We start from the raw sequence: 143,876 nt of genomic DNA, 5'->3' as shown, positions 1-143,876 counted from the left end.
TCTTCTCTTTAATTGTCTGAATTTTGAGGTTTTATATGTGCATGGCAGTTTTTTAAAATCATTATTTCAGCTTTTATTGAATGTTACAAAGACAATAACTAAACGCTATGGATTTTTAGATGGTTGCAGGTTTTCACATTCTGGAACCATCTACCCTGAACCTCTATGCCATTACCAATTGGCCATTTTTTTTTAAAAGAAACTGAAGATGTATTTGTGGAGAGAGGTTACATTTCTTATGAATTTATTGTTAGGACCCTTGCTCTCCTCATTTTAAAACCCTATAAATCTATAAATAAAATAACATAAAATATATAAATACTATATTCTGATTTCAACACAAACAGAAAAAAAGTAACAACAGGTACAGTGATATTAAGGTTAAATGGGAACAATGGGTAATTTTCCTAGTCAAAGAGCATAAATATAAAATGTTGTACTAATTTTGCTTTAATCTAATTTCATTTGTCTCCTACATATTTAACCTATCAGCAGTGCGGACCTGGTCTTTTAATGTCTCTCCAAATGCTCACACGATCTTCATATCCGTGAACTGTGGTGGCGATTACCTTGGAGTAATCACATCGATTGTATATGAGAGGAAATACGTGGAAGCTGAACTCATTTGGGGGCTCTACTGGACGGATACCCAGGTGGTACATACACAAGCCTAAATATGCGTCTTCGATATAAAAAGCTTTCACATATTGGGAAGCTTCAACCAGCTTTTTGGTGAGATCCAAAGACAAAATATAACCCAGACCCAAAGCGTAAGGAGGATAAACAGGATCACTGAGAATGCTCATGGGCACATACCATTTGGAACTGGGATCCCTCAAGACCTGTGCTTCATATACCACTAAGCCGGTCATGTAGTTTGTCCTTGGAGCATTTTGGAGCATGGTGACAAGATTAGGAACATTCAGAAAAATGTCAGAATCGATTTTCATAGCGTAGGCAGCGCTGGAGCAGAAAGAGTTCAGCCACTCCAGCATCACCATGGTCTTTATGGTCAGGTTTTTGTAGCAGTCCACAAAGTCGCTCTGAATGAGGTCATGATGGTCTTTGCTCTCCTGCACAAGCTGCTGATGGACCTGCTCTGCATCACTTTCAGTCTTCTTCCCCAGCAAGAAGAACAAGGTCACTGCTTTACCATCAATCATCTTCTCGCTCCCCCAGGTCCTTCTGATGACATCACGGTGTGCTCGATTATGTGGCGCTACTGGTACCACAAGAACCACAAATGACTTCTCCTGCTCACATTTTTGAGGCTCGTTTATGGTAAAGTGGTACTCATAGGGATACTCTACCAAGTACAGTCCACGAGACACATAAGGAGCCGCTGTCTGCCGGGCAGCTTTGGCTATTAGGATCTTCTCTGTTAGCCATGATGGAAGTTGTGGATGTCTGGCTGTGGTGGCATCTTCTGCTAATCCAAAAGAAGCACCAGCAGCTTTCCCCTTAGATCTGGAACTATTTGTTTTACTTTGCATACTAAAAGGGATGAAAAGTTTTGTTGAATGACTTTGCATCCACTGTTTGGGGTTCCATTCAGGCGACATGCCCCTCATATTAGTGAAGTAGAAAAAAAGCATAACTCCAAAAACAAGAGAGAGGAACAGGCTGTGGCGCCCTGAGAAGCCCAGACATCTCCTGGTTTCTGCAGGTCTGTCGCCATTCTCAATTTTCTGGCTAAAAAAAGAGATAAAAGTCATAAAACAGCCAGAAAAAAATATATATTTTTTTATTTCTTTTAGAAAATTAATAGAGTTTTTACTTTTATTTTCTTCATGTTATTCATTAAATTTTTCACAAGGCTTCTTTATTCACAGTTATGCAGAGAAAATAGAAAAATCCTTCAGAGAGACTCATACCTTTGACCATTCATAGCAGAGTGCTGCTCCAACCTGCTGCCGCAGCCCAAGCTTTAAGTCTGGGTTTTAATTTGTGTCCGTTTGTTGAAGGAAATGTTGCTTTGTTGAAAAAAATCATGACACAGCTTCAACATCCTGTTTTGGTCAAGTGTGAGGATCAAATGTTCATAAGAAAAGAAAAGGTTTGATTAAAAAAATAAAATAAAAAAGGACTCTTAGACATTTGCTCTGCAGCTCTTATGTGTCCTGTTCAGGTAACAATGCGGTTATTCTGATCTCGGCTGCAGGACTGAAGCCGCACCTTTGTTTGCTCCACCTCTTTTAAAGTGCTGAGAAAAAAAACACTATCATCCCTGGTGGCCTTTTGTGCTAAGTGTGACACTCAGCTATATTTAAGGGGAAAGAAGGAGTAGGAAATGTATCATTTGCAGCTGATGTTTTGCTACTGATTCACAATGACTCTGCACCAATACATTTAAAGACAACACATTTGCATTTAACGTAACTCATGTTCTGTTTTTTATTTTCCAGTACCTATGATACAAGCTTCATTTAATTTAATGTATATAAGTAGAATTGACTTGTGTTTCTGCAAATGTTTGGTTGTTCTGCTGTTTTCAAATGACAGTGCGGAGACAAGTGTTCAGGTATTTGGTGTTTTAGGTGGCTCACATGCAGCTGGTGTGACCCTGAACATTTCCAGACCTGTTATGAAAGGGATTCCTTGTCTTTGTATAAGCTATGATTTCTTTTAAGACATGCAACATGATAAGCTTCAGGCTTCAGACTACATCAGTAATGATGTAATAACAGACTTTCAACTGCTCTTCTTCAGGAGGAGCACAGCTGTGGGGCTTTTGACGAGTAGTTTCAGTTTGTTTAATAAGTTCTGCAGTGTCAATCTGAGGGTAATCTATTCACAGTGGTGTCCAAAATACACACATTTGTTGCTTAAGTAGAAGTATAGATACTGCAGTTTAAAAACAAGTATCAACTTGACCTCTTTACTCAAGTAAAAGTAAAAAAGTATGTGCTCCAAAAACTTCTTCCTTAGGTCATGGAACTTCCTTAGGTTTTATTTTCTCTTTTGTTCTCACAGCTTGCTCTTTTCTTGGTGATATTAGTTCCACTTTTGTCCAGCTTGATGTGGGACTTCTTGGAAATATGGTTGTGGGAATGTTTTTAGTCTAATTTTGTCCTAATTATGACGTTCTTTCTCCATTTTGTGACATATTGAAACTGTCAGCTCTTGTGAAATCTATTCCTAGTTATCTTCCTTTTTTGGAACGTTAGATAATTATTTTAAGCGACTTTGTTTCATTTTATTTTTATGCACAATAGAAACACCAGCTGACATAAATCTGTGGTATGTCCACATATTCTTAAGAGGAAAACTATAAAAACTATAAAACTATATTTAGAAAAGACGATCTTACACACATTTAGCATATTTCTTTACATTTATGAAGGGATTTACTGGAAAAAAATATAAACAAAACTTTAAATACTATTTTGAAACATAAATAATAAATTACCCAAAGTCATTTTGTCATGAAAAATGTATATAACAGTTCTCGTTCCAATCCTTTGAAACTATTTAGTGTAGCTCAAATTCTGGCATTTATGACTTAATGTTCAACAGTTTAACCCTAAAGCTCAGCTCCTTATGTCTTCAATAACATTAACTATGTGTTAGACTTGACTACAGGCCAGCATTATTTCTAAGTGTATTTACATTTTGGAGAGCCCCTTTTAAAAGCCTGATTATAGCAACATGCTAATAGCAGTCTGACCGCAGCCACCATTACGCCCTGCTAAGGTGTTGCATGAGTCATTCACTCACGGACAAAGTGTTTGTCCAGCAGGGTATTATTACACCTCTGAGAAAAACTGGTTTCATCCCACTCCCCTCCCAAGTTTTCACACAGCAATGACGTTTTTCAAAGGTCTGAAGATCCGGTTTAACAGACAGAAGGGGCTCTGACCAACTCCAAAGACTCAAACATGGACAAAGCTCCGTTCTGAAGATAATAGCAACTGTTACTCTTCAAATCCTCTTTTTTTCTCCCTTTTTTATTTTGGTGAGGCACAAAGCTATTAAAATTTCTTCCTGTTAAAGGTTTTTCTGATTTTACTGTGTTTTTTGTCAGATTATCAAGAGATTTTTTTTCTATCAGAAAAATATTACTTCAGTAAATATATGAAAATACAATTTCTAAATGAAGATTTTATTTATCGAGAATGAAAAGTTCTCAAACCCATGCCGGAAATAGTCATTTCAGCCTGAACATACGTTGGAACTTGATGTGGATCTTTTGGGGACAACAACTACACCAAGGTGTTTGATATGGTATAAGGGTATTTATACTGTTGGTCTTGCATAGGTGCAATGGCTCATTTCGGGGACAGAATCAATCCAGGGGAAAAACAGGATGAAAGTTTCTTCTGTTACTTTGCAAAATTTTCACAACTCCATGTTTTTCCATAATACTTTCAAACCAGAACGGTTCTATTTAATTGATTTCTAGTCTGGTAGTAATGAATGCGAATGAAAAACTTGAGGTTAATTAAAAATAACTCTCAGAGAAAACACATTTTCTCATAGCATCAGGCTATTTACAGTTTTCACTTTTAGAACTGAAATCCACATTTCAAAACAGTTTTTTTATTTAAGTAGTTTATCCTTATCTGACATAGATTTATTTGATGATCTGAAACATTCAAGTATCCAAGAAGAGCAAAAACAGATGTTTGTTTTTTTTCAATGGGGTCTAATAAATTTAAGTTTCTTACATAGGAGATAAAGTCACTAATACATCTGAAAAGTGTTACTTTAGAAACTTTTATATAATAACCTGAATTGTTTGTTTCTGCCAAGGGGAGTTAAGGTATAGTTGAATCTCACTTGATAATAAATAATACAACAAAACTATTTAGATATTAATCTTTTTCATCCTGGAGACTTATTTGATACTTATTTAATCTTTACTGCTCAGAAATACAATCACAAGTTGCTTTTTTAAGCCATCCTTTTAAATTGAACAACTGAAGGATAAAGTTTTACCTTCAGCCTAAAATTTGCATTAAATCTGTCTAGGTTGCCTGATGTTCATTTATTGGCGTAAGTGTTGTACATATGACAATGGTTTAAAATTTTCATAAATTTGAATACATTAGCTCTGTGTGTCACACTGTCCTATGTGATAAGGGCAGCTGCTGCAGAACCAGTATAACATTAGGAACACCTGAAATTCATCCTGCTCCAAAACTACAATTTCCACCCAGTCTTCCACAGAGGAAACTTCTGCTTAAGATAATAATAAAATGTTTTTTCTCCAGAAGGAACCTGTGGAGAAATAAAACAAAAACCGAGCAAATTCAATGGAGTATAATTAATGGTTGCAACAAGGCAAGATCTGTTTGCTGTTCTGACAAAAAGCAAACACTGTGGTCAGGTAAAGAAAAAGGGTTTTCATCCAAGCAAGTGTTCTCCAATGAACAAAGCATGTTTAAAAAAAACTAAAATCTTCACATCTGAATTGATCTAGTCTCAGGTTGAAAGCTCTGAGATTTCCGTTTCATAAGAGCAGCTGTTAGTTAGTTTAATCAACTCTAAGTAGATCCACTCAGAGTTGAGCACATGTATAACAAGTATGAAATAAGTATGAAAAGCTATTATCAGTGGACCACTGATAGTTACGAGTCACCATGATAACGGGCAACAGAAAGTGCAGAGACAGAGCAACAGCGCTACAACTGCCAAGATTGCTGGTTTGGTAATCTTTGTTAGGAACAGGGACTGGACACAGAATTCAAACCAGCACAGGTCAGTGACGTTTGAAACAAGCTTTATTTTAAAACAACTCAGCTCGCTCCAAAGCAGGAAACCTCATTTCTAAAAATCCAGAATGTTTATTTTAGACATGAAGAATGTCAATTTGTTTACAAAGTTCATTTTGACAAGAAAAAAAATGTATTTCAGATATCAAGAACACCTATTAAGACCATCTTTAAATATCAAAATGGCTTGCCATAGTCTATTTTAACCACGATGATATTACCAGTGATAACTAGTTTACTGATTGAATGGTGGTGGATCAATCTATTTTATATTTAGATGAAATGTTACGGGCAAGAAGTGCACCCGTCATTTTACGGTTTCCTCATTTTATTTCTGTCTTCCATTACACAGTAAATAATTATAGCTATCTGACTGTGCAGTCTTTTTTTATACAGCTGCTATCCTATATTAATTACTTATAAATAACTGTTGTTAAATCCCTTTTAAAGAAGTAGTTGCTGCAAATAGGAGGATGGATGAGGTTGTAGATGTATGTGCTGGGTTTTCAGTTGGTAAAGATACCTTATTGTCAAAGGACATCTATACAAAGTCTGAGAGCCCTCTCCCTATAAATATTTAATTATATATAAATTGATGACACTTATACTTTAATTGGATCCTTGTCAAAGGGAGAATATATGTTTTTATTTGGACACCTAATGTCCAAATGTCTAATGGACCTATATGAACAATTTTCTTTATATGTATGCACAAAACTAAGAAAAAACGCTCCTGACTAAATTAGGAAATAAAACAATGTGATTGGCTGTAAGGAGGGCGGAAACAGAGGACACTGAGTTTATTGAGGAAAACCTGCTCCTGACCAGGTTAGCTCTAGGTTGAGCGAACTCTCTTTGTGCAACGGAAAACTCTGAGTTTCCCCGATTTCAGGTTTAAAAAACGTTGAGTTTTCAGTAAACCTGCTTTTGGAAATGAACACCTGATGTTGAAAAAAATAAAAAGCGATTATCTTTCTGCTTTACATTAAGAGGATTTAAAAAACAAGCTGTAAATTTAGGTTTACACTTCAGCCCATTTCTTCATCAGTAAACATAAACAGACTCATAAATGAGGAAACAGAGTAGAATAAAATATGATACAATAGCAAATAGCAAAGCAAATGAAAATTAAATCATACATGTACAGATAAGACAAAATATATATCTAATAGAAGAAAAAAATGATAAAATCAATTTTACAGCCATAAAACAATAACATACTCAGACATAAAAAAAACAACTCCCCAAAAGTTTTAAAAGCCAGAAAGAAAAGATCTACAACACTTTTGAAAGAGATTAGAAAAGGCCCTGTGGGGATGAATGCATTATTTACAACAACAGAGCATTCAGGACCAGAAACACAGACACAGTAGTAACGGTTTAAAAGTTCTCCTCCAGGCAGTCGAATGGCCTCCGGCTTCCTCTCAGCTTGCCTTCTAATTTCAGCCACTGCTGGGAGTGTCAGTGCTGACTGTAATTCCACCCATAGGCATCGCAGCTGGTTTACACTCTAGCAGCTTATGGGTGCTGCCTCACTGACGTCATCGCTGGGGATTACATTACCCCACGGACCTGTCGGTTACCAGGGAAGGACCTTCCAAGGACCCATCATGGAACCAGGGGAACTTTCAAACCACTTCTACTGTATGAGTCTTCGCCTGGTTGTTAGTACTGACAAGAGTAAAAGGTCAGTTAAACTAAGAGAACAAAGAGGCATGAAGGGCTGTGAAAGCTCAGACATATAGAGCAGGGTGAGGCCATTTAGGGACTTTATGCTTAAAATCCTCCTAATGCATCCTAGAATAAATAGACAGCAGGTGAATTGAGCCTAAATCCCAGCCTAAGCTGCTGCTAACAAACAAGTAAGAACGCAGCAGCATTGTTTCATCTGCAGATGTGCAGCAGTTTTTGCCACCGCCTGCAGAAAACAGATGAAAGGCTCGCTCACACCCTAATTTTACAATAATAGAGCCACGTGGTCACACAGCCATAGACATCTGTCTCCATGGGCTTTTTCTTTCGTTTTATGGGTAAGGAAAAGTTCTCCTTCAGCAGCAGGTGTGCTGCATGTGCTGCACTGAAACTGAAATCTCTGGCGTATTGTGTACTGTACACATCTGCTCTCTCTTATTTGTACAGCTTTCAGACAGTGAATGAGCAGCAGCTTAACAGTGAAATTAACATTTCCATTTCATAAAGTGCAGCAGTGATCAAATGGAAACAGTATGGGAGAAAAAAACATGGTGCAAAAACGCATTGATACGGAAGTTCAGAGTATTATTGAAAGGACACCATTCAAAAAGTCAACTAATTCATTTAGATAAATAAAGGCTTTGCTATTATATTATTTTTAGGGAATAGAGGCATTTCCTTCAAATATTCCAAAAATCCAAACTTGTTCAATCTTTGTAATTATTCTGTTGTCTTGAACTTTCAAGACAAACATGCTAACTGAGGCCTGTAGGATCCCAGATGCAGCGCCTGAGTTCTTTGAACTGCTCTAAGAATAAGATAGTCTAGTTGACATGCATATCCAATCAGAGGAGGGTTTTTATCACAGATATTTTACTTGTAAACAATTTCTCCCTCGATTTGTAAGCTGTGCTATGACCCTTCCAGAAAAACAGAGGTGGGTACATCTGCAGACTGTATGTGGGAGTTGTAAAGGTTTAGATATTTTTTCTAAACAAAAATGTACTTGTTTGTTCTCTTGGCCTTTTTTTTCCTTCCGTTTCTTTAATTTTGCCCCTTTTTACTTATCTAGCTTGTACAAAGAGCCTTATAAATAGTAGGTATATTTGTTGGTTAGGTGTGTGGCTCAGTAGCCATGGGATGGGAATAATCACAAAGAAAGAGAATGAGTGTTCCTGTAGGAGCCATAAATGAAAAGATGCGTTAATGTTCGCTTGTCTGAGTTTATAGCTGTTATGGTTTTGTCTTTATTTGTTGGTTTGGTTGTTTCTTTGTAGGGGAATGGTTCAATTAGATTTGGGAGGAATTTTGTAATTGGTCATATTACTCACCAGTGGGAGTGTCACTGGTAGATATTGTTTGAGTGGGCCACTGTATTTTTTGATGACCGCAAGACGAATCGCTGTAATCTACGTTTGACAAGTTATATTTTGGATACATTGTTTATACCTTTGATGTGAATTAAGTTCACATAAGCACCATATTGACCTCAGCAGATTCCTTTTTTGAACGTTCGCATCAGACAATTTACTATCCGACCTCAGCTTCTTAGCAGCTTTTTTTCTTTCCTTACGGAAATTTGGTTAACATAATAATACGTCATTTCAGGGTCATTGAGGTTTTTACATTATAACAAAAATTATAACTAAATGCTCATAAATATTTTCAAATATTTTTTTCAATCACATCATTCTAATGATAATGATTACACCTGATGTCAGGGGTTGCATTATCCAAATATTTTACATGTTTTACAGTTTTTTTTCTTGGTTTTTGGCTGAATAATGAGCTGCTTCAACCAGTTGTCCCGCTGCTCAGTCCTTGCCTGATCAGGGAACCATTCATCTTGCCTTATGACATATGACTTATAATCACCCCGTTGGCTAAAATTTTCCTAGAATTTAAAACTCTGGCTAAAGTCCACTAGTTATTCCAGTCTCTAGTGCGGCAGCAGAGCAGGGATAACCTTTAGATTAACATAATAACAGTGACCAGAATTCGTCTGTCCAAGGCAACACATTGTGAGAATAGCCTTTATGTGAATCCAACTTGACATTTAATTATGCACAGTTGGGTTTTCAATTCCTGTTAATGCAGAGCAGGAGGAAGCTGTGAGACTATGGCTCCTTCTGAATACCTCAAATAATAGCTTCTGCCTCCTCTTACTGGCTCCCATCCTTTTATCTTTTATGAGATCAACAGTAAGAACAATATCCAGGGTGGGAATACAGCTCTAGAATGCTATGCTCTATCCAGACAGCCTTTAGACATCAGTATGCCACCAACACCGAATAAAAATGGTGAAATGGGACTAAAGCATGCTGGGAAATAACTACCAAAAACAAAAGTGACAGAAATGTAACGAACGGCTGAAAGTCTCCATTATAAAACTGAGATCATACGTAGGCGTGAACATTTTCATAAGTCACATAGAGTATATGTCATGAAATAAAATATTTTTGTTAATACACTCATAGATCCTTTCATGCGAAGGATTGTGGACAGCAGTATAGCTCCTAGCAGTGCATTGGAATGTTAGGATGTCCGATTCTCCCTGAACTGGTGATAGGAAGCAAACTACTTCTTCTTCTTCCTAATTCCTTCCTTACAGTCACCACTCTTCAAAAAGTACTTATCACTGCGACTGATAATGTGCTTCTGCTTTGCTTGAGTGTCTAATTTGCATTATTCAGAAGAAGCCTATGCTTCAGGTTACAGAAGGTAATTTTTTTGTTGTTGTTTTGTTTGTTTTTTTTAGTTCAATTGTTTCATTTTGTTATACATATATTTATATTGGTACTGGATCCACAGTCAGCATTTTTTTTTTTTTTGTCATTACAAGGAAAAAGCTACACATATTTATCTGGTTGAATTGGAAATTCTGTTCAGCCTGTTTGCTCTGCATGGTGATTTGATGCATGTAGAGATATATTATTAATATAATAAAAAATAAAGTGATGGGATGACAGATTTTTTTTCTCTCTTGTCTGTCTCTAAATCTGTCTGATATAAAAACTTTTTATTTTAATTGTCTGGATTTTACTACCTCAATGCCCCCACCCCAACCTAAAACAAATAGAAACATCAAAGATCTTCTTACTTTGTTCACACTTTGAAATTCTTCTTCTATGTTATTAAGTCTTTGTTGCGCTAAATAAGTAATTATAGATTCTGATAAGATATGTTTTTTTTGTTGTTTTTTTGTTTGTTTTTTTTTTACTATTTTTCAAGGCTGCACTTTTGAAAAGATGAAACTGTCTAGAGAGCGGTTCCAAACGAAATTTCTTTTTGTTTTACCCTTGTGTAAACTAAATGACAGATAAAATGTCTAAGTCTAATTTTTGCTTGAAGCATGATACAAAAAAAATGAAATTTGAAGAAGGGTTTAATTTCATTCTATTACAACTGTATTCTTTATGATTCTTATCTTGCGGTAAATTAAGTTAATAACTGCTGAACAACACAATAATTCAACCAATTTAGTGCGGTCCGTCCCTCATCTGTTGTTGGACGTAGTGACGTAGCTGGGTGACGTAGCGCAGGGCGTGCCGCGTCATATCTTCCAACACATCCGCCGCTCGGTGGCCGGCTCCCAGCCGCCTCAGGCCCCGCTCCTCCCTAATCCGTTATCCGCTAATCACCATCACCGTCCCCCGGTGGAAACAAACGCGGCTCCGCTTCGGCTGCGAGCGGAAGGAGCCGCTAAAACCTTCCCATCCTCACCAGGAGAACCGGGACTTTCTTCTTCTTTTTTTTAATTATAGCTTGGTGAGTGTTTTTAGCGACTTCAAGTGCGGTTTATTGAGTTTAAAAGGTCCCATACAGGAAATAATGTAAACGCTGAACTGAGTTGGTTTTGTTTCTCAGCTTCAGCTTGATGTTTTTTTGTATCCATCAATTCAAAGAGCTTTTTACCAACAGTTAGTTTCTACCATGGGATGGAAATGCAGAGATTTATTTCCTTTTGGGATAGTTTCTATCCGGATATCCTGGATTTATCCACCAACAAATGACTGACATGCTATCCAAAATCACCCTGTTTAAATGCATCTGTCCATTTCGCTCCTTCTATTCACCCAGAAACATTGAAAAGTTCTTAAATCACAGCTATTCATTAATCCATTCATTTATTCATTCATACCCATTGAAGGTGCTATATTGTTGGTAGAGCCACAAACTTCAGTGTTTTACTTTGGTTTTATATAATAGGTCAGACTAGATAGTGAGAATCTGTAGACACCATTTTTATTTTAATTCAGTTTCTCAGTTAGATTTAGGTCTTTACTTTGACTAGGCCATTCTAACAGATTAAACCATTCCATTGTAACTTTTTTTTTTTTTTTTTTTTTTTTGCTGTGAGGAACTTCCACCTCATTCTGAACTTTTCTGCAGCATCCAAGCAAGTCATATTCCAGGATTGACCTGTATTTAACTCCAGTAATTTTTACATCAACTTTGAGAACAACAAAAAAGGAAACCCAGTCATAATGCTTCCAGACACAAAAATAATTTGTTTGCAGGCCACCTGTAATTCATTTGTACTGTTAATTGCCATTATTCCCAAAACAACTTTAAATGTGAAGACAAACAATGTTGAACGGGTAACAAAAGTCATTAGTGATGTTTGTACTGTTTCTTTAAACAGGTTTAGATGAGGTGAAGCCTGAGGCGCGGCAGCTGTGGTGATGGTGTTGGACTCAGGTGAAGTCTTCATGGATCAGGTCGATGGTGAAAACACCAGGGATAGTTTGGAGCGAGATGTCCGTCCAGATCCCACAAAAACTGACAGACCTCAAGCCAAACGGAGCAGTGCCACCAAGAGGGAGAAGGTGTCGCAGAACGGGATGCCTAGCCTGACGGGTGGGGGGCAGGGGGTGGAGAGGAGAGCCAGGGCACCGCTCCATCGCCCCCTCAGTATGGAGGTGACACCGCAGCGTCTGAGAGGGTCCCAGGAAGTGGCTGACCGGAGGGTCCAGCAGCCCCCCTGGCGCAGTGGCTCAGCCGCTCCCTCGCCGCCGACGCGCAGCCTTACAAGCCCAAGCCTTAAAGCGGGCGGTTGGATGCGGCGCAGTGAAAGCACCTGCTCTGTCAACTACCCCTTGGGTCTGCGGGCCGGCAGGGGGCAGATGCGACCCGCTACCTCCCTGCCTCACATAGCTAAAGGATCTGTGGGGTCTGCGCTTAGCTCGCCAGCCCGTCCTTGTCTGCTAGTCGCCCTGAGACCTCTGAACCTGGAGCAGGAGAAACAGACGTTTTTCCAGTCCGACTACAAGTACGAGCCTCAGTTTGAGTACGCCCAACCAGAGCCAAGGAGCGTGCTGGACAAATACAGAGAGGGTTCAGGCCTCTTCCTGGAGCAGGTGGGTAAAGATCTCACCTTTAATCCCTGCCTTAGAGTCCAGGTGATGATTGTGTTTGTCTCTGATTGTCCACAGGCGGTGGGAATCATGGAGTGCGTCCTGAGGAAGTTTGGCACTTATGAGAACTTTGAGGAGGTGACAGGTGGCAACGTTCTGCCGAAGAGCCAGGTCTGGGCTGCGGTACGCAAATACCTGCAAAAGGAGGGCTGTGTTGGGGAGGTGAGTTCAGCTAGATGACGCTAAATCTGGAGGATGTTTTAAAAATCTGCCTGCTTTTTTTATTGTCTGCTTTAAATCTTCCTGTTCAGACTTTTTTATATTCTTTAATTGTTATTAATTAGCATTGTGCAATTTTAACAGACTGTTATGAATATATTAAATGAGTAGAACTTCCAGTTATACTCATTTTTTTTTCTACTCAGTTCTAGATAATTAATAGGTCATTCAAATAGGGTAAAACCAAGTAATGATTATTATTTAAATAACTGTAACTGTAAATTCCTTATTCACCAGGGTTCTTAATCTTTTACATAAAGGTTGGACTGGAGCAGCTGTTAAAATCCAGTTGCCTTCATCAATTCAGTAAACTATGGCTATCAGCGGAGTTAATAATCACCAACCAAAGCAATTTGTCTCTATTAATTTGGACGTTACTGAAAAAAGAGTGAATCTGGTCCGAGTGATAAATTGTTCACTGCATGAATTAACCACAAAAGACCGCTGGTTAAAACAATGGTAACTTTATCAGCTAATAATCAAACTCAATTTGATTGTTTCCAACAACTACGCAAATACTAAACACCATTGAAAATAAGCATAAGTAAAGTAAATAAAGCAAATAAAAAGGGGAAATGGTTTTAAGAGTCTGTTCAAAAGTCTCTGAGGAATAATTAAGTTTTAAGTCTAAAAGCATTCAAGGTTTCCTTTAACGTAGCTGCAGATAAATGTGAATAACCCTGACGCAGATATTTAAAATGCAATCAAACAGTGAAAAATCAAAAATGACTCAGGAATACATTAAAGGTATAGTAGAGAATTTTCTTTTTCCCAGTGGATCATTAAATAAGTTGTCCTCCTAATTGTCAATCATTCTGGTAATATGTTTACATAAGGTCGTCCTACGTGCTCGTCCCCATTTTCACTTACTGGTTTTAGAAAGTAAGCTTGTATGAGCGATGCAAACAGCAACTTTTAAACAGAGAGTACATGAGGAGAAATGGGCAGGTGCATGCCCTCGCACGTGTAATAGGCCTTCCACAATATGGGTTAGTTCAGCCGGCCCCTGGCGGTCCAGTGTCCGGGGCTGAGCAAAAGGTTGGAGGACTCATAAAATGGCTGTTACCATGAAGTAGCTTGGAGCTAACAATGCAAGCCAGTCCAACCGTAGAGCTTAACTCTTCAAACAAAGGGAAACAGAGAATTAAGTGGCCAGTAAAGGTCAGAACACACCGAATTAGATTTTGCGACCGATCTAAGAGAAAATCGTGTTTGACGAGGGGGTGGCGTTTAGCGCTCTTTGATGGCGTTTAGCTCTGACTGAGATGGAACCCAGGTCTATTTTAGTTGGACTACGCAGCAATTCAGGGGCAATTTAATGGGTCTAATGTGAAGTGCACGGGTCAACAGTCAGTTTTGGAGTCAAGCTGGACAGAGAAAAAAAAAAGAAACATAAAACAAAAAAATTATACGTTACCCATGATAGGAGATCCGGAGGATAGAAAACGGATAAAGTAGTAATCCAATTTGAACATCGCAAAAAAAACTGTGTTCAATCTGGTTTGAAACACAGGAAAAACAAGACACTACATTCAGCTCCCTGTGAATCATAGACAGGATGCAGTCTGATTCAGCAGCAAAACATAGACTCTTCTCTGAAGGGGATTTGGTGGCTACGATGTAACCTCAGCTGAAAACCACAGTGTGTCTCCCCCATCAAGGCCCAAGAGCCACAGGCAAGAGTTTGTGGTGTTGGAGGCGGCTGCTTTAGCAAACTCTGTCGCAACTGTGTCACACAGGCGGGGAATCGCTCTCGCAAACGTCATTTACTTTTGATCCTTAACATTACAAATATTAAAATAAGGGATGATGGAACAAAATCCGTTACAGTTTCTGAACATAAATAAATCCTGACCAGCCCACATATGGTCAAATATTAAAACTACTTGGTAAGGAAATAAAAAGCATTTTAAATTTATAGTTGCAATATGTCTTGGTGCTAATTTAATGCCAAAGTATTTATTTAAACCATCCATTTTCTTACACGCTTGTGCTGGTGCCTATCTCCAGCTGTCAATGAGCGAGAGGTCGCCAGTCCATCACAGGGCAACACAGAGACACACAGGACAAACAACCATTCACGCACACACTCACACCTAAGGACAATTTAGAGAAGCCAATCAACCTAACAGTCATGTTTTTGGACTGTGGGAGGAAGCCAGAGTACCTGGAGAGAACCCACGCATGCTCAGGGAGAACATGCAAACTCCATGCAGAAAGAACCCGGGCCGGGAATCAAACCCATAATCTTCTTGCTGCAAGGCGGCAGTGCTACCCACTGCGACACTGCGCAGCCCCTTATTTAAACCAGAAATCTGTAAAGATATAAATTTGTTCTATGTTCCCTGATGTTCACAGTCTTAATCCTGCTACAGTAACGCCAGATATTCCTTAACAATCAGGGAAGCTTTTCTATTTTTTTTTCCTTCTGTTTATTCAATATGTTCCAGCTTTAGAAACTGTGTTTTACTGTAAGGTTTATGTTGTAAGTCTAGCAAAATCCAGATTATGCCATTACCACTACAAAGCGTGGCTGCGTGACACAAGGTGTCCCTTAATGAGCTAATCGTTTCATCCTGGTCTAGGATGAGTCCAGGAATGAGTCAGTCTCTGCTCTGTTCAGTTACAACCACAAACAACACCAAGTAGAACATGAACTACAGAAATGGATCCTTATCACAATTTCTATCAAATGGAAATGAGAGGATTTTCATCTCTCTGTGTTCATGCCTCCATATAGTAAAACTGTAGAACCACTTTTAATGCATAAGTATCACCTAAAAGTGACAGAGCCCTTAAACAGCTCATTTTAAAAGGAGCTCAAAATAGACAACTGAGAGGGTGAAATCCTATTGTCTGAGAGTAATATTGTGCAAAAGATTAATGAACATGTTAAAAAATGTACAATAGGGCATGTTAAAATGACTGGAAAGTGCTTTTCTGTGCTTTTCTTTGAATGAAATCCTAATCAAACCGAGCTGAGGTAAGTTTGTGGATGCAAGCTGACAAAAACTCAAACATGTTCTAACCTCGCTGCACTTGCCACTGCACCCTCTTAGCTTTCTTAAACCGCTCCATTAATCCAAGCTCTCTGAAACAGGATATTTGGACATTTCTCTGAAAGCCTTTTATTTGTTTGCATGGTTAAATCCAGGTCATGTGTAAATCCTTTGGTGTTGAGTTTAAAAGGATATAAATGTGCTTTCTGTGTAATATGCCTCCATTGAGGTACAGCCTCTCATTTATCTGAGGTGTTTGAGTTAAAGTCTGATCCAATAACGTGGAGCAGTCTGTAACCCAAGCCTGTGTAGCATCTTGCAGAGCTGGATTAGCTGCTGCAGGTGTGTATAGCTCTCTGTCTGTGTTTTCAGGTGGTGGTGCGTCTCTCTGACGAGCTGCTGTCTCAGGCAGTCATGGTGGTGGAGAGCTGCCGTCCCACTCTGACCATTAACCTGGCCGGGGCTCGTCAGCACTGGCTGGAGGGGATGCTGAGGCATGAGATCGGTGAGCTGCAGCTTCCACAGATACCAGACCATAGCTGTCATGACTGATCTGGCCACACAGCTGAAGGGTCCAAACCAGAGGCTCTGAATCATTGTTAATCACTGCAGATATGGAAACTACATACAGAGAGAGAAGTGAGCCCAAACTGGTTCCAGGATACTGATGTATCACTTTAAAGCAGCTCAGCAGTTTTCTAAGGAACCATTAATTCATATGAAAGTTGATAGCTTTGAAAATAAATCAGAACCTGTAGGAATAAACAGCAGCCTGTCCAGTTTTCCCCTGTGTGTTGAGAAGTTCAGGAAATGAAGAAAACAAGGAGATCAGGTCAGAAAACAAAGGGAGGAAAGGAAAGCGGGGGCCATTAAAGTCGGGGCGCTCGTCCAATCATAATAAGGAACATTTTTGGCCTTAAAAATATCTGGAGATTTACCTTAAAATATTTTTTTGTTCTTTAAAAAGTGTCCTTCAGAGGCGTCTGTAATGTGGCATTTATTCCCATAATCCTCCTGTATATATTCAAACTGTCTTTTTAGGGGGGGAGAACATCTGATCTATTTTTTTATTTTTTATTTTTTTATTAAAACAATAGCATAACTAATATAAAGAAAATTAACAGAAGGTTTCTATTCATTCCAAAAAGAAAACAAGAAATATACCAACCGTCTTTGAAACAATGAACTTGGCAGCCAGTTATGGTTGAATGATCCAGATGGTGGAAGTTCTGTTTGGCTCCACCGGGAGGAAGGAAAGGGTAGAGGTCAGGGAAGTGAGGTAGGGAGAAGGCAAGAACTGCAGTTGGCCGATTACTTGTAATGCAGGATTTCTATTTACTTTGGGTTCAGTAATGTATTTTTAATTGCACTGAGGATTTATCCTTATATTTTAAACTAGAAATCTAGCTTGTTTGATAGCATCTGTTTCTGTACAAACTGATTTAATAAAATAATTCCTGTTAAAAGCTGATATTTTTTCAAAAGTTGCCATACAGCAAATATGCAGTTCCTTTGACCTTCATTGGACAGTTACAGTTTACAGATTGCAGTTAAACGAGTAAAAAAAAAAATGCTGCTCTATTTTGTTGACATTTATGGATGTGCAAAAACCTCTTTGCAGGTCTGCATTAAAGCTTATAAATATGTTTCATTAGAAATCAAATTTACATAAATGATTTCTCTGTAACTCAAAAAAGACTGAAGGCTCTCTAACTTATAAAAAGGCTAAGATAACAAACCACCCTGATGCGCCATGTTTTATCTGTCTTTGAGTTTTGAACCCTGCCTCGTTTGCATTTTGTGATCCTTTGGTATTGTTGTGTTGCTGTAAGGCAGAACTGTTTGAAAGGAAAAAAGGCAAGGAGGCAAGGATGGAACTGAGGCAGGAAAAGTAAAATAAGAGATACAGAGAACTGAACAAGGGTGGCAGAAGAAGATAACATGAGAGGGAAAGAGAAGGAAAATAAATTAATGAAAAGGTGAGGAATGAAGGATGAAAGGAAGGGACAGAGGAAAGGAGAATCAGAAATACTTTAAACAGAAGTTGGATGAAAAGGAAAGAAATGTAAGGGAGGGAAAGAAAATGAAGGGAAAGAAGTGAAGGTAGAAGGGGTTTGGAAAGAGGGGAGATACTGGAAGAACTATGAAGGGGAGAAAAGGAGGGTTTAGAAAAGAAAGAATAGAGTGGGTCAGTGGAGGAATCAAAGGGGAAGGATGGAAAGAGGTGAAGTAATATAGTGTTTTTTAGTTTTTTGTACATTTAAAGCATAATTTTTAGGATCTGTGGGAAATTAGCTGCAGCATCTCCCTGCTTCTCCTCAGGCACACATTACCTGCGAGGAGTGAACAACAACCTGCAGCCGTGGGCCTCCTCCGAAGGCAGGAAGCAGTTCGGTCTGAAACCGGTTAACCCCACAGAGGAGGGCCTGGCCAGCCTGCACAGCGTTCTGCTAAGGAAGCAGCCGTACCTGTGGCGAGCGGCGTTGCTCTACTACACAGTGTACCATGCCTCCAGTATGAGCTTTAGCCAGCTCTTCAGCCACATATCACGCTTTGTCCAAAACCCGGACGTCCGCTGGGAGTACTGTCTACGAGCCAAGAGGGGACAGACGGACACCTCTCAGCCTGGTGAGCACACTTCGGTTTATATTTCTGCCCTTATTGGATCAATTATTAACTGTCCATGAAGAGATTATTATTAGTATTATCATTATTATTATGATTATTATTATGTCTTTAGCTGCTAAAAGATGCTTTATTAGTAAACTTGTTTGCAGCTTTATCGACTCATCAAGACATGCGTTTTGATTTTATAGAGATAGACCTCCCTTAAAGTGCTTGTGACGTCCTTTCCTCATAGCAAATACAGTTACTCATACTGTTGAAATAAATGCTACACAGCTGAAATACTTCAGTCACTATCAGAAAGGGAGACAAACCATCAGTCATTGGATAGCAGAGCAGACGTTTAGGGCGCAGCTTTGTAAGCGTTGGAGCCGTATCAGAGCAGCGTGGAGGAGCAGCACATGTAACAGATGATTTTTAAGACTTTTAGGAAACACTACTTGATTTGTAATTTTTTTTCAACCTTTCAGTGATGCATTTATTTCAGCATGCCATATGCTTTGAAGTTTCATCATTCTAATGTGTTTTTATTAATTTAGTTTTATAATAAAATGCATGAAAGTGGAGTTTTATCCTTAAAATAAAAATCTTAATTCTTAAGCAGGTATATCTACTTGCTATGTTCAGAAAATATAAAAGCATGAATCAGCTAAACTATTTTAGACATTAGTATAATGCAGACCATGAGCAGAACTGGTTTCCTGTTGTTTATTAGAAATAAAATGAACATGACTGGCCTTTGGAACTGATCTCTTATTCTGATTATAGTTATTTCAGATTTCTATTATTAACAAGAAGCACTGGAATGCTTTATCTGTCTTGAGACAGAAATGGCTGGAGAAGTTTTGTCAGAAGGCTTGATATTTTACCAGTCCTCAGATCACAACAGGCTGTGCTTGCTCAGACCAGTCCAGCTGGCTCTGCTCGGTTTTACAGCTCCGTTCAAGCAGTGCTAATTCTCTTCACTCCAAATGAAAAACTGTAAACTGATGTCAAGTGTCACAATATTACTGCAACCAAGCACAAATGTGTTTTTTTTACCAAATTAAGTTTGTTTTTGAGCAACCTACTGTCTACTTTAACTGTTCATAAATTACGCTGGTACAATGCATGTGCCCTGACGTTGTCTATTTTGGGTCAAAAGTTTATTTTATTCTGTCTTTATTCTGTAACAATGTCTTGGTTTGGTATATTAATATTCTTCAAATTATTATTTTTTGATGGAAAAGTGTGCCATAGTCACTTTACGATGACAGACTAGTGCCAAAATGTTTTACATAAAGCAACCTTTATAAAATTTGTTTTTGTAGCTAGCATAAAATCCAAAAGCATCAGCAAATGCATATTTACACTATAAAATGTTCAATTGCATGTTTATATATGCAGCTTTCTTTTTAAAGACTGCTTATAATTGTGTTTATAAAGTCTGCTCATAGCTGTGTTTATAAAGTCTCCTTGCAGCTGTGATTATAAAGTTTGCTCATAGCTGTGTTTATAAAGTGTGTTTATAATGTCTACTTGCAGCTGTGTTTATAACTTCTTCTTGCAGCTGTTTATAACTTATGCTTGTAGCTATGTTTAAAAATATTAGAATAGAATTCAACTTTATTTTCATTCCACTGTCACCAGTACAGAGCAACGAAATTAGTTCTGTGCATTTAACCCATCCCCTTTGGGAGCAGTGGGCTGCCATTATGCTGCGCCCGGGGAGCAATGTGAGGGGATTGAACTCACAACCTCAGGATTCAAAGCCCTATGCCCTAACCACTAGGCCGCCACACCCCATTATAGCACTGACTCCTTTCAGGTTAGGACACCTTACTCATAAGCTTAATTTCAGTAACAAGACTATTAAAAGTGAGAAAATATAAAGGGAAAACACACAAGTACATTGCAGTGGCACAGTAGGAGAGATTAAAATAATAAAACCGATAATTAACTAAAGCAATAAAAATGAAATGGTGATTAAAATGATAATACAGGGAAATTAAACTGAACTGCAAACTAAACCTACTAATGTTTAAATGGCGCATTCAAAGGGACTGAAAAAAGTAACTTGTTTCAAATATCCCTTGGTTCCACTGGAAGTGAAAAGAAAATCAAAAAGCAAAAGAAAAAAAAACAAACTATTTGAATATGGACCTCGTAGGACTGTAGCCATTACCTAGAGGAACTGGAAAAAACATACATCATAGGACACTACCTTGCACCAGCGTAGCAACTCTGCTCGTTTAGACACGGGTCACATCAAGGTTGCATCATCGCACTATAGTAGTAAACATTCAGGCTTTAAATAGAACAATAAATCAGTACAGTGTTTGTTTTGCCAGTACTACCAGCATCTGTGTGCTCTCTTTTTCTAGTCAACCTACTCTGTTTTCTTTGGCTCTATCGTGGGTGATATCAAATATATACTTTTAATTAAATGTTCATATTTATTATGGTTGTCCATCAACTGTATGTACAGATTTTTTATTATTTTTTATTACCGTAAATAAAAGTCAAGAAAATGGGATCCAGTCTGCACATGTAGTCTGGATCTGTTTTATCAACGGACTTCCTGCCTGAATAATCTGCTCTGCACTGCAGTGGCGTGGAGTTAGAGCGGCAACCATAAAACAACCACCCGTTTGAGAGAAGCGGCCAGCGAGTATGTGAAGGACGCTGCAGAAATGCATTGCAGTGGACCTGGTGGAAACACTCAGACTATAGTTGCTGTAATTAGCTGCGACTGCCTGGTGGATCTGCACCGCATACATGCCGAGGATTTAGGATCTCACTGGTTACGGTTTTCTGGGAGTTTATTCCAGATTAGCGGACCAAAAAACTAAAAGCTGCTTTGCCGTGTTGGGTTCTGGTTTTAGGTATTAGACAGATTTATTTTATGTAGGTATGTAGAGTATTTACCCACAGGACCCAAGAGGTCTGGGTGGTTAATAGACTGACAACAAATCTGTAATGTATTTTACATTTGAAAAAAACTATATCTTGAACAATGCCGTTAAAGCTGCCTTGGCGCTTTTTTAATTTGTGGTTTATTTTGAGGGCTTATTTCAAAGGGTGGAGCTGCTCTGCTCTCTTGATTAATGATCAAAAACCTCTCTACAAATGTAGACACCTAGGTATGTGTGTATGTATGCATATTTGACGATGTTATAATTGCTTTCTTTGAATTGCTAATTAGATTTGCTAATCTGTCCAGATTAACAGCAACCAGACCTACAGGAGGACCAGCATGTTTTAAAAAGTCATTCATTAGGGTGTCATTTAGGGAAACACCCTGATTGCCTTTAATATCGACTCCTGTAAAATTGGTTAACATAGGTTTAAATGTGGCTCTTTTCATTATCATTTAGATTTATAAACTGTGAAGAGACTTTGTAGTTTATTGCTTTAGTCAGTAAATCTGCAATGAGCTGTCGGGGGATTTACAACATCAGAAAGTATTCATTTTTTTTGCCCCTATCTGTCAGTCCCTGCTGTAAACCTGAGCTATTTATATCATAAAAAAACAATACCAACAATTCTTGTCAGTGAGATGGGAGTTATTGTCTAAATTACAGATAAAATGTCTTAAGTTGGGCAAGCATGTGATGAGCTGTTAACATCCATAAAATATCAGCTTCTCTGTAGCCTGAAAGACAAATCTCAGGGTAAAATGGAGCCTGGGCTGTGTATTTATCTATCGGCAGGAAATGCATGTTTTACCATTGGATCATTGTTTTTTTTTTGTTTTTTTGTGTGTGTCCTTAAGGCTGCTTCAGTAAGGATCAGGTCTACCTGGATGGGATATTGCGGATTCTTAGGCATCGAAGGAATATCGACTTTAAGATGTTGACGTCCTTAGGAAAGGTGAGGGAACATCAGCTTTGATTGTCTCACAGCAGAGATCCTGGAGCTCTCAGAGGCGGAAGCTTATATTCCTATAATGGTCGGGTAGATGAACATATGAATGTAGCCCTAATGAAGCTTTTCACAGGACAGGTTTGTTATCTCTTTGTACAAAGTTCTACATGCTTTTTTTTATTTATGATGGCAACTTGTCCAACTTATCTGAAGCCTCAAAACCCTGCCTCCTGATACCACTTTTTATTAAATGATACTAGTGTTTACAACTGGTACAAGATGAAAGGAAAAATAAAGAAAATAGGACAGAGCTGATGTAACTCCACAGCTACTCATTTTGCAGTTATTCTCTTCTTTGCAAAAACTTGAAGGTATCTCGTTTTAAGCCCTGGGTAGCGCCTGTAGGCATCCAAAACGGCTTTGTTTCGTTCGACAAACATTTTACTAACATTTTTTATTTTTTTTTATCTTTTATTGTTGTTGGTATAAACACAAAAGGAAGGATTTTAGGTCAAGTGTTTGTCAGCTGAATAATCAACCAATCAATCTGCAAGGGCTTGTAATTTAGGCCACTCATAGAAAAGGACAGAAAATCTGTCCTTCAAAGCAAAGTGGGTTTGAAGGTTTATTTAATCCAGTATTGGTTTCCAAAGTGATTTTTCTAAATTTACAACCTGTCACCCTTTGGTTCTGCAGGTGTCTTTTGAAGACGTTGAGAGGCTCCGCCCTCATGCGGCGCTGAATCGAACCAGGATCCCGCACTTCATGCGTGATCAGGTGCGTTACCTGCAGCACCTGGACCACATTGTGGCAGTGAATGAGATAGACAATCCAACGCTGGAGCAGCTTCTTCCCTGATCAGGGTGTTGGTACAGACTTGTTTCATCTGGTGCCCTGATTCTTACTGAAATATCTGATCTTAATGACGCTTTATCTTAAAAATGTCACTGTCGCTTTTATAAAACTTGAATGATTTGAACACAAAAGGGAAGAACACACTGACACCTCTTTGTTTTCAATCTGATGCATGTTTGTGTTGCTTTTTCACACAGATCTGTGTACTTTAACTGCGCCCCCCCCCCCTATGAAAATACCTCAGTATAATCACTATCAGTATTATCACTATGTAACAACCAATTATATATGTATGCTCACATAATCATAGCTGGCACGCTTTATTTATGCAATTGTTTTACCTTTTTTTACTTTGCAACAACTTGAATGTCATTGGTGTTAGCTTTATATTTTATCTTAAAAACAATGTATCTATGCCTTAGATTTTTTTCCATTTAAAAAAAAAAGAGGACGCAACATTTAAAAACCATGGGGGGGCTTCGCAGTCACTGAGGCCAGGAATCTTAAAATTATGAAGGATTATCAAGTGCCACTGGACTCAGGCATTTAAATCCCCCCAGGGGTTTTATTTATCAGTGTTATTGTGAAGCTAATCAGCAGTGTTGTCTTAATGTGTCCTCAGTGGGCATTCAGTATGCTACTGTGATACGACCCGTCCCGGAGTTCCCCTGCTGCAACAGCCAGACTTTTGTTTGCCACACCGATGTAAAAGTTCAACATTTAGGATCTTTGCAGAGCTGCTTGGTTGTTGTTTTTTTTTAACCTCTTCTTGTTTTTAAGTAGAAGCCCTGGCAGAAGAAAATACTTTCAGTGAGGAAAATAAGTATTTTAAAACCCTGCTATTTTGCAAGTTTTCCAATCGTAGGTGCAAATCCACTGTGAGAGACATAATCTAAAAAAAAAAAATAATAATCACTAGCTGTGGCAGTGTGTGCGTGAATGGGTGAATGACTGAATGTAGTGTGATGCACTTTTGTCAAGTCTGTCTCTGGCAAAGTGCTTTGAAAAAGCGCTGTATCAGTACAGCCCATTTACTGAAAATTTTCCTGTAGTTTTTTTTTACCAGGTTTGCACATGCTACAGGGGGGATTTTGGCCCACTCCTGATCACTGATCTTCTCTAGACAAGTCAGGTTCCTGAGCTGTTGTTTAGAAACACGGAGTTTGAGCTCCCTCCAAAGATTCTCTATTGGGTTTAGGTCTGGAGACTGGCTAGGTCACACCAGAACCTTGATATGCTCCTCCCAGAGTGTTACAAGACCCAGCCTCGACCCATCTTCAATGCTCTAAGGGAAGGAGGTTGTTCCCCAAAATCTCCCAATACACGGCCCTGGTCATCCTCTCCTTAATGCAGTGCAGTTGCCCTGTCCAAGGTACAGAAAAACAGCAAAGCATGATGCTACCACCCCCATGCTTCACAGTGGAGATGGCGTTCTTGGGATGATACACGTCATTCTTCTTCCTCCAAACACGGTTACTGGAATTATGATTAAACAGTTCTATTTTAGTCTCATCTGACCACATGACTTTCTCCCATGACTCCTCTGGATCATCCAAATGGTCATTGGCAAACTTAAGACGGGCCTTGACATGTGCTGGTTTAAGCAGGGGAACCTTCCATGCCATGCATGATTTCAAACCATGACGTCTTAGTGTAATGCCAACAATAACCTTGGAAACGGTGGTCCCAGCTCTTTTCAGGTTATTGACCAGCTGCTCCCATGTAGTTCTGGGCTTTTTTTTTCACCCCTGTGAGGAAGATTGTCATATTTAGCTCCTTCCATTTTCTAATGATTGCTCCAACAGTGGATCTTTTTTCACCAAGCTGCTTGGTAATTTCCCAATAGCCCTTCCCAGCCTTTTGGAGGTTTACAATTTTGTCTTTGGACAGCTCTTTGGTCTTGGCCATGTTAGTAGTTGGATTCTCACTGATTGCATGGGGTGGCCAGGTGTCTTTATGCAGCTAACGACCTCAAACAGGTGCATTTAATTTAGGATAATAAATGGAGTGGAGGTGGACATTTTGAAGGCCGACTTAACAGGTCTGTGAGGGTCAGAATTCTAGCTGATAGGTGTTCAAATTCTTATTTGCAGCTGGATTATACAAATAAATATAAAAAAAAAATCATACATTGTGATTTCTGGATTCATTTTTAGATTATATCTCTCACAGTGTACATGCAACTACGATGACAATTTCAGACTTCTTCAAGATTTCTAAGTGGGAGAACTTGCAAAATAGCAGGGTGTCCAAAAAAGTATTTTCCTCACTGTAGCAGCGTTCTTTAAAAGTTATTTATAATAGTTCCAAAACTTTTCTTACAAAAAAAATGGCTACCCAAAACTAACATTAAAAGCACTCACTTTAAGGAGAAGGGTACTCACAACTGAAATGATCTGTCTTTTCACCAAGATGATAGTCTTCAGGTAGAAGTATTGATTTCCAGTTAAGATTGAAACCAGCATCGTTAATCTGCAGTGAATGAAGGAAGCTTAAAGTTTCACGCTATACTACACTATTGTTGTCAAAACCTTGTCCATAGATTTTAAGCCACGCCTCTTTCTGGCTTTGAAAAGCCTCTTTCAACTAATAATTCACATATGGTGGGCAGAAAGGAAAAGATTTATACCATCCACGATTCATTTTGCCCTGACTAAAATAAAATCTAAAAAAGGATATTCTATCAGATTCTGTTTTGTGGACAACGGTTTTCTCTTTATGATAGGTTGTCAGTATCTGTTGGTCCATATATGCTGACGTCCTCAATCCATGCATGGTACTTCAGATTCAGATTATGTTCAGATTACATGCTACTCTGAGACAGAAAGGTGGATTTCAAATCACCTGTTAATACAGATTTATCTTTTAAAATGTTCAAATTGGGTACATTAGAAATTTAAAATCATATCTGCTCTCAGCTGAGAATATAAGACCTCTATAATAGCAAAGAACTCCCAAATATTGAACCAATGTTTTTGTTTTAGGTGAAATGCCAAAGTGGTATTTTAAGTGTTTTTAGGGCTTTTTGTGAAACAGCTGGGCCCAGCTGCTCTTTGTAGCTCCTGATTCAGATGTTTTAGTTTTTAGGAGGAGGCCAGGTGCTGTTGGCGTGCCTTTGATGGGTGTAGAGCTCATCATCTGTAGCTATTAGTCTGTATGTTTGTAGGCTGCTTTCCACGTTGATGCTACAGATATCAGTCAGGGCATTCAGTTTGAGCCAAGCTTTCCGATCACATTGGTAGAACCGGGTCGAAGGCCTGGTTTTGAAATAAAGCCAGTCATCCAAAGGGGAGACTGATGCATTTTAAATACTCAGATTTGCTCTTTCAGATGCGATTGAAGTTTTCTCTGCTGTGTTTACAGTTTAAGTCACCTAAGCAGAAATATTTTAAATCTGAGCCCGATGTCTTCCTCAGGACTATGGCCCAGATTCTCCTAAACGAATGCATCAACCTGTATCGCACTAATGTTGCACAAGTGTTTTTATGTTTTGGAAGTACATATTGAATTTCCAGTGTTATTTATTAAACACACGCACTTATTGAACCCTTTGGTCTGTGATTTATTTAAGGGTATTAGATCACATAAATTATCATTTTTACCATTACCAAACTCTTCCATTTGGATAGTTTGTTTTGGATTGGTGGTTTCTGGTCACAACACACTGAGACATTAGCAAACTGATTAAAAAAAACAATTAAGTCTCCTTTGAACATAATGGAATGTTTATAGGGTGAATGTCAGACTGGGAAGACGTCTTGCTATCCACAAGTTGTTTCTAGTTTCCTCCCACTTATTTCCCTGCTCAGTGAATGTTAATGTGAAGGGTCATGATTTGGACAGTAATCTAAAATAAGTTGGTGTGATTAGAAAAAAAATATAAATTTAGCTCATCTTATACTTACAGTTGTGAGGGCTACACTTTAAGGAACTCACACAAAACAGGACTGGATGCCATTTAGATTGCTTTCATCAGGTAAAGTTTTAAGATGAAGATTTTACCTTCAGTTTATAGAGTACTGTGTCTTCACTATGTCTTCAACTTCTACACCAGAATGTGGGCTTTTTCTCTTACACTAAGAGTATGTAGACAAACAGAATCTATGTTATGCCTAAAAGGCCACAATACATAAAAACACATCTGGTCTTTTTACATCAAAATAGACACTGAAAAGCCAGTAGCAAACCAGTAAAAGGGTTTCCTAGAACTCAGAACCAACCAAACTTAATAGATTAGTAGGGAAATGTATTTACTACATGAACACCGCTTGGATAGTTTGACATTAAATGACCCGCTTTTACTCAGAGTTGAGCTTCTGACTTGAAGACAAGTTTTATTAGACAGCCAAAAATCTTCTGGGTCTTGATGTTTTATTTTAACATGGTGATGAAAACACTGAGGAGGGGGAAGAAAACACCAACACATGCCTTTTAAATAAAAACTGTTTATTCTCTTTCAATATAACTTTTGTTCTATCATAGCAGAAAAGAGCCTCCACGTCAGTGCTAAAACCTGGAACTGGATCTCCGGCTGCCGCAACGATGAGGCTGGGTTCTGATCCGACGACAGTCACTGTTTAAAAACGGACGTCAGATCCGGTCAAATGGGACTGCAGGTTCCCTTGGCTTTGATGGGAGAAGTTCAGTTCGTTTGTTGAGTTTGTGTGTGTAAATGTGTGTGTGCTGCAAAAAACTGACATCTTGCTCCAGTATGGCTGTTGATGTGGAAGCAGAGGTTTCTGCCAAGAAAAGGTTGTAAGTTGAGGTAAAAAAAAAAGAAAAAAGATTTGTCCTAAATGTTTAAAAAAAAAAGAAGAAAAAAAAAAGAATTGTTAATGAGAAAAGTAGACAGGTCTGGGTCAGATTAATGCATAATACAGCACTGAAATTAAAAACAATCTTTAACAAGATATGCTGAATAAAAGCAGTCAGATCCTTTAACACTGCCTGGTGCCGTTTATAAATCTGGCTAAACAATATATTACTTCTGTTTGTATTTTATAAATGCAGATGTGGCTGGCCTTGACAGCATGTCTTCAAACACCATACATTTTTTTAACAATGGGCCTCATGCAAGAAGTGTTTGTACAAACAAATTCATTCTTAAATCATTAGTACGAGTGATTTAGGAGCAAATGTCGCATTCACCATGTTTCTCCCATTTCTAATCGCTCTGGTATGAACAAATATGAATGCCCCAGATTTGACGCAAGAGTCTTGCGCAATCAGTCAGCTGTTATCCAAACCTAGTTTTTCACAAAATGACTACATTGTTATTTGGAAGCAATTATAAATGACATTTATATTCGCTGATGACAGAACTATCGGTCACTACACCTGTAGACGGCATATAGGTATCCAGGGGACTCTAGTTTCATTTGTTATTTGTGGGATCAAGCTGCTATTGAAATAACATCTGGAACAGAAAAATATAAAGTTTAGAAAGGAGGTTAAGCAAGTGTTGCTGCTTCTAACAGTAAGAAATGCAGTTATTTTAGTCCTTGGCAGCTCCTTGGCTTTGCTATTACACCAAATATGGAATCTCTACCGTTAACATAAAATGTTAAATTACATTTTATATCAATGCATTGTATGACAGATGGAGAGTATGCTGAAGGAATGATAGACGTCAGGAGATGTTCAGTATAGGTGTGCATTAAAAACAGATCTTGTTGAATGTTTTGTTGGTTAATGGCAAACTGAAGCATTTACATCGTATGTTGCACCTCTTACCACAATTTTGACAATTTTCGGATCAAATTATTTTAATTTTTACTTCTACAGCGCATCCACTTCATTTACAGATCCTCAATCTTTGAACCCCTGGAGTTTTTCTGTTTTGTCTTTAAAGCCATTTCTATGAATGAAAACCTTCTGACCAGCATGGGAAGGTGTAGCCTTATTTGGCATTATTAGGGCGGGATTATGCAGATTTAAATTTTTCAGGAACAACTGCTCACTTATGCACAGGTGAATAAGGTTTCCGAGGATCATCTACAATCATTCGTTGAAATTAAAAATGTCTGATGTGTTTGCAAAAACCAGTGAAAGGAGAAAAAGTAACAGAAATTTATGACAAGAAAATAAAAATGTTGCATGAGGCACATTGTTTCTAAATCTAGCATTTTTCCTTTTCCTGTACATCTACAATTTTTAGCCCCACTCACTAACAGGAGTTATACAATGACCTAAGAGTAGCGTTACAAAACTAGTAGTTTGCGTTCCCTTTGAAATAACCTAAATAAAGGTTTTTTCTTGGAATGCGATCCTTTGCAGAAACATTGGCTTTTAAAACAAACCACTAATCTGGAAGCACTCTGTGGGCACCGCACTCCACGTTCAGAGGTTTTTTTATCCAAAGAGATTTGAGAAAAACTCTGTTCCCAATATTCTGAGCATTGAAAGGTGTCCACCTAACTAAAAAATTAAACCATAATTTAGATTTGCACTTCAAGCATATCTATCTCTGGAACAAGCAGGAATACCTGCATTCTCAAAGTTGACAAAGTTCTGTCTGTGAAACTATTTTCAAACGTCATTTGTAGTTCTTTTCCTCATGTTGATAGAACAAAAGTTTGTGTTTAGGTGGAGATAAAAGATTTACCTGCTGTCTGGTTATCATGTTGCATTGGAGCTGCTTATTGCCTTTGTGCCTTCAGTGTTGGCGTTTGCTTGTTCCTTCACCACTGGATCTGAGGAACAAACATGAGCCGTTTGATTCTCAATAACAGAAAACACAACAAGAGTAATTGGAGACAAGCAGATCCTGGAAACGTCAAATACGTGGAAAATTCCTGGTAGCATAAGGATTGTGTCTGACAGGAGGCTGGGATCCAAGCTCTGGCATAACAGCAAAATAATTAATGGGAAAGACCGGAGGAGCTCTTATTTCAGGTCTTTCTGTAGAAGGGATTATCAGTTTACAGAGCTGCTCTTCTCTTTTGATCTTTAGAAATGTAAGGTTATTCCTAAAACTGGATGCATTTCCCTGAAGCCTAATCTCAGATCTCTGAACTCCTACCCTGATGATGTCAGAGGAAGGTTTGAGTTGAAATACTGAGAAAACCATTTGATCCGTTTACTTCAGTGTTCACAGTTCACTTAGTGAAAGGAGACAAGACAACATAAAGAAGACTCTCTGAGTCAGGATCTCATGTAAACGTGTTGCTGGTACTGACAGAAGTATGGATGCCTCATAGCTTCAGTGGCCGTCAGCCTTTGCTGGTGGTCGTAGCGCAGCAGCTTGTCCAGCAGGTCGAGGGCTTCCGGACTCACCAGGTGCTGGTTCTCTGACTGGATGAACTGCTCCCAACGCTTCCGGGATTGCCTAAAAACATGGAGACTGCATCATGGGTTTGTTTACAAAGGAGTTCAGTGCGTGGGTTCTGGCTGGCTTTAGTGACATGAAATAACAGAGAATGACTGAGCATTTAGCAGTTATCTACTTTTAATGGGAAACAAAGCTGGAAAAATAAATTAGATGAGCTGCACTTTAGTCGCATGTATTTTGAAAAACCCTTAAACAACCCTTTTTAAGTGCTCTTTAATTTCAGCATTCACTCCAATCTGTAGCTGTCTGCATGCACCACATCTTTTCATGGTTTCACCACCACACATTCTTTCTCCAGGTTTAGGGGAATTTATGCTAGATTTGAATGTTTTCTTGACGATGGTCACATATGCGGGCTGCTCAGTGCACTGCTGCCTTGCAGCAAGAAGGTTCTGGGTTCGATTCCTGGCCCAGGGTCTTTCTGCATGGAGTTTGCATGTTCTACCTGAGAATGTGTGGGTTCTCTCCGGGTACTCCGGCTTCCTCCCAAAAACATGAATGTTAGGTTAATTGGCTTCTCTAAATTCTCCTTAGGTGTGAGTGTGTGCGAGGATGGTTGTTTGTCCTGTTTGTCTCTGTGTTGCCCTGCGATAAACTGGTGACCTGTCCACGGTGTACCCCGCCTCTTGCCAGTAGATAGAAGTAGATAGGCACCAGCACCTCATAAGGGATTAAGCGTGACAGAAAATGGAAGGATGGATGGTTACAAATGGAACCCTTTTTCCTGCAGCTCCTTTAGTGCTGCTGTCAGCCATCCAAACAGGCTTTGAATAGTCTTTTAAAATGATTATTTAACAGTTTTTGACCTGTCTGTGCTCACTCTGACTGATACCTGGATTTTTTTTTTGCTACATTACAACTCTGCAGGACATTTCACTTTAAAAAGATGGAAAATTACCAGTTCTACACTGTCTTCCACGGATTTAAATCTGCAGTTCAGCAAGCTCTAACTGCATTGTTCTAGTTCCCTTAACCTAATTTCAGTCTTAAACACCACCTGCTAAGCTCTCAGCAGCTAAACAATGACATAAACACCCTCAGCAGTTTGGTGATTGAAACACCACACTGAGCAGGTGAACAGGAATGAGAGCCCAGTCTTAATCACACATATTAAATTAAATAAAACACTGATGTTTTGTTAGAAATTATTTTATTTTTCATTGAATTGTCTTTTTTTAACCTAGTTATCCAGTTTTGTTGGTGGTGTATTCTTACTATAAGTAAATATTAACCCTTTTTTCACCCTTTTTTCATTGATTGCTGTTGTTTTTAAATTATCTTCATCATATTTTTGTATTATGTTGTATGGAGGTTTGCCAAATAAAATATGTCAGAAGTTTTTATGTCTTATATCCTTTTCATTTTTAGTGCTAATACTCTTTCAATTCTTGACACGTCCAAAATCTGTGTGCTTAATCTCAGTCCATAGAACATGTTTGTGTTTTGGACACCAATTTCCACAGAATGAATATAACCATTTTTTTTTTCTCTTCACAACCTAAGCACGTTCTCCCTTCAGTTCTCTTTTAAAATTTCCCCCTGATTAGAAAGTCTTTTTCTCTTTCTCTAGTTTCCATATATGAAGAACTGCATTTCATATTTAATAGCAGTTTTGGTTTTATTGATTTACCAAGAAATCTGTGTACAGTTAAATTTCTTAGGTCTATGTATTTCATGCCAATACGATTTAAAAATATTTTTCTGTACATAAAACCCCCCTCCTATTCTAACTCCTTTTGCATCGCCTTATCAAATCACAATAGCTTATGGTACATTGTGCTGGTGAAGATTCTCAGTCATCCAGGCCATAGCCCTTCCAAAAAAAGTAAAAAAAAAAATAAATAAATAATCCACTGGACTTTGTTTCCAAGTTTTAAGGCGATTCGCTTCCCATCCAGGAAGCTTTTCACAATTCAAAATGCCAGAAATACACGTTGAGTTTGAGGCTTTATAATGATGCATTAAACAATGCAAAGAAACTTTAGGAGAGTATTGAACCCCTTTTCAGATGAATGTATCCCATCAGTTACCATTTATTTCAATATTTACCATTGGTTTTAATATAGTTATGGATTTAATACGGAAATATTTTGTTGTTAAATCCAAGTGTTTAAATAATTCTTAGAGGAATATCTAATTTATTTTTTATTACTTAAAAGGCTTTTATTAACTGTCCTTTCATCTTTCCTTATAAGGTGTACACTTGTCCTTTACCTTTTCTCAATAAAACCCATCTGAACCTCTTCAATCACATTCTACATGAAATGTTCTAATCTCTCAGCCGCTTATGGTCCACATTTAACATTAATATTTGATTACTTCAGATTAGCATGTAAAATAAAATATCCAACATCTAACATGCATAAGGTTTTTTTTATCTAAAATGTCAAATAAGTAGCTTATTTTAATATTATCCTTGTCATGGTGAAGTTACAGGAGGACGATTGTTTTTTGATTATTAAAATGTAAGTTTTAAGTCCAGGTGCCCAGATAATATTTCCCTCCTGAAACTTCCGGATAACTTCTAGCATTCCATCTGAAACTTGGAAAGTGGTTCTGTCTGAATCCCAGAAAACCTCAGATCCTGATTATTCCTGCTTCACTCCATCCATTTAGGAGATAAGCAGCAGAGGAGGACAGATACTCACTGTCCCAGCAGGTCCTTAAAGCGTGTGTCTAGTTCTATGTGATACTTGTGCAGGTAGCCGAACAGCTCGTCTGTGCCGAGAACCTTTGCGATGCGGACCAGCTGCAGAGTAGAATACAAGCTCAGTTAGAAAAGCTTCAGCTTTAACATGTTTGCAGAGCTGTTTACTGTCATCTCAGGCTCAGTCTCTGAGGGACAAGTCCAAGTCAAAGCATATTTATAACATAACATAATGGTGAAGAGTTTTAACTCTTCACCATTGTCGAGTCTTATCACAGTGTTAAGTTGGAGAAACATTCTTGTGATCATTCTCATGGAATTGTAAGTCACTGGCTTATAATCAACTCATCCTATCACATCAAAACATGCTGCAGTCTGTAGCTCACATATACACTTCCTTTTACTCCTCATTAAAGGACAGCAACTGTTAATAATACTTAAATATAAGACCACAGGAGTCTGGTGTCCTTCAGGGTGACTTGAAGGTACTTTTGAGGATTTTCCCAAATTTCTTAAAATCCACAATAAAAAAAATCACGAGCGAGAGCATGTACGAGCCCAATTCTCCTCGTGCAAGCTCTGTTGAAAAGTTTACGGTGTCTGAACGTCCGCCCTAAACCCCTAAATCCCTCTATCACTATATAGAGCGGGGACTACAGGTGCTGGTCATAAAATTAGAATATCATGAAAAAGTAGATTGATTTCAGTAATTCCATTTAAAAAGTGAAACTTGTATATTATATTCATACATTACATACAAACTCATATATTTCAGATGTTTATTTTGTTTAATTTTGATGATTACAAATGACAACAAATGAAAATCTCAAATTCATCATATCAGAAAATTAGAATATTGTGAAAAGGTTCAAAATTGATGGCCCCTGGTGCCACACTCTAATCAGCTAATTAACTCAAACCACCTGCAAAAGCCTTTAAATGGTCTTTCAGTCTAGTTCTATAGGCTACACAATCATGGGGAAGACTGCTGACTTGACAGTTGTCCAAAAGACGACCATCGACACCTTGCACAAGGAGGGCAAGACACAAAAGGTCATCGCTAAAGAGGCTGGCTGTTCACAGAGCTCAGTGTCCAAGCACATTAATAGAGAGGCGAAGGGAAGGAAAAGATGTGGTCGAAAAAAGTGTACAAGCAAGAGAGATAACCGCACCCTGGAGAGGATTGTGAAACAAAACCCATTCAAAAATGTGGGGGAGATTCACAAAGAGTGGACTGCAGCTGGAGTGAGTGCTTCAAGAACCACCACACACAGACGTATGAAAGACATGGGTTTCTGCTGTCGCATTCCTTGTGTCAAGCCACTCTTGAACCACAGACAGCGTCAGAAGCGTCTTGCCTGGGCTAAAGAGAAACAGGACTGGACTGCTGGTGAGTGGTCCAAAGTCATGCTCTCTGATGAAAGTAAATTTTGCATTTCCTTTGGAAATCAAGGTCCCAGAGTCTGGAGGAAAAGAAGAGAGGCACTTCATCCACGTTGCTTGAAGTCCAGTGTAAAGTTTCCACAGTCAGTGATGGTTTGGGGTGCCATGTCATCTGCTGGTGTTGGTCCATTGTGTTTTCTGAGGTCCAGGGTCAACGCAGCCACATACCAGGAAGTTTTAGAGCACTTCATGCTTCCTGCAGCTGACCAACTTTTTGGAGATGCAGATTTCATTTTCCAACAGGACTTGGCACCTGCACACAGTGCCAAAGCTACCAGTACCTGGTTGAAGGACCATGGTATCCCTGTTCTTAATTGGCCAGCAAACTCTCCTGACCTTAACCCCATAGAAAATCTATGGGGTATTGTGAAGAAGAAGATGCAATACACCAGACCCAACAATTCAGAAGAGCTAAAAGCCACTATTAGAGCAACCTGGGCTATCATAACACCTGAGCAGTGCCACAGACTGATCGACTCCATGCCACGCCGCATTGCTGCAGTAATACAGGCCAAAGGAGGCCCAACTAAATACTGAGTGCTGTACATGCTCATACTTTTCATGTTCATACTTTTCAGTTGGCCAACATTTCTATAAATCCTTTGTTTTTATTGGTCTTCAGTAATATTCTAATTTTCTGATATGATGAATTTGAGATTTTCATTTGTTGTCATTTGTAATCATCAAAATTAAACAAAATAAACATCTGAAATATATGAGTTTGTATGTAATGTATGAATATAATATACAAGTTTCACTTTTTAAATGGAATTACTGAAATCAATCTACTTTTTCATGATATTCTAATTTTATGACCAGCACCTGTATATAGTGGACTTTATAGCAAACTCAGTTAACTGACCGTTTGGACAGATGGTCACTTAGTTTTGCTCCATAGGTGACATACTTTCTCCTCCACTATATGTGCCCGAGCCATCTTTGTTATTAGTCACCACTGTCAGGTATTGACAGCGGGCTGCTGTGACAGCAAATCCCATATTGCTTTGTGAGGAGAGTTCTCCCCACAAAGCATTCCAGGATATATCTACCTTTTCTGAGGCCTTTTTTTTTCTTCTGATACACTTCATAGACACATTTTCTCTTACGTTTCTCTGCCATTTTTCAAAGAAAGAATCACACCTCTATCAACCCTTAACTTGCTGAACGTCACTAAATGAATTCTACTATTGAAATGTTACCGAACTGAAGTTAAACTGCTTAAATAAAGATGATCTGCTAAAAACAGAAGTACATTTCTGTATGTGTGAGCTGCTTACATGCTGTGTTGCATATTTAGAGGAAGTGGACAGTGTGACTTCAGATGCCTTTACTGTTTATTATTGTTGTTTAATTCAAACATTATGTAAGCCAAATAATCCGGACATTTAAACAGCTCTCATTGTTGGCACTCTGTCACTAAAATAGAACCTCGGCAGCGTTTCAGAGTTTCTCATTTCCAAGATAATTTTTTTCTAAGCAGTCATGTTTCTGTGGCCTCAGTGTGAAACCTAACTTCACACAGCAGGGGGCGCTAAGGGGGCACGGTACACTGTTAGATTCTTTCAAAACCCCAAAAAGATCCAGCATTATCCCATCTACAATTAACAGGCTTTTCTTTGGATTAAAACACATCTATAGGAAACATCAGTTTTATATTCAGATGATTTAGATTAGTTTAAATAAAAAGCTACTTCACACTGGTATTTAAAAAAAATAAAGGCATTAAATAAAAGCCTTAAAATAAATTCACTAACAGATTTATTCAGAGTGATCAGCCTTCATGTTTACTTCAAGCTTTAGATCTGTAGATTGAAAGTTAATTTTAGATAAAATAGATGATGTGCCTGGTGGACCATTTGCGATGATTTGGGCAAATGTTCTGGATCACCGTTCTGTTGAAAGACCCAATGACAAATAATTTTTAATGTTATGGCAAAGGTCAGCACATTTCCTTTACAATGCATAAAAACCTTTCCCAGAATCTTTGGAAGAAAAACAGACCCACAGCATCACAGGTCCCCCTCTATACTTAACAATGAGTATGACATGTTCACTCTTAGCTCTACAGTTTATCAAACTTCATATGTTAAAATTTGTCCTGTCTCCCAAACAACCAGTTAGCATTTTAATCATACCAGAAGGCTGCCATAGGAACGTGTCAGTGGTGATGCTTTACCTCCATTACTGCATTGCTGTCACATCATTGGACCTAAGACATCTGCCTTGTTTGTCTCAGGTCCAGAATTAAAAAGTGTTTATATTTGGCCTGACTGAAGCGATGAACAGGTTGAGGACTGTTGATTTTTATCTTAAAGCCATTTCCCAGCTTCTGATAACCATTTAATATCGGCCTGATGTTCTACTTTCCCACTGTTTGCAGAATTGGACCTTAATGTTACATCATAATTTTACCAACCTGAGGCTCTAAAACAGTCAGGTCAATAAAAAAAAATAAGTATATGTTAAGATATGCTTCAGTTCCATTAATATTAGATGGATCTTCACTAAAATTGATATTTTTTCCTTGTATTACTTGTTTAAAAATTTAAAGATAGGATTTTTTTTTTGTCCCCACAAACTAAATTTGGGTTTTTCAATTTTTCTTTTCTTTATCTGCTTCAAAAAAATAATTGAGCTCATCTAAAGGCTTTTTTCCATATCACTACGAAGGAGCGCCTACCAGTGTAGCCATCTCACTATGCTGTGCCCTCCTCATACCTGGTCATAGTTGTCCTGGCCGTGAAAAAACGGCTCCTTAAGGAAGATCATGCTGGCCAGCATGCAGCCGAAACTCCACATATCTAAACTGTAATCATACATCTGCATAGAGAAACAATTTGAATGAGAAATTTCAACATGGGGTTTATTTCATATTCCCGTTCTTTAATAAAGATGTTTGTACCTGATAGTCCACTAGCAGCTCAGGGCCTTTGAAATAGCGAGATGCTACCCTGACATTGTATTCCTGAGCAGGATGGTAGAATTCAGCCAAACCCCAATCGATGAGACGAAGCTGAAATACAAGAGAATGTCCACTCGTTTAATCTGACCTGCCACTGGCATAAAAATAGGAGATAATAACAGGAAAAAGCTTTGACTAAACCTGCTGAAGTAGAAAATTAACTACTGACCATAGAATCTATGGAAGCTAATTTTTAATAACAAAATGTACAGTTTCTTATGCAGAGGTATCCTTCTCACTACCGAATCCTACCTACAAATGTAGATAATATATATTTGACTGAAAAAGAACAAAAATGAAATAAAAAAAATTGGTGAGGGATGTAAATTCCCATCTTTCAGGGCTGAAAGGTATAATTAGGAACTTAATGAGGAAACAAGATTTGTGAGCATTACCTTCCTTAGCTGGTGGTCAATCATCACGTTGTGGGGCTTCACATCCCGGTGCATGATCCCCATACTGTGACAGTAGTCCAGAGCCTGAAAGAAAACACGGAACCCTCTGAATGTCTGATTCCTGTTCTTAGCTCCCTCTGCCGCTACAGCTCAACTGCTTCAAGTAGGAATAATGAGCCACCATTGCTTTTTCCTTATCTGAAACCAGTGTGTGGATATTACTGACAAGCAGTTTCAGTGCAGGGCATCTGAAAATGCAACAGAATCCAGAGATCTGGATTCAATATATTATGCAACTCTAAGAAAATTTTCTGTAATATCTATGAAGATCCTCAACGGTCATCCAGGTCATGGTCAAGATTGACCATGTTTACGTCAAATTGCCTAGACTGAAGTTTTTTAAAGCGTTTTCTGTTATGTTTTCCATAATTAGTCTACCTTCCTTAGTTAAACATGGGCATATATGCTATTGACACAAACCTGAGAATTTTGCTAAAAGCTGATGTGAAGCATATATATCAATGCCAAATAGTTAATACTACAAGCGGCTTAATGGGAAAGAAATGCTGTCAACACAAATCTTGCTCCCAGCTTTTCACAAGGTGCCGTCTGCACAGATAATTATCTCTGCTGGAAGCAGAGTTCTGTGATATATTTGTCATAATATATGCAAGATTTATTCATCCAGCAGCAAAAAAAGATCAGAATAAACACTTAATTTAAGAACTTTCTTAACGTGGGCTTTTTTCCCCAAAAAGGTTTAAATCACGGCCGATATTATGGTGTTTATTGAACACCTATATATCCTGTTTAGCTTAGTTAGATAGCTAAAAAAGCAATTAAATGGAAGCACCACACAAAAAAAAAAAAAAAAAAAAGAAGTTGAACACATTCATTTCGGCATTTCAAAATAAGGTTAACACAGTGATTACAAATTGTATCAGCTGCATATATCCATGTGTTCTTGTTTAATTTGAATGTTAGCTTCCCTACTACAACTCATTTTTATCAAGGGCCCAGACTCCAGAACTGTGTGGATTGGAAGCCCTAAGGTTCAGGAACCTTTAAAGATTACACTGGCAAACACATAGGATGTTGCCCTTTAATGTTCATCTCAGGCCTATTCAGACAGCATACTAAAAAACAGAAGCTGAGTTATATGCTTCTGAAATCATTTGAAAACCTTTAAATTGAGAAAAATAATCAAAACAAAATGAAGATGGGCTAAAAAAAGATATAAATCCCAGTTACACGTGTCCCTAAATAAGTCTGGGACAAATATTGAAAGTTAGTAGTCATTATTTTGTTAATTTTGTGGTTAGATAACAAAAACCAAAGTATTTTTGTAAACAAAAATACTTTGTTGAAAAAGACATTTCTCAACTGATCTGACCTTCCAGTTTCAGTCTTAAAAATATCCTGTAAAACCAAAAACCTTTGCACAAACAATATGAATGTTGTGCAAGCGTTTAAGCTTAGGGCTTGTTTTGGTCATTTAATTATGAAAAGAAAAGTAAAAGAAAGAGTGGGTCAAAACGAAGGCAGAATCTGAGCAAATGTTTCCTTAGAGTCAGACCTGAACAGAGATCTTGTGTTTTGCTTTTTTAATCTGATTTAAAAACACAAAGCATAGCTTTTATATGACCCTATCCTTTCAAATCCAGGTCAAACTACATAACGCCTCCACCTCCTGAGGAGGATGAGGTCTTTTGGAGTGAGCAGGCCCCTGCATAAAACCTATGACTCTGTGGTGGCATCAGCCCTCCTCTATGCTGTTGTTTGCTGGGCCCCTAGGAGCACAGAGCAGGACAGAAAGAGACTGAATAAACTGGTGAGAATGGACCACTTCTGTAAAAGGATGCACTCTGGACTCAGTGGAAGAAGTGGCTGAGAAGAGGGTGCTGTCCAAGCTTACATCCATCATGGGCGACACCTTTCACCCTTTAGTCAAAGACTTTTAAACCCTGTTTGTAAAATATTATCTATCTATATATATAAGTGTTCAGTTCATCTTACCTTAAGCAGCTCATACATGTAATAACGGATATCGTAGTCTGTCAGCTTCTGGTACAGCTCCTGTGGGGAGGATGAAAGCAACTTGCGTTTTAAAAGTTTGCAGCTGCAAGGTGTCGGCAGTTTCTACGCTAACAGGAAGGTTATCGATCCCATGAGTGCATGGATGGTAGTTCTGAGCAAGCACAAATCAGGTACCTTAAAATCTGTGTTATTGATGTACTCAAAGACAAGCGCTGGTGTTCTGGACTGCAGAGAGAAGACAACAAACACACAGCTTCACTGAAAGCGGCAGCAGGTAAGTGGAGATCACTAGCATAACTGGATTAACAGGGCCAGCATGCAGCAAAGTGAGGGCAGGCTTCCCACTCACCACTGGGTCTTTGACAGTGTCCACCAGACGGATGATGTTGGTTCCTCCTCGCAGGTTTTCAAGGATTTTTATTTCCCGTTTGATCTTCTTCTTCTTGACAGGCTGAAGAACAAAAATGACCATTCAACAGAGATAAATAAGAGGAAGGTCAATCCTTTGGTTGAAGCTTTAAATGGTTTACAATGGACTGCAAAAAAATGTATAATCAAACCTCCTGAACCTTTGCACTTGTATACCCCATTTACACTACCCTCCGAAAAACGATTCATGCCGAGTTAACCAGACAAGAAAATCAACATGGTGGCACCCGTAACATTCAGGAAGTTTGATTACAATTGTGATATTTCGTTGTTTGCGGAGAGTCAGGCGAAGATGGCAGCCTTTGTTGAATTTAGCTGACAAGAGTCGGAGCAGAATCATCACTGGAAATCGTGTGGCATGGTAGGGAAACTAGTATTTTTATGAATGTCTGAAGTTTCATGATTACGAAGCCTGACTGTAAGGAGATGACGCGGTCTGCTCATGTGCTCTTTTTTAATCAGAGAACTGAACCGTGCTGAGCACTACTAATGAACTAGTACCAGTTTAGGGCAGATCAGTTTTGTCTGGCGTCGTCCGTTTCAGTTTTGCGTGCCATTTACACTCAACAGTTATCTCTGTTAACTATATCAGTACTCGGACTGATTTCGGCACGTTTTCAAAAGGGTAGTGTAAATGGGGCTATAGTCATGCTCAAACCTCAAGTTTGCTTTATGTGATGGAAGGACACAAAGTGGTGCATTACTGAAAAAGATGTATGGTTTTCAAAAGTGTATTAGCTTTTGCCCCCTGGGACGATAATCTGTAGAACCACCATTCTTTTCAGAGTCAGCTAAAAGTCTTATAGGGTTTGTTTCTACCAGATCGGTACGTCAACACTTTGCCCAGCAACTCTGACCAGCCTCCATGTCCTTGCTAAAGAAAAACACCAAAAGATGATGCTGCCATTATAATTCTTCACTGGCAGGGAAAGTATGTTCAGTGTGACAAGAAGTGAAGCTTATACCTAGGGCTGCAACAACGAATCGATAAAATCGATAAAAATCGACTTTTAAAAGCGTTGGCAACGAATTTAATCATCGATTAATTGAGTCGCGCGATTAATGCGTCATCCGCCGCCGCCGTCATCCGGGGGAAGAAAAAAAAATATGGCGGAGCGAGTCAGCGCCGCAGTTGCAGTGTTGCCAACTCAGCGACTTTTCAGACCCCTCCAGCGACTATTTTTCAAAAAAGCGACTAGCGACAAAGCTGGCGACTTTTTACGGTGTCACTGGCGGCTTTTGCCTGCCGTGGGGCGCCTCCCCAATCCCAACCCCTTTCTCCCTCTCCCACAGGAATCCCTCTCAGCGCGGCAGTCAGAGTCAGAGCCGCAGGATTTTAGTGAGGAGTTTACCCTCAGCGTCCAGACTGCAAATGAAGCGCGCATGCGCCGGGATTGACAACGCAAATTTATCACAATAATTAAAATAGCCTGCGCTTTGTAAAGGGAAAAAAGTCGTAACATGCAACTTTTGTAAAAACAAATGAACATGGCACGGAAGCACCACTGTTATGACGCAGCACCTGAAAAGAAAACACGTTGGAGCCTTCGATGGCAGTGAAGAGAGCTGATCAGCAGGATGAGTAACCATGTTTGTTTCATTTTAAAGAGGGGAAACGTAACGTTAGTTTCTCAGGGAGCTCATCTGATGCTTTCCTTACCTTGTTAGTAGGTTACAGACAGTGATAAGGTTGGCTACTTATTTTACTTTTAATTTCATTTAATCTTGTTTAAGCAGCGTTTATATTTTCTTTATAAATAAATGAACTTGCAAATTATGAGGGCAAGGCTTTTAAAGTTTAAATCTTCTGGCAAAGATAAAGAAAAGAAGATCCTGCAATTTATGGAAGTAAAGCAGAACAAAATCCAGCAAGATCAGTAATATGTCAATTAATTATCTGCCACATTCCCATGTAAATACACTATATTGCCAAAAGTATTTGCTCACCTGCCTTGACTCACATATGAGCTTAAGTGACATCCCGTTCCTAATCCATAGGGTTCAATATGACGTCGGTCCACCCTTTGCAGCTAGAACAGCTTCAACTCTTCTGGGAAGGCTGTCCACAAGGTTTAGGAGTGTGTTTATGGGAATTTTTGACCATTCTTCCAGAAGCGCATTTGTGAGGTCGCACACTGATGTTGGACGAGAAGGCCTGGCTCTCAGTCTCCGCTCTAATTCATCCCAAAGGTGTTCTATCGGGTTGAGGTCAGGACTCTGTGCAGGCCAGTCAAGTTCATCCACACCAGACTCTGTCATCCATGTCTTTATGGACCTTGCTTTGTGCACTGGTGCACAGTCATGTTGGAAGAGGAAGGGGCCAGCTCCAAACTGTTCCCACAAAGTTGGGAGCATGGAATTGTCCAAAATGTCTTGGTATGCTGAAGCATTCAGAGTTCCTTTCACTGGAACTAAGGGGCCAAGCCCAGCTCCTGAAAAACAACCCCACACCATAATCCCCCCTCCACCAAACTTTACACTTGGCACAATGCAGTCAGACAAGTACCGTTCTCCTGGCAACCGCCAAACCCAGACCCGTCCATCAGATTGCCAGATGGAGAAGCGCGATTCGTCACTCCAGAGAACGCGTCTCCACTGCTCTAGAGTCCAGTGGCGGCGTGCTTTACACCACCGCATCCGACGCTTTGCATTGCACTTGGTGATGTATGGCTTGGATGCAGCTGCTCGCCCATGGAAACCCATTCCATGAAGCTCTCTGCGCACTGTTCTTGAGCTACATGAAGTTTGGAGGTCTGTAGTGATTGACTCTGCAGAAAGTTGGCGACCTCTTCGCACTACGCGCGTCAGCATCCGCTGACCCCGCTCCGTCAGTTTACGTGGCCTACCACTTCGTGGCTGAGTTGCTGTCGTTCCCAAACACTTCCATTTTCTTATAATACAGCTGACAGTTGACTGTGGAATATTTAGGAGCGAGGAAATTTCACGACTGGATTTGTTGCACAGGTGGCATCCTATCACAGTTCCACGCTGGAATTCACTGAGCTCCTGAGAGCGACCCATTCTTTCACAAATGTTTGTAAAAACAGTCTGCATGCCTAGGTGCTTGAATTTATACACCTGTGGCCATGGAAGTGATTGGAACACCTGATTCCAATAATTTGGATGGGTGAGCAAATACTTTTGGCAATATAGTGTATCTGTCTTTGGAGGATGTGTTTTTTTACCACCCCTAGTTCTCTCATTTTTATTCCAAATACAATTTATAATTTGAATCACAGGGCTATTTTTATCTCTATGGTTCAGTATTTTCTCAAGCAGCAACTTTAACTGCTATACTTTCCTGTCTTAAAAGGCAAAACTCTTCTAGTCTAAAAAAAACTAATTTGTTGAAATGGGGGGACCTATTGTTTGAACCCCTTAGGGGCTTTAAAAAACAAAAATGCCTGTCTCTTTTTGCGCTTTATGAAACAAAGTACCCTATATTTTGTGGATGTACAGCTACATTTCTCATGTAAGTTTGCGTAGTTTTTACACAAACATTTATTTTTCATATTGCAACAGTACAGTTAATGAGCAAGCTGTACTTGTGTGCTTGTTTGTTCTGTCTAAAATGTTTATTTTGGAATAAAGAGGTTAATATAAAAAAATTTTTTTGTCTGATTCATCGATTAATCGAAAAAATAATCGGCCGATTCATCGATTTTTAGTTGCAGCCCTACTTATACCTTGCATTTTCAATTTAAGTCAAAATGTTTACTTACTCCCCCTTTCCCACTGACCGAAAAACAAGTTTAAACCCAGGCTTTCAGTGGCAGTGGGAAGAGTTCACTGACCTATGTCTACCTGCGCCAAACGTCTCAACAGGTTAAAATTGCCTTGGCTCTGATCGGCATGCTGTGGGAACACCACATCCACGTCAACCTGCTAATTTACAGGATACCATTGTGCACAATGTATGGAACTAGACTACTACTACAACCTGGATTCCTTACATGTTGCTTTCCATTGATTGCTTTCATGATTTCTGCCACACTGGTGACATCATCAAAGAGCGTCCCCAGCTTCTTTTGCCAATGGGAAGGGAGCCAGATGCCGATTATTAGCGGGTTAACATGCTATTTTCAGTGGTAAAGAGGCTTTAGTCTCATCATCATATTACTTCAGACTCAATTAAGTTCAGTGGGGGTTCACCAATACAACTTTTTATTTCTGATATACTACCGATATTGCAGCTTTGAGTTTGACTAACACCAATATTGACCTGATATCATATCGGCATTAATCCCACGTACTTTTATTGCTTATTTTACAGTGTGTTAGGTTAGAAAAGGTACCTATGACTAGTCCTGTTTCAGTCAAAGATCCACGTTTAGCTCCATATCTACACTAGATGAGCAGATATATCCTGAAATGCTTTGCAAGAGCTCTCCGCCCTTACCATTACGGAATTTGCTCTGACACTGGCCTGCTCTCTAAAAGCAACAGTGGCAAGAGATAAAGATTGTGTCCGATTGTTGTGAAAATTTCCCAGCCAGTGCACAGGTGAGGCAAATACGGGAGCCCTTTTAGCTCAAACTTGTTGAGTTAACCTGGAAATTTGGTCGCACCCTAGTGCAGTTGTTTTCAGACATGGCACACCTGAGTTAGCACCAGAGTTCGCTGGAGCTGAACCGAGACCACCTCTTCAGACTGCACTAGTTCGATGCACATTAGATTTTGTTTTCACACTAAGTGAAACAAGACCAAATTTAGATCAATCTAAATTTAGATCAACCTAAATCTGCAGGTGTGAAAATACTCTTAGCAGGGAATTGATTGCACTACATTTGATTTAGCGATAAACTGGAGTGCAAAAATAGCTCATTCTTTTTAAATGTTTGTTTGTAAAGCATTCTCAAAACATATCACCATCACTTTATATAATAATCTTAAATGAAGCAGACTCTGTAACATCAAGGAGGATTGAGTTGTCTCACCTTGAGGATTTTGACTACGACCTTCTCATTGTTTGTCACATTAATAGCCTCGAACACCTCGCTGTACTTCCCTCGGCCCAGTTTACGCACAAGCTGATAGTTGTCTTGATTGCTGGAGAAAAAAAAAAAACAACAAATGGAAAAAAACAATCTGAAGTAACTGACATTGTTCTGTCCTGCTGACACCACTGTGGCATTTTACCTCCAGTTTGGCACATGTGCATCATAGTCCCAGTACTCTCTGTTCTTCTGTGTGTTGACGTCGGTGTATACCCGAGCCTTGCTGCTGGCCGGTGAGGATCCGGGCATCGCTGGCTTTGGGGCTCCGTGTACGGGAACGTCTCCTCCCTTGAAATACTCGGCTCGATACTGAAGGGCAGCGCAGCAGCAGTGCAAGGTCTGCAGCTCTAAAATCCCTGCGCTGTGCTTACCATTGGCTTTGGCTGCTTGTCGCCTTTGACAAAGGTTGCCAGGCCAGTCTGAAGCGGCCGCTGTGCAGACGGACAGAGCTACTATAACTGAGTGAGTGAAACCCCTGAGAATGTGTGATGTGATGGGATGAAGAACCGCCAGCTGTGGGGAAAAGGCAGAACATATCCCGGAAGTTAGTACTCAGCAGCGGCTTTGAGTTCTACAGCAGATTACTTTCTATGTTCTACAATGCAGTAGAAAGGTATTTACCCAAATAAAGATTTCTTCCATTTTTCTACTGTTCTGTTTTTTTGGACACGCAAAAACCTTTATTTTCTTTATCCATTCAGAGGTAGACTTTGGCTTGTTATTCTACTGCATTGTTTGCTGTATTTGAGCTTAGGATCCCAAACGGATGGTCAGACATTCTCCTTCAGGATTTTCTAGTAGAGAGAAGAATTCATTGTTCCATCAAAAACAGTGAGCGTTCCTTTTTCAGACTGATGGATTTGACCAAATGTGTTTCTTCCCAATTCTAACATATCATTGACTATTAAGTTGTTTGAGACCTTTTTGCATAATTTGTCAGTCAAACAGAACTTATTTCTACAGTTCACACAGAGATCAGGCCTGAATGGTTAGACAGAACTACACTAAAAAATGTGGTTAATCACCATTAAAACACAGGCAAAAGATTTTAGACTGGTTTGAAGACTGTTTCTACATTAAAAATGTAACTCATAATTAAAAAAAAGCTGTCTAATTACCCCAGATTTTCTTAGAGTTTAATTTGAAATGCTTCAGCATGACAACAAAAAAGGGACAAATCTGCAATGGGGCAAATTATATATCACAGTACTGAAATGCATTTTTCCAAATGACACCATCAGGGTGCTTCCTGTCTGTAAGTGGACAGAATAAAGACTCACAAATTACAATAAAAAATAATAAAATACTACTAATAAGGAATTATAAAATATATCTTATGGAGTAATTAACACCATGAAGACAAATGAAAAAGGCATTAACATATCCAAGTAAATGAGTAAGATAACCACTATTTTAGGCCACAATATTTGAGGATTCAGGATAATAAGAGCAAACCTAATAGAACATTTTAAAACTCAATGTAAATTACACACATCAAGTATTTATATGCATAAAGCAAAAACCGTTACAGACATGAGGAAAAACTAATATAATGTTGATCAGATAGTCTGAAAGTAACCGATAAAAACTGTTAAAAGGAAAGTTTACTAAAAGGAAATAAAAGTTTAACATTATTCTATTGATATGGCTTCTCTTACTACGAGCACAAGCCAGATGGCGAGTATGTGAACCCTGCCTGCCTGAACAGGAAGGATCTCTGCTCAACCAGTTTAGCAGCTAGTAATTCTTTTAAAATTATCTCTTTTTTTTCTAGACTCTAGTTTTGTAAATCTTGGACAAGATAAACACAAAAGTTTGAATGGGAAGAATATAAAAAAAAACAGATAAAAAATGTTCCTTTCTCTTTTAGAATAAGAATTTTCATTTATCAAGATGACAATAAATTTCAACCAGTTATGTCTTAAAAAAAACAGACTTTACAGTGTTGATTCCATCACTGTTTTTTGTATGAGAATAATAAATGAATATTACAGCATCTTATATATTACAACAAATATGATGAAACCCAGGAAAGCAATGTGGTAGATAGATTATAAATAAAGTTATATATTTTGCGCTTCTTGCTTTCAATTAACATGGCAGTTAGCTTTTATTTCTGTTAAATGTAGTATTTATTTTTTGAAAGCAGTGTCGATCTCTGTAGAAAACAAACTCTCTGATATTCCAATCCTTTGACCAAAACATCTGGTGTTAGTTTTGTAAAGTTTGTACTCTACTGATCCTGTTGTTCCCATAGACCCACCAAAGACACAGCCTCTACTGTGCAACACACCAACTGTTCCGATCAGGATTTCCTTATGACGGGAATTGTTTATTTTTAGTATTATAAAAGGTTTCTAGTTTAGTTACTTAAAATAAAAATCACACATTCTTTTGCCAAAGCTACAAATTACACACAACGATGCATAAAACAAAAATGTCTCTCAAAGTAAAAAAGGTAAACTATGATGCAAATGTCAAGTAAAAATAGACGTTAAGATTTAAGCTGTAGCCTATATATATATACACACACACATACATTATATAAAATTTTGACGTAATTAACAAACTGAAGTCGACGTAAATACCACAAGCTTCTTTATAAAAGAGTTAACCATTTAATAATATTAACTAGTGTTTAAATAACTGTACGTAATACATTGTAATGAATATCACTGCGTTTTCTTTTATTTCTAGATTTCTCTCTTTTTCCATCCTAAAAACAGTGAGAAACATATTAGGAAGTTTGTAATTTGAGCATCTTTTGCGGTTATGTTCCCAGATTGGCTGCTCTAATGGGCCTTTTTATTAATCCACCGTCTGCTCTAAATCAGCGTAGCCGAAATTGGGTTATTATCCTAAGTGTAACTGCAGCGTTTGGTATAATTTTAAATCAAAACACGTCATTAACACCTTAAAGACTGTTCCCAACTGTGGCGGGATCAGTTAGCATCGTATGTGATGGACTCAGCCGACGCTAACGAGGCTAACTACTGACGGTCGCCTAGCTAGTTAGGACTGAGTAAAAAAAATAAAGTTTGAGTACAACCTGCGGAGAAGGAGAAAAGTGTACCAACTGACTGCCTCTCTGTGTGAAAAAGCAGCTCAAACCGATCACACTAATCAATCAAACTGATCGATTAGTGGCGTACTTTCCGAAAGCTGAAACACAAGCTAAAGTTAGCTGCTAACCTCGAGCGGAGAGAGACTCTTCAGTCATTAACGGTCGCTCGCTCGCACGCGCCTTCAGCGGCTGTGTCCTCGCGGTGATGGTGGCCGCCAGTTTCGAGGTGATCGATGAAGGGCTTAGCTTATTGATCCTGACAGATGGGCGGCGGTGGTGGTGGAGGTGTCTCCATCAGCTGCTGATCATCTCCTCTGCAGTAAACATCACCCGGAAGCTAACCGAGCGGACGCTCCACCACACCAACGCTAAAATCACTAGTTTTCTTGCTTTATTTGAATGTAAAAAGAAATATATACGTAACTGTGATCAGCTTTTGTTTTAAAGGGGCTAAAATATGAAAAATAATTAATATTATCCATATTTTACACAAAATATAAATAGCACTATTTAAAAACATAAGTACAAAACAAAGTTATGCCTAAAACGTGTGTGTATATATATATATAGATATATATATCTATATATATATAGATATATATGATTATATACATTCATATATGTATATATACATATATATATATATATATACATATATATATATATATACATTAACTTCAGATTGTGTAGTCAAAAATCTATTTAAAAAATCACTACAGTTAAACCTATTAAGTTATTTTTTTTATTTAAAAACTTTTAAAATGGTGAAAAAAATGTACGTGATTGTTTAAACGTATGTTAGATAATTTATCACATTTTTGATCTTAGAAAATTAAGGTTTTAGGTTTTAAACCCTGTGGAGAGGGGAAAGTTAGAGAGATTCCAAGGGCCTATAAATGAGGGGGCCCAAAAGGATATATTGCTCTATATATTTAGAAATAAGTCAAATCAAGCAGTTTTCTACAGTAAAGGACAAATCAACCCACCCCGTGAAGTTGCAAGAAATGCAGGGGGGCAATAGGAATTGCCTTTCAGTGGGCCCCAAATTCGTGGTGGCACCCATTTAAACCTATATCCAAATATTTGTACACCATCTAGAGCTAATATAGCAATTATTGCAAGAAAGTACGTGGGGGTTTTTTTCAGTTTTGTACAGGCCCTGTAACGGAGAGAGCAAATATGTGAACGGGAACCTGCACTTGGATTAAATCAAAACATTTTGGCTAAATCAGGCAATATAGCTCGAAAATCTCATCTTAAATTCTTCCCTACCTAATCTCCTTTTAATTTTTCTCACTTGTTTCATAATAAAAAATAAAAATACTGCCTTAACAAACTAGCTTACATTACTGAAAAAAAATCTTAAATTCACCATAAGTAATCACCATTAACAAGATTTGTTTAATTGATTTTATCGATTAATCATACAGCCCTAATTCTGGCCAACATCGCAAAGCTTTTATGTAGTAATTAACTTTGTCGATCTCCTTGAACAGACCATCACCATGGTGAAATATTACTATGGCAGCGTCATGCTGTGGGGACAAGAATGCTAGTCAGAGTTAAGGAGGATACTTGAGACTGAAAGTTGTAACTTTTATATAATAATAATAAAAGAAAAATAATAAAACACACTGTAGTGTGTAGTAAAAGTCGCTGTATCTTTATCTGCTTTAGGCCCTTTCTCTGAATAGCTTAAATGCATTTGGATTTTAAAGACAGACACACAACTTATTATAAGGGTGGTTTATTTTAATATACAGTATGAACAGGAGTCTATAATGATATCCATATGCTTCAATGCATTCACACCCCTCATACTCCAACAGGAGATTTTGAAGCAGACTCACCAGGATTCAAACCATGGCACACAGTCCCAAACCCCAACTAACCCCCCCTCCCCATCATGATTTCTACTCCAAGAACTTTCCTTTAAATATACTGCAAAGATTGTACAGAATATAGAAATCCACACAGTAAACTAAAGTACACACATTTTATTTATTTATTATTTTTACCTTTATCCTTGGTACAAACCAACACATAAGTGGCAAGTTTTACTCAGAATGTTGTCTCCTGTTTGGAGCAGGAGCAGGCTAGGATTCTGTGGAAACGATTCAAGGCCAATTAAAAACAAATAATAACATAACCTTTATAAAATCTACTACTTTTATAAAAGCAACTACTTTTCTGGCAAGTGAGCAACGTAATGCTTTGTGGGGTTAAAACCTTGTGATAACTGGTGGAAATGAAACTAAGCCGCCTGCAGAGTGCAGCAAGCTCATTCAGAGTGAATAAAAAAAGCAGGTAACATAAGCACTATACAGTTCTCAGTTTACAGAGCGTATACACACAATCTATAATATAGCAGACTATTCCATGAATCAGTAGTCATAAATATTACACTGTGCATGTTCTATTGCACAAGTCAAGTGTTTCTATGACACTATAGGTACGGGAGTTAGTTACCTACGTGTCATTTGTTTTAATACAAAGATACAACAACACAGATTTTATAGGACAAGGGCTATACAGTTTCACAAATTCATGTGAAATCTTTTCTTCTTATTCCTCTTAGGATGCTGCCCTAAATTAACCAAACCTATCATACAACAGTAATACTAAGGTGAGATAATTATCCATGCACAATGAAATGATTCTACCTAAGATGTGGGAAGAAACCGCTGCACACGGCAGCTGCTGAACAGGAGGGGAGAGGTTAGCTTTCAGCTTCACTGGACGGGAATATTAAATAAAAAACAAAATAAGCACTAAAGAGGTGAACATAAGAAAACGAAAACAACCAAAATAATAAAAAGGCACATGTACTGAAGAGGAGCTGACGACGCACTCACAAGTGGGATGACTGTCTGGAAGCTTGAGCCAACTTTCTCAACAACAGATTCAAAGGTTACGAAACGAACGACCACATGCAACCACAGACTACAGTCCCAGACTTTACAAAGGAAAAAAAACTGTCCCATGTTCGAAATTTCACATCTTTTTTCTTTCTTCTCAAGTTTCTTGTTCTGTAAAGGAGGAGGATCCTGATTCCCTCTGTGCCCTTGGACTCACTGAAACAAAGGATGAGCTGAGTCCTGACGATCGGAATAAAAGTGAACGTGTTTAAAAAGCGGCTGAGCTGTGGATGGCGCCTGTTTCCTTCTTGATAAATGTCATGTCTAGGGCTCATTGGATACAAGGAGCTTCGGGGAAGTTTTCGTTCTCTGCAGTGTGCTGCACCGTGTGCTCCTGCAATGCTGTGAGGTCAACAAAGCGCTCGCCGCACCACACGCACTTGAACTGTGTCTCCCGTGAGTGCACGCTCTGGTGCTTGGCCAAGTGCTCTCGCTGCTTGAAGCTCTTGTCACAGTTGGCACACTTGAAGGGCTTTTCGCCTGTGTGGACCCGTCGGTGACGCTGTAGCTCAGAAGAGTACCTGAAGCGCTTCTCGCAGTCGGGGCACTTTAGCGGCTTCTCCCTTGTCGGGTCGCACCGGTGCTGGACGAACTCGGAGGATGACACGAAGCGCTTGTCGCACAGAGAGCACTTGAGCGGCTTCTCCGTACAGTGGGTGCTTTGATGCCGCTGCAACGTCGAATTCTTTTTGTAGCCTTTGCCGCAGACGTCGCACTTGTAAGGTTTTTCTACTTCGCCGCCGCATTTGTGCCGCAGGAGTTCCCCCGATTGGCTGAAGGACTTCTGGCAGGAGGCACACTTGAAGAGGCTTTCCATGCCATGAACCTGCTGGTGGTAGAGCAGGTGAGACGGCTGCAGGAAGCCCTTGTCACAGAGGTTGCATTTGAACGGACGATCAGCTGGGTTTTTGTGAGTGCGGCGATGGCGCACGAGAGCGTACTGCTGCTTGAAGCTCATTTGGCACTCTTCGCACTGAAAAGGCCGCTCCTCGGAGTGTGTGCGTTCATGCTGCCGCAGGTCGGACGGCCTCTTGAAACTCTTTCCACATGAGCCGCAACGGAACGGCCTCTCGCTTTCCGGCTGGCACTGATGGTGCAGGAGCTCCGACGATTCTTTGAAGTGCATTTCGCATAAGTTGCACTTGAAAAGGTGTTCACCCGAGTGGGCGTACATGTGCCGCACCAGGTGAGAGCGGTGTTTAAAACTCTTCTCACATACAGCGCACTTGTACGGCCGCTCAGAACTGTGCGTGCGCTGGTGGTGTGCCAAATGTGAGGACTGGCTGAAGCTTTTTTCACACGTGTCACATTTGTATGGCTTTTCCCCCGTGTGGATTCTTTCGTGGCGGGTAAGCTCAGAAAGATGGCGGAAGGATTTGTGGCACACCGAGCATTTGTACGGCCTGTCTGGCGCAGAGGCCTCAAATGTGGGGGGAGACGAGGCGTTGATGACTGCGCCGCCACCGGACGTCTCTCCGGTGGACGGCTGCTGGGGGTTGGCGGCTGATGAGGTCGGGGTGACGTTCCCTGAGCCCGGCCGGTACGTTTTCTCACAGATTGAGCACTTCATGGGATTGTTCCCATGAGAGTTGTGATGTTGAGCCAATGAGGTGAGCAGCGAGAAGCCCATTTTACAGACACCACAGACGAAAGGCTTCTGCTCCACTTGCACGCACTGATGCTCCAGCAGGTCGGTTGCCTGGCTAAAGATCTTCATGCATTGTGTACACTGGAATGATCGGTCCTGAGTCACCATGCACTGGTGCTCATGAGGATTGGCCAGGTGTGAAATGTCATGTCCACAGGCACCACATTTGTGCCCTCTGTCTGCCCCCACCTGCAAAGAGGCCTGCTGGGCTTGGACAACATGTTGCTGGGAGAGCTGGGGCTGCTGCAGAGAAGGGTCTGGCTGCAGGATGACTCCATACACGGTACAGCTCAAAGAGTTGTCAGCTGCCTGAGGGAGAGTGTGCACAACAGAGGGTGGAGCCACTGTATGCTGCTGTTGCTGCTGCTGCCATGCCTCCGTCATCCTTCCACTGTGGATGCAGGGAGATCAGCGCTCAGAGGGGGGAGGATTATATCCCAAATCTGACACAAGGACGGATGCAGAGGGATAAATGGGAAGCCAGCCTTTAATGGGTGCTTCAGAATTCCTTTAGTGTTTAAAGAAAAACCTGGAGAGACAAAGAGTATAGAGAATAATAAACTACAAATACAAGATAATACTGAAATAATGTAAGTATGAAAGCTGAATCGGTGAGGGAGCAGTCTAGCGTCTGAAAACAAAGTGCTATATAGTGAGATTCTTGCTTCTAGTAATGGTAAAATGAATAAATAAAATAAATATCAACCACATTGTTTGTTTTATTTGCCGTTTACATCATGCAGATGTTGTATGGTTCAAGAAAGTCCTTTAAATGACAGTTTGTCAAAGTACCGTAGACTCCAGAATGAAAACACAGTCAAAGGGTCCGTCTATTTCCTGGAAAGCTAAGCGGTCATACAGGGGTTTTGTGTTTTAGTCTAATTCTTTAGGTCATTCCTTTGTAAACTATTTTTAAAACAAAGCGTTTTATTTAAGGTATACGGATGTATTTTCTTTGTGGGTGAGGCTTAAAATGCTTCTGCTTCAGTATGAAGCTTGATGTTAGCATGATAGCTGCTAACGGTTGGAGCTTCCTCTCATTTACTAAAATAGAATAACATCCGGGGTTTCAAAGTGATAAAGCACAAAAATAAGCATTTTTTTTATATATATATAACTGAGGACTCTCTGAGGCACCTCGACTGGTAGAGGGCATGGTACACCAATAAAAGCGGCAACATTTAGCTAGTTTGATGCCAGGCTGCGCTGCGGAGGGAGCCCGGATCAGAGCAGGCCTCCTCGGAGCTGCAGGGGGAAAAAATCCGCCTCCTGCAGCCGAGCCGCCCCGCATCCGCTAAAAAAAGCAAACCTCCATCAGTAGCCACAAAAATCCGCCATAACTCACCAGGTCTCCTTATCGACGCTCCTCATTGACGTCTCCGGTCTTTAATCGGCAACCATAGGTGTTTTCGGTACTCGAGGACCCGGCGGCTGAGGGGATGCGGTCGAAGCCGGACGCCATCCTCCAGCAGACGGACGGACACCGGAAACCACCACGCAGCGACCCAACGCCGCTGTGCTGCAGCAGCTACAACCGCTTCATGCTGGAGGAAAATCTACAAACAGCAAAAGCGGAGCGCCGGTGTTTATATATGCGTTTCGGTATCTGTGAAAAAAATGCTTTCAAACTAACAAAAAGGCGATCTGGAACTGATTAAAACATGACAGCATGTAGTACTTACTTTGGCCAGCAAGAGTCCCTGTTTCGCTATATCGCACTATGAACGAAATTACCCAATGAACTTTGTCAGGTTCTGGCATATTATAACCAAAAACTTCGTTTTAAACATTGGGATTCGATGTGGAATATCACCCAAATAGCGATGCATATTTAAGAAGGTAAAGAACAATAATGTATTTTCTTCAAACTGTCGAGGCCCGTTTTATTGACACATTTTTTTCTAATCAAATGTTTGATGTAAAATTTGTAGAAATTACCAGCATCTGATTCTAAAGTAGATTCACATGTCAACAGGGCTAATCCAAACTAACACTTATCAACCTTGTCAAGTGGATCAGTGATTCCAGTAGCGGTTCTAGACCAAATGCACCAGGGGGCCAGGGGGGGCCCAGCGTGTTTTTATGGGGGCACAGAAAAGCATGAAATAAAAAACATGGCAAGGGATTCAAATATATTAATATAGCTGCATGAAGTGAAATTTCTATTCAATTAGGTTTAATCAATCAATATACATTCATAATTTAGGAATTTTACATCTTTTTGACTTAAGTGGAAGTGACTTTAATTTAAAATGACCATTTTCTATAAAATCTGAATTATAACTCAAGAAAACCTAATAAATTCAGCTGTAAAAATTAGAGTCGTTTTTTTTTCTATTTGTTTTGAAAAAAACATTTAACAGATGAAAACTGGGATCCTATCTCAATACCACTGAAGTTATTAACCTAAAAGTAACCATGTCTGTTCCAGCGTATATCATCATTAGAAATTCTTTGAGTATTATGTCTTCAGTACAGGGGGGGCATACACGGTGCATACTTTTGCGTGTGTCACATGTAAAAGGATAATGTAATTTTGTCCATTTCCGTGAGGTAGGATGTGTATACAGTATATAAATACGTCTTGTGATGCAAAGGATTGTGGGATTCCTTATAGCTCCTTTAGTAGCTACCAGATAGTAACATGGCAAGTTCCCTATGCTAACAAACTATGATAAGAAGCATCCTCCTTCTTCTTCATACCTTCTTCCTTACTGCCTCCATATTAGAACGGTGCCTATCATGGCGACCGCTGATGCTGACTTCGCTGTGGCTTCAGAGTTCTTAACAATTTGCTGTATTCGGATCAAGCCTCAGGGCAGGATGCAGAGTGAGGCTTATCAACTGATGGGGTATAGTGTGGTTTATATCCTGACTGTATTTATGAAAAGAATATCCTGCTTTTTGGTTTACATTACAGTCAATCCAGGGATTGCCACTGTTTCTAAAATGAACTTCCCAAATTATTTCCACAATACACCTATTCTATAACAACTGTATAAAATATAAAGCCAGCCTTCAGGGTCATGAACTGCTCACCTGAATTCCCAGTCGTCCTGATTGGTGCTCTTCAGTGTCTCATTTAACTGTTCTCATAATAATAATAATAATAATACATTTTATTTAACAGAGCCTTTCTAGAAACTCAAGGTCACTTTACAGAAATAAATATTAAAACACAAACACAGGAACATAAAAACTCCTGTCCTCTTTGGGGTTGAGGACCTTTAGTTTTTCAGCCCCTCGGCTCTGTAGCTCTTCACTACAGTAGATGCAGCATCCAGATTTTCTGTGACCCTTTAAATCCTCCCTTAAAACTCACCTTTTCAGACAGGGATAATCACTTTTATCCTAGGAGTCAAATGACCTCACTGTTACTCCTAATTCCTGATGGTATTTTGACTATACCTTCAATATTCTTAACCATTTTCTTTTTTTTTTTCACACCACCACAATGTTTCTTAAATGGAATATGTTATTGTCAATATATTGGGATCTTACAACTGGTCCTAAAGCTAATAATCGATTGCAACAGAAGGTAAATACCACCGCTCTGAACTTTACTGTATTTGCAGATTTTCATTGATGTACAAAAAGCAGCTATGGATTTAGGGTAGTGTTTTTTTTTTTGTTGTTGTTGTTTTTTTAAACATGCCCTTATTTTATTATAAACCTTCACTGTAAAGAAAGGAAAATGTTAAATGGACTAAAGTTAATAAAATGGAATAAAATATCAAATATAGAACTTTATGTCAATTCAAGTTCCCAATTTATGAGAATATGATACTATTGGAATTCATATGGAAGAGTAAAACAATATAACTGTTTGGTATATTGATCAATATGATAATTTGTCATGTGAACAAGAAATATATATAGTATGTGGCAGCTGAATTTATGTAATTAAAATACATTGAAATACTATCCTTACTATACTATACTCCCTAATTTGTCCAAAAGCCAATTAAAGTCTTCAAGTTATACATTATAACTTGAAGGCTGTAATTCATTACTTAATTAAACAAAAAAATATTCTACTATATGATGTACACTATATTATTTATGTTTATATAATTTATAATATAAAATAACATTTCTAAGAGAACTGCTTGTGTTATCTGTATGAATTTGATAAAAAAAAAATTAATTTCATATTGACTGGGTTAATTAGAGGGAACAATTGTTCCAAAATCTTGATGCTTGCACATTGCAGATCTTCATAAAAATAAAATTTAAAAGTGGAGATATTTTTAGTTTCTTTTGCCAAAAAGATTAGGGTTAAGAAGAAAAACACTGTGATTTGAGGAAAGAAGAATAATTTAGAGATCAAGAGAGTTACAGGTGAAGCCACTGAAAGTGCAACAGCTGAGGAATTGGGTGAAGATGAGGAAAATTATGTTGGTAAAAGTGATGATAATGAGAAGAGCTAAGAATCAGAGAGAGAGAGAAAAAGAAAAAAGAGGAAACTGATCTAGAAGAAAATTGACAGATCAGGAAATCCAGCTTATCCAAATGGAACATTCTCTGTATAATTTCAGGTGCAGAGAATGTCATCTTTAGAGCTCTTTAAAGTGATAGTTGAAATCGATTTTTTGTATAGTAATGGAAGGTCGTTATGACTTTGACTTACAGAGTTTTATCCATTTCTGTATTTATTTTGTGGAACATGGTTATTTATGAGTTAGCCTATACCTAAAAGATTTTGAGAAAATGACACAATAAAAGATTGTGGGGTTTTATGTGTGTGTTTTCTTGAATCTATTTACATATTTACTTGTGTATTTTAATGAAGATGTCCAGCTTTTCCACCCTGCCTTGACAGTTTGCACCCTTTTGGGACTCCATGTAACATTTTACCTTTTTATTTTTTCTTGGCCAGTTGGCCAAAGCAGAATCTCAGCCAAAATATGAATTTCTTCTGTGGATAATTCCTCGTTATTACAGATGATTTAAAACAATTTGTGGAACCTTTGCTTAATGCATATAAAAGGGAGTTCTCAAAGCTTTCTTATAACATTATTAAAATATACATTGACCTCACCTATACATCACAATAATGCTTCTTCCATCGTCCCAGTTAATCTACAAGAGTGTGAAAACGTTTTTGCCTCCTTGAAAATGTCTGTTTTTTCCCTTATATTTAAAGGTACAATGTGTATTTTCCAGCGACATCTAATGGTCAGACTGCAGCAATTCAAGCCATTTAAATTTAGTCCTACAAGGACTGTTTCATGTTATACCTCTGCAAGCCTACGCAAGCCCCCTTGCAGAAAATCGTGTTGGGTGTAATCATCCCCATTGACTCTTAGTGAGCACTCAACACCACAAATTTGTGCATTGTGGGGTTAAGGGCCTTGCTCTCGGATCGAGAGTGGCAGTCTGTGGGAGTGTGGCTGGAACTCAGAACCTCTGGATCCCACTGGAGTCATCACTGCAGTTTAAAGTCGTAGGGAAGACATAGTATTTGAATGCCAAATCATTCTGGCTTAAACATGTATATAAATGTACTCTTTATCAGACTATATTGTCCCAAATTTTAGAAAATTTCTGTTTAAAAAAAGTCCTGTCTTAAAGCTACAGTGTGTAATAATTACAGGGATATACAGTCAGAAATGTAATATATTATACATAACTATGTTATTTATCATCATCTACGAGCCCAGCCTCTTAACCTTAATATTTGCGTTGCCTTAGAATTCGTTATTTATAATTACATAGGAGCGGGTCTCGCAGCCATGGAGGCAGACATCTTTGCGCTACGGCAGCGCAGAGCCAACAAACTAGCGATTGCGAGATCTCCCATTACGCTCGAAAGTAACTACGGCAAGTTGAGAGAGATGAACTGAGACTGTACTGAACACACAGACTAATGAAATACTATCTGTAAAATTATCTATGTAAACAAACCTCATCACTTGAGAAGGTAGGTGATGCGACGTCGTGGAAGACATTTTGTCCCGTAACGCTCGCCGTACTGTTGGGGAAGAGAAGCGGTGGGGGGGAGATGTTCATGTTGCTGCGGTCTGCAGTCTGGACGTTAGATGTCGCTGAAAATTACACACTAGCTTTAAAATCAGTTTTTTTTTTTTGTGAATTCAATGCAGGCTAGTTAGTTATACGTCAGCTTGTACGCCTAAATTCTGCCAATCAAATATCAACGGTCATCTGTCAATCAAATTGTTTCAGTTATAGCATCTTTATTCATATATCGCAGCTAATAAACCCAACGGTTGAAATAAGAATCATTTACTTTCCCATTGAGTTCTGTCCCAGTATTTATGGGGATGGAAATGTTTTCGGCATGCGTAGAGCTAACAGAACTGGCAGCGTTGCGAGGCAAGGGCTCAAACATGTATGGCTGTAAGCCTTCTACACCAAACCAAGCTTCTGCCACCCTGGCGTCCTCTTCCAAAACAACTTCGTCCCCACTTTCTTCCTCTAAATAAAAAATGTATGACAGAGGAGACTCATCCACGACCTCTGACACCAATCTCTCATCCTCTTGCATGTTCCGCTATCCATTGTGTTCCTTGACAGTTTGTTCCTAAGTGCTACTTGGTCCCAATGTAATTTCCCATTGGTAACCTTCTAGCCCTAAGTTGCTAACTGGTTAGCAAGATTCCTCCAAGACACAGGGCCACAACTAAAAGGGTTTGTGAATCATCCGCCACTACAATCCCGCCCCATTGATAAACGATCAATCACATAAAGTCGTGCACCACTCGGGAGAATTTGTAAATGGAAATGCAACAGTTGGAACAGCCGCTTCCCTAGAATCAGCTTTATAATATTTCAGTCCTTTATGCCTGTAAAAAAAATTAAAATTTTTTCTTTAATAGATTTTCTCCCCAGAATGGGTTTCATAATAAGGCCTTCAATATTGTAAGAGCTTCACTGGCAGCAACCCTTTCTAGTTCCGAAATAATACAGACTAAATGAAAAATCACACAGAGCCTGTTCATTTCAAACATTATATTATTTTCTTCACGTTGACTTTGAAACAACCTCATAAACCAAAGAGTAAGAAAGAGCATGCTCGGGCATGCAATGATGTCACAACATGATGATGTCACCAGGTGCGAAGTATAAAACATACAGTAGCAGAGAGTTTGTTCTTGGTATCATTCAGAAACTCTGGGACGTCTTGGTACCCGCTGAGAGGTAAAAGCTAGCATTTATTTTACACCGCCCTCGGCGCCCCGCCCTGCCCCACCCTTCTTTGACAAGAGGGGAGGAGCTCACAGACTGACACCAGATCGAGCAGGCTAAACAAACATGCTGGAAGAAAATAAATAAATATATAATCAAAATAAATACATAAAAATCTCCTCCAGTCCAGAATGTGTCTGAAAATGACACAATATGACTGGTCCGAAAAGAGGGGAGGGCGGCGAGGAGAGAGAGACAAAACAGTGCATGCCATTTTAGAATAAACAGGGCAGATGGAGGTTCAGGTCAAATTATCTCCTCATCGCCCAGCCCACATTTAGTATTTATTTATTTTTTCATTGTAAGTCCAGTTAAAAATGAACATTTCAGAGAGGAAATGAATAAATACGAGGCACTCAGCATTCTCTCTGTCTTGCAAACTGCAAAAAGTAACAAAGTCGGATAATAATGAAACATCGACATATATATTAGTGTTTATAACATAACAGTCTCCAGGCTGTACAAAGGGGGGAGAGGTTAAGACCTCCTCAGTTACTTTGCGTGTCTTATTCTCTGCGTGCTGATGTGTGTGTGTGTGTTTGGACTTATAAATCCCACCCACTTATCGTAAATTCAGGCGTGTGCTGGCGTCTGATTCCATAAATCAAACGTGAATCTGGTCCGATTCGGTGCCGACAGTCGAGGTGATGTATGTGGGGTGGAGCTGAGTTGATTAAAGGGATAGAAAGAACGCACTTCTTGAAATCTTACACAGCCTCATGCAATGGTTGTGTGTGTTGGTGTTGGAAGGAAAAAAATAATAAGGATGATGACAGAGCCCTTTAAAATGGATCTACTCTTGCAGCATAGTTTTGTACGTAGCGCATAGTGCCAATAGAGACTGGAGAGGGGAAAAGGGTTAAAGGATAGAAAGTGAGCCATGCTCTTGGTTAGCATGATCATCATGGTAACCAGGAAACAAGGGATTGCTATATTCTCATGTAAAGTAGCGCCACCTTCAGTCTGTCGGTGATGGACAACCATGCATGTGTGTTCCATTCAAAGCTGCTTTCTTGACTCAAAAAGGTTTTTCCTCCTCATGTTTGCAAGCTCAAAGTATGCATCTAAAAAAGGAAGGAAGGAACCGAAATGGGCTTCAACAGAAGGGGAAAGACCAGTAGCAACGATAGAAAGGCTCTGCTTTGTCCATCTCTCTGATCCAACACAGGACGTCCATCTCAGTTAGTAATAATATAATATATTGTAGTTATCAATATGTCTTTGAAGATAATAACTGCATAATGTTTAAATAAAGAAGTGGATGAAAAGAATGGCTACTCCAATATTGAGTAAAATGACCATAACCACCAGAATAGAGCTGGAGCCCTGAAAGACAGGAAAGGAAGAAACAGTTAGGTCACATTAATATAGATATGTAACAACATAAATACGTTCCCTTACCTCTATGATTCAGATATCCATGCCCAAACTAAAATAAAACTACAATAAGATTTATCAACTTCACAGGCAGCGGTTTTTATTTTTCTAAAAATAATCCAACCTTTGGTTGCTTTAGTACAATATAGTCGCCCATAAATATGAATACACAGAATATAGGTTATTCAAAATTAGCTTTACATCCAACACATGTTCCCACCTGATACCTGATAATCTGCTACATACAACCACACTCTGATTTTGTAATTCTGTTAACCTCTTTGAACAAAATGTTACATCATTCTACATTTATTTGGGCTGCAGCACCTCGTCCTTACCCACCCTTTGCCTTTTAATGGGTTTATCAAACCAAAGTGGAACTTTATTTATTGCACTGCTAGCTAACCACAAGCAAGCAATTCTGGTGAAGTGGAAATCAAGGTCGAACATCCACCTATCAATGAGGAAAAAATTAAGCAAGATTACATATCCCTTAAAAACATCTTAAATTTGTCTTTTTCTGCCAAGCCCTTCTTTATTACATTTATTACCTCATAACATCTATCCCTCCCTCAGTTCATTTGAGAGTAATAAAGATAAGAATTTTATAATTTTGTTGAGTTGGTTAGTTAGTTTAAACTCTCTCATTGGTTTATTTTGTGCTTTCCAGGTTTTGTTTTCTTACTGTGAATAGAGATTATGAGGTTTCTAATCCAAGAGGACTTTACCAAGCATTGTTTTTCCAGTGTTCTTTTTTTTTATGCTCATTTCAGTGGCACAAGTACAGAGCAACGGAATTCATTCTCTGCATTTCACACATTCCCTTAGGGAGCAGTGGGCTGCAATCGTGCGGCACCCGGGGAGCAGTGTACGGTTAAGGGTCTTTGCTCAGGGACCCAGAGTGGCGGTCGGTGGGAGAGGGGTTTGAACTCAGAACCTAGGATTCCAAGTGCAACGCTCTAACCACTAGGCCGCCACTCCCCAAAGCAGGCATTAGCGTGATGGGTCTTGCCCAAGGACCCAGACTGGCAGCTCATTCCCCCCAGCTAGGATAGGAGCTGGGGGAAATGCTCTATCATTCAGTGGCACGGGTGCATTACATGATGTGGATGGATATTCTCAAACCACAAATGAAAAAAAAACAATATGACATTGTCATATTGACACACTTGGGTGTTCCAGTAGAACTGCAATCTAAAACACACTTCAAACTGCCTTAGGATACTTTAGAATTGCTAAAGGACATTTAACCCTAAATAGCAGGAGTGTGTGCTTAACTCCTTAGTATCAATGAATCATTTTGACCCTTTGTGGATTAGAGAAAAAACCATAAATCACTTCATTTTTTTTTTTTAATCAATGCATTTGGTTGCTATTGGCCATGATAGTTTTGGATACATCCATGTAAGAATACAAATAAATTTAAACAAATTGTGCCTAAATTGTGCCTTAACAGGTTGTTGCAGAACCTGATTCAGGTATATTTGCCAGAAAGAGGACTTGTGGAATGAGTTTTTGATCACCTAAAATGAATAATGTCTGTTATCATAGACTCAGAAAGTGGACTTACTGAGTTTGATTTGATGGTGAGATGATCTCCTTCCTGCTCCAGAGTGATGGGTTGAGATTTTAGGGGAGGGGAGAGGGTGAGGTCCCTGTGCAACGGCCATTCCTCAAGTTCTGGCCCAACATTCAGGTTGTCCAGCATCTGTACAGAGTCTGTGGAACCTTCCCGGACCGGCCGAAGGCCCCGTGATCGCAGGCGGTTGTTTTTTGAAGAAGGGGATTCCTGACCCAGCCCCACAGTTGTCTGCAATTCAGGAGAGTGAAGCCTCATGTCTACCGTGTAGTCATTTATCCTCTCCTCGTCCTGCTCTGTGAGACGAGAATGGGCGGGGCTCCACCTGAGGGTGCTTTCAGCAATCCAACCCCCGGTGAAACCATCCAGCCTTTGGTCAATAACAGCATGCTCAGTCAGCTTGTGGTTTGAGGGGTTGTGCTGCTTAGGATGGTGGTTGGAGTAGACGTGCTCTCGAGGATTGATGCTAGAAGAAATGTGGTCCTTCACATGGTGATTGGAGGAGATATAATCTTGAGATTTGTGATTGGAAGAAGCATGCTCAGAACCCTTGTGATTGGATGTATTGTGTTCAAAGGCCTTGTGATTGGATAAAATGTGCACCTGTGGCTTGTAGTTGGAAGAGGCATGCTCACAGGTCTTGTGATTGGTGGAGGAATGATCCCATGTCTTATGATTAGAGGACGAGTATTCTCTTGATTTGTGATTGGAGCTGGCATGCTTAGACGGTTTTTGGTTGGAAAGGGAGTGCTCCCATGCCCTGTAATCCCGGGACTTGTGAGTGGACAAGGATTTATCCCTTGGTTTGTGATTGGATAGAGGGACTTGCTCGTGTCCATTGATTTGGGTCTCCTGCTCTTCCAGCAGAGAGGGCGTGGTTGAGCGGCTGCTGGCTCCCCGCTCAGGATATAAGTCATCAGTCCAACTGTCAGCACCCAGCCTCTGCAGGTCCATCCCGCGCCCCTCTACCAACACCTGAATTTCAGCCCCGCCCTGATCGTCCACTGCGCTCTGCCGCATGAAGCAGGCGTTTCTGGGACGGTGGACGTGGTTCTGCGGGCTGCGAAGGGGCGAGGTGGGGACGCTCAGCACGGGGCTCAGATCAGGTGTTATTACAGGTGGCGTGGTGTCCGGAGTGCACAGCTCTGGACTGTCTGTTCCTGTGGAGATGACCTCATGGTCTTTGTCCTTGGCGTCCTGGTGTTTGAGAGTCTGAAATTCGAGCCCTAGGAGAGCAGGAGAACAGGACCGGTGAATTAATTTGGCAAAGATGCACTGAAAAACCCACAGTGTGAAGGTGTTACAGGCAGGCAGGGCAGCAAAGAGACAATGAGCTTCAACAAAATGAACCTTATGTGCTGATTTATAGAGGATTATTGAAGAAAATGGTTTAATTTTATATGATTTCACGACAATAAACACTTTGGTTTTTAAATATGAACATGTTTAATGACTAAATCTCCCGAATGATCAGATCAGGATGTGCTTTCTGGGCTCAATTCTCCACAACTCATGTCCGATTACAAAAAAGATATTTAGCTCTGGAAATTAAATTAATAACAGATTATTCTAATGTGAACTACAAGATCTCAGACAAAAATATTTATAACCAAATTTTACCTTTAATGTGACGTAATTATCCTAAAAAAAAAAAACTAATGAACACACAAGGATGTTTTTTGAAAATAATAAGAAAACCTTTATATGTATACGTTTGAAAACCTTTGTGTGTCTTTCAGCTGCTCTTATGAAGTCTTGTCCATAGGTCTTGTCCATAGGTGACTCCACAGATATTCGATTTGATTTAGTTCTGTGCTCTGCCTTGGCTGTTCCATCACTCTTGTAAAGTTACTCAGGTTGAATTTTATATCCAGTTGGATTCACTGTGATCCTAATAACCTAATAAAATCTTTATTTTGTAGATCTCTGGCAGACAATGGGTCGAATCAAACTTTTATTTGGAGCCCTACCCGATCTTAATAAAGGGGGTAGTTCTAGTTCTATTTTAGGAAAGTTAGCAGGAGACAGTATGTCAGAACTGAGCGTTTCCTTTGGAAAAAAATCGTTTTACTTCCAACCCTGCCAGTAAGTCCAAACATTAAAAAGGTGCATTCCAAAACAGTATGTAACTAAAACACTAAAATTAATGGTGTTCAAAGAGAATCCATCCATCCATCTTCCCCTGCTTAGTCCCTTTGAGGGTCGTGGTGAGGCTGGGGCCTATTTGCGACAGTCTACATGCGAGAGTTGGGGTAAACTCTGGACAGGTCGCAAGTCTGTCGCAGGGCAACACAGAGACACACAAAGACACACAACCATGCACACACATACTCACACCTGAGGAGAATTTAGAGAAGCCATTTAACCTAACAGTCATGTTTTTGGAGTGTGGGAGGAGGCCAGAGTACCCAGAGAGAACCCACGGATGCACATGAAAAAGATGCAAAATTCATGCAGAAAGGGTCCTTTACTGGCCCAAAGGCCAGTAATCGAACCCGGAACTTTATGCTGCAAGGCAACATTGCTACCCACTGCTTCACCATGCAGCCCCTCAAAGAGAATCATGTTAGTTAAATGCTTTCCATTTTTATAGATATCTAAAGCTGAGACACAAAAACTACACAAGAAGTACGTGTATGAGCTATGAAGGACCCACAACTGCTTTAGTAATTAGAGCAGCTGTATGTATGCATGTATTCTCACCATTGCCATATATGTGAAAGGAGGGCGAGAGCTCTTTGGCAGTTATCCGGGCCAGTCGGCACTCCTCCATCGCTTTTTGTCCCACCCTTTCAGCAGCCTCCGCCTTCCCACGGGCGTGGCTCATCCTTAACCAGACAGGCAGACACAGTAATAAAGGTCAACATTTCTCATACTATTAGTTCTCTATATGTGGGTTCATGCTTTTTTTTTATTAAAAGCTTATATATATATATATATATATATATATATATATATATATATATATATATATATATATATATATATATATATATATATATATATACATATATATATATATATATATATACATATATATATATATATATATATATATATATATATATATATATATATATATATATATATATATATATATACATATATATATATATATATATATATATATATATATATATATATATATATATATATATATATATATATATATATATATATATATATATATATATATATATATATATATATATTGGGCTTAAATTAGCATTTTATCAAGTTTCTCTTCATGCACACACTGTTCCTTTCAATTTATTTTCTTTTCAGTGCTTGCTTTTCACTAATCTCACGGCAAATCATTCAAGACCCCTAAATCAATGATAATAGGCAGTTTTGTACAAGCAGATTGTGATGAGAAGACAATTGAGCATAATTTACAAAATAAAGAAAATATATGATGTGGGTTTCTTTTTTTTTTTTTTTACAAATAAAAGCATATTTTAGGCTTGTTGTCCATTCATATGGCTAATAGTTATGAAATGATCACATTTTGAAAAATATTACCGCCATCTTGGGCATTGGTTAAAGATGTAATTATAAACATCTGAATGCAACAACCATATCATGGGAAAGCATGGGCAATACGGACTGCAATACATAAAATATATTTAAGGCAATAGTGAGAAAAGCAACAAATTATATTGAAAAAATCTACTGACTATAAATGTATCAATTCATACAACCAGAGCTTCACAAATACTGCTCTAAAATACAGGTGCTGGTCATAAAATTAGAATATCATGAAAAAGTAGATTGATTTCAGTAATTCCATTTAAAAAGTGAAACTTGTATATTATATTCATACATTACATACAAACTCATATATATCAGATGTTTATTTTGTTTAATTTTAATGATTACAAATGACAACAAATGAAAATCTCAAATTCATCATATCAGAAAATTAGAATATTGTGAAAAGGTTCAAAATTGATGGCCCCTGGTGCCACACTCTAATCAGCTAATTAACTCAAACCACCTGCAAAAGCCTTTAAATGGTCTTTCAGTCTAGTTCTATAGGCTACACAATCATGGGGAAGACTGCTGACTTGACAGTTGTCCAAAAGACGACCATCGACACCTTGCACAAGGAGGGCAAGACACGGGTCCCAGAGTCTGGAGGAAAAGAAGAGAGGCACTTCATCCACGTTGCTTGAAGTCCAGTGATCGACTCCATGCCACGCCGCATTGCTGCAGTAATACAGGCCAAAGGAGGCCCAACTAAATACTGAGTGCTGTACATGCTCATACTTTTCATGTTCATACTTTTCAGTTGGCCAACATTTCTATAAATCCTTTGTTTTTATTGGTCTTCAGTAATATTCTAATTTTCTGATATGATGAATTTGGGATTTTCATTTGTTGTCATTTGTAATCATCAAAATTAAACAAAATAAACATCTGAAATATATGAGTTTGTATGTAATGTATGAATATAATATACAAGTTTCACTTTTTAAATGGAATTACTGAAATCAATCTACTTTTTCATGATATTCTAATTTTATGACCAGCACCTGTATATTATTCTATTATGTTTCAACACTTGCATTAGGATAAATGGTAAAATGGCAAATGGCCTGTACTTCCCTGGGGCAGACTGACAGAAACGAGGCTGCCTTACAATCATCACCCCAGGTTTCTCTGTTCAAGTTTGGTGAAGTGTCTGAGTTAACAACTAAAATGCAATAAATGCATTCTACTAGTTACAGGATGAATCTCTACAGTAATCCCCTGCCGAGCCACCATCCCAAAACTCTGATCACAATAATGTATCTTTCAACAGCCTGCAGGAATGATTGTCAATTACAATATTATTTACAAATGCTGCTAATGCTGCTTTATGTATACTCACTGCACACTTCTCCACTGCTGAAGGAAAAGTACTTTTAAAATTTGTTTAAGGTTGGCTGCAGAACATTTGGGACATGAAATACTTGGATAATGTACAAAATTATTTATTTCGATGTCACTGCATTTACCGTAGTGTGGGCCAGTCTTAAATGGTACAGGATGAGTAAAGAAAACTGAGATTTTTGGCAAGAACCACAAATTCAGAAGGGTTTCAACATAATGGTTGAAAAGAAAACTCTGGGCTAGTTTCAGAGATAAAAATAACTGCAGTGGCCCAGTTAATTACCTGACTTGAATCCAATTGAAAATCTATAGAAAGAACTAAAAATCAGAATGCCTGTAAGAACCACCTGAATCTTCTGGATCTAAAACAAAAAAAAAAATGGTAAAAATCCCATCTGGGTGAGGCATATGACTGATTTCTCCATGCATAACACAAGGAAAACTCTAAGCTTCTGTTTGGACTAATGACAATGCAGTCCAAAAGCCAAATGTGTTGGTGTAAATAACACAACCTTTCATGGGGTCAACAGTAAGAACACTATCCTGAGTAGAAAAGGAACTCCGGACTGCTGTATGGAATACGGACAACCTTTCGTATGTCATGGGTGATGCTTGTCAAATAGAGACTACAACCTTCTGAGGAATTTAAAAAAGGACTATTTACACAAAAGTAACAAATAGCTGAGGCCTCCCTTTAAGAAAACCAAACATATGATGTTGTGTCCATTAGCATGTGTCACACAGAGTAAATACGTAGAAATAATGTTTTTTTGGTTTAATTTCAGTTGGGTTGTTCTTATAAGTTCCGTCTCCACAAAGGATTGTGGGCATCTGTGAATCTTCAAAGCATGACAGAGGAACGTGAGGAAATTTGTGGCTCTATCTGAATACCTCAAATTCGTAAGGACACCTAATGCTATCTGAATTGTGCAGGCTGTATGGTAATTATGAAGGAGCTGTTTGAAGAAGCAGGAATGCTTCCTATTGGTAGTTCATTTAGCATAGGGACCTCCTTCTAGCCACTGCTGTGAAGCTGTTTGGTTGCCCACAATTCTTTTAAAAGGCTGTAGAGGCACAGCTCACTATTACAAATTACATTTATTCTTCAAGTGTGCATTGTGAGACACATGCTAATCTACACTCTTTAATATTTCTTTTGGTTTTAAAGGGAAGAGCTTAAAGCATTCACTACATTTCTCTGACATTTTGTGACACCAAAAAACAGGTGTCAAACACCTATCTATGGAGCTAGATCAGTCTCAATTTTAACAAATACACATATGGGATTCATACATGCACAGGACAAGATGTGCATGTGTGGATCTTGTCCTGTGCATGTATGAATCACATATGTGTATTTGTGAAAATTGCAACCGATCTTCCTCCATACCTACCCAGTAGTCTGCCAAATTTTGCAGCTTTTATTGGACTAATCTGTAGCTGAAGCGCTGATGTTTTTAAGCACCTGGAGGCCCATCCTCCAAATCATATTTCAAGTGAAATGTAAATCAGTGAACCAACCGTTGTTCTCCTATGTACACTCAACAAAAATATAAACGATAACAAATTACTTTGATAACAAATTTTTGGTTTTGCTCCCCTTTTTATGAGATGAACTGAAAGATCTAAAAATTTTCCACATACACGATCTTACCAATTCCTGCAAATGTTGTTTACAAACCAGTCTAAATCTGAATTATCTCCATTGCTGAGATAATGCATCCCACTTCACAGATCCAACCAGCCTCACTATCGCAGACCAAGTGTAACCTAACCAGCCCAGAACCTTTACATCCAACATGTTCACCTTCAAGATCATCTGAGGCCAGCCACTAGGACAGCTGCTGAAACAATCGGTTTGCATCAACAAAGAACTTATGCATAAACTGTCAGAAACTGAAGCTAATCTGCATACCGTTGCTCTCATCAAGGTCTACACCTGACTTCAGTTTGATGTTGTAACCGACTTGAGTGGGCAAACCAAATTAACTGGTGTCTGGCACATTGGAGGTGTCCTCTTCTCAGATGAATCCCGGTTTACACTGTTCAGGGAAAATGGCAGACAAGGTGTGTGGCATTGTGTGGGTGAGCAGTTTTCTGATGTCGGTGTTGTGGATCGAGTGGCCAGTGGTGGCAGAGGCGTTATGGTATGGGCAAGCTTCTAGTATGGACGAAGAACACAGGCGCATTTTACTGATGGAATTTTGAACAGAAATACCGTTCTTGGAAGCTGAAAACGTCCCAGCTCTTGCACGGCTGGCATTCTCACCGGACATGTCAACCACTGAGCATGTTTGGGATGCTATGGATCGGTGGATATGGCAGTGTGTACCAGTTTCTGACAATATCCAGCAACTTTGCACAGCCATTGAAGACTGGACCAACATTCCAAAGGCCACAATTGATAACATGATCAACTCTATGCGAAGGAGATGGGTTTCTCTGCGTGAGACAAATGGTGGTCACACAAGATACTGACTAGTTTTCTGAGTCCCCAGACACGCATCAGTGAGCTGTTCCCACTGCTATAAAACCCAATTCAAACAGGTTTTTCAGTCAGTGTGAAAGGCACAACTGTCCACTTATTATGGTGTCTAATCAGCAGCTTGATATGGCACACCTGTGAGGTGGGATGGATTATCTCAGCAAAGGAAAAGTGCTCATTATCACAGATTTAAACTGGTTTGTGTATAATATTTCAGAGAAATTGTGATATTGTGTAATTGGGAAAAACATTTAGATATTTGATTTCATAAAAAATGGGAGCAAAATCAAAATTGTTGCATTTATATTTGTGTTGTTCGTAGCTGGAGTCAGTTGTATGATATAGGTTTTTGTTTGGACACTTTAATCACAATGAGTGTGCCTGTATGACCTCTTCAAAATTAGTTAAATTTTTTTGTAGTTCTTTCCAGAAGGCTTTAGTGTCAATTTGACCAGCATCATTATTTTTTATGTCCGTCACTTGATGACGTCCATAGGGTAGAAGGCTGCATAGCAATCCAGAGTTACTTTCTTATCCTGGATAGTGTTCTTACTGTTGACCCTGCAAAACCTGAAGGAACAGGAGGTAGGAACAGCAGGTAGGAGCTATAATTTGATCAAGCTCCTATGTTAAATAAGCTATGGATAGGAAGCATCCAGCTTCCTTTCCCTAGATCCTTTCCTGCCAGCACTATTTGGACAGCAGTTATGGTGAGCGCTGATGCATTTTGTTAAGAGTACTTACCAATTTGTAGTATTCAGATTGAGCCCTTGATTCAGAAACACAAACCTGCCCGTTTGTCGCACGTAGATCTGTCTAGACCTAAGTGGCTTAAAACTTTTCCACTCTGAGAGCATTGTTCAAATGTAGCTGGTCTTGCCACTGCTCCGTTAGAACAGGACCCTTTAATGGCCATGAAGTTTGTTGGATATACCAAAACCTAACTGCACCTAAAGGGGCCGAAGAACTTTAGAAAGCCTAGAGAACTACTCTACAGACCAGCTTAAAGATTACATGTCTGGCTATGTATTAAGAATGTTTTTGTAACATCTTGTGCTTTTTGGGATAGGCAGTGTTAGGACCATCTTACCGTGACATTGCGATCTCTGCTTTCTGCTTGGCGATGTCTGCAGCCTTCTCTGCTGCCTCAACAGCTCGGTCCACTTTCTCTCTGATTTTACTGGCTCTGAGTGGGATCAAGTTTTTACGTTTACCGCTCACCAGCAAGTTCTGCTTGTACTTTCCTTCCTCCTTGGTGCCATCGGGAAAGGTTGTGCACCCATACCCGTGCCTCTTGTTGCCTGACCACTCTCCTGCATAGTGCAGCCCATCAGAGCGCCGGCTTACACCCCAGCCAGCCCTTTGGTCGCTCCGCCACTCCCCGGCATACATTTCCGTGACAGTGGCGTCGACTGGAGCACCCTGCTCACTCTCACTGGTGTTGGAGTGGATGTCAGAGGCAGCAGAGCTGACAGTGCTCATACCAGCCTCGCTACAGAAGGAGCTCTGCTTGCTTAGCTGACTGGCAAGGGAACTTTTGGACTCAGAGCGACGAAGTTTGAGCCCACTGAGAATGGACTGTCTAAATCGACCTTTTCTCTTTCTCTGCCGCTCTGCCTCACTTGGAGCCGTCAAAGCGAACCCGCCTCGACCAACCGGACTTCCTGCTAGCCCGGCAACCACCCCGTCTGTGGGTGTGGTGGCCACCCCATCCTCCAGTGCAGCTGGCGGTCCGTGGCTGTGCTCAGAGCGCAGGGAGTTTATGGATGTTCTTAGAGGGAAGAAGATGACGGCTGCCATGCCATATGGGACGCTTTGTCGTACACCATAGCCATGACGCATCCCGGCCAGCCACTGACCCTGATAGGTCCCTGAGAGACAGAAGACATGGTAGAAGTTAGTCTTTAAGCATAATACAGCCTTTGTGTTTTTAAGACTGCAATATTTTCCAGGAAACAACATCAATGGCAACAAAAATAAATAAAAAAATTTAAATCACCACCAGGAAGCTTTTGTTTCAATGATCAAAGTAATGTAGATGATAAAACACAAATTAGCCCCAAACCATTAGCGTATCTTTAATATTATTGGTCTAAACTCCCAAATTATCAGTTTGGCTTACTTTGCTTCTAAACATGCTTGTTGATTCATTTACAAAATGTCCTAAACTACAAGTAGTATTTCAGAGGAATTCATTTAGCAATATTTTTGACACTGAAAGCTTATGCTTTTATTGCAGAATTGAAGAAAAAACATTGTTAAATAAAACCTACACAAATGGATACCCTAAATCATTCTAAAATGCCAATATGAAACAGGCTATTGAACGCTACAGGTATTCCAAGTTGTGAAATTGCACTGCTAAACAGAACAAGGTGATTGTGTTCAATCATAATCATTTGAAGAAATATAAACTCAGCATTAATTCATGGTTATATGGTATCAACCAAACTTCAGAATAGGGTTTCTACATCAAAAGGCTAGCGGCAGATTATAAAAGATATTGGTATTATATTACACTGAGATGCATAACTTGAAGTTTGGAATGTGAGACATTATAAAATTATAGCGAAGGATATTATAAATATCCTTTTGTAACTTGGAATTAAGTCAATCTATAACATTAATGAATATTTATGCTATTTATGTTTCTCCTACATATTGCTCACTGTATTCACCCACCTCCACATTTTTTACAGTGCAGGAAGTTTTTTTTTTCTTTAGCTCCTATATCAACATCCTCATGTCTTAGCAGAGGGTATATTTAGTCACAAATAATTCTAGTCTTCGAAAATGCAATGCAATAATTTTTTTGTTAAGAAAATATGCATTAGTGTGGGAAATTCCCATCGCTGAATGCACACATTTTACCGAATGTAAATGTAGGAAAACTAAATACCTCTGAGAGATGCCATTCATTCAGTAAAGCTATTTTAAAGGCAAATTTTTCCATGTCTACTTTGATTTATTTACATACTTTTTTCCTAGAGATAACTCAGCTAAATAAAGACTTACAGAGTACATAGCAAGGTACAACTTTACAAATGCACTCCCTTTGTTGGTTAATAAATAGAACCCAAGTTTGCACAAATTTGATTATTTCGTATAACTTTTTGAATTTTTCCCTTTCCATTTTTATGTATTCAAAAAGTTTATACATCTATCATAACTGGGGAAAACGCTGATACATTTTGAAAATTAACAAAATGAGGTAAGTCCTGATCTAATACTTGGAATTAAAATGGGACATCCCAATCAAGGGTATTTAAAATAAAAACTCTTGACTAACCTGGACTCTGACAATCTTGTTGTATGTGCATACTGCAAATTTATTGCCCTATATTGAAATTTTAAATAAATCACAGTAAATGACACATTTACAGATTGAAAAACCATGTATCAGTAAATGCATTCGTTTTTGGGGGGCGGTTCCCAACAGTCTGAATATTTTGCATCTTTTACAAAGACATTACAGTGAAAGAGAGGCTGTGTCGGCAGTTTTAGCTTCCTCTCTGTCATGTAACCTGCGCCATGTCCTGTCAATGTATTACTGTGGAGAAAGCAGCTGAAACACTAGTCATTACATTTTACGGTGTTCAAAGCAAAGTGCAATATTAGTGATGCAGCAAAACCAGTCCTGACTGCATACAATTTACTCAAACCACAGTGAGGTGTGTTACAAGCTAAGCTATTTTGACATCATAACATTATCCCAGAACATCAGCAAGGTTTACTGCAAGACGTCGGTTTATTGGACACCGTAGCTGTATAGGTCAACATACGTTCCTGCTGGAACAAGAATAGCTATTGCAATGAAGGAAAACAGATACTGCAGCCTCTACAACGTCAGTGGTGAGCGACTTATTTGGGATAGAATCACAATCTTTGACCAAGATTTTGTATTTGTTTCTGCTAAAGCTCAGATTAAATTCTACTAGACCATGCTGTGCACTGTAATGGACTGAGGACCTGTCCAGGGTGTTCCCTGCCTCTTGCCTGTAGACAGCTGGAAATACCAAGAGGTGCTCTTTGAACTAACTCTGGTTGGTGTCAGGAACTGTTGAACTTTGAATATTTTGCACATTTCAGCTGAGACCTGCCACGTAATAATAGATGTCTTTTCAGCATCTAGTATTGGACTAAAGTGGGACAAAATCAGACCGGCCAAACAATGCCCATTCTTCAACAACTATCTCTGGATTACATCAAGACTATGACAGACACACTAGATTTAGCCTAAAAAACATGTCTAAATGTATGATGTTTGGGGGGAAAACATCAGAATGAACAGAAAGAAAAACTGCAGAACACCTATAGGCTCTATGCACAACTCCACCACTTCCTGAATTTAAGGCAGCTCCTTTGCTTCCTGTCTTTCATGATTGGATGCACTAATTAATCCAGGTGTGTATGACCTAAGTAACTGGCCAGACACACCTGGATTAATCAGTTCGTCCAGTAATGAAAGACAGGAAACAAAGGAGCTGCCTTAAATTCAGGAAGTAGTGGAGCTGTGCATAGAGCCCATTAGAACTTAGTCGATAAAACTAAGGCTCTAAGTCTAGGTCATTGGTGGAGGTGAGTGTCCCTATTTGCAGTGCAGGATAAAGTGAGATAAAATGAGATAAAGCAAAATTCTCTTTCCTCTGTGATTAATGGTTAGCTCAGATTTTGTTTAATTTGATTTGCAAGACAGGAAAGCTCCTAAAAACTGGACTTTTCCTGATTTAACTGGATTTTTACAGTTTTTCTTGATTTGTTGTTATGTTCTGTTTGCTCCCACTGGGTTATACCTAGATGCATATTTCATGCACTCACACAAACACATCATTTTGAATGTTAAATAAGTGTAGTGAAAAGGATCTAACTTCAGCTGTCTATCCAAACCAGCTTATGCAGCTACTAATCTCAGACACATTAAATCTTGTAGCAGGAACAACATTGTCTTTTTGTTTGATGTTTTTAGTTATCTCAGTATGGCTTCATTAATATTTTAACTCCTATTGGTCAGAAAAGAGCACTTTGAGGCTTCTTATTTCCTCCCTTTGCCATGGTCGATCAATGTTTCTACCTGGCATTGATGAGGGCTTCTCATTATGCTAATGCTTAACCTAAACTCAGCCATTTTGATCTTACAAAATTATTAAGTTGACTCAAGATAACTGCTCTTCACTCTGAATATTTTAATTTCACTTTCTGAAATCTCCCTGGGCTTTTGTAAATTCAGTCTTTTATTAATTCTTCAAATTAAGACATTGACTGCCTGCATTAGGATCTCTACAAAATCTAAACTTATTTTAGCTCTTTATTACCAACAGACTGTCACAGAGATACAAAGAGTTTCCCCTTGCTTTAGTTAAATTAATAAAAAAATTAAGTTTTCACTGACATAGGTTAGGATTTAAGTACCGGAAGAATTTAACCAGCAGTATATATAACGTATCTGAATGCTGTGCAGTGTGTTGTGAGGATTTCTAGTTGTAACCCAACAATCCATACCCCTGAGATGAAAAACAGCCAATAATTCATTGATGAGCTCTGATTGGTGTTCTGCAGGTCAGAGACTAGACACAGGTGTTCTTTCTGTTCATTAAGTGCAGGAAATCTCAGAACTATTTCTAAAACACATGGAAAAAAAGTGCCTAATTTGAAGCACATCAGCTAAAGGTAATGAACACATCTACATAATTAGGTGTTTGATGTATCTCTTTACTTGTTTTATAAAAAAATCTAAAGCTGGGCCTTGTCACATGTTGTCATATATATATATATATATATATATATATATATATATATATATATATATATATATATATATATATATATATATATATATATATATATATATGTGCGTGTGTGTTTGTGTTACTTTAAGATTTTACTTTACTTTGGTAGCTTTAAGATTTTACTTTGGTAGCTTTGATTTCTTTGTGCCCCAGAGATCCAGAGATTTCCAGTCAGTTATCTGTTCATTGAAATGGCTTCCAGTCAGAATAAAATTCAGCAAGGCTTTGATCAAATTTCGGAGCTGAATTACTTATGTCTACAAAATCCTGATTGACTCTTTCCTTCTTGAATCATTAATACCTCATATTAAAGTGGTAAATACAAAATATAAACTTAAATTCATCTCAAGGTTGTATCAGAGACCTTAGGGTTCATCTGATTTGTAAAATGTTTAGATAGGCATGTAATGATGACTTTCTGCACCCTGTCATTTCCCGACCCCTGTGGGTCAGAGGTTCCTTACCTTTCCTGTTTTAAATGATAGTCACAGAAACTGTTGTTAAACTCTTGGACTGTCAGCTTTGCTTACATAGTAGCTCTGCTGCCGCAGGTCCTGGTAAAGCTGCAGTTTGTTTTATAAGACACGTTTCAGTATCTGTCACCTCCTCCTTCACTTTCTCAATGGTTACAGCTTCATCTGTACCTGACTCATAGCTAAAGTGACCCAATCAGAAAAACTGACTAAAACCAGAGCTGACTGGACAATTCTTTTGATTATTTTTCACAGGCCTGTTCAAATATTTATTCTGCAAAAAACTGAAGCAAAAAGAATTTTATTTTCTTTGCTCTATAATTACCTCTTTATAGATTAATTGATGCAATTTGACTGTGACTGTATTTGAACTGTATTGTTTGTTTAAAAATGTGACCAAATTTGATTCTTGCATGTATTCAACATTTTTCTTTCTTTTAAATTATAGCCACATGTTTGTCCTCTCGTCATTCTTTTAGAGTAATGAAATGTGCCTTTCTGATTCTGGGTCAGCATTAAAAGTTAATTCCTCCTGAGATGGCCATGTGCACCTCTGGTAAAATTGTTATGATCATTTATCCATCTATTTTAAATCACATTTCACCTCTATAATAGTTCACATAAATTTTTGCACAATTTCATCAGGATGCCCATTTCTGCTTCGGAAAAACCTTAGAATTAATTCAGAGCAATGAGATCAAGACATTTTTTGTGCCTAAAATACAAAAATCAAAATTGTACTATAAAAATCTTTCTTTTGAGGCAAAACCTTTAAGAACTAAGGTTTTTTTTTTAAGCCAAGATTTTATGTTTTATTATTTTGATATATTAAAGCCTTTTTAAGCACTTTGTATTGCTTGTTGTATAAATGGCCATTGCTTTTTAGAATTACAATTACACAGTACCAGAATATATTTGTAGTCGTATTTGTTACCAATTAAATTTTTCTATTATACATGGTCAGTAGATCTTGGTAAAGGTTTTCCTATTTGAAATCAAATAGAAACTTTTGTTTTATTTTCAGAATGTTTTAGTGTTTTCCTCAGTTTTGTTAGATATATAAACAGTTTATATTATAGAACTATAATTGGAATGAAAAGCAAAATAAAAAAAATAATATTTGGATAAAATTTCCTCAAAACCCTGAATTTAAAAAAACAACAACATAACTGCTCCAAGATCCTCGTATAAACTTTTCATTCAGATTTGTAAATAAAACAGCAAAAGACAAGAGAGTGCTCACAGCCTAGCAGGAAATAAATAATAGTTTTGACTGCATATTTATGGCTGAAATCTTGATAGATTTGATAATAAATAAAAAGAAATAAAAAAAACGGTGCAGGGGTTCCTTCTTTGTGTAAAACTAAAAAGGATCTTTAAGTTTCATTTAGTTCTGGTTTAAAAGTGATCTGGAGAATGAAGATTTGTGAGTGTGGATGAAGAAAGCCTGCAAATTTACTGGGTTGTTTAAAATGTGTCAGCTCGTGCGTGCCATATTCATCTGTCGGAGGTTTTCCACGTGAGTGCAAGAGGAGGCGTGACGCAGTTGTTTTTTTAACCTGCAGTGTTACAGTGAGAACAGTGGTGAATGCTCACAATAGGATTAAAATTCAGCCTCTGTCAGGGATGAAACATCTTATGAAACGGCCTACATTACAATCCCCACAAGTCAGGTGTAATAAATGAAACAACACACTGGATGGGCATCACCCAGTGGCCAATCAGAGAGCAGCAAAGCATCGAGCTGGTCCCCAGCGACATGCTGACCTGCTGTCTAGTGGTTACCATGACGATTTGGCATCACAGGGGGGAGAGGGGTGAGATGGGGTGAGGGTGTGTTGTCAAAAGGGATGAAACAGAAGATTTCTAATATTAGACACTTCCTGTGTTTGTTTTTCTGTTAATCTGAGAAAAAAAAAAACTGAATCGCTTTTCATTTTTTTCCTTATTGTTTTTCTTATTATTTAATGCCTCACTCTTTCGCCTTCTCTTCATTTCTTCTCTTTGTAGCCATATTTGCTCTCCCTCGTGTTTCCACAGCAGTTACAGTTACATTTCTTTGTTTCTGGTCAAGTTTGTAGCTGTTTTGTTTTTTTGTTTTGTCTTTTGATGCCTGTTTGTCATTTATGTCATTTCATGATCCTACAAAGTTATTTTGCATGATTTTGCATAATATTTGCAGGGATAGGTGGTAGTTGCTACATCTTGGAGTAAAACCACCAAAGTAGAAATTAGCTCCAGGTGTTTATTCTATCAAGCACGAAAACAACTAACAGACTAAAGAACTAAATTACAAACTAAATAATACAGGGATCCAGTGATCGGGACTTTTTCTGTCTAATTTGGCCTTTTTTTGCATGGAGATTGCATGTTCATATACAAATGTTTATGTACAACTGGCCTTAGGTTAGTGTCTACATGGTTGCATGTCTCTGTGTTGCCTGGCCTTGTCCAGAGTGTTGACCATGACCCTGACGGATAAGTGGCAGAATAGGGATGTATGAACTACTGACAATTATGACAGTTTGGAAAACATGAATTTGCAAATTATTACCCTATAAAAAATACAAAATTCTGTTCTAATATTAGATGTTTTTAGCCTTAACTTAGATTATGGACCTAAGACCTGAGGGACCCCTGCTGCAGGTTCTGGTCGACTCCTGTGTAATCTATCTGCGCGTGTGGATCTGACCTACATGTTATTTATGTAGCCTGCTTTGGAGATGTGTTACAGCAGCAGCAGAGTAAGCAAGTCGCTCTACTTTCAGCCTGAGAGCTTCTTTGTGGAACAATACTGAATTTAGTTAACTTTTTTTTTTATATATCATATATCGACTTGTGTATACAATATTTTAAAAAGTCCTTTCTTATTTCCCTTTCATTTTTTCCCATTGTGAATTAAAAAAACATAAAAAGAAGTAGTACTTTAATTAACAAAGAAAAAGAAAAACCCAAATCAGTTAAATGTATATTTCTTAATGACATTATAGTTTAAAACAAACAGAAATAAATGCACTCAGTAAATAAAGAGACAGAAATTTATAAAATATAAATTTACACCCAGAGAAAATCAAATACAAGTAGAATTAATTTCTGTCCATATGAAACTTATTATTAATTCTAGAATTCTCCCCATGTGTTTACCATGTGTTTAAGGGATAAAAGAAATTTTATAAAATACAATGACAATTGGAAAATTTTTGCTTGTATTTAAGAGCAATAATAGAAATTTGATAAAAAGTTAACCATAAGTTTTATTTGCAATATTTTAAATACACTCACTGGCCACTTTATTAGGTACACCTGTCCAACTGCTCGTTAACACTTAATTTCTAAGCAGCCAATCACATGGCGGCAGCGGCGTAGGAAGCGGGGGGAAGCCAGGTGGATATGTCCCCCCCAAAAATTGTACCGCAAAATATTAGATTTTGACAATTTTTTAACTATCGTGCTTTTATTTTGAAGGCGCAGCATAGCGTTACGTCACTGTACTCCCCCTCCCCTCTGTGAACTGTTGAGTGTTTGAGCACTCAGAGGGAAACAGTGATACAGAAAGTCAGAAACTTGTGAATGAGGTAAAATGGTCTGTCGGGAATGCTGCTATGAATATTGCTTATTTATAACGTCTTGTTGTCAGTTCACTTTCATATATAGAAACTGAATCTTTTTGGTTTAGGCATCTTAGTCTTGTAGGAAGAGGATTAGGGCCACTGAAAAAAGTTAACTGATTTTTAATTTTTTTTTGTTTAACATGGGGGAAAAAGTCAGAATTCTGACTTTTCTCAGAATTCTGACATTTTTCTCAGATTTCTGACTTTAATCTCAGAATTCTGACTTTTTTTCTCAGAAATCTGACAGATGATTAATGTTTCTAATCAATTTACAGTTTTTTTTAGTGGTGGGGGGGGGGCGCGTTGGTACTATACAGATATATAAAAACAAGAAGGTCTAACTAAAAAATAACCAGAATATATGTTTAGAGTAAAGATTGACTACTTGTGTTTACACAAGCACACAATTTCAAATCTGCTGAGCTTGCTGTGCAAGAAAATGTAAAATATACGTATAAAGAAATATAACAGGAAGTACTGCTAAAACAAACTAAATGTTAAATAATGTAGATATTGGTTTAAAAAATTCTTCAGATTTGGAAATTTGGAAGGAATACATAATTCTGAAATTAATCAACAAATCTGGTAAAAAAAAAAATAAATAAAAAATAAAAGTTGCACTTTTTTACTTGAGGAATTTGTTGAATAACTTCATAATTATGAGTTTAACTAGTTGGAGGTAATGCTACACTTCTCTGCTTCCTGTCCTGCTCATAAAAGGTAAACATTATAAACCCACCATTAATTTTCTACACTATTTGGAAAACACAACACAAATGTAATATAACAAAAGTATGTTTAACAACAAACATGTTAGCATCAAGCCATAGCCATGTCTCTTTTAGAGACTAGATCTCTTGTTTTAATGACCTTCTGCTCCTCCATTAATGGGGGGACCCCTCGGGCACGTAAAAAGTTGCCTAATTCTGTAATTTTCCACCAATGTGTCACTGGCTCTCTCAAACAACTCACATCTTTGTCAGTGAAGCTGAGTGCTCCACATCTCTGCCTTCATGGTGCCCATCTACATTAAGATTCAAAATTCTGAGAAAAACAGTCAGAATTCTGAGGAAAAAAAAGTCTTAATTCTGAAAATAAAAGTCAGAATTCTGACTTTTTCCCGTATTAAACTGAAATAAAATGTAAAAATCACTTAACTTTTTTTTTCCAGTGGCCCTAATCCTCTTCCGTAGTCTTGGGCTGATCACTCATCCAATATTTAACTGCTAACTTTCTCTAGACGTTTGCCACGCTAGCCAAAATGTGTTTTTTATATATATTTTTTTATATCTCATTTCAGTACAATGCCACCACCAACTAAAAGGCTGAAACAGCAGCAGGACTTACTCATATTTTTTTAAAAGAGAAACGTCAGTGTGAGTAACAGTCACCTAACACAACTTGTGTTGAAATTAGCCCGGTCTGGGCGTGCGTTTACGAGGATTTTTTATTTTTTGCATGGTTTTGATTCGCCGAAATGGACAGATGTTATACCTGCCGCGCTCCTGATCGTTAGTTAACCACAGGGAGAATTAATTCTAATTCTTAGCAGCGGCGGCCGCATTGGTCGTGCAGTGGACTGCTGCACAACCACTAATTAACCAACTAATTAACTTCTGCATCTTTATTTCCTCAAATAAACTGCTGGCTCCTCTTTTTAGACTATAAACAGATTAACACAACATTGACAACTCTGTAGTTTTCTCTGTTCTGTACTGCAAATTGGAATTAAAGGCGCCATTTCTACCAAAGGTCTGGACAGACTGGCCACCTGTCTAGGGTGGACCCCGCACCAGCACCTCCCGACCCTACTAAGGGACAGGGTGTACAGAAAATGGAAGGATGGATAGATTTCTACCAAAGGTTGATAATGCGTTTTTGAACAAGATGCTTCAAAGCGCCCTGTCCATAATTCTTCAACACACTGTCAGCTCCCTCTGTCAGTCAACCTATATAAAATCATTTTTGACCATTATTGCAAGTTTGACAAAATAAAACATATCAAACTTTGCACTTGTGTGGCCTACTTAATTGTTTTGATTTTCTAGTGCGTATGCGGACACTAAATATGCCAAGGGCTGAAGCCTTTGAAAGACATCTCCCTTTGCTTAATAAAAGACTCCAGTCATTTTGTTTGATGATATGCTCACATCTTATGAACAAATGCATTATGTTAATTTTAAATGCATTATTTTTGCAAACACATTTATAAAGGAATAAAGTAAAAGATTAAATAGCCTTTTTCTAAGTAGCGTACTTAAGATATGTTTCTGTTGAATATTTACGAATCTCAGATTTCCGACATGTGTCCCCCCCAATTGTAAACATATTCCTACGCCCTTGCATGGCGGCAACTCAGTGCATTTAGGCCTGTAGACATGGTCAAGACAATCTCCTGCAGTTCAAACCGAGCATCAGTATGGGGAAGAAAGGTGATTTGAGTGACTTTGAACGTGGCATGATTGTTGGTGCCAGAAGGGCTGGTCTGAGTATTTCAGAAAATGCTGATCTACTAGGATTTTCACGCACAACCATCTCTAGGGTTTACAGAGAATGGTCCGAAAAAGAAAAAACATCCAGTGAGCGGCAGTTCTGTGGGCGGAAATGCCTTGTTGATGCCAGAGGTCAGAGGAGAATGGCCAGACTGGTTCGAGCTGATAGAAGGGCAACAGTGACTCAAATAACCACCCGTTACAACCAAGGTGGGCAGAAGAGCATCTCTGAATGCACAGCAGCAGAAGACCACACCGGGTGCCACTCCTTTCAGCTAAGAACAGGAAACTGAGGCTAAAATTTGCACAAGCTCATCGAAATTGGACAATAGGTCTGATGAGTCTCGATTTCTGCTGCGACATTCGGATGGTAGGGTCAGAATTTGGCGTCTACAACATGAAAGCATGGATCCATCCTGCCTTGTATCAACGGTTCAGGCTGGTGGTGGTGGTGTCATGGTGTGGGGAATATTTTCTTGGCACTCTTTGGGCCCCTTGGTACCAATTGAGCATCGTTGCAACGCCACAGCCTACCTGAGTATTGTTGCTGACCATGTCCATCCCTTTATGACCACAATGTACCCAACTAAAAGATGGCTACTTTCAGCAGGATAATGCGCCATGTCATAAAGCTGGAATCATCTCAGACTGGTTTCTTGAACATGATAATGAGTTCACTGTACTCAAATGGCCTCCACAGTCACCAGATCTCAATCCAATAGAGCATCTTTGGGATGTGGTGGAACGGGAGATTCGCATCATGGATGTGCAGCCGACAAATCTGCGGCAACTGTGTGATGCCATCATGTCAATATGGACCAAACTCCCTGAGGAATGCTTCCAGCACCTTGTTGAATCTATGCCACGAAGAATTGAGGCAGTTCTGAAGGCAAAAGGGGGTCCAACCCGTTAGTAGCATGGGGTACCTAATAAAGTGGCCGGTGAGTGTATATTTTAGAAATATTCCCATGCAGCTTAGTTGTTTTGTTTCTAGACAGATGATAGCCAACCTTTAGCTGCATGGCAGCGCAGAGCAACAGGTGAGGATAGAAGGTGTTGTCTTACTCTATGCAAGGCAAGGCAAGGCAAACTTATTTGTATAGCACAATTCAATACAAAGACAATGCAAAGTGCTTTACATGATTAAAATACAGGAAAATAAAACAGAATCAAACCAAGTAGGGAAAAAAAATGCAGAAACAAAAAAGAATATTAAAAACAGTTGGACTAAGAAAATAAAAAAGTTTAACTAATTATGTTTTAGTTGGACTGTTTAAGTAGAACAGTCAAATGCAATCCTAAACAAATGTGTTTTTAGTCTTGATTTAAAGGAACTCAGGCTTTCCGCACTTTTACAGTTTTCTGGAAGTTTGTTCCAGATAAGTGGAGCATAGGAACTAAATGCTGTATACTGCTCCATATTGCTGGATAAAATTCTAGTTACTCTAGCGTTTAATTAAAAGGCTTTTAAGCTAAAGACCCTTTACAAATAAACAGATGAATAATAATCATTTTAAAAACATTCATGAGACAGTGTTTGACTTTTTATGACCAAATATAATGAAATGGATAAATGTAACTTTTCGCAAGCAAAACCCAATTTCAGCTGACCAGCAGTGTGCAGCAACAGGTGGGAATGGGGGAGGCACTAGATTGCTATATGCTCCAAATGGCAAAAAAAACTAAACATTAACATTAAAAGGATAAAAAGCATATACGTAAATAATAAGTAGGCCTAATAAGTAAATCATTATATTGCCTGGTTAAGCCTGATCAGTGCATTTCAGATTGAAACCAGAAAAATGGTCAGACTGGAGGATTTAGTATCTTCTTTTGAAACCCTGTGAACGCTGACACCGGTATCAGGCCCATGCCGGATAACAAAACTCTGAGGTGTGAACAGAGCTGAGTGTGAACCCCCTTACCTCCATCAGAGTAGGTTTCCGTGCCGTACCCATCCTGCAGCCCGTTGCTCCACGTCCCCTCGTACCGGGCCCCGCTGGCTGTGCTCTCCAGCTGCCCATAGCGGCCCTTAAAGCCCTGGGTCCACTCCCCCCTGTACTCCCAGCGACCTTTGCTCTCCACGCCAATGCCATGCCGCTTCCCCTGAGCCCAGGTACCCTGGTAGTTGTTCCCACTGGGCCATGTGTACACGCCCAGGACCTCAAAGCCATGGCTCCAGGCCCCAGCATACTCGCCCTGACCCTGGGGCCCCGTGCAGACCCCTCTGCCGTGGGCCTTGCCTTGCTCCCACCCCCCGCAGTACGACCCCCCATCATCAAAGTCAAACCTGCCTCCAGTGGACATGCATGAAACAGGTTTAGCCAAATCCTTAGAATGTGAAGAAAAGTTAAGGAGGAGGTTCAATCAGAAGGAGTATGGAGATAGAAGGCCGTCTTTGGATCGGGTAGCAGGAGGTGCAGGGCCTCGCCTCTCCTCTTTTGGGTTTGGGATGTAAAACACCTGCTACTCCTTTTAAAATCAACAGGGGAGAAACAGAGAAGCAATCCACAGCGCGGCGGTGGCTCTGATGAGAATAATGTGGGCTTCCTGAATGCCTCTTCCCTTGGGCATGCAGGCTCAAAGTGCCTCTCCTCCTCCTCTTCCTCCTCCACTTCCTCCTCCACCTACCTGCTCCTGAGCCGAGTCACTCCAGACAAGCGAGGCCTAGGCTTTTCCAGCAGTTCCGCAGGCCCTCAGAGCGCCAGCAGCAACCAAGCTCGCCTCACTCAGACATTAGAGCATCCTCACATCCCTGCCGCACCGAAAAGGATACAGGACACAGATGCTGCTGCACTGGCACGCCATTAAACCAACCAACACACAGAACACAGAAGAGGAGAGGAAACCGAGGATATTCCTCTATCCTATGGAAACGAGCGATCCTAGCTCAGAGGCTCTCATCCATCAGCATACAAGCAGAGTCAGCCCGTGAAAATCTCTCCGGCTCCCTCTTCCTCCCTCTCTCCTCCTGTCCGCTCAGCTCGGATGTCAAGGATGAGAATGCAGGTGCAGCGGTTATACCTCTCCTTCCATCACTGTCATCATCTTGCCAGAGTTTACCTAAATCAGAGATGTTGTTGTAAAATACCCAACAAGTCTTCTAACCCCTGCTGGTTTTTTAGGCCTTTCTGTTGCTGCCTCTATGAAATCTGCTCATTACAGGACTGTTCCACCCCAGCCTATACCCCTCCCCCACCAGCACACACACACCAACACACACACACACTCCTGGTGGCTCTTAAAGAGATAGAGACAGAGGGATGGTGCAAATAGCTGCATGTACAGCGCTTGCTGCTCTTTTCCTTCGGGGATACAGGCTGCTTCTCCTAATTATCCAGCCTCATTTCACTCCCTGGCCTTCTTCCTTCTCCTCCTCATCCTCCTCCCATCCTCAAATCTGGTCACTCAGCAATCTGTTTACCTGATATCTGGAGGTTGGCGCACTCATTGATCCTACAGCTAATTGTTGTTGCCTTTCCTTTTCGTTTTCTGTCCATCACTTTGGGGAGAGAAAATGATTTCTTCCCTTTCACACCCGAGATAACCTTACATTTTCAGATCACTGTCTGCTGGAAATCTTTGAGTTACGGATCTGTTGGATTATCAGAGGAGCAGTCACTACACTGAAAAAAAAAGATACTTTGTATCAACTTGAAAAAATTACTGTAATTTGTTACACCTAAATTTATTACTTTGTCTCAAATTAAGTTTCTGATGTGGTTGAAACTATACATTTTGATTTACTAGAAATATATTTTTTACCTTAAGCCAAAGAAAGAAACTACATTCATACATAGTAAAACTATAACTTATAACAGATCATAAACAAGTTTTATGCTTTTTTTATAATCTATTTTTTCTATTTGGAAAAATGAAATCTGTACAATTACAATTGTAATTTGGAATAAAGTAGTGACAAAAATGTAAAACTATATTTATTTCAAAGAATAAAAACATAATTCTGATCCAACTATATTGACCACAGACAGGATTTACAGGTGCTGGTCATAAAATTAGAATATCATGAAAAAGTAGATTGATTTCAGTAATTCCATTTAAAAAGTGAAACTTGTATATTATATTCATACATTACATACAAACTCATATATTTCAGATGTTTATTTTGTTTAATTTTGATGATTACAAATGACAACAAATGAAAATCTCAAATTCATCATATCAGAAAATTAGAATATTACTGAAGACCAATAAAAACAAAGGATTTATAGAAATGTTGGCCAACTGAAAAGTATGAACATGAAAAGTATGAGCATGTACAGCACTCAGTATTTAGTTGGGCCTCCTTTGGCCTGTATTACTGCAGCAATGCGGCGTGGCATGAAGTCGATCAGTCTGTGGCACTGCTCAGGTGTTATGATAGCCCAGGTTGCTCTAATAGTGGCTTTTAGCTCTTCTGAATTGTTGGGTCTGGTGTATTGCATCTTCTTCACAATACCCCATAGATTTTCTATGGGGTTAAGGTCAGGAGAGTTTGCTGGCCAATTAAGAACAGGGATACCATGGTCCTTCAACCAGGTACTGGTAGCTTTGGCACTGTGTGCAGGTGCCAAGTCCTGTTGGAAAATGAAATCTGCATCTCCAAAAAGTTGGTCAGCTGCAGGAAGCATGAAGTGCTCTAAAACTTCCTGGTATGTGGCTGCGTTGACCCTGGACCTCAGAAAACACAATGGACCAACACCAGCAGATGACATGGCACCCCAAACCATCACTGACTGTGGAAACTTTACACTGGACTTCAAGCAACGTGGATGAAGTGCCTCTCTTCTTTTCCTCCAGACTCTGGGACCTTGATTTCCAAAGGAAATGCAAAATTTACTTTCATCAGAGAGCATGACTTTGGACCACTCACCAGCAGTCCAGTCCTGTTTCTCTTTAGCCCAGGCAAGACGCTTCTGACGCTGTCTGTGGTTCAAGAGTGGCTTGACACAAGGAATGCGACAGCAGAAACCCATGTCTTTCATACGTCTGTGTGTGGTGGTTCTTGAAGCACTCACTCCAGCTGCAGTCCACTCTTTGTGAATCTCCCCCACATTTTTGAATGGGTTTTGTTTCACAATCCTCTCCAGGGTGCGGTTATCTCTCTTGCTTGTACACTTTTTTCGACCACATCTTTTCCTTCCCTTCGCCTCTCTATTAATGTGCTTGGACACTGAGCTCTGTGAACAGCCAGCCTCTTTAGCGATGACCTTTTGTGTCTTGCCCTCCTTGTGCAAGGTGTCGATGGTCGTCTTTTGGACAACTGTCAAGTCAGCAGTCTTCCCCATGATTGTGTAGCCTATAGAACTAGACTGAAAGACCATTTAAAGGCTTTTGCAGGTGGTTTGAGTTAATTAGCTGATTAGAGTGTGGCACCAGGGGCCATCAATTTTGAACCTTTTCACAATATTCTAATTTTCTGATATGATGAATTTGAGATTTTCATTTGTTGTTATTTGTAATCATCAAAATTAAACAAAATAAACATCTGAAATATATGAGTTTGTATGTAATGTATGAATATAATATATAAGTTTCACTTTTTAAATGGAATTACTGAAATCAATCTACTTTTTCATGATATTCTAATTTTATGACCAGCACCTGTATAAGTCATGATAACTTAGAGCTTGACCTTTAGTTGTTATTAGATCATTAGTTTGATCCTATTGTTTTTTTTTAAAGCTAAGTTCCTCTGAGTTCGTGCAATGGTCTCCATATGATAACGGAGCAATTTCTCTTGATGACTATTCCTGCCCATCATAATCCTTGCTATTCCAAAACTGAGCAGACTGCATTAGTTGGAACAGCTGCCTTGCTCATGGTGGTGCTGTGCTGCTCACACCTATTTTCAATTAGTCAGGTAATAGGTCACATTCATGTGAGTTACAGCATGTGGAAGGATTAATGCCTAGTGACACTATTACCTTTGACTTGAAGTAGCTATTTACTTGGAAAATAATTGTTTTAGTTGATTGTTTCTGTGATAAGTGATTTTTAATCCCAGGTACAGTGAAATTATTGGTTTCAAACCACACATGCATTTTTTAAGTTGAAACAACATCAACTTTTAAGTTGACCGAATTAAATGGACATTTCACTTCTTTCAGTGTAGTGTCAAAGAGGGAGAAACAGAAATTATGCACAGAATGATAGAGACCAACCTCAGCTAAACTCCTAATGAGCTTCAGGTGCAGATAATTACAGTAAATAAAGCCTTCAGAAAGAAACAGGGTAGAGGAGAGAAGATGTGAGAGAAGAGAGAACCCCCCCAAAACAGAGTTAAATGTGAAAAAGAAAACATTTTTTTTCATTTGCCAACTTGAAAATGTTCTGCTTTCTAAAAACAGGGATAATATGCAAGAAGACTGGTGACTTAACAGATATCTGACAGTCAGTGACACCGTACACAATCCTTTTTTAAGGGTGTTGTGTCTATAATATTAATAAAAGGTTAAGTGAAAGAGAAAAGAGTCCAAGTAGAAAAACACACTTATATAAAAGTCATTGCTTCCAATTTCTTGGCAAAAAGAGTAAAGTTCAATTAACACATAATATTAATCTTCTATTGAAAACAAGTCTACTCAAAAACAAGTGTAGTAATCTCCTGGTGCAGTAAGAAGATGCACTTACTAAGCAGATGTGGATAATATCTAGTTACATATACTCAGTTACATTTACTTGAGTAAATTTTGGAAAATAAAACGTTTATGACTTTTTACTGCGTTGTACTTTTCAATTTACGTGAGTAAAAATCTAATAAATTATCACTAATAATCACTACTTTTACCTGAATAACATTTCTTGCTGCTCTACCCATAGTGTGTAACTTCACTTGACACAACCAAGCTTGTTTTAAACAAATATACCTCAGGGGAGGACACACTTTCCTCTCTTTTGTATTCAAGGCTTATTGGTTTAATGTTATTTTCCATTTGATGAGTCTGCATTTGACTGAAAATACAATCAAAAGTATACTGTAATTATTAATTTTGAAAGTTTTAAAACTCAAAAAAAATATTTTTAAGCGTGTTCATTTGACCTATATTTATTCTTTGTAATTACTGTATGTTGCATGTTTTTTATGTCATTCATTCAAACATCAGAATTTGCACATATCTTAACAATTTGTTTACATTTTCATAATTTTGTAACATTTTGAATCTCCTCCAATGATCATAAGTTGTAAGTAGATTGGTTACCCAGTACTTAAAGGCATAGAGAACAATCTTTTATTTCTAGGTTGATCATCTAAATAAGTGGTCCTCCTAATTGTCAGTCATTCTGATGATAATGTTTACATAAGGCTTGTCCCGTTAGCTATCCTTTTCTCGGCATGTGCACTTTCAGGCATATACAGGTGCTGGTCATAAAATTAGAATATCATGAAAAAGTAGATTGATTTCAGTAATTCCATTTAAAAAGTGAAACTTGTATATTATATTCATACATTACATACAAACTCATATATTTCAGATGTTTATTTTGTTTAGTTTTGATGATTACAAATGACAACAAATGAAAATCTCAAATTCATCATATCAGAAAATTAGAATATTGTGAAAAGGTTCAAAATTGATGGCCCCTGGTGCCACACTCTAATCAGCTAATTAACTCAAACCACCTGCAAAAGCCTTTAAATGGTCTTTCAGTCTAGTTCTATAGGCTACACAATCATGGGGAAGACTGCTGACTTGACAGTTGTCCAAAAGACGACCATCGACACCTTGCACAAGGAGGGCAAGACACAAAAGGTCATCGCTAAAGAGGCTGGCTGTTCACAGAGCTCAGTGTCCAAGCACATTAATAGAGAGGCGAAGGGAAGGAAAAGATGTGGTCGAAAAAAGTGTACAAGCAAGAGAGATAACCGCACCCTGGAGAGGATTGTGAAACAAAACCCATTCAAAAATGTGGGGGAGATTCACAAAGAGTGGACTGCAGCTGGAGTGAGTGCTTCAAGAACCACCACACACAGACGTATGAAAGACATGGGTTTCTGCTGTCGCATTCCTTGTGTCAAGCCACTCTTGAACCACAGACAGCGTCAGAAGCGTCTTGCCTGGGCTAAAGAGAAACAGGACTGGACTGCTGGTGAGTGGTCCAAAGTCATGCTCTCTGATGAAAGTAAATTTTGCATTTCCTTTGGAAATCAAGGTCCCAGAGTCTGGAGGAAAAGAAGAGAGGCACTTCATCCACGTTGCTTGAAGTCCAGTGTAAAGTTTCCACAGTCAGTGATGGTTTGGGGTGCCATGTCATCTGCTGGTGTTGGTCCATTGTGTTTTCTGAGGTCCAGGGTCAACGCAGCCACATACCAGGAAGTTTTAGAGCACTTCATGCTTCCTGCAGCTGACCAACTTTTTGGAGATGCAGATTTCATTTTCCAACAGGACTTGGCACCTGCACACAGTGCCAAAGCTACCAGTACCTGGTTGAAGGACCATGGTATCCCTGTTCTTAATTGGCCAGCAAACTCTCCTGACCTTAACCCCATAGAAAATCTATGGGGTATTGTGAAGAAGAAGATGCAATACACCAGACCCAACAATTCAGAAGAGCTAAAAGCCACTATTAGAGCAACCTGGGCTATCATAACACCTGAGCAGTGCCACAGACTGATCGACTCCATGCCACGCCGCATTGCTGCAGTAATACAGGCCAAAGGAGGCCCAACTAAATACTGAGTGCTGTACATGCTCATACTTTTCATGTTCATACTTTTCAGTTGGCCAACATTTCTATAAATCCTTTGTTTTTATTGGTCTTCAGTAATATTCTAATTTTCTGATATGATGAATTTGAGATTTTCATTTGTTGTCATTTGTAATCATCAAAATTAAACAAAATAAACATCTGAAATATATGAGTTTGTATGTAATGTATGAATATAATATACAAGTTTCACTTTTTAAATGGAATTACTGAAATCAATCTACTTTTTCATGATATTCTAATTTTATGACCAGCACCTGTATCTGTGGTGAGATAAGATTTCAGACAGTCAGTGAAGCTCACCTTTCTCACCACGGTTCTTTGAAAATAGCCGAGGGTCGTAAAAAAGTGTCTACAAAGGCCTCAAGAGGCAGATATATCCCAGGATGCTTTGCACAGAGAGCTCTCCTTGCAAAGCATTATGGGATTGCTGTCACAGCGCCTCGCTGTGGCCATAGGCTGTCGCTACCTGACAGTGGTGACTAATAACAGAAGTGGAGGAGGAGCTATTTGACCAATGGAATGCAAAAAGCAGTGAACAGTCTACTATAATGTCCACTGTAAAGCCCACTATATAGTCCCCGCTATATACAGTAATAATGGATTTAGGGGTCAGGGCGGACGTTCGGACATGGTACGCTTGTATGAGCTATGAGAACAGAAACTTTTAAACGGAGCGTGCACAAGGAGGAATGGGCTTGTGCATGCTCTCGTGCATGCTTTTGTTGTAATTGGAGAGGCAGGGTCTTTTGAAAAATTTGTAAAAGAGCTCCTCAATGCTTTTAGGTAGCTTTTTTTTTTTTTTTTTTAAACAAGTTTTTTTTAAATATATTTAACCTTTATATTTACCTGTTTTGACAATAGGTGTGTGCATTGGCAAAAATTTGGGGATACGATACGTATCACAATCCATGTGTCATGATATGACGTATCCCAATACATCCTGATACATAAACAAAGAAGATATATTGTAATTTTGATAATAATATAGCTGTGAAAATCCTCTAGAGTTCCTCTGCAGCTGGTGCAGCGTCGCTGAATGAAAGGCTCTACGGCGCTGTGCTGACAGCAAGTAGCTTAAGGGTTATTTCAAAGAAAGACACTGAAATTGATGTCTGCCTGTATATTATTCTTACATTTAAGATCTATTCTGTTGCATTTTGAAACACGTCTAATGAAATATTGCAATATTTGACAGAATAATTTTTCTCACACCCCATTTGATAATACAAAAAAATTAATATTACAAATGCAATAAAAATAGAGTAAATTAAAACATTCAATTTACAGAACCTAATAAAATAGGGAAAAAAGAGTTGCATAAGAAGGTGCCTGTTTTTAGTAATGCAGGACCGTCTAAGTGACAAAAATGAGTTTTGGTCAAGAACAGCTTTATAAATGAAAATGTACAAATCTACATAAAGGTAATGTTGGCCAGTCCACTGGAGAATATAGATTACAGTGGTGAACTAAAGATCTATATCTGGTTATGAACCTTAATACTCTATGATAAAATGTTTTTTTTTAACATATGTGGTGGCTGGTGCATTTATATGCATATGAGTAATCTAAAAGAGGGAGGGCAGTCACTAAAAAACATGCTTCCTTAAACGGAAATAAAGGCAAGATATATTTCTTAAATAAAATCTTGTTATGAATTTCTATGACAGGGTAGATACATCTATCAGTATATTCTTTTGGTATTCTTGTTGTTGTCTCTGATTGCAAGTTGCTAAGGTTCCAAAATGGATTGGATCCATCCATCCATTTTCCATCACACGTATCCCAAGCAGGGTCGTGAGTGGTGCTGGTGTCTCCAGCGGGCGAGAGGGAGGGAACACCCTGGACAGGTTACCAATCTATCGCAAGGACACACACACACTCACACCTAAGGATAATTTAGTGAAGCCAAAGAGCCTAACATACATGTTTTTGGACTGTGGGAGGAAGCCGGAGTACCAGGAGAGAACCCAAGCATTCTCAGGGAGAACATGCAAACTCCATGCAGAAAGACCCTGGGCTGGGAATCGAACTCGGAACCCTCTTGCTGCAAGGCAGCAGTGCTGCTCCTGCACCACTGCCAAACTGATTGGATAATTTCCATAAAATGCTGAAAAACCAGGCTAAGTTAAAAACAGTATTGGGTTAATTGACTCTTGTATAAATTTCACTGTCTCGACTACGGATGGATGTGGAGTTAAATGTTAAATCTGAGGGCTGCCCAACATGAATGCTATCAGACCTTGCAGCGGTTTTCTTCCCAGGTCACCTTTGAGTCTAGTAGAAGTGAATTCACAGCTTATTCTATGTTAAATCATTAATGAGTGTAAAGAGTATAAAATTTTAACTGTCATAAACTGTGATGCTGATTTGACTTGAGGAACGGACAGCTTTGCCATTAACAGGATGAAAGATCCAGCAGGAAAAATCCCTCCCCTCTGTGATGGTTTTGAGCCCCTTCCAGGACTCTAAGATGTTCCCGAGCTTTAAAAGAATATAAAGTAAGTTCTGGTTCTGATCCCTTAAAGGGACATAATGGAAAACCTCCAAGGGGAGACATTGAGGAGGCCTCCTTTTCAGAAGCCTGAACCATCTTTTCCAACTCTCTTCGATGTGGAAGAGCAAGAGCTCTATCCTAAGCCTCTGACTTATGACAGAGCTTTTCAACCTGCCGCTAATGAAGAACCCACCCTCAAGCCACTTCTAAAGGCTGGGACAAAGACAGCCAGTCAATGGATAACTTGCAATTGGCTCAGCTCCCTCACACATGTCAAACATCCGTAGATTAATCCAGAAACTTGCAGAGTACTTAGCTCAGCAATTTCAACAGTATTCATTATGTATTGAATAGTTTAACTTGCATTTCATTTGTTTTTAGGGGTGAACTGATCTGCAGCCTTTCCCCTCAAAGTAAACACTGAATGTTTGTGTGCATGAAGAACCTGCATCAGCTTGGGGGGACTTACTACCAACTGGTACTCAAATACTTTTTTTCCTTTGCTCTCTGTATGGATATAAGAGCAGTGTTGTTTTTGACAGCCATCTTAGATTTAGTCTTTATGATGAAAACTACAGTAATATTAGTTTTAGTCACATTTTAGTCATGTTATGAGATAGTTTTAGTCGGTTTTATTCGACTAAATATTAAAAAGGATTTAGTCTAGTTTTATGTTGCAAAAAAGTTAACCTTTACCAGACTGACAGCTGTAGCCTAGATACTACAATAGCTGGGTATACCATGCTGCCATGCAGTTCATCATTGCTGTTGGCAGAAAACAAACTTTTTTATGAATGAATGCACTACTTTATAAAAAAGTGTCTTACAAAAGTTGTGAAAATAGCTGATCTAGTTCAACACATCATATTGGTTAATATAGCAGATAGACAAACTAACAAAATGTACAATAAAGGTTTGGTTTAAGACATACAAGATTTCCATCCCAAAGAATCACTTTCACTTGGCTTTATTTCTGAGAATTCCTGAGATTCTTGCACCTTAGTTATGTTTACGTAAGGCCATCCTACATGCTTGTGCCGTTAGCCATCTTTTTCTGTGCATGTTAGTCATTGAAGCTCACCTTTCTCACCTCGGTTCTTTGAAAGTGGCAGAGGTTCGTAAAAGTGTCCACGAAGTGTATGAGAAGAAAAGCCTCAGAAGAGGCAGATCTATCCCAGAATGCTTTGCACAGGGACCCTCCTTGCAAGGCATTATGGGATTTGCCATCACAGCTGCCCGCTGTCGCTATCTGACAGCAGCGACAAATAGATGGCGCAGGCAACGCAAAGTGGAGGAGTTACGTGACCGACAGAGCAAAAAGCAGTGATCATCTGTCTGAACGGTCAGTTAACACAGTTTGATGTAAAGTCCACCATATAGTCCCTGCTGTATATAGGGATGGAGGGATTTAGGGGTTAGGAAGGACGTTCGGGCACAGTAAGCTTGTATGAGAACAGCAACTTTTACACAAAAAATCATTTAACATACCCTAAATAAGGCATTTAAAAGCTGCTTTGTTGCCATATTTTTGTGAAAATTATAGAACCATTTTTAAATTTGCTGTATTTAGTCAGATAAAATGTTTTCTTCACCTGTTGGCTGTTTTTCCTAATACCCATTTCTTTCTGATTCAGATAAAGTGTATCTGGTGCTGTGTAATTTCAACAATAAGAAATAACATATCTGAAAAGAGTCATCTTTTTTAAAGACATTTTATTTCGATTTTTTTTTTACAGTTTGGGTTGTTTTCTGAGGGTGATGTTACAACTGCTTGTAAAACAGCATGTCGTAACTTACAGACTGATATTAAACAGTGAGGGTAACAGAAGAAAAATATGGCGTTAAAAAAAAAGGAAATGGTGAGATTTGCCCCTCTGTGGGACGACAGAGACACCTGCTCAGGTGAGGATGTCGTGAGCCTGCTGCTCCACCAGCACCGTCATGTTTTTAACGTCGCCACACCACAGGTCCAAACGGTCCTTCATGCCTTTTATCTAACAGGGACCAACGAAACACAATTTTGTCAAATTTTCTTAATCCTGAGAAAAATACAAAAAAAAAAAAAAAAAAAAAAAGCACCAACCTGCTGCAGGTCCAGTACTCTGGGCTGCACCCAGGTCATCTGCACCTTCTGGTCCACTTCATCAATGTTCCCTTTTATCAGGCCAACAGACAGCGCCTTCATCACCAGCAGCTCCACCTGCAGGAGACACACATGTAAGGACTCCTCCCTGACATTACCAGACTCGGTCTGTGTGACCAAAGGGATAGCCAACAGATGGCCCAGCTAACCTCGTTAACGGGGATTTTAGCACTCTGAGCAATCTCTGTAAAGGTGAGCTGCCGGTGATTTGCAGGACGAGTGAACGTCATCTGGAAAATGAGGCCACATTTCATATGTTTAGATCCAAGAGCTCTGATAAGACCATCAGACGCTAGACAAAAACATCTTATTACAAAACCCACCTCCATCACGCAGAGCAGCTGGATCTTCTGCATCAGCTTAGGTTCATGAGCTGCAAGGTCAGGCTGTCATAGATAGAAGGGAAAAAAATCACTTTAATTACATGTAAATTCACACAGACCACTTCAAAAGAAATAAATCACACTTGGATTCCTCTTTGAAAAAAACAAGAGAATGATCTCACTAAAATTGGTTTAATGTTTTTATGTTGTACTTGCAAACTTCAGACCTCTGTTAAAGGCTAAGGAAAACTGTAGAAGTGCTGAAAGCCTGAGTTTCTTTAAGTCAAAGTAAAAAAACTAATTTATTTAGAACAGCTTTTGACTGTTGAGATTAAACTGTTTGCAGTCCAAGTATTTTATTTGCTTTATTGTTTTTATCTATAATAGCTTTTTATCCTGCTTTTACTTTCCTTTCATTTTACTGTTAAATTCACTTTGAATCATCTTTGTACTGAATTGTGATAAACAACTAAAACGTGCCTTTTTTTCCTCAGGAAGGCTTTAGATACTCGACGGCCCTGACATTATACTCCCGATTTCTCACTTTAATTTATTCCTTTATCTTTTATCTGCTTTTAAATGATCTAAAGAATATTGGCCACATATGACTCCAAAATTTCCATCACCTAAACTAGGGATGTCATAATACAAAAATGTGATACTCAACATTGAATCAAATACGTAATAAAAATAATTTCCATTACCAACATTTTTGTAAAGCACTTTGTATTTAAGAACCGTGTCCCTATGGCGACCATTATTTACAATGAGACAATATCTCTTAATTATGGCTAAACCAATAAGTGAGGAAAATGTCTAAACTAATTTAGAAATATTTATCATTTAAAAGTATAACTCAATGTTTTTTGTTTAAGTTGTGCAATTGTTTTTATTTTATTTAAAACAAATCTTTTGTGTGCCTTCATTTTTCTATCACTCAGTTGCTAAAAAAAAAAAAAAAGATTTTACTGCTAAAGGACAAATAAAGGAAAATTGGTTTCATAACAATCTGCCAATGAGGATCCGATCAATGCAACCGGCCTGTTTTTCTGGAAATGTTATTGAATAATAAAAGCAGCAGAAGGGTCGGATGCAGCGCGTTCCTCCTTTTCTCTGCTCTAATCGTTTACTTCAGTCTGGTTCCACCATAACCAGTGTTCTTATTTTCCACATTGACCTTCAATGGTTTGTTTCATGCATGACTATTTAGTAGCCGACTAACCAGTCAGCTGACTGAAATTTCCCTGCGTTACATTACGTCTGTATGACTGCACTCCTGGGAAAGCATCATGACAAAAGAACCATGAATGCATCTTCATATGAAGTCATTCAAACTCCTGAAAATAAAGAAAGTTTAGATCATGTTTGTCTCACCTGTTGCCCCCAGGCAGATTTGAAGCCCTGGAACTTCTCCACATTCCCAGCATTGAAGGCATACAAAGTATCAATAAGCCACTGTTTGTCTGTGTTCCTCAGAGACTCCAGCACAGGATGCATCAGCTGCAGAACAAACAGCAGATGTAGTAAAAACCAATCAGAGTCTCGGCTGTAAAACCGAGTATAATTTCAGCAGAAACCCCACCAGCTCTCCAAAGTTGTAAACTCCCTCCCCAAGGAGTCCAGCCAGGCCGAGTGTGAAGGCTCTTTCCTGCTTCTCCGTTTCTGCAGAGGAGAAAAACAAACAGGCTCTGATGTTAACAATAAACCATTACATCAGTGTGGTTTGTTTTCCCCGTTGTGTTGTTTCCACCTGGAAGGTCTTTGATGTCCACACACCCAAGGTAGCGCAGAGCATCCTTGTAGTAGGCGGCGTGGTTCCCGATGATGCGGTAATATTTGCTGGAGAGGTCGTAAAACCGCCCGTGGACTGAGGTAACTCCTGGCAAGTTATTCAACATCTCCTCCACCTCCTCAATAATTTTCTGAAGGTGGGAGAACCGAAGGAACATAGATGTCAGCCATAGATATCTCCTTTGTTTTTACATTCTTCTGTTAATCGTTCACTTAAATCAGTTGTTTAATTCAAATTTAGGCTAGAATGCCCATATACGTGACATCGCATTCTTTAACCATAGGGCTTAATTTAACGTTGGACCATCCTTTTTATCTAAAACTGTTTCAACTCTCAAGGGAATACGTGCAATTATATTCTAATGAATTCAAGACATTTAAAAGCAAGAAAATTAGGGAAGAAGTGTTTACAACAGGCTGCAGGTTAGCATCCTAAAGGTCAGATTTAAAGTGGCTTCGGATTTAACATTAGCTGTGCACCAATTCATGGGAAGATCGGTGATCCGCCGATACTTGTATGTAAAAATGATCTCATCCACCTGTGTAAAAGGCATGAAAATCCCCCACCTTTTTTATTTATGAGCAATACCTAATGTAGTGACTAATCAAACAATACTTATCGGAAGTGGTATTTATCGTTATGATACATTTCTAGTCATAACTTTTATTTATTGTCTAAACAAATTAGAATTAGCATGTATGAACTGTACATTTTGATTTAATCATTTTATTTTTGTCATTGGGGGATTGGTAAATTTGAAGAATGTGATTAAACGTGGCGATACTTTTAAATGTAACTGGCGACCTGAAGTTTCCTATCATAAATGTGTTTTTTTTTTTCTCAGAGCAGTGTTTCCGATCATGGGGCTATGACTGCTGTGGTTTTTATTTGCATCTATACAAGTACTACCTTTAAATTACTTCAAAGAATTAAAGACATGCTTCTATTGTCAAATTCAAACTAAGCATGCGATTTTAAAGCCGTATCGCCCCGCAATATTATGCAGTCTGAACTTGGGATGCACTAATATGAAATAATGTAAAAATATTGCTGTTTGCTTATAACTGATATATACTAATATAATGTTTTGGGGTTTGTTTTTTTTAGCAGTATAATGTTATATATAGTTCTGTACCCTTTAGAAACAAACAACCACATTTCTGCTTTGTTAAACACTCCTCTGTCCTGCTTTGCATCACTGTCACATAACCAAATACAACACGACCATTTCCTGAAACATATACATACACAGCAACAACATGGAAAAAAACAGTTATTACTGATGAGATCTGTGAAATTATATTATATTAAAAAGAGACTAACGTCGGCTAACAGCATATATATCCTGTTTTCCTAGTCTGAACCATAGTGTATGCTTCTGTCTTAAATCCTGAGTGTTTCTACTCTGAATTAATCACCCAATCACCTGTAAGCTATTTTAGTCAAGGCAGGAAATATTTGACTTGTTATAATAGGAGTTTAGCAGCTTTCTGTTTTTTGTCACTGTGACATCAAAGAGGAGCCGAGTTCTAACACACAGCTCCTTATTTGCACCAGTGTGTTTTAAATCTTAACAAGGTGTAAATCTCTGAGTCAGACGAGGTAAAGAGGTTTCACCTTCGTCGCAGGAAGATCGCTGATTTCCAACTTCAGTCTCCCGATGGACGTCTTGCAAAGAATGACGGCTTCTTCACTGCTTTTCACCTGGGTCACGCATACGCAGGGTCAGATATATCAATAATAACAGAATTGACAGCAGATACTAGAGGTGCTGGAAAGGTTTAACTGACCTTTTCTTTTGTTTTCTCGAGAAAAGTGATGGCATATTTTGGATCTGGAAGAAAACCAACTTAATAAGTACACAAGATGTGAGAATAAAACTTGTGGGAAAAAAGCTGTTCCTTTGGTGCTAACCTGACATCTGTCTGGCAACATAGAGGATGATCTCAACCAGAGACAAGGGGTTGATTCTGTTGGAGAGGGAAACAACATCAGAACAGAGAAATAACCAATCACTAAAGTAAGAGGCTGTTTAGCTACTTTTAGCTCACCTGTGTTCGAAGTCACTGATAAAATTTTCATAGAGCTACAAAAAGAAAACAGACCAATTAGAACAGCATGAACAGCCAACAGCACAGTAACCCCCTCTCTATATTTATGCCTGGACCTCAGACAGCACCAGCTGTGCAGGTAGCTTTGTGTGGACATAATGCAGTTACCTGTATGAGGCCATCTCCTGTTTTGAAGAAAGGATCTTTGACAAAGTCTGTCAGCTTCAGAGTCAACTGATGCCACAATCTGCCAGGAATAAAGACAAGGTTGGGGAAAAAAATCGCACACTAATAAACAGAGGGATGCCTGCAGTTGAGCATTTGACTGGTTGGTTCAATTTGGCCGTTAATCTGGTACAGATGCAGCTCAGCGATGGGGGAGGCTGTATACATGGTTATGCTGTCATAATATTAAATATTTGATTAAATAAGAAGACTTAAGCTTGTTTGGAGTTAAATGTTTGATTTTTGTGAAATAACTTGTATGATTTCTAACCAATTAATGGTAATTTCTCAACTCCACTTAATAGTCATATAAAAAAATTGGGCAGCCCTATTAATCTTAATTATTTTAATTTCTAAATATTTGGGTGTTTGTTACAGCTATTTCAGTTTGATATTTCTAATAAGACAGTAATATTTCACTATTTAATTGAGGTTTACTGGAACAACAGAAAATGTGCAGTACGCAATAAAACAAAAATCGATAGCTGCAAAACTATGGGCAACTCAGCATAAAAACAGACATTATTATTTGTAGATCCTCCTTTTGCAAAACCAGCAGCCTTTAGTTGCTTCCTGCAGCTTTTAATGAGTTCTTGGATGAAGGGATTTTTGAACATTCTTCTTTGCAAAAGAATTCCAGTTCAGTTAACCTTGATGGTCCCCGAGCGTGGACAGCCTGCTTCAAATCATCCCACAGATGTTCAATGATATTCAGGTTTGTGGATTGGGATGGCCATTCCAGAACATTGGAATTGTTCTTCTGCATGAATGCCTGAGTAGATTTGGAGCAGTGTTTCGGATCATTGTCTTGCTGAAATATCCATCCCTGGCAGGACTTTCAACTTTGTAACTGATTCTTGAACATATATCCTCAACAATCGGCTGATATTGAGTGGAATCCATGCGATCCTCAACTTTAACAAGATTCTCAGTGCCAGCAGAATGGCTATGCAGCCCCAAAGCATGATGAAACCTCCACCAAATTTTACAGTGGCTAGCATGTGTTTTTCTTGGAACCCTGCATGTTTTTTGCCACCATGCATAACGCCTCTTTATGACCAAACAACTCAATCTTTGTTTCATCAGTCCACAGGACCTTATTACAAAATTAAGCTGACTTGTCCAAATGTGCTTTTGCTTAAAGCGATTCTGTTTGTGGCGTGCTTGCAGAACAGGCTTCTGTCACATCACTCTCTCCCATGCAGCTTCTCCTGGTGCAATTTGCGCTGAATTGTTGAACGATGCAAAGTGACACCATGTGCAGCAAGATGATGCTGCAGGTCTTTGGAGGTGGTCTGTGGGTTGTCTTTGACCATTCTCACCATTCTTCTTCTCTGCCTCTCTGATATTTTTCTTGGCCTGCCACTGGGCTTAACAAGAACTGTCGCTGTGGTCTTCCATTCCCTTCTTATGTTCCTCACAGTGGAAAGTGACAGTTTAAATCTTTAAGACAATTTGTGTCCTTCCCCTGAATGACTATGTTGAACAACCTTTGTTTACACATCATTTGAGAGTTGTTTTAAGGTGCCCATGAGGAACAACAGGAAAACAACTTGCAACTGGCCACTTAAAATACATAAATAAAAATAAATCATTCTCTCAAGATTGGATACACCTGGTTCTAAAGTTCAAATCTTAATGAAGTTAACAAACCAATTTTGTGTTTTAGTAAGTCAGTGAAAAGTAGTTAAGAGTAATCAAATCAATTAACTGATTAGGGTACCCACATTTTTGCACCTGTCAAGTTTCGTTTTAAAGCATATTGCACGTTTTCTGTTTGTCCAATAAACATCAATTCAATACTGAAATATTGTATATAGTGTCCATCAATTATTAGATATATATAACTGAAATAGCTGTTTCAAACCCCCAAATATTTAGAAATAATAATATTAATCAAGATTAATAGGGGTGCCCAATTCATTTGACTGTACATGGCTTCCTTAATTTGACACAGAGTAAACATTTTTGGCATTTAATGTGTCGTAATTTTTCAACCGAATATAAGTTGATTTATTAGTTACAGTGATAAAACTGACTGTAATTGGGGCTGGGCAGTCAATAAAATGGAATGGAAGGGGGGAAACTGAAATCAAAGCTAGTTTTTTAAAGCAGTTTATGTAATTTGCTATTTCTATTATAAAACTTAAGTGAAAGAGAAAAAGATTAATTGGATTTTGTTTTAAAGAAATTAGAGGTTAAAACAACCTATTTGTAATTAACACATATTTCCCATGATCTTCTTGGTGATGCTCCCATCTCTCTACATCAATTTTATTATCTTTGTAAACGTTTAAGCATAAAAGACAGCAAAGAAATTGGCCCTTACAGTACTATTATGTCAAACGTGGCATAATACAACAATCGTAAAATAAAAAACTATGGATAAATTTTGTTTTTGGCCTAACATCTCCGCTCTTTAACCTTAAAATATATTGAGAAACACAAGGCTGTACCTGAATCTGCATAGTGTGTTATTGCTATGTTTAAATCAAACAATTCAATGTTTGACCATCCATTCATAGCTATCCGAGAGAATTCATGGCTAAAACCAAAACAGCCAGTCATTTAATGACACTTTCCACATCGCTCTAAGGAATCTCAAGGCCGTCGAGATGTCCTGGGGGATCCTGATCAATACTCACTTCCCCAGACTATTTCTAAGGTTAAACACATCCACACTATGACATATTTTAGCTGTTTTTAATCGATGTGCATCACCCTTTTATCATTTTACAAATATTAGAATTGTGCAGGCGAGTGATAAACTATTGTTTTCCAACTGAGCGAATCAGCTCCCTGTCATTGAGCGTCCTGAAGTTCAATGTTCTGGCCATTCAAAAACTCCAAATCACATTGATTTTAGCTCATAGGTCACAAAATAAAACAAACTTTAAAATGAAAGCCGTTATATCACCTGAGGCCCCTGTCCACCGAATTCTCCATTTTCTCTGGCAGAACTCTAAAATACCCTCATTGCTGTGGAAGCACATGTGTTATAAATAATTCTATGCTCTTCCAATCAATTCAATTATACCTAATTAATATTACTCAGAAAAGGAAGTTAAAGGTTGCTGTAAATTATGGTTAGTCTTTTAACAAGTTGTTAAAAGTGCTGATAGCTGTAGGTAGGAAGGGTCTTCTGTAGAATCTGATTTATATTTTATCAGATTTTCCTTTATTCTTTATTATTTTGATGTCCTCAAAAATCCTTTGGATTACTATGTATATTAATTATTCTGTATAAATAAACACGCAAAGATTAATACAACAAACCAACTGCTTGTTTTTGTTTGGAGCAACCGTGTTTTTAAAAGTCATATTGTCCTTTAGAAAACAAAACACATGTGGAGACCTAATTGAATATTATTACTATTGGTATTCTTGACTAGTGATAAACACTACTAAGATTGCACAGGAATCCCGTTGTTATTTTCAAAGTTATACCACTTAAAATCAGTCCTTAAAAACAACCCAGTAACATACATAAATACACAGTAAAATATTCAACTGTACTATATATATATATATATATATATATATATATATATATATATATATATATATATACATTAGAGAGAAAACAAAAGCTTTTGAAAACAAGCATGTCTGAAATTTAACGGAGTAATCATAAATAACATTTAAATTTCAAACTTAAATCTCAAACCCTTCATTATTTTAATTAGATCACATATATACAAAAGCCATTAAGTTTAGCATTTGGTGAGGTTTTAGTTAGCTTTGGTTAGCTCAATGACTCAGCGTGACGTTTAAAATCAATGGACAAGCTAACGTGAGCTAAGCTATCGGCTAACATTTTACCTTTTGTTGTAGAAATCCTCCAAAGCGTGCCACTCCGCCGCCATTTCTGGCGTGGAGCTGCTACTCTGCTGCTGTTTGAGGTAACCGCTAACATCTTTCATCGTAGAAAACTAAGAAAATGTAATTTCTTAAGCCAGAAGGGTGGTAAGAGCTGTTTAAGTTATCAACTAATGTCAAGAAGCCTGCCGTGTTCACAGTCTGCGTCTGCGCAGCGATCCGCAAAGGTGTCTGGGAAGTGAAGGCACAAGAGGTCTACTTCTTCTTCTTTTCTTTTAGGGCGGATCGCAAGCAACCTTAAGGTGCATACCGCCACCTACTGTACATGAGTGTGTAGCAACATTACTTTACATACATTCATCTATTTTTAAATTTTGTATTCTGTAGATAAATAAATAATGCTTTCCTTGATCTGTGAATATCCTTTATATTTCCTTAATTTCCCAATATTTCTTTAAGACTCAACTCTTTGCCTGTCCTTCTAACCATCCTTCTCAATTTATCCATTTCACGTTCATACGTTTTACAGTTCATCAATGTTCTACATTTTCTGTAATTGTTATTGTTCCCTCTAAAGCCCTTTTTGCTAATATATCTGCATTGCCTTTTACACCTTCATGTGCTGGAACCCAACATAACCAAGAAGTGAAGGCATTGTTTTTCTTATTTTGTTAAATAAAGTTTTTTTTTTTTATATCCAATAATGTATGACTAGTTCTGTGTAAAATATCATTAATTGCACTCCATAGTGCAAAGTTTGAGGTGTAAAAAACTAAAATTAAATGGAGATTTAAGGCTGTATATGCAAATGAAAACTAAAATGGATATGCATCTGTTTAGTAATATTTACAGGATAAGAACGAACATAAAAGTAATTGAGAAACACATTTTTTATATGCCAAACATGCAGTATATTCATGCATACAAAAACACCAAAATAGCTTCTCAATAAAGAGGTTATTTCATTTAGGGCTATAATAGGGTTTTTGATTTAATTTACATCAAGGTTTTCCAACTCCTTGTCTTGAGTCGTTTATATAAGTATTTTTGTGTGTGTGTGTGTAACAACAAGCGTTATCAAGTGCGGCAGAACCTGAGGAGTAACCAAATCCTGCATTCTTTTTATACATCTCAAATGATTTATTTAGATGTTTATTTAGAAAGACACATATAACATAATGAAATGCCCTAAAATGAGTAAAAAATAAATCAAACTTGTTTAGTGTAGTGTAGTGTAGAAGTACGTTTAATCATTGCCACAATTTGGTAATAATTGTCATTGAGGACTCCAATAAATTATTTGACCACTTATTTCCCCTTTTAAACTGCTATTTCCGAGGTGCCTTAAACGCATCGTTACGTCTGCGATTCTGTCTTCGTGAATATGCGTACCGTACTTGTTCGTCATAAAAAGGGCAATAACTTATGTTTTAGAGGGATATAACAGCTGCTCTGAGCTCGGCGTGGTTTAGTAGTGTCTTAATCTCAATAAACCAACAGAAAGGGTTCCGTACAGAACCTGTAGGATGGCTGGTTTGTCTTTAACTGTCAGGCTGTGTTGTTTGCACCGTAGGCTGAATTCAGGAGCAACCAGGAAGATCTGTGCAAAAGGTAAGTGAACTCATTTAGACGCACATAATGATTCAAAATAAAAATGTTTGAGATAATGCAAATTTTTTCTTTTCAGGTGTCCGTCCCAGTAGCTCATATCCGGCTGGCATCTCAGCGGCTTCCTTCAGGTAGCGCCTCACCTGTTCAGGTGACATGTTTTTATAAACACACCAGGAGCTGGTTAGCAGGGGCGGAGCTAGATGGGGGAGCCAATCACTGACCTCTAATACAGATGGTACCAGTAGTAATACTCTCAAGTGGAATATTCATTTTAATTTTTCATATATTACTTAGTATTTTTTCATGTATTCGTAATTTTTTGACAACAATAACACTGTGGTTAATTATACACATCAATATACTAACATTAAAGATGATAAGTACAGAATTCATGCTCTTTTCAGAACTGGATTTTGTTTTATATGGGGTAAAGAGAAAATAATATGTCTCTGCAATTCATCTAGGAGTCTTCAGTGAAATCATAGATAAATAACAATTTTAATAAAAATGTATAAAATAATAAATTCATGTAGATGTTTGTAATTGTAAATATAAATTTAATGCAGAATGATTATCGATAAAAGTAGGTAAGTAATGACAATGGAAAAGATGTTCGCCCCAGAACTCTAACCTGAAATAACTTTATCTAGACGGATGTTTAAATATATGCGTTTATTTGTCCGCAAAGGCTGTAGGAATGTATAGTTATTCTCATATTAGGCTTGACCCTGAGGCGTCTATCCACCTACGACCACCCCTCAGTGTACACCAGTTATCGCTTGGCCACCCAAAATTTTCTGGCAAAGCCTCTGGTGGTTAGGGTTCAAATCCCACTCACCGTTCCCCAGGCGTCGCACAATGGCAGCCCACTGCTCCCTAAGGGGATGGGTTAAATGCAGAGAGTTCATTTCGTTGCTCTGTACTTGTGAGTGTAATGAGAATAAAAAGATGAAATAAGAAAAAAAGCTGTGTCTCTTTCCTCTGATGCTTATTTGCTTATAGCAGAACACTTTTCATAAAAGTATTCCAAGTCTGTATTCTTATTGAATGAATCCCTGCAAAAATTCAGTAGAGTAAGGATAAAGTTAAATTGGAGTTTAAACTTAAGCTGTCAGGTGGATGGACTACCTTTTAGCCTAGGATACCTTTTTAATGGGAATTCGCTTTGAACTCCAGGTCTTGCAACAAAAGCTCAAACAACTTTTTGCTGATTTCTACTAATGCTGGTTGTCTACTCACAAAGTCTTCCACTTGTAGAAGGATCTGTCTTCCTGCAGAATTATTGACTGCAAACCATTTGATAATCACGTTATATCAGGGAACATTGTACTGGTCTTTATTTGTATTTATAGTGAGGTTTATAGCGATACAGATGTTTGCTTCTTCTCAGGGAGCCTCTGTTCCTCCAGAGGGTCATAAGAAGAGGCCTTTTCTCCAGCGGTGGAGGTGAATCTGTACAGAAGCAGACTCTGCAGGATGTCGCCAAAAACATCCGAGAGCGACAGTACAGACGGGTTGTGGTGATGGCTGGAGCTGGGATCAGCACGCCCAGTGGCATCCCAGATTTTAGGTACAGAAGTGTGTCTGTGATTGGTTGGCTGATCATAAGGCATCAGTATTCAGTGTTTTCTTGCCTTGCAGGTCTCCAGGAAGCGGTTTGTATGATAACCTCCAGCAGTATGACCTCCCATACGCTGAGGCGATCTTCGAGATTGAATTCTTCCATCGAAACCCAAATCCTTTCTTCGCCCTGGCCAAGGAGCTGTATCCTGGTAACTACCAGCCAAACCTGACGCACTACTTTGTTAGTCTGCTTCACAAGAAGGGGCAGTTGCTTCGGATGTACACACAGAACATCGACGGGCTGGAGAGACGTAGGTGCTCAGACCCTTTGTCGGCAGTCCTGGGCCCTCATTGGTATCAGTGTGTATTAAATTACTTTTTGTTTGTGGATCAAGTGGCAGGAGTTCCTCCGGAGATGCTGGTGGAGGCCCACGGAACGTTTGCAACGGCCACATGTACATCATGTTTACGGAAATATGACGGCGAGGATCTGCGAGTGAGTACCAGACTCTCAACTTGCAACCTGTTTGAGCATTTCCAACTTTAGAACATAAAAGGCTTTCAGGAATTTAGAAATCAGATGCATAACTTTAAATCTATTCACAATGGGAATGCAAAACCTTCACATCACATTAAGGCTTTTAATGATTTATTTGGACATTCTTTATCCAGAGTGGAATAATTATACTGCATAAAAGATTGGAAAGCAACATTCAGGACACCATTTTGATTTTATTGTGTTTTTTACTTGAATAAATTACAAATCTTTGCTGCATTGAATCCACTTCAAGTCCCCTTCAAGTGGTTAATCACCACCTAAAGGGCTGGAGGGAGAAGTTTCGTGTCCTACTCATTTTAAATATAAGTATGATTAAAAATCAGTGCCTCTGCAATTTGAAAATTATGTTATGTTAAATTGCGATTATGTTGCAAATGTAATTAATTGCCCAGCCCTAGTAGATTTAGATGTTATTCATACACATTTTTTTCTAAGGTCCACATTTGTGTGACAATTTTTTTCTATAATGTTTTTGCTGCTGTAAACGCCAAAATTTCCCCATTGCGGGACAATAAGGGATTTCCTTATCTATTTACTCAAGTTCGAAACCCTTTTGCTGCCATATGCAGAGCATGTGGTAATACAACTATGCTTCATTGTCTTAACTTTGCTTAGGTTGAAAATCTTGGTTAAGATGCTGAGCAACAACAACTCGGAACATTTTAACTACTGTTAAACATGGTGGAAGCCCTATCATGATGTGGGCTGTTTTCAATTCTAGTGGCCCTGATGCAGTGCATATGGAAAATGGAGAAATGAAAGACTGCTTCTCTGTTCTTCAACTTTAATTCTAAAGAGCAGCTAGGTGGTTTGGTGTTCTAAAAGAACAATAATCCTAAACACACAAATTAGAACAGGCTGTGGAATGGCCTTTCAACAACTCTAACTTGACTCCTGGTAAAAATGAGTGAACAGAACCTCAAAGCAGGTACTGGTTCTGGAAATGTTCTACTCACAGTTTTTAAAGTGAGAAAAAAACCTTTAGCACTGACATTCTTCTCTGTTTTGGGTTGTTAATATCAACTCAGTTTTACTCATGAGACCAATACGCTATAACCACATCACCAGAACCCAAAGATGAATGTTTAGTTAGAACACTGAAGTTTTTAGTGGAACCAGCATGTAATGTTTCTGGTCTTGTCAGCCAGAGGTGATGAGTGGGAAGGTCCCTCAGTGTCCCACCTGTAAGGGCGTTGTGAAGCCGGACATTGTGTTCTTTGGGGAGGAGCTACCACGCCATTTCTTCAAGTACCTGGCAGACTTCCCACTGGCTGACCTGCTGATCATCATGGGAACATCACTGGAGGTGAGCAGACTTTGCAGGGTCACCTGTTGGTCTCAATGGGCTTCATGACTCAGCAGAATCATTGGACTTATCATCAACTTTGTAAAATTCATTCCTGGTTGTTGTTTCTAAGCTGACAAATCTTCAGATCAAAGCCGTCCTGATCCAAATTCTCTGCTCTGCAGGTGGAGCCGTTTGCAAGCCTGGCAGGAGCTGTGCGCAGCTCCGTACCTCGCCTGCTCATCAACAGAGACTTGGTCGGACCTTTTGTATGGGGCCAACGGACCAATGATGTTGTGCAACTGGGAGACGTGGTTGGTGGCATAAAGACCCTTGTTGACGCTCTAGGGTGGACTCCAGAGTTAGAAGCTCTGATGGCAGCTGGCAATCAAAAAGTTTGTCCATGAACCTTTGGGTTTTTGTTGCTGGATGGATTTTGCTTATATTAAGAAGCGCATATTTTGTGTGCATGGTTTTTATGTCTCTGTTTTGCTCTGCACCAGACTGAAGACCTATCTAGGGTGAACCCCGCCTCTTGCCCATAGACCACTGCTACCCTGATAGAATAAGCGAGATAAGATGGATGGATGGGCTGACCATGAGTAATCCTTTTTTTAGCTCAACTGAGTTAATTAAATAAATGTGGAGAAAGTGGTGCAGGGAAAATATATAAAGCTTTACATAGGGGAGAAAAACAGTGATGCATCTTGAAGGGCACATTTAATTCATTCATGGAAAATCAAAGATAGATAAGTAAGTGTTTAATGTTTTGTCTATTGATTTTTATTTCTGATTGAATAAACGTAATTTCATCATGAAAATCTCAAATCTTCATTAATCAGAATTTTGGAGGATATCTTTATTCTCTGAAAGGAAATTAACCAAGTTACACGTTCTGTGACCAGCAGAGGGAGCCAGAGTGCAGCTCAAGTTGGACTCATGCTGGATTCCTCATAAAAATGAAAATGTAATGTTTTCTAACTAGAAGGGCATAAGATAATGATCATATGAGGCATGCAATAAAACTTTCAGAATTGGTTGAATAAGAGCAGCTCCGATACCTGCTGGAAAAACTGCAGGTCTGTCCTCTTTAGCAGTTTTAGGACCTCAAAATGTCAGACAGAAAAATACATATGTTTAAAAGTTAGTGGTATCTGCAAACACTGAGCATTACTTTAATTATTTTCCATTATATGCAGAAAGATATTGTGGAAGTTTGCTCTGTTTGGGTCCCTGTAATGTTGCAAGAGCAGTTAAATCTGTCCTCTTATCTTTTAGCAAGTCCGTTTAACTTTACGATGTGTGATGCAGGTTCGTAGTAAATAAATCTTCATCTCTGAGGTGGGTATTTATAGCTATTCAGTTCTGTAAAGTGAATGGGAATATAGATTATGTTGAAATATTTCTGCTCTGTTTACATAAACTGTGTCCTCTACTCATCCTTGGTTACTAAGGGCTAAGGTAATAAAAACTCCACGTTTTTATATGTCTGAAGGGCGTGTATGTTGGAGTTGAGAGGATCAACAAATATCCATATATATTTTGTGAAAGAAGTTTGGTTCTGGACTGAACAAGGGAAAGAAACAGAGATGTTGAAAGAAAAGCCCTGATGATCGCATGGAACTCTGGAAAAAAAACATTTCTTGGAAAAACAAGAAGACTAGACTCCAGACTAATGTCTTGTAGAGTTTGGTGATTAGAATAAAAAAAAAATAGAATAAAACTAACTTGTATTGTCCCTGGGTTGACCTCCTACAAGTGTGAATGTCTTATTCATAAAAATGTCATTGTTTTGGATATTTATTGTATATGATAATATTAAAGATACGTGTTTTATAATATACTTATTATATACTTTACTGCCTACTACCGTATTTTCCGAACTATTAGCAGCTACTTTTTTTTCATGCTTTTTTTTTCACCATGTGGCTTCAGGCCCATTGCAACAAGGTAATCAAACCAAGCAATTGCCTAGGGGTCCGAGCTGGCCGGGAGCCCCCAGACAATGCCTGACCTGGTGATAAACTGCATATATTGACTAATGGTATTAGTGCCAATGTTCACTCAAAGCTTCTTCTACTTATCTAAACCATCCATATATACATACATACATACATGGAAACCTAAGTGACAGCATCATGTTTTTTGCTTTGGCAGCAGAGAGGAGGAGGTTGCATCATGTTTTAACAAACAGTTTCAGGAGGATTAGATGTCATGCATTTGAGGTTGGAGATGACTGAGGATTACTGCCTTTTTGGAAGCTGTTGTCTTACAAAGGTATGTTCCAGGAAAACACTGACTGTCTTTTAAACATTTTTTAAAGAATATTCCGGCTGGATAGAAATGTAAACATGAAGCCACACAATGATACCAGAAACAGGAAAATATGCTAAAGTGAGAGCCCAGAAGAATGTGACACATTGAAATGAAAAATAATTAAAAACCATGTGGCATTTTTATAATGATATATTTTTAAATTTGTAAATGTAGCTGAATATAATGTAGGGAGCATATTTAGGAGTTTCAAGATGCAGAAGCTGGTTTGGTACCTGTCTGACGTTTTCAAGTTTCTCATTTCATTGTTGTGTTGATTAAAGCATTTAAAGAGCAAAATGCGATCAATCAAATCTTCCACCTGATGAACCACCCATCTACTAATTTATTTCTGTTTAAGGTTCAAATGAACCAGCATTAACACAACTGAGAAAGCTCTGGTTTCCATTTTTTCACTGCCATGGTGACGGGTCCATTACCAGAAGTATTACAAAGAAACAAAAGACTCCTCACCTGTTTTAGCCTTCATTGTAAAACGACTAGCATTCAGTAGTGCAGCCGTTACATAATTTAATTCAAACTGAAATGGTGGGAAGAAAGGCTGAAATACAGAGAAAATGGAGCAGCTACTCTTCTGCAGGCCTCAGAACACACATGGTATTTCATTTTTCTTGTTCAAAGAAGTTTATTCAAAATTGTCTACAAGTTTTCTTAATTCTACAAAGCTTTATATATATTTTTTTTATTTGTAGTCTCCACCCTCTGCCTCTCTAGAGACCCTAAAACTAAAAGAGTGCTCCTGGTACTTGACCATATTTCAAAGCCTTCAGCCTTCCTAACTGATGGCTCGCTCTGCTGCATATTTTGTACACATATCACAGAAGCACGAGAGCCCTACTGATGGATCTGTTAACAAGGCAGGCTGGAGGTGGGACAGCTTAGTTAGAGCGGCCCTGAAATATTTATATGAAAGCCGCAAGATAGAGAAGAAGGGTGGGATGATATTAATTACTGAGAGGTAGTGTGTGAGTGGAGAAAGTTCTTTTTTTTGTTGTAAAACAGGGTGTAACCTGACTGGTTAATGAAGAATACTGACTCTGAATAGCTGGCAGACAGAGGCATCAGGAAAGCCAAGGAAAAAGAAAAAGAGGATGAAAAACTAACCAAATTGATCACTGCTCCTTCACGGGATTGTAATCAGATAAGTAGCAGCAAGGTATTGAAAACTTAACTAGTTACCATCAGAGCATCATTTCAGTGCTCCAGTGCATACACTGCAAAAAAATAGAAATCTCAATAAGTTATTTTTTCTTAAAATAAGTGTGTTTTTCCTTGATTTGAGGAGGTAAGTAAGACACTTTGCCAATGGAACAAGACAATTTCCTTTTAAAATAAGAAAAAACTATTTTATCCTCTTATTTCAAGTAAATATTATCTAACTATCTTATTTTAAGAGTAAAAATACTCATTCCATTGGCAAATCATCTTATTTATCTACTCAAATTAAGGCTAAATATACTTAATTTAAGCCATTTTTTTACTTATTTCTGGATTGTTTTTGCAGTGTACCGGTATGTGTTTAGATGGTGCTAAGGAGGAAACATCTCAGCAGTAACCCTATATGAGCTATAGATTGTACATCTTCGGGACATTGCAAATGACAGGTATAATAGAGGAATAATAGCCTATTTGTCTGTTGCTCTAAATCTGCCATCTGAAGTTGCAATGTGTGACAGATCCAAAGAGGATGTCTTATTATCAAAGATAACGTGTGATCTAAAAGTGTCATATATTACGCCCAATAGAATGAACCATAGAGGTAACCATTTCAGACATTATAGACACTAACACTAACGTACCTGATAACGACATACCTCTAACTCAAACTTCTCTCCTAGTTTGGCCTCTTTTCCCAGCCATAACCACATCCACATTCTCCCTCTTTTCTACATAACCATAAGGTCTGTGTTTTTATGTCATTTATTGTGGTTTTCCCTGGCAGCACTGATGGGGTCACACTGATCAGGCTGCTTGTTGTTGTACCTTAGCGCTGATTCAGCAGTAAATAGTTGTTCAATTTGCACAATTTCTGATTTATTAGATGTAAGAAGTAAAGTGTGTCATGAAATAGTCTCAGCCTTAGCTCTAGAGTTGCATAATGTGAAAGAGTCATTAGAGGAACAATCTTCTGCCCATTGTTCTAAAATTCCAAAGTACTCTGTCTTATCAAGGGTTGTTTTTTTTAAGAAGCTGATTTGTGTAGTTCTGCCCAACTCCACAAATCTGTATTGTCTCTGACCTACCTGCCCAGCTGAGGTGTCCCAATTGAAGCAAAGTTCCTGCAGAATAATTCTTTAGGTCTTAGAAGTACACAACGACCTGATCCCTATGATGTGGTAATCCGTAACTGAAAATAATAACAAGGAAAATTAAGATATTCTTTATTGAAGATTGAACAACCAACATAACATATATTTTAAAGGATGGTGGTTATGCATTTGAAACTAATTTGAGCGTAATCCGTAAAACAACAGTAAAGTGAAACTGTACTCTAATGAGTGTCTAATTTGGGTGTCCTCCTCTGACAGCATTGAAGAATTTTTAGAGTTTTTTCATGAAATGCTGTAATAATAATAAAATGACAGGTCCTGTCATGCTAATCAATATTCTGTGATCATATAAAATAAGATCAGTTTGGGTTCTATATGTTTACCGGAATACATTTACTGATGTCCACTTAGTAGATTAAATCAGTCAGCTTAGCTTCTGCACTGCAAAAAATAGAAATCTCAATAAGTTATTTTTTCTTAAAATAAGTGTGTTTTTCCTTGATTTGAGGAGGTAAGTAAGACACTTTGCCAATGGAACAAGACAATTTCCTTTTAAAATAAGAAAAAACTATTTTATCCTCTTATTTCAAGTAAATATTATCTAACTATCTTATTTTAAGAGTAAAAATACTCATTCCATTGGCAAATCATCTTATTTATCTACTCAAATTAAGGCTAAATATACTTAATTTAAGCCATTTTTTACTTATTTCTGGATTGTTTTTGCAGTGTGAGCACTGTGATTTTTTTTAATAAGTTGCTATATTGCTCATCATACAGATATGATGGATTTCAGTGCCACCTACAGATGTTTTAAAATCCAATATCCCTTTACTCACACCTGATGCTGATTCCCTTCTCTCCTGTACAGTTAGAGGTGAAATGCAATTTTTAAGGTGCTGCTTTGAAAATAACGTCTGGCGTGCATCTTTTTCTTTCTGTGTTCATGTTCTTTTTGATGGGAATCCTATGTCAAGTTTTTATGAATTATTAAAAAAGCATTTGTTTAATTCAGTATTTTTCTAACCTTTCATATGGTTTTATAGTTTGGTTAAGATCCTGTTTAAAAAAATCTTAACATTTTGGCAACAATATTGTTCTACCTCATTAAAGGATAGAAGAAGCTGAATTAAATCTAGTGAAAAAAATAATTTTCAACATGTTTGGTTTGTCCTCACTTTTGTAGAATAGAGGTTTTCAGAGTATACAGTCATTTTCTTCTGCAAACTGTGCTTCTGAAGCTTCTCTACATCCAAGAGCTGCTGCCAACCCACAACCAGATCTGAGCAGAACAACTTTTCTATTTAAGTGTAATATTTAAGCAACAACACATTGTGTACAAGGTTCATTATACTGTAGATGGTGCAGAAAAGTTCCTATTTTTTTACATGCTTAAAATTGTCTAATTATGTACATAGCTGTATTTTACACAAATGTTAAAAACATACAGTATGAGAAACAGAAGAAAATTATTTTACTTATATTGTCTGTATATAATTTAACATAGTTTTCACTGCATGTATCGTACCTTTTTCTATCACTGCTGCTGATGCATACGTTCCCCAATAAGAGAAAATTAAAGAAAATGTGCTTAGTTCAATTTGAATGGTATGAAATGATTTACCTTAAAGCTACAGTGTGTAATTTTTAGCGACATCTAACGTCCAGACTACAGACCGCAGCAACATGAACATCTCCCCCCCCCAGCTTCTCCCCCCCAACAGTACGGCGAGCGTTACGGGACAAAATGTCTTCCACGACGTCCGCATCACCTACCTTCTCAAGTGATGAGGTTTGTTTACATAGATAATTTTACAGATAGTATTCTCAGGCATAATACTGCCATCTATTGTTCAGTACCGTCTCTCTCTCAACTTGCCGTAGTTACTTTCGAGCGTAATGGGCGATCTCGCAATCGCTAGTTTGTTGGCTCTGCGCTGCCGTAGCGCAAAGATGTCTGCCTCCATGGCTGCGAGACCCGCTCCTATGTAATTATAAATAACGAATTCTAAGGCAACGCAAATATTAAGGTTAAAAGGCTGAGCTCGTAGATGATGATAAAATGACATAGTTATGTATAATATATTACATTTCTGACTGTATATCCCTGTAATTATTACACACTGTAGCTTTAAAGGTATTCTGCATGAGGAAATAGGAAAAACTAAAATATAAATTACTTAAATATCTTATTCTCTCATTGCTTTCCAGTATTGTATAATTTGCTTTTTTCAGTTTGTGAAGCTTAAGCAAAGATTCAGGCTGTATCCGAATCTCAGCCCTAACCCCTAAATCCCTCAATCACTATATGGAGTGGGGACTGTATAGTGGACTTTATAGTGACCTCAATAAACGGACCGTTTGGACAGATGATCTCTACTTTTTGCTCCCCGTTGGTCATGTAACTCCGCCTACCCACACGTTGCCTGCGCCATCATTGTTCTCTCTCGTCAAAATCTGATGATGCTTTGTAAGAAAAGCTCTTGCAAAGCATACTGGGATATATCTGCTCATCTAGTGACCATGGATGACCACTACTTTTCAAGTTGCATTGTGGGAAATTTTGAGTCCACCACTTTTTCATCCACTAGACATTCAGACACTTATCAAAAATTGCCTAACCACTGTATAGTGCCCTATATAGTGATTAGGGCGGACATTCGAACACTCATCTAAAATGGCGTAACCGCTATAGCAGGGGTAAACAATTAAAAGTCAGCGGGGTCAGAATAAAGAAAATGATCAACTATTAAAGGTCCGGACAAATTTTTAATTATAATCTGTCACTTTAAACAGAATTTAACACAGAAATAAAATTTGGTATGCATCCATGTTATACAATGACTTTTTGAATATATTAATATTTCTAAACAACTAGAAAATTTTTCCATTTTAAAATCTAAAGTGTTTTTTGAATTAGAGAACAACACTCATTCAGTTTGGTATATAGACAATTTCCTGATCCACATATTGTATAAAACACCTGAGCTGGAAGTTTGTTTGTTTTTTCCTTCTTTTTTTATGGCTTAATGAGAGCAGTGGGCTTTGGGCTGCCCTGCAAGGCTTTAAATCTGGGTTTGAATGGTGACAAAGCCATTCTAAAGAACATCAAGGTTCTCATTTTGAGCCTGGATCAATATTTATTTTTGATTGTGTTCATGGTGGAGAAACCTGCTTCACAGCAGCAGGTTGTGCCAAACATACTCAAAATGTGCAGGGTCATCTTTGAGGATGCCATTGCACTTTTCTGTCACCAGTTCTTCCAGCAGTCTACACTTTTCTTTCATGTTTTCTCATCATCTTTACCACCACCCGGCTTGCCACAGGTTTGCCTGCTGTGTCTCAAAGTAGCTTGTGGCTACATCCCTGATTGGCACAGCACATTGGCTAATATGCATTACCTGTAGTCTGGTACTGGAGGGCTTTACTGTACAAACAGGAGAAACGGCGCAAATAAAGTTAGACACTGCCATCTGACAACATTCTGTAATTTATAAAAGTTTTAAATCAGATTTGGTTGGAAATAGCCAGCAGGTGGGTCTGGATCCAGACCGCAGTCTGCTAATCCGTGATCTCTGCACTATATGATGCTCTATATAGTGATTAGGTCGGACGTTTGGACACAGCCCCAACCTGGAAGACTATTATTTAGCCTAACGTGGAACATCTTTGATGTCCCTCCCTTAAGCTTCAGCCAACAGACAATGAACTGCATCTTGTCCAATTGCTTCTCAAGACACTCTTAGACGAAGGCCCAGCTTCACCAATCAACGCTTCAGCTGAACTTTGACCTACCTCGACCCTATCTCCTTCCTCTCTTGTAGTCCACTCCTAGAACCTTTTATCCTGAAGCTTATTCCACCAGCAAGGCCCAACGGGAAGACTACTCTAACCCTCTACCAAAATTATTCAAAATTTACAGCATTTTTCTTCTGCCGGGGTCAGAGCGCCAAAGAACTTAGTTTCATTTGTGCCTATAAAATCTTTCTAATTGCTTCTTTTTCCCCATGTGAGTCTCTCCAGGTAGAATTTACTTTATGTTCTGTTCTATCAACTATGATGAAAAAACTGAAGGAGTTACTATTATAATTACATCTTAACTTTTCTTTTACATAAAGTAACCCTAGATCTGTGCTTCTGCTCCTTTTGCTTTTATGCTCTGTGTTCTCAGATACCAGTAAGTCATTGCAGAAAACTGTTTATCCTTAACCATTCTGTTGGAGGTTTTTTTTCCGTTGAAGGGGAGTTATCCTCCTCACGATCTCAATATGTATGCTCAGGATGAGAGATTACTGCAAAGTCAACAACACAATGCAAACGATTGTCAACTGTGACTACATGCTCATCCAGGAGGGGGGAATTCTCATGGTAATGACTCAATGCAATTCGCTGAGTTCACATAAAAAGGAATTTTTTTGTTGGTGTTAATAATAATCAGAAATTTAACACATTGTTTAATAACTTAAATTGAAATGTATGAACTCAGCTTGTAATCTTGGTATGATTTGACTGAATTAAAACTTTATTAATTTTTAGAGGTATAAATTCTTCTTTAGGATAGTCTTTAAGTTTACATGGCTGCCTCAACCTGCTGACTAAGCAAACATAAAGGGGCCTCATCAACAGTTTAAAATCTGCATAGAGGCTCCCTCAGCTGAATTTATCGCCCAACTGACTTTCCCTTTTCCAGCTTCACCATTTATATCCTGCACACATCTGCTCACAGGAAACCATTCGTCCACCAGGCAATTTTAGCTTAGTGACTCATCATGTAATGATGCATGTAAAAACCTGAAAGAGCCGACGACTTTCCACTCACCCATCACTCACAATTAGAACTATATCAGCTGATAGGGAAGAATGATACCACTCAAAAACTTTTTCTAATGAACCTCATAACAAATATTCAGTGGTTTGAGCAGTTTAAACCTCAGATACAGCTTCAGTACAGACATGGAGTCCCCTCTTAGAAACAGTGGTGGGGTAATCTCTTTGCATCTATTCTCTTCGTGGTACTGAAGGATTTACAAACACTTTCCTCCCACCACATAAAAACACCTCAACATTATAAAACATAAGTAGGAGCAAATGTTGTCTCTGCACCTGAATGAATGAAGTTGCATGGAGGCACCAATTATTATCATGTAGACAAAAATGAATAAACATTCATGTAGCCCAAACCATTGCAGGCACCCCCACAATATACATATCAAAACATCTGGTCCGGTTGCCCGAGGTGTGCTATTGCTTGTATTAATGTTTCAAGTTACAAGGGTCGGCAACCTGCGGCTCGAGAGCCGCATGCAGTTCTTTAATTTGCTTTCATTACCATTGCAGAAGGATTGGTAGGTGAATTTTCTTCCATTTTTCCCCCCAAATCCTCAAAATAAAAATAACCCCAAGGAACAATGGTGACAGAGGATGTGGGATTTTGGGGTTAGAGACCACTGCTCTGATGGATGTCAGTTCCTGCTTAGTTCCTTATGACGCCCACCATAGAAAGATTCCTGTCTAGCGGCGAGAAAGGGGAGATGAACTCCACACAGTGAGAGCGTTCACTACTCCTCCCTCACCTCATGCTACTATGTGACATTTGCTCCAGGATAAACATTTAATCGTGAATGCTTATTATATATTTAAGCCCACATAGTCTTTTTTTATAGGGAGCTAATACACTTAGAGCCCATGTTGCCATACAAAGCTTATATAAGACTTTTAAATTTTTGCTGCTCCAGACAGATTTGTTTTTTTTTCCGGTATATTCAAGATAAGACGGTATATTTATAACTTCTACAGTTCTCCTTGAATATACACACTTATTTTTCTGCATGAAAAGTCAATGGTAAATGCATTTTACAGAGCTTTTTCACCCATATTGAATAAAAGGAGAAAAATCACACAATCAGGCATTTCATTTTACTTAGTTAGCCTCTAATATGTTATTCTTATTTATAGATTTTCTTTTTTTTTTAACAGTGTCCTGTCTGTCAACGTGGCAATAACAATAATTGTATTGATGCCAAAAAGAGACCAACAGATTTTGTTTTCACTAGTGAAGCAGTATGGTAATTGCCATAGGAAAAAGGAGCAAAGATGAAAGAAAGACAAGATACGGTAAAAGGGAGATGATAAAAAAATGTCTTCACTCTGCTTCATCTCCTGCAAAGAGAGTTTTAATACAGCACAACCAACCGATATAGTATAACAGATACAATAAAGTAGCACGTTGATACTATTGCTGAAATATAAGTAGTATTATTTAATCTGACATGTATACTGTGGTAGCTGAAGATAAGAATATGGCCTTTCTGTATGGAAGTGAATCTCTAATTACCTGGAACCAAGCACCTGTAGTTGTTTGTGAGAGTGCACTTGTGCATGTAAAGTTTATCCAAAGGAAAAATGCTCAGTACTCTTCCTCCAGGCCCCAGACTCCAGACGGCAACTGGAGAATGGGGGTGTGAGAAAGAACACGATCCTCCCTACACCCATGAAAAATGTTGTGTCGCCGCGTGTTGTTCCCGAGTGTGTTTAAAACTAGGAGTACCAAAGGGTGTGCCCGGCACAGTCCACCACTCCTCCAGAAGGTAGCTGTTACCAGCCCTAATGGTGACTCATGCATTAATAGTATTTAGCATAAAAATACAATAATTATAGTTTCTTGCATTTTGTTGCATCTGGTCTGCTTTCAAAAATGTATTGTATAGTTTATTTTGTGCTGTACTGTGAATTCAATGATTCTTAAATGAAGAATTACCAAGTAATCTGTGTTTTACTTTTTTATTTTAACTCTCAGATGTTTTTACAAAGGCAGATGGTCAACCTGGATAAGGAGGTCTGCAAAGCCCTTTATAGCCAAGCTGATTATGGGATATTCATTTTGTGATGCACTGTATAGAGATGTTTGTGTTGCCACATGATTCTGATCAAATGTAGATGCAAAGATTTGACTACTAATAAATATGCATTTGACTGTTTAAGATTTTAGTATTGTTTAATTCCAATTTATAATGGTTAGTCTTAAAAATCTTCCCTTATAAAGCAAAATATAAGTTCCCACAGGAGGGTTGTGTGGTTTGAGCATTAAGAGCAAAGAATGCTGGAGCTCCATGGCCAAAGGCCTAGCTTTGTTTTTTTTTATAATTTTGAAATCAATTCAATTAGATTAATTTTGTCAACTAAGACCATTAAATAAAACTCATCTATTTTATAGTTTAAAGCCCCGGCTTGAACTTTTACATCAAATTATTTTCAAAAATAATACATCCACAAAACTTCTAGTGTTGCAAAATAAAAGTATTATTTCAAAATAAAAGTATAATTTTGTGAAAAACAAGAACAAATTGTAGATAAGGTGCTGATGGGTCAAAAATATATAAACATTTATTTCTGGTTAATATGCCAACATCAACATGAAAAATTCTGTACCAAGAGGAATAGTAAGCTGAAGACTGATCTAGGACTCCGGAGCTGCCAGATCCTAGTTGGTCATCGATACCTAGGAAAAATAGCCTCTCCTCAGCAAAATTTTTCTCAGATTCAAGAGGACCAAAAAAGAAGGGAAAATGTTGTTTTGAGCGCTGGTGCCAAGTTAAGGAAGCAAAGGGGCTTAGAATCTACGTAGAAGTTTCTGCTTTTCTTCTGGACAGATGAGTTCAATGTTTGGTTAAAATTTGTATTGGCAGACCAAACAACAAGCTGGCAGACAGTATAACTGAAGGTTGGAATGAGAACAGGCGAGTGTGAAAGTGCATATGTAACTTATGCTAACTTAACCTAAAACTGTCTTAGTCCTGCCCGAAAGGGAGGTTCAGTAATGACTAAACAACAGGTAAGGTGAGGGAAGCGTTTCAAAAGCACATTTGGCAATCAGAGTAATGCGTTAGACATATGAAGGGAGCAAAGAAGAGTTTAAACTTCTCTGTTGATTTGGGTTGTGTTTACCAATCAGGGACTGGCTTTGTTCTGACAGTACAAAGCCAGACAATAGTGCAGTGGAGATAAAGCCTTATAAGTTTAAAATCAAACGTAGCAGGATAATCTGTCTTCCTGCAGCAGCAGAGCATTTCTCTATACTTGGTCCTGGATAGATGGAAGTATTTCCACAAGCAGTTATCTGGATGCAGCTCCTGAAGCAGGTGGTGGCCCTGATCCAACTGGAGGTGAATTTGTTTGACTTTCCATATCACATAAAGTGCTATGACTTGTTTTTAGCCATAGTAAGTTAAAAAATTACTACAGTTACGCCATGATTTGTTCTACATGATATTATTGTGTCAATAATATGATGTAGCACCAGTAAGCGGTTGACACTCCCCCTATTTGATGACCAGGTAAGTGAGCTTGGCAGAATTTCACAGCAGTGTCCGAAAAGGGAGCTGAAATGTTGTGTGACCAATGGCAGGTCAGTTATGCTTGGTGAACATTGGCTATTGCAGTCAAATTCCTATTGGTTCAAACTGGTACATGCATGTTTTGGAAATTTCTACACCAATTTCTCCAATTACGTTAAAGTTTTCTATTCCTTTTATTCTAGATTTACAAATGTCTCTTTGTGGCTGTGTTCAATAACAATTAACCAAAAAGTTTGTTAGTAAAACCTGCTTTGGGGCTTAAAATCTTAGACAAGTTGATGTAGAACAATGGGCCCCAGTGCTTATGAAGCTTTCACTATTACCAAATAGCAAAACAAAGTGGGATTGAACCATGATCAGTGGCCCATTTATTTGGGACAGTAAAAAGAAAAGCTAAAATAATTAGTATTACCTTGTTGATGCCAAGTGAGATTCAAAAACATTAATTAAATACCCCAAAACCATAGATATCAGGCCTGCAGGTATATTTTGCCCACAAGATAATTACAAACTAACTAACTCCCTAAATTATAGAGCTGCTGGTAGAGACACATGCACAATTAATATTATCAATCTTTCAAAGCTCTACTGGTGCGTTGTCACTTTGTTCAGGACCCAGAAGCCCCCGTTGACTGCTAGTGATGATACTGATGCAGACAACTGAGACTACAAAAACAAAATAAAGCAGGAAATTAATTATTTTGTTTTTCATGTATTTTCTTGGAGCTGCAGGCAGTCCTGAGTCTGAATTCTGAGCTGGAGATATTCTGCATGGAGTTTACATGTTCTCCTTTTGCTTGTGATTTTTTTTCTCTCCAGGTATTCCGGCTTCCTCCAAATTATTTCAATCAGGTCAGTTGGTGTCTCTTAATTTTCCTTAGATAATTGGGAATCTGTGTACATCCCTGTGTCTTTGTGTTGCTCAGTGAGGAACTGTTGACCCGTCCTGGGTGTACCCAAAGTTAAGGCTCCAGGTATGGATAGATTCCTAAGAAAAACCTTACAGGATGTATGACATCTGGAGAATTTCCATGAGCATAACTGTAAACTACACCAGAACATGATATGTGAACACTTACCAGAAAGACAATTTAACCTTTTTCATTTTATGGCCATGAACATTAATGTTCTGATGGATTGACACGAAAGAAGTGTCCTGACAGAAATATCCTGACTAGTTTCTGCTCCTGGACTTCTGAGTCTTGCCTGCCCCCGTTCTGATCTGTTTTGCCTGACCTTTCTTCGGAATGCTTTTTGAATTCTGCCTGCTAATGACTTCGGATGTGTCCCCTGACCCTTAGGTACGTCTTTGGATCTCTGATCCTCTGGCCTGGACATCTGCTTCTGAATCGTCACCGACTTTTGATTTCCCCTGCAGAAACTTCTCCTCTTCTTCGTCTGCTGGCTTCTGCTCATCATCCTGCTTCAACTCCTGGAACTCTCTGTGTGGCTCCCGCCGCATGATGTGGAGAAATCATCCGGCTAGATTCCACTGCTTCCTCTGGGATCAGACTGAACTTAAACCAGCTTAATGACTCACATGCTCGCGATCTTTCCCCGTCAGAGTTTCGTGGTCACTAACCTGAGTTTCTACCTCTACAGGGATTCCACTCACGCTGTCCCTGCTGACGAGATAATTAAGCAGTAAGTAAACGCTTTTTTGAAATGACTTCCGTTCTGTCTGCCTAAATTCTGGGTTCTACATTCTGGAGACTGACATCAACAAGTTTATAACCACCTAAATAATTTTAATTCAGCTGTGCTGCATAGTGGAACACCATTGCCTTTTTTACCCAAAAATTACCAATGCAGTAGGAAGGTGACAATTTGATGACAGAAAATCGAAGGGCATTACACAGCATATTTAAAACACGATAGGAAAAAGCATAACACCAATAAGCACAGTAGATTGGGAGGGCTTTGGTGAATTAATGCACTTAACAAAGACAAGTTAAACAATTCTTCGAGGATAACCATTAGAACCCATTTAGAAACATGGCTGGTGATGCAAATGTCTCTCCCAACAATGATTATTGCATCACACTGTTTTACTAAAACAAAAAGGCAACTTAAAGGGATAGTTCGGGATTTTTGACATGAATCTGTATGGCATCCCCATCACCAGTGTCATGCAATCACACTGACTTACCCCTGGCAGCATCCTGTGAGCAGAGTTCTCGTCCAGCTTTGGTCAAGCCGAAAGTAGTCCGGCAGGTTTGCTAGACCCAGCGAAATAAAACTTTTCTCTTCCCAAAACATTATGTGTTCAAAAGAGTGATATTTTTGCATCCCAAAAACATTGTAGTGGAAAAAGTCACACGTCGTTATCACTTGGTCCTATTTTCTCTCTGTTCGTATCAGTGCACGCCGTCATTCTGACAGCGAGCTCAACTTTGAGGAGGGCAGGGAAGTCGCTGTTGTTTGTGATGCAGACAGCAGCCTCTGCAACTCCGACATCCTCATCAATGGAAAGGTTCTGTATCTCGGGCATTACTAAATCCCACTCGTGGCAACAGTAGCATCCACCTCTGTCTGCATTAATTCGCACTTGAAACAAGTGCACCATGATTTGTCGGCCACCCTGGATATCGCAGCTCCAGCTGTGGCTCCTGCGGCTCCGGCTTCAGCTTCCATCACTTCTCTGTCCACCCTCTCTCTTTCTGCCCGATCTAACTCCATTTGTCAAAGTTCATCGTCAGTGTACTCGGGTTCATAAAGATATCCCTTTGGCTCTAAGTGGAAGTCGATGTTTTCCTCGTCGCTCTCGTAGTCAGACATCTTCCCCAGTAGTAAACAATCGCGAATCAAACAGGTAGGCCCTTAACCTGACAACAGCCAGATGCATGCCTCGCTCCGCCCAGCTAGGAGCTAGGCGGAGCGAGACATGCATCTGGCTGTTGTCAGGTTAGTAGGCCCTAGCTGTCAGTTCATGGTGTCGCGCGCACTGATACGAACAGAGAGAAAATAGGACCAAGTGATAACGACGTGTGACTTTTTCCACTACAATGTTTTTGGGATGCAAAAATATCACTCTTTTGAACACATAATGTTTTGGGAAGAGAAACGTTTTATTTCGCTGGGTCTAGCAAACCTGCCGGACTACTTTCGGCTTGACCAAAGCTGGACGAGAACTCTGCTCACAGGATGCTGCCAGGGGTAAGTCAGTGTGATTGCATGACACTGGTGATCGGGATGCCATACAGATTAATGTCAAAAATCCCGAACTATCCCTTTAAGTCTAACAGTTAGTCAGAGTGACGTACCTGTCTTTAAACGATAGTTTTACATCTCAGTTCATGGGAGAATATATGTGTTTCACATCTTTTATTTTATCCTTGTAAATTCTTTATCTAACAGACTAAAATGTTATAATTTTGGCGTATTTTATTGATGTTATTGTTTAAAATTGTGTCAGAAAAGCTAAATTTTCCATCTATTCAGTCAGTATTTGATCCAGCCTTAGCAACATTGCTATAAAGGAAATACAGATTTTTCGTTTTTTTATTTTAGCAAATTCTAAAAAAACAAAAAAACAAAAAAAATGAGTGTTTATGGTTTGGAAAGGATCTCTTGATACAAATGAAGACTGTTTTTTTGTAAAGAAAATGGAAATTTATCAATGCATTGTTAAGATAAGATCAACTTAAGATTAACTCATTAATCGATAACTTGCATCCCTAGATAGTGATCATGGTGTACCACCCAAAAAAACGTTTACCAGGCCTAAAGATGTAGTCTTTGAAGGCTGATGTCCTGACTTACGTACTTATAACATAGTTAGGGTGAATACTCGATTCTGGCTGGCTGAAGGATGTCCTTTAAAAAGTGTTATAGAACATCTATGAAAAAGTTTCGGTCAATTAGCCAGATTGTTCTAAATCATTGTTCAAATTAATTAATTAATCTCTGAAATTAGCAGTTGTATAACTGCGGGCCAGGGCTGGTTACCTTGCCAACAAGTCACAACAAGAGAGATAAAGTAGTCCATTCAGCCACTTCTTGTACAAAATGTACATTCCTAGCAGTAAAAAAGATAATGCCCTTTGAAGTGTCCATTATCAGAATTGAAAGGACTTTTTGTACATTAATCTGAACCTTAACCATTTGTAGTTCCAAACCCATCATAGGAACTTATGGAGTCAGGTCTGTCTTATTCCCTAGCATCAGTATAACCAGTCTAGGTCTTTAAAAGTGAACACAAGCCTTTTTTGGATTGAGGAGTTGCCCTAAGATGATCATTCCAGACTGTGGTGTTCTTCAGTAAAGAATCCTCCAACAGAACTTCGAAACAGGTAAAATCCAATCTTTATTTCAGACCTAACAAAGTCAGCTTTTATTTTACATAAAACCAAAATGGTTCGGAGATGAAACCTGAACTTTCCTAACAAAATGCTCTTCCTTTTGTTTCAGGTCCTGCTGGAAAGTGGTAACGTCACACTTCCCAGTCAGGAGGTATATGCTGTAAATCAAACCCGACCTTCTATGTTCGTTCAGTTTAATGAGTCTGTGGAGGTAAATTGGTGTCAGCAGCAGCTGCGGAAACATTTCTTGAAGAACTTCTTGAACTCTGTGTTGAAAATGGTGTAGATGATTGGATTGAGGGCGCTGTTGACATAACCCAGCCAGGTGAAGGTGCTCGTCAGCGCGTTGGGAATGTTGCATTTCAGGCAAAGAGCTTTCAACGTGTGCACCACGAAGAATGGCGTCCAACACAACAAGAAGCAGCCTGTAAGAGGGAGAGGAGGGGGAAAGTCAGAGGTAACATCATGTAACATCAAAAAAATCTGGATGTAGGAAATCTGATCAATTATTTAGAATATTAAAAAAAACATCCGAACAATTCTGTACATTGTATCTGTTTTAAAAATGAGTTGTTTAATATTCCCAATAAGTATTTAGGATGCTGAATATATCTGCAAATAAATGTCAAACATTCAAGTTTAAAGGCTGAAATGATGTATATTATTTGGGAAAGTGCTCCAGTTAAATGGGTCTTTGACATCAAATTGATGCAGTACACCATAAGGTTCTTCTGATCCTCTGGCCCATCATATCCCTGCTCTCACAGGAATTTATTCACACAGGTGTGTTAAAACAATGCCAAGATGGAAAGACATCAGCAATGATCCTGATTCTAAAAAAAATTTAATAGAAAAGACGAGGCCAAAACAGAGATGCTAAACGTCTCATTTTACAAAGAGAATCAAACATCAGAAAACACTTTAAGTTCAAGCATGATAAGGGAGGGGTGAGGATGTGGGATTGATTTTAGTGGACCACAAACTCCTCTGTAGAAAAAAGCTTCAAAATCACATTGGAGTTCAATCTGTTAAAAAAGTCAAGTCAAGTCAAAAAAAAAAAGCGGTTACAATGACCTAATCCAAGTCCACACCTTAGGTCTAAACCTTAAGAGAGTGGTGCAGAAACAAATGTCCATAAACCTCAAAAAATGACAATACTGGAAAGATCTCCTCCACATTAAAAGTCAGACAGAAAACAATTGCTAAGGGGTACTGCTACTAAAGAAGGTTGCACACTAAACTACCTGCTGGTTTGTTATGTCTGAAACTGCTTTTCATTTTCCATCAGTTCATCAGGCCCTGAATAATTTGGAACATCATTTGGTTTCATGTTTTAGTTTTCCTTTGATTATTTATGCTCTGTTGGCATTTGCCTCTGTTTGGCTGCACCTGTTCAACTGCATGTTTTAGTCATTTATAGTTCTGAAAAGTTTTATGGTCTTACCTTGGTTTAGACTGGTTTGCACTCAAATAACGTTTTTAAATGTAAAAGGAAATTGTACTATTCTCAGTGTGATAATTGAGAAACAAAATGGACTAATTTCAAATCAGCCGATAAGTGGATCTAAGGCTGTTTCCTCAGTCTGAGTTTAACATCATGTGTTGTGGGATAATTGGATTGGAAGCTTTAAGCTGTAGCAGCACTGCATGAAGAGCTATGGTTGGTCAGGAGCGCCGCTTTTATCCTGGGACTCAGAATGACCCGGAGGAAGGTCAACCTCCTTGCTGATTCTAAAGCTTTAACACTAAGAGCTCTGAACCGATTCACAAACCAGATGTAAATATTTACTGTAGCTTGATAAGAGGAAGTTCACTATGGCCCATATGGCTTGCTATCTGGGGCATTACCACAACACTGAAGCTTAGTTTGCACTTAATTTAAGGGCCAGATTTACGCAAAAAGGGTCCGGACAAAGTCTGACCATTTTAGCATTGCACTTTTGACCAAGTTCCGGATATAAAATGGTAAGAACACGCAACAAAAAACACAACCAAAACTAAAGATCACTGGATACCTTTTTTCCATTTGTATAAAAAAAGCTTTTTAACCAAACCCTAACTCAGAACTACTACTAGAAACACTTTAATTATCAAGACTTCATCTTTTTAGCTACTTAAAGGTTACAGTGTCTGCACCAGTTGAGGAAAAGTTGGGCTGTATGAAATACATGAAAATTTCAGTTGTATGCCTTTTGATTGTCCAGGTTAAAACTAACAAGTCCAGAATGGGAACCCAGACATCTCTCAATCCAGCAACATTCTGACGCTCATTTGGATGCTTCAAAGGCTTTTTCAGACCAGAAACAATATACAGTCCTTCTGGGGCATTCAGGGTCTATCCTTGGGTCTGTTCTGAGTGATAAGTGCATGAAAAACCTAAAATCAAAGTTACCCAGAAGGCAACCACAGTCAAGAAGACTATGTTTTAGGAGGCCTCAGCTTCCACCACAAATTGGCCTTAAAGGAGTGGTCATACCTCCAAAAGCTAGATGAATGGATGAACTTACATTGGAACCTGGTGATCGTGCTTGTGTATCATGGTAAAGGACTGGGCTAACATGGAGAAGAAACAGATTAAACTGTCCACACCGGGTTGGTTATTTGATTATTTATTTACTCACCCACTACAACAGGTAGGACCTTCATAGCTTTCCTCTCCCTGCTGTTGATCTTTGCCCTCTTCTTGACATTTTGCTGCTGGAACCTCACTGTTGGCAAAGAGTTTTCCCTGTACTGTCGAGGGTAAGGAATCTCCTGCTGGATGTAGTCACCCGAGTCGTCCATCCGAGACTGAACTAGGTCCCTCTCGATGATCCTGGGCAAGGGCATGGGCAGGGCCCCAGGAATGGTCCCTGTCATTGTGGGAAGGGCCATGGTGGTCTGCTGCAGCTTCCTGCAAGCCTCAATGCTGCAGCGTAGTTTGGCCTTACGGGCCTCCTCCCACCGCTTCAGGGATTGGAAAACCCCAAAATATAACAAGACCATGATGGGGCAGGGGATAAAGAAAGAGCAGACGGAGGAGTAGATCACATAGTTGTTATCCTCCAGTTTACACTCTCTGGGGTCACGGTTTGGCACGTTGTTGATACCGAAGATGACCGGAGAGGCGACTGCTAAGGCCAGGAGCCAGGTGGCAGAGAGCAGGATGAGCTGGCGGTAGTCCACATGTTTGCGGTTGTAATTTAGCGGTATGGACACTGCAATGAACCTACAAATAAACAGAAGATGTATCAACCCCCCTTAAAGTTGAATTATCTTCAGGTTCTTGATTGTGTACCGAAAACTGCCATTCTTGTATCAAAATTGTACAACAGCATCATTCACCTAAAAACATTTCTTGCTAAATACAAACAAAGATAAGCTGGTTTGAGTTGGGTTTTTTTTCTTCCAAAAGTTAGATTATAATTTTGGATGTTAAAAAATAAAAGCTTTCTTATTTCAAGGAGAAAATGTTTGCAAGGTAAAGTAGATTAGGCTGTGTTAACATTTTAAAGCTTACACATCAGAAGGAATTCATTTCCACGGTAACTTAGATTTACAGGGCACCAGTTTTAGAGTCGAGGTGAATCTTACAAAAGAAAAGTTACACTTCTGAGGCATTTTGGTGGTGGAACCATGCTCTGGGATGATTCAGATACATTCATGAGTCATTTTTTTCAGTTTCATAGCTCTTAATAACTGACCTCATCAACTCTGTGACATCTAGGTTGCCTGTAAAATCTGCATCGGTGGTTCCAAATATGTACTGTTTGTACTTTAGTTTTAATTTGTTGCATGAACGTTTACTAGTTGTCGTTAAATATTTCACAATTTGTCAACATTTAACTTTTTATCTTACAACTTTTTTTCTATCCAAAAATGGCTCAAATCTGATTTATAGTAATTTGTACATTTATAAAAATGAAAATTCATGTCATGATTCTGCTCTTTGTGGACTTTTCTTTATGTTTCTTTTTGAGTTTACAGTTACACTTTGATTTATGTAATTTTGTGTTTTCTTGGTCAATGGTTTCTTTAACATTTTGTGTCATTCTAGTTGTTTTCTAGTTATATTTAGGGAGTGCTGTATTTTTTTTAGTTGCTCTCTGTGGCCCCTTTGTGCCAGTCTCCTTTCCCCTAGCTTCCTTCTAGTGCTTCTATCCACACCTGGGGTCAGTTTCACAAAGCAGGTTTACTGAAAACTACGTTTTCTAAACTTGGAAACAGGGAAACTCTGACTTTTCCGGTTCACAAAGAGAGTTTCTTCAACCTCTGTTGCAGTCACTGTAGAAACATTCTCCCCACACCCACAGCTAACCTGGTCGGTAGCAGGTTTTCTTCAGTAAACTTGGAGTGTCCTCTGTCTCCTTTCTATTTACAGCCAATCACGCTGTTTTATTTCCTGATTTAGTCAGATTTTTGTCATAGTTTTGTGCATTAAAAAATATATACCGGTACCGGTATTCACTAGGTCCGTTAGACACATAAGGTTTTAATAACAAACATTGCATCTCAGTTTGATGAGGATCTTATTAAAGAATGATCTGCAGTTTTTCACATAGAATTGAAAAGTTATAGGGAGAGGATTATATAAGTCATTCGACAGGACATGCGATTAGTTGTTTTTGGTTTGTTTAATATGAACAAGATGCAGGTCATTTTTTTTCTATTTAGTTATATTTACAGTACATTAAGAACCACTGAAATTAATATCAGATCACACATAAATAGATTAATTAATTCCACGGGCGAAAATTAATTATTTTAGGGTTAGGATTAGGACTCACTTGATAATAACCACCTAATGAGCCAACTGGCACAATCTGAAGCCATTCTATGAGACTGATAGCTGCTAATAAAGGCCATTTATTGGGATGATAATGTCCAAAGCCTGGCTGCAAACAGCCACTTTAGTGTGTAAAAGAAAACCGGATCAACATAAGGAGGGACGCATGGGATTATCCACAGGTTCTATATATAAGAACATTTTTAGACTTAATTTTCGCCTTCTGCCAGATGATTTCACCTAAATAAATAGTTTGATCTATCATTCAAGAAATAATGCCATCATATTTTCATGATAACAACACCTATGGCACGTCATTTTGATATGTACTAGATTTACTGAATATGTATTCCTGACACCTGAAAAAAAAACTTTTTCTTTGTCTAAGTGACCGTTTCAAACAAAATGACACTCTCCATATCTAGAATGAACATTCTGGATGCATAAATTAATTTCAGATCTCCATATTCCTAATATTACTGGTCAGCATTTGTATTATTTTAAGAATGAAAAAATGTTATATAAGTGTATTTATGATATCATGAAATATCATGAATACATTTTTAAGTCAAGGGGATAAATGCTGGAACAGCCAATTCAAATGTGTAAACATTTCTAGATACATAAAAGTTAATTCTTACTAGTATAATTTTGTTTTTTTACTTTCTAAAATTCAGTTTCTGCTACAAAAAAAGTAATTTAGAAAACATATTATTACAGTTAGGTCTAGGGGTGTGATTTTGATAAAGAAAAATCATATTTTAATGATCTACAAATGGAACAACAGAGAGGAGTGCTTTAAATAAATGCCACCATCCTCTCCTTTGTAGCTGTAGCGCTGTTGCTCTGTCTTTAAAACACGCTCTCCTTTTTTATTTTATTTTTTTGCAGTTCTGCATTAAAATCTCTAGTTCCAGTGGGGTGCACAAAGAGTGCGAACACAAAGAGTTAACGACTTTTGGCTGCATCAATTTAGAGTTGCAAATTTGAATCTGAATTTGTAAAATCTGCTTTGTGAAACGGACTCCTGCTCCCTATCAGCTGATTAGCCCATTTTTTGTTATATCTTTGCTATATACACCTCCTGTGCAGGTCTCATAGCTGGATTCTCTTTACTTGCATCATTTTATTCCCTATGTTAGTTTCCCTGAGCGTCTCCTAGTTTTTGATTCCTGAGTTCCTTGACTGTTGTTTCTGGATTATTTGTTTCTGTATTATTAATATCTTCATTAAATCGGCAAGAAATCATATCTGCCTCTCCTTCTCTGCATCTGGGTCTTCAACTAACATCCACCAAATCTGACAACTTACCCATCCGGAAAACAAATAGGAATTCTCTTTTGACATTGTAATGAGAAAATTAGCACCTGTTTATCACTGTCTTCTTATTTAATAATCCTTTATCATATATTGCAGAAAGAATGTTTTGAAGGACTCTCTGCTCCTCACTTTGACCTGGACAGTTTGCATGTTGGGAAACCATTTTCATTCAAATCCACACTAAACATTTCTCCTCTCAGTTCTAAATTAAAAGATATACTGATATTATAAACTGATGCGAAAAAAATGTAGTAAATTAAAAAGTAAACTCCTGAATTAATGATAATGGAGATTCTTTAATTTGATATTTCCAGCTGGGATAGTCCTGTACCCTTGTCGCTAGCCATGCAGTGAGAGAATGTGAGAAACAATTTTCTACAGCTAACATAAGACACATTGTTATTGTAGCTCACATTCATTCTTCCTTTCACTTTTCAATATATGAGAAAAAAGTTGTTACTAAAACTTGAGTTTCAGACCATAAGTTCCTTTTGAGTTGCTTATTTTTGAAAATTTTAGTTACCATTTCTAGGACGTCTCACAACAATAATATCCATAGCTGTATATTGGTTATTTATTCTACAGGTGCACAGTATTTATACTGTTAAAACACTTTGCAGTACAGTATTTTATTCACCCACTGGCTGGTTTGTCCTGAGGCATTCTGAATGCCCCTCCTGCTCTGGATGAACATTATATTCCTGGCCAATATTGGCTAAGTTTTTAGAGCTGGCTGCTTTTAAAACATTATTTTTTTCCAAGCAAAACTTTTGAATTATCTCAGTGTTTGGGTCCCTCTGAATCAAAATAAGTTAACTTTATTCTGTTCTTAGAGCTCTGCACTGTATATGAAGGTGGGCTTAAAAGTATTTCGTAGGTAACTGATAGATAGATAAATAAATATAAACATGAGAGAAAAAGTGGCCAAAATCTAAAGAAGCATTTTGAGATATCCTCAAAATGCCTTTAGAATAACAGATCTGTAGCATTTTAATGGATTACATACCGGTCCACGCTGATGGCACAGAGGTTGAAGATCGATGCAGTGCACAACATCACATCCATGGTCATCAGACCATCGCATATTGTCATGTTTAAGGTCCAAACTCCGCCCTGGAACTGCCCCATAGCACACACATGCATACATGGACAAAAGAACTCATTAGCTGTGTAATCCTCCTATCATGCACAAATTTTACCCTGGCTACACAACAGGTCTGCCCATTTCCTCCTCCACCCGGTGTGCAGGGGAATGCAGCAGGCCACCGTGTCCACTCTGGCATTTCTAATCCGGTGACTGCATGTGGACAAACTACCAGTGTGACACGCCGTAGATTACCTCGCTGCGAGGTAACAAGATCACAAACAGGGCTCATTAAGGGGGACTTACAGGGAAGCCTCAGCAGGACAGCTCTTAGATTTCCAGACTGGGAAGGAAACAGGTGGCTTTTAGGATTCAAATAACGGGTTAGATTCCACCTTTTAAACTTTTTATTACCTGGATAAACAGTAAAAATGAATAATAGCTACTGTTAATCCCAGTGTTCCTCTGTTGATAATTAATCTTAGTGAGGAGGTTTGAGTCACAGCTAAATCCTAATTACAATCTCTGTCAGGAGTTCTTCAGTATTAGACCACTGAACAGTTTGTTTTCCAGCTGGTGGCAGATATTTTATATCATATTTGTATTCATTTTAGTCCAGATTTATTTCCAGGATAATTTTCCAAAAATGCGTTGATGGCTTTTTCACCCTGGAAATAGAGCACTCTGGCTGAGCCTTTTTGAATATTCCTGCCTTATTTAGTAATTTGCATCCATTTATACATATCAGATCATTTCCCAACAGGTCTGGGAGAACTTTTATGTTTCTTTTATAAGAACATGTTTTATTGTACCTTCAGAAATTGGATCACCCTGATGTACATATACACAAAAGCCATTAGCTGCAGAGGTTGTTTTTGTAGATCCTGTTTTAATCGATCATTGTAAATTGCCAGGCTATATATCAGTTCTGTTCTCTTCTTTATTTCCCCTCCCCCCAAAAATTGTCCAGCTTAAATGTTTTTATTGGATACTTATTTTAATTTGGTCAACATTGTATCTTTTCTTGTCAGTTTGGATGTTTTTCTCTTTGAAGTTTTGGGTATTGTGTCTTTATAAAAGCAAATAATGAGTCTAAAAGGTTTGTGTGTCTAATTCCCCACATTTTTGTCACTCAAATAATGGCCCAAAACTCCGGTCTCAAAGGTTTTTCTGAGCCAAATCATTGAAATGCATTACCAACCTTCTGCAGCATCCGAGTAAACGCTAAGGAGGTTATTCAAATGTCTGGATCAGTTGTGCCGGAGCAGGAGGACATAAAGTTAATTGAAAAAAAAGTATTCATACTCAAATTAATTCAATTCATGTTAATTCAGTAAATGTCATCGCCTAAGGCACTTCACAATGTGGCAAATTCGGCTTATTATTCAAATTGGTTACAGAGTCTTTTTTTAGAAACCCAGCAGATTACATGCAGTCACTGACTCCATAGGGACAGTGGACTGTTGCTTACATTGTGTTGTTGACTTTGCACAAATCCCTGATACCAAGCATGCATGTAGTGACAGCGGAAAGGATTACAGATACAAACTTTTTTGTTTTTACTGAGATTTTATGCAACATTCTAGCACAAAGTATTGCATAGAATGAAAGTCGTAGCTAGAAGGTAAAACATATGATTGTATTAGTTTTTACAATTAAAAAAGGAAAATGTGGCAGACATTGGTTTTCAGCACCATTAATCTGATAACCCTAAATTAAATCCAGAGCAAAAGTTAGGAAAACAGTCCAAATATTTGTAATGTAATGCCAGCATGAATGCAGGGATTGGGATTGTTGGAGATAAAGAAAACCTGTTGCAGAAAACTTGGCCTGGTTGAAGGACAACATATATGCATCATTGCTGTTTAATGCATGATCTGCTACAAACCTCTAAGGAATTTGGACTGAGATAAATCTACTGAAGCGTGGAAACATTTAAGGACCATTATGGTTACATATCAGGTAACAGACTGAGTGTGCGCAAACACTTTAGTTGTTCTTTTATCAGTAAACATATATATAAAAAAAGCATCATTGTTTCTACTTTTCATATTTATGCATTACATTTTATGTGACTACTGCATAAAATCGAAATCAAGCCCCGTGCCCCTCGGTGACCATCCTCTTACCTCTGCGTAAACAAAGAGCGGCAGAACCAGCACCGCCAGCAGTAAATCCGCAAAAGCCAGACTCACTATAAAGTAATTCGTTGTAGTTTTTAAAGCCTTCTCCAAATAAACACTGAGGCACACCAACACATTTCCAGCAGTAACAGTGATGATCAGCAAAATCCCGAAAATGAGCGCTGGGAAGTTGTAGTGAGCGATCTGAGGCGCAGGTAGCGACTCGTTGATCGGATCAGTGAAGTTGTCCGACATGGTCTCTTTTGGTCGCAGACAAAGGAGGTCCTAATCCCACCGGGAAAAGGTTTCTCCGGTTGGGTTTTCATCTATGAAGCAGAAATCAAGCAGCTAAAAACAAGCGGTCCAGATTCAGGCGCGCAGTTCTCCTAGAGCGCAACACCATCCGTGCGCAAAAACCTCCCAGTGACAGACTTCATCCGATTTTACGCACCCAAGATTCTAACTTCTTCCACATTTCTCCTACAATTGTTCCACACAGCGTCCTACAGCAGAGCGAGGATCCCAGTCGTTTCCCAACCTGCTCAGAAACAATTTAGAGCAGTGAACGAATCAGAAGCAAAGAGCAAATCCGTGCGCAAATCTACTTAGTGCGGCTCTGCTGGGTGTGTGTGAACAATCTGTGCAGGGTGACGAATCGGCTTCAGAGCAGCTAAATAACGTACAAATAAAATACTTTAATCACCTACTGAAAACGTTATTAGTAAATTAAAGGCATTTTGGGAATATAAAGACAAGAACTGGGAATAATCTTTATTAACCCAGTTACATCAACTAGTTCATTCTGTATCGAGGATCCACATGGACTCAACATCTATTGTGCAGAGGAGAGATTCCGATTTGCAAGTCCTAATATACAGACCTTGAATACCTTAGATATTGAAAGGAAAATATAACATCCTACCTCAAATGCACAGAATAATTCCCAAGAAAACTCAATGAAGCAAATTTTACTGTAAAAAGAGAAAAAATAGAGAACTCCAAATGTCTCCAAATCAAGGGCGTAGGTTTGATTTGAACTTTGGTAGGGACACTATTGGTCTGGTGTCATTGGTGCTATGCAATATGCATGCCTTTTTTATGCTCGATGTGAGCATCCGTGCTGATAAGAGCAATTCATTGTTAAAAGAGAAAAGCATAATTTTGCTACATTAATAAAAATGTTATACACTCATTAGATGCTGTTTATCAATGTTTGAAGTATCACCGGCTCTGATGAATGTGGAATTAGGACTGTTTTCCACTTTGAAAATGGTTTCATTTGAACCACTAAGACAGAAGGTAAATACAGTATTTTCTTTTGAAGATATAGAATTATGCAGAGGTAAACCCCACTGTTATATTTTTACCTACTATGCTCTCTTTATATCAAGCAAAATAATACATTCATTAAAATATTAACTTCACTATAAAAGTTGAACATCTGGGCTGTAGTTACCCTGTGTCGCCCAATTCATGTATTTTATCTGGGGCTGAAAAAATGAATTATATTAATTGATTATTTCAATAATTGTCAACTAATTTAGTAATTGATTCATCATTAACTGAAGAATAGAGACTATAAAACATAATCTAAATGTAAAATGTGCCTTTCCCCGACAGAGCAACCTACTTAAATCAGTAATTATACCAAAATTGTAAAAATACTATATATATATATATATATATATATATATATATATATATATATATATATATATATATATATATATATATATATATATATATATATATATATATATATATATATATATATATATATATATATATATATATATAAAATATTTTAAAAAATGTTTTTGTCTGTCAATATTCTCCATCCAGAGCTCCTCATGAGGAAATATTTTAGTATCACCTGGTTTATTTAGACATCACCTGAAGCACTGAAGGGCAGCTGCTTCACCTACAAGCTGCCCCTGCATCATTATTACTGGATATCTGTGTTTCCTATAATCATATAATGTATAAGTGCATTTTTAATAGTAAAGGATTAAATGTAACACAACCTTTTATCATTGTCCTATATTGCTTACTGTCTGACTGTTTAAATAGCTCCTCATGTCTATTTTCTTTTTCAGTGGCATCATCTACAAACACAACACTAAGAATGAGCCTAAGTTTATTCAAATATAAAATCACTTTTAACAATTATAAAAGACAATGTAACACTATCTTATCTGTAATTTAATAATATCAAAAATAAACAGCCATATTCAAGCATTTTTACCAGACATTAATGTTTGTACTAATTTACTTATAGACTGTGTGGAAATCTATGTAAGATAAAATGAATGTTGATATTCTTCATCTGTTTGTTCTTGTCTTTATCCTATTTCTAGAAGTATAAATAGTCAATTAAATTACTATTATTATGTGGAACCCTAATTATCCTTTTTAAACGATAAACAGCAGGTGTTTAGCCACCATTTCTTGTTGTTATACTCTATAAGAGAAATAACACCTGCTAATAATTCTACCTGAACTTCCTCAAAGAGTCATCAAAAAATGAAAACAGTAATAGCACCTAAATATCGGTAAAAAGGAAACCCTCACATTTTCTTTTTTAGTTGGCTGTGGCTAAGAATCAGAAATGTTGATGGCTTACAGCCTTTATTTGCCCAATTTTCCAGCAGTCTTCAGAACTCCTGGCTGACTCAGAATATTTCGTTTTATAAAAGAAAAAAAAAGGTTTTTGTTTTTTAGTGTACATGATATTAATTTTTTTTTATTGGGACTTGTTTTGTAGCCTAATAATAATTGGAGTAACCGCAGCATTCTAGTCTGAATACATTTTCAATGTTGTGCTCCAAGCACACGCGGACTAGAAAACAGCCAATCAGAGAGAGAGAAGGCGGAACCTAAGGCAGAACAACCAATGAGAGTGGAGTTAAACAGCGCAGTACAGTACCATGCGCTGCTTTGTGAAAGGGACAGGAGAGACCAGGCAGAGGAGCTGCGAGAGGAAAAGAAGCCACTGCTGCAACAACTACTGCTGTAAATTATAAACACGTTGCTCACATCCAATTATTGGTCGGGACAATTAGGTCGGTTCAAAATTTTGGTAGGGACATGTCTCCAAATGTCTAGACAACAAACTTTACTGTTTAACTTTTTAAGTTTATGACTTAAACTTAATCATTTAACTTTCGCTTTTACCATATCCAGATTTTCCCCCCCCCAATTTATGTAAAAGTAGTGATGAATTAGAAAAGATAATGACTTAAATACAAATATTAACGTTTAAAGGTAGATGTCTCTGCTCCATCACACTGTCTTTACACCAAAAGCAATTTTTTAATACAATAAAGGGAGAAGGAGGTTATTTTACAAGCAGCATAATGTGCAGTCAGTCATAACATGACAAAAGGAATTAATCATATTATTATTATTATTATTATTTTGTAAAACCAAATTAACTCTTGTCAATTGAGTTTGATAGGAAGTTGTCTTAAATGTATATTTGATTCATTCTACAGACAGTGTTCAAGTTATTTCAATTTTCACATACCCAGAAATTCTGGGCGAGGAGGAGGTGTAGCAAGAATCTTTCAGTCTGACTCACTGATTACTCCAAAGGCAGTTAATAATTACAACTTTTAAAATAAGATCATTAGCACTCCTCCAAATATGATTGGTTTATCTCTGGGAGGTGAGGCAGCAACTGAGGTACCCATAGAATCTGAACCGTGTTTAGACTGCTTTGGTCCAGTTGAACTTTTAGAGTCAGCAAAACTATTGTCTTCATCTAAGCCTTAAACTTGTATATTAGACCCAGTTCCAACCAGGTTATTTAAAAAGTATTCCCTTTGATCTCCAGATTGGCTCGATATAAATTTGAGGTGGATGTTTCTATCTTAAGCCTGCACTTTCAAGAGGCTCTTTAGCTGGAAGGCCATTATCTCCCTTTGATCACAGGATCCCATAGGGAAAGATACCGAACGACTAGGGGGTTTGGGCAACACACTGGGTGAGGGGGATCACTGAACTTAGGAGCCCCTGCATAACTCGGGCTACTGTACCCTGAGTTGCTGGAAGTGTATTAAGATGAGACTCATCTTAACTAATACAATTTATCAATGAGAATTTCCTCTAATTTGGGAAGCCGAGTACTTCATTTATTTACATAATGACCCCAAGGAGGTGAATATTCTTTAAGCAAAACATTCTTTTTAAAAGTGGAGAAATATCTTTGAACTGAGAGACTCAGGTAAGATAATATTAATGAGTTGGCATATATCTAAATCAGACTCTGGAAACTGCCTTCCAGAGAAAAGGAGCACACTGGATCCTCATTATTTAAGTAGAATCAGTAACTAATTCTCAGTAGGTTCTGCACTTGTTTCAAAAGTTTGGAGTTCAAAGCTTGATAAGGAGTTGTGACTTTTAATTATGATGATTTTAATTATAGACTGAAATAAGTATGCCTCTATACTGTAGTTGTGAACTTCAAAGTGTCACACAGTTTTCTATTTCTCAGACACATTTCATTTCTGCTGTTTCTCCAGAGGTGAACCCCCTTTTCCCCCGACAGAAAGTTATAAAAGAGAAAACTTCAAGGAAAATAGATTGATATCCAGAACTAGGGAAGTAAGAGCCTTGGTTGAATGAAACAACCAGGACTGCCAGACAGAATTGTCGAAGAGCTGAGCGAAAGTGGAAAAAGGACAAATTGCAAATATCTTTTCAATTACTGAGAGATTGTTGGCGTCATTACCAATCCACTGTGAAAGAGGCTAAAAGAAGATACTTTTCCGATATTGTTCTTTTAAACTGTGGTAAGCCTCGTGTGTTGTTTAAAGTTATCAACTCTGCTCTGAATGCACCACAGACTGTGTGTGAGAACTTTCTTCACTACTTTATTGATAAAGTCACGTCTACCAGAGCACTTATTTCACCTCCTGCTTCTGATCCTTCGGTGTTTGTCCCCTGCTCTGCTGTGTTTGACATCTTTGAGCCTGTGACCCTGCCTTTTGTGCAGGAGATTGTGGGTCACTTGAAGCCTTCAGGGTCTCCAGATGATACTGTCCCACCCCGATTTTTTAAGGAGGTTTTTCCCACTATCGGGCCATTGTGTCTCACAGTTATTAATAGCAGTCTGTACTCTGGAGTAGTCCCTTTAAATCTTAAACATGCAGTCGTGCAGCCTTTATTAAAAAAACCTGGGCTGGATCCTACTGTTCTGTCGAATTTTAGGCCTATCTCTAAGTTGCCTTTCTTCTCAAAAATCTTAGAGAAGATTGTTTATTCTCAGCTCATGGACTTTTTAAATGAACAAAATGTTCTTGAGATTTTCCAATCTGGTTTTAAAACATTGCACAGCACAGAATCAGCGCTTTTAAGAGTTTTTAATGACATTTTTTTAGCTACTGACTCTGGACACTGTGTTGTCCTTGTACTGTTAGATTTGACTGCAGCATTTGATACAGTGGACCATGAAATCCTGATTGCTCGTTTGGAGCAGTGGGTGGGCATCAGGGGCTTAGCACTGGAATGGTTCATGTCCTACCTGTCACATCGGACTTTCTGTATCAGCCTTGATGACTCTGTGTCCTCCACTGCTCCTCTCTCATGTGGGGTCCCACAGGGCTCCGTGCTTGGCCCTCTTTTATTTTCTCTCTATCTACTCCCACTTGGCTCTATTCTCAGGAAACATGGCATTTCCTTTCACTGTTATGCTGATGACAGCCAGATTTATGTCCCCCTCAAAAAGGCTGATTCCTACTCTGTTGAACCACTGTTAAAGTGTTTACATGACCTTAAAGCTTGGATGTCTTTAAATTTTCTGAATTTTAATGAAGAAAAGACAGAAGTCATGGTCTTTGGTGGCACATCTGTGACCCCCCCCCCCCCTAGTTGATCTCGGTTCTCTAGCGCAATACAGTAAACCAATTGTAAGAAACCTCGGGGTAAAAGTGGACTCAGACCTTAAATTTGACAGCCAGATAAAAGCTGTAGTGAAATCTAGCTTTTTCCAGCTAAGGCAGCTGGCAAAGATCAAACCAGTCCTTCAGAGACGGCACTTTGTAATCCACGCCTTTGTGACCACTCGGCTGGATTACTGTAATGCACTTTATGTGGGGATTGCTGGGTCCTCAATTGCTCGTCTTCAACTGGTTCAAAATGCTGCTGCACGTCTCTTAACTGGCACACGCAAGTACGAGCACATTTCACCTATTTTAGCTTCACTCCACTGGCTGCCCGTCCATTTTAGGATTCATTTTAAAATTCTTTTATTTACTTTTAAAGCCTTGAATGGCCTTGCCCCAATTTACCTCTCTGAGCTTCTGCACTCAGGTCAGCTGATCAGCTGCTCCTGACGGTGCCTAAAGCAAGGCTTAAGCTCAGAGGGGATCGAGCGTTTTCTGTTGCAGCTCCAAAACTTTGGAATGGATTGCCGCTGCACATTAGACAGGCCACCTCTCTGTCTCATTTTAAAACTCTTCTTAAAACCCACCTCTTTTCTTTGGCTTTTAACACCATGTAGAGTATTGATTTTATGTACACATGTTGATTTTATGTACACATGTTGATTTTATGTATACACATGCATATTTTTATCCTGTGTGGGCAGTGCTTTTATTTTATTTTATTTTATAACTTTTATTTATTTTAGTTATTTTATCTTTTTGTGCAGCACTTTGGAAACCTTGTGTTTACTTAAACCGTGCTATATAAATAAAGTGGATCGGATTGGATTGGATAAGACTTGCAGAATTGAGAGAAATTATAAATTATAAAAGTTCCTCAACGACATAACAGAAATATATTCCAAGAATCCGACAAATGAGGAAAAACAGCCACATTACACATGTTTTATTCAATTAAGGTTTATTCAGTTATTTAGATGGATTTCTCACATGAGTATTTAATTTTTGCATAACTGTTAATGCAGATTTCAAAATGGTTGTTATAAACCTACAGAACCTAGTTGTCACTCTGCAAAAACGTGGTGACTTTCCCAAAATGTATAACTCGTTCTTGAGAATAAAGTAGTCATGTCAAGGAATGCTGGTCATGTACCTACCTCCTCCAGAAGGATTAAAACTCCTCTATCCAGTTTAGGAATGATGAGTTGAGAGGGAGCACTACTGTCTGATTCTTCACATCAAAAGGGTGAAAACTAAATTTATTCCAAAGAACATGCTTAAAACTCTCTCATTCTGAAAGCTAATTTTGGCAAGGTAAACTTTTTTCTATGTAATGACTGATGCAATAAAATAAGGACTAGTAAAGTTTATGGATTTATATCATCCAGCATTCAGAAGTATAATTAATCAAACTAATGGTAATGTTATAAAACAGCAAAGAGTCATATGAAAGCAACTCATGCATGTCCACAAACATAAGCAATTTGTTGGAAGGACTTAGAAACTGGTCTCAGAAACTAAATGTTGTGGAGGTTGAACTGAATGTTGTGAAAATGTTATTAGTGATTAGAAAAATTGAACCGAATCGACTGAGAATAACTGTAGCATAGATGACATAAAGTCTTAATTTAGTTTCTGACTGTAGTCATTTCTGATTCAGGTGTTTGAATTTTGGCTCCTACTATTACTTCGACCACTTTACTTAGGACTAGGTTTAATCTCTTTAGGCAGAATTGTTT

General features: G+C 38.5%; 8 protein-coding genes across 12 annotated transcripts; 2 read left to right on the top strand and 6 right to left on the bottom strand.

The window, feature by feature from the left end:
- Window positions 1-34: 34 nt before the first annotated feature.
- LOC119780664 (beta-1,3-galactosyltransferase 1) lies at window positions 35-2,142 on the bottom strand. The gene is made up of 2 exons (XM_038280784.1): window positions 1,875-2,142; window positions 35-1,692 (listed from the first exon to the last, which is right to left on the bottom strand). The coding sequence occupies exons 1-2, from the start codon at window positions 1,886-1,888 to the stop codon at window positions 489-491; spliced, it is 1,218 nt and encodes a 405-aa protein (XP_038136712.1). The 5' UTR covers window positions 1,889-2,142; the 3' UTR covers window positions 35-488.
- Window positions 2,143-7,283: 5,141 nt separating this feature from the next.
- LOC119780639 (uncharacterized protein KIAA0895-like) lies at window positions 7,284-23,617 on the top strand. Of its 2 annotated transcripts, none has more exons than XM_038280750.1 (7): window positions 7,284-7,401; window positions 12,052-12,766; window positions 12,842-12,985; window positions 16,414-16,546; window positions 18,364-18,669; window positions 22,421-22,518; window positions 23,209-23,617. In XM_038280750.1, the coding sequence occupies exons 2-7, from the start codon at window positions 12,092-12,094 to the stop codon at window positions 23,368-23,370; spliced, it is 1,518 nt and encodes a 505-aa protein (XP_038136678.1). In that variant the 5' UTR covers window positions 7,284-7,401; window positions 12,052-12,091; the 3' UTR covers window positions 23,371-23,617. The 2 variants fall into 2 exon arrangements, with proteins under 2 accessions (XP_038136678.1, XP_038136674.1); XM_038280746.1 differs by lacking the exon at window positions 7,284-7,401 and adding an exon at window positions 10,955-11,174.
- Window positions 23,618-27,796: 4,179 nt separating this feature from the next.
- On the bottom strand, window positions 27,797-46,376 carry LOC119780653 (casein kinase II subunit alpha'-like). Of its 2 annotated transcripts, none has more exons than XM_038280760.1 (13): window positions 46,229-46,376; window positions 45,750-46,120; window positions 45,548-45,659; window positions 40,531-40,632; window positions 40,356-40,406; window positions 40,161-40,220; window positions 38,145-38,228; window positions 37,690-37,800; window positions 37,506-37,607; window positions 33,346-33,446; window positions 30,546-30,694; window positions 29,972-30,059; window positions 27,797-28,159 (listed from the first exon to the last, which is right to left on the bottom strand). In XM_038280760.1, the coding sequence occupies exons 1-12, from the start codon at window positions 46,247-46,249 to the stop codon at window positions 29,986-29,988; spliced, it is 1,338 nt and encodes a 445-aa protein (XP_038136688.1). In that variant the 5' UTR covers window positions 46,250-46,376; the 3' UTR covers window positions 27,797-28,159; window positions 29,972-29,985. The 2 variants fall into 2 exon arrangements, with proteins under 2 accessions (XP_038136688.1, XP_038136698.1); XM_038280770.1 differs by having other exon boundaries at window positions 27,797-28,106.
- A 4,026-nt stretch (window positions 46,377-50,402) lies between these two features.
- Window positions 50,403-54,901, bottom strand: LOC119780631 (zinc finger protein 319). Its single transcript, XM_038280736.1, has 2 exons — window positions 54,583-54,901; window positions 50,403-53,766 (listed from the first exon to the last, which is right to left on the bottom strand). The coding sequence occupies exon 2, from the start codon at window positions 53,619-53,621 to the stop codon at window positions 51,861-51,863; it is 1,761 nt and encodes a 586-aa protein (XP_038136664.1). The 5' UTR covers window positions 53,622-53,766; window positions 54,583-54,901; the 3' UTR covers window positions 50,403-51,860.
- Window positions 54,902-60,194: 5,293 nt separating this feature from the next.
- si:ch211-146m13.3 (junctophilin-3) lies at window positions 60,195-86,332 on the bottom strand. The gene is made up of 5 exons (XM_038280722.1): window positions 85,050-86,332; window positions 71,853-72,633; window positions 66,106-66,230; window positions 63,394-64,628; window positions 60,195-61,772 (listed from the first exon to the last, which is right to left on the bottom strand). The coding sequence occupies exons 1-5, from the start codon at window positions 85,429-85,431 to the stop codon at window positions 61,692-61,694; spliced, it is 2,604 nt and encodes an 867-aa protein (XP_038136650.1). The 5' UTR covers window positions 85,432-86,332; the 3' UTR covers window positions 60,195-61,691.
- A 9,714-nt stretch (window positions 86,333-96,046) lies between these two features.
- psmd13 (proteasome 26S subunit, non-ATPase 13) lies at window positions 96,047-104,916 on the bottom strand. Its single transcript, XM_038280708.1, has 13 exons — window positions 104,687-104,916; window positions 100,808-100,886; window positions 100,640-100,674; window positions 100,503-100,558; window positions 100,379-100,422; window positions 100,206-100,292; window positions 98,547-98,718; window positions 98,379-98,458; window positions 98,171-98,296; window positions 96,797-96,859; window positions 96,623-96,703; window positions 96,414-96,530; window positions 96,047-96,324 (listed from the first exon to the last, which is right to left on the bottom strand). The coding sequence occupies exons 1-13, from the start codon at window positions 104,785-104,787 to the stop codon at window positions 96,229-96,231; spliced, it is 1,137 nt and encodes a 378-aa protein (XP_038136636.1). The 5' UTR covers window positions 104,788-104,916; the 3' UTR covers window positions 96,047-96,228.
- A 1,113-nt stretch (window positions 104,917-106,029) lies between these two features.
- sirt3 (sirtuin 3) lies at window positions 106,030-110,109 on the top strand. 3 transcript variants are annotated; one of them, XM_038280689.1, is made up of 7 exons: window positions 106,030-106,294; window positions 106,371-106,422; window positions 107,685-107,864; window positions 107,936-108,168; window positions 108,253-108,353; window positions 109,561-109,722; window positions 109,887-110,109. In XM_038280689.1, the coding sequence occupies exons 1-7, from the start codon at window positions 106,210-106,212 to the stop codon at window positions 110,106-110,108; spliced, it is 1,035 nt and encodes a 344-aa protein (XP_038136617.1). In that variant the 5' UTR covers window positions 106,030-106,209; the 3' UTR covers window position 110,109. The 3 variants fall into 3 exon arrangements, with proteins under 3 accessions (XP_038136617.1, XP_038136611.1, XP_038136624.1); XM_038280683.1 differs by having other exon boundaries at window positions 107,667-107,864; XM_038280696.1 differs by having other exon boundaries at window positions 106,251-106,294; window positions 106,371-106,442.
- A 16,832-nt stretch (window positions 110,110-126,941) lies between these two features.
- On the bottom strand, window positions 126,942-136,832 carry drd4b (dopamine receptor D4b). Its single transcript, XM_038280674.1, has 4 exons — window positions 136,259-136,832; window positions 134,052-134,164; window positions 129,582-130,168; window positions 126,942-127,385 (listed from the first exon to the last, which is right to left on the bottom strand). Exons 1-4 carry the CDS (start codon window positions 136,505-136,507, stop codon window positions 127,183-127,185), a joined length of 1,152 nt encoding a protein of 383 aa, XP_038136602.1. The 5' UTR covers window positions 136,508-136,832; the 3' UTR covers window positions 126,942-127,182.
- Window positions 136,833-143,876: the final 7,044 nt, after the last annotated feature.

The sequence above is a fragment of the Cyprinodon tularosa genome, unplaced genomic scaffold (assembly GCF_016077235.1).
Source record: "Cyprinodon tularosa strain WSP-4 unplaced genomic scaffold, ASM1607723v1 ctg103, whole genome shotgun sequence".
In the NCBI taxonomy this organism is placed as follows: Eukaryota; Metazoa; Chordata; class Actinopteri; order Cyprinodontiformes; family Cyprinodontidae; genus Cyprinodon; species Cyprinodon tularosa.
This window is presented reverse-complemented; position numbering and strand designations above follow the sequence as displayed.

Excerpts from the sequence above, each read along its gene's own strand:
- si:ch211-146m13.3 (XM_038280722.1), bottom strand. The coding sequence starts at position 85,431 with ATGTCCACTGGAGGCAGGTTTGACTTTGATGATGGGGGGTCGTACTGC. Across the intron at positions 66,231-71,852 it reads GCAGAGATCGCAATGTCACG|GATGAGCCACGCCCGTGGGA; the intron begins GTAAGATGGTCC and ends TGTCTGGTTAAG. Across the intron at positions 61,773-63,393 it reads TCACCATCAAATCAAACTCA|GGCTCCAGCTCTATTCTGGT; the intron begins GTAAGTCCACTT and ends CCTGTCTTTCAG.
- drd4b (XM_038280674.1), bottom strand. The coding sequence starts at position 136,507 with ATGTCGGACAACTTCACTGATCCGATCAACGAGTCGCTACCTGCGCCT. Across the intron at positions 134,165-136,258 it reads CGCTCTTTGTTTACGCAGAG|TTCCAGGGCGGAGTTTGGAC; the intron begins GTAAGAGGATGG and ends GCTATGGGGCAG. Across the intron at positions 127,386-129,581 it reads GGTCCTACCTGTTGTAGTGG|GCTGCTTCTTGTTGTGTTGG; the intron begins GTGAGTAAATAA and ends TCCCTCTTACAG.
- LOC119780631 (XM_038280736.1), bottom strand. The coding sequence starts at position 53,621 with ATGACGGAGGCATGGCAGCAGCAGCAACAGCAGCATACAGTGGCTCCA.
- psmd13 (XM_038280708.1), bottom strand. The coding sequence starts at position 104,787 with ATGAAAGATGTTAGCGGTTACCTCAAACAGCAGCAGAGTAGCAGCTCC. Across the intron at positions 100,559-100,639 it reads ATCAGTGACTTCGAACACAG|AATCAACCCCTTGTCTCTGG; the intron begins GTGAGCTAAAAG and ends CCTCTCCAACAG. Across the intron at positions 100,293-100,378 it reads TCGAGAAAACAAAAGAAAAG|GTGAAAAGCAGTGAAGAAGC; the intron begins GTCAGTTAAACC and ends TGCGTGACCCAG.
- sirt3 (XM_038280683.1), top strand. The coding sequence starts at position 106,210 with ATGGCTGGTTTGTCTTTAACTGTCAGGCTGTGTTGTTTGCACCGTAGG. Across the intron at positions 106,295-106,370 it reads CAGGAAGATCTGTGCAAAAG|GTGTCCGTCCCAGTAGCTCA; the intron begins GTAAGTGAACTC and ends TTTTCTTTTCAG. Across the intron at positions 106,423-107,666 it reads ATCTCAGCGGCTTCCTTCAG|ATGTTTGCTTCTTCTCAGGG; the intron begins GTAGCGCCTCAC and ends ATAGCGATACAG.
- LOC119780653 (XM_038280760.1), bottom strand. The coding sequence starts at position 46,249 with ATGGAAGAAATCTTTATTTGG. Across the intron at positions 38,229-40,160 it reads ACATGTATGAGCTGCTTAAG|GCTCTGGACTACTGTCACAG; the intron begins GTAAGATGAACT and ends GTTTTCTTTCAG. Across the intron at positions 30,060-30,545 it reads TATGAGGCATCCATACTTCT|ATCCAGTGGTGAAGGAACAA; the intron begins GTCAGTACCAGC and ends TTTGTTCCTCAG.
- LOC119780639 (XM_038280750.1), top strand. The coding sequence starts at position 12,092 with ATGGTGTTGGACTCAGGTGAAGTCTTCATGGATCAGGTCGATGGTGAA. Across the intron at positions 12,767-12,841 it reads CAGGCCTCTTCCTGGAGCAG|GCGGTGGGAATCATGGAGTG; the intron begins GTGGGTAAAGAT and ends GATTGTCCACAG. Across the intron at positions 18,670-22,420 it reads GACGGACACCTCTCAGCCTG|GCTGCTTCAGTAAGGATCAG; the intron begins GTGAGCACACTT and ends TGTGTCCTTAAG.